At 42.5% G+C, this 144,179-nt stretch overlaps 4 protein-coding genes and 1 pseudogene across 7 annotated transcripts; 3 read left to right on the forward strand and 2 right to left on the reverse strand.

Annotated features, from left to right (window-relative positions):
- Positions 1-10,358: 10,358 nt before the first annotated feature.
- Positions 10,359-13,355, forward strand: LOC309415107 (immediate early response 3-interacting protein 1; the record flags this gene model as incomplete). Its single annotated transcript, XM_082012553.1, has 3 exons — positions 10,359-10,449; positions 12,393-12,494; positions 13,300-13,355. The coding sequence occupies 3 exons, from the start codon at positions 10,359-10,361 to the stop codon at positions 13,353-13,355; spliced, it is 249 nt and encodes an 82-aa protein (XP_081868679.1).
- Positions 13,356-19,652: 6,297 nt separating this feature from the next.
- LOC309415265 (haloacid dehalogenase-like hydrolase domain-containing protein 2) lies at positions 19,653-31,803 on the forward strand (the record flags this gene model as incomplete). Its single annotated transcript, XM_082012732.1, has 6 exons — positions 19,653-19,753; positions 22,346-22,554; positions 25,021-25,105; positions 29,895-30,111; positions 30,623-30,686; positions 31,700-31,803. 6 exons carry the CDS (start codon positions 19,653-19,655, stop codon positions 31,801-31,803), a joined length of 780 nt encoding a protein of 259 aa, XP_081868858.1.
- Positions 31,804-34,374: 2,571 nt separating this feature from the next.
- On the reverse strand, positions 34,375-66,114 carry LOC309415254 (katanin p60 ATPase-containing subunit A-like 2; the record flags this gene model as incomplete). Its single annotated transcript, XM_082012720.1, has 16 exons — positions 34,375-34,514; positions 34,834-34,936; positions 35,857-36,019; positions 43,186-43,296; positions 45,228-45,319; positions 47,650-47,768; positions 49,760-49,823; positions 50,782-50,880; positions 53,429-53,506; positions 54,326-54,424; positions 54,991-55,086; positions 56,111-56,234; positions 56,622-56,664; positions 58,991-59,157; positions 59,550-59,620; positions 66,064-66,114. The coding sequence occupies 16 exons, from the start codon at positions 66,112-66,114 to the stop codon at positions 34,375-34,377; spliced, it is 1,620 nt and encodes a 539-aa protein (XP_081868846.1).
- A 5,973-nt stretch (positions 66,115-72,087) lies between these two features.
- LOC309415166 (E3 SUMO-protein ligase PIAS2) lies at positions 72,088-102,545 on the forward strand (the record flags this gene model as incomplete). Of its 3 annotated transcripts, XM_082012602.1 has the most annotated exons (15): positions 72,088-72,111; positions 80,576-81,050; positions 84,553-84,637; positions 85,274-85,324; positions 85,451-85,541; positions 90,145-90,279; positions 93,274-93,379; positions 93,993-94,066; positions 94,953-95,113; positions 95,701-95,834; positions 96,280-96,451; positions 98,691-98,837; positions 99,878-99,909; positions 100,637-100,674; positions 102,360-102,545. In XM_082012602.1, 15 exons carry the CDS (start codon positions 72,088-72,090, stop codon positions 102,543-102,545), a joined length of 1,911 nt encoding a protein of 636 aa, XP_081868728.1. The 3 variants fall into 3 exon arrangements, with proteins under 3 accessions (XP_081868728.1, XP_081868729.1, XP_081868730.1); XM_082012603.1 differs by lacking the exon at positions 99,878-99,909 and having other exon boundaries at positions 98,691-98,830; positions 102,357-102,545; XM_082012604.1 differs by lacking the exon at positions 99,878-99,909 and having other exon boundaries at positions 98,691-98,830.
- Positions 102,546-105,411: 2,866 nt separating this feature from the next.
- On the reverse strand, positions 105,412-121,465 carry LOC309415118 (elongation factor 2-like; annotated as a pseudogene). The gene is made up of 12 exons: positions 121,301-121,465; positions 116,094-116,299; positions 115,239-115,415; positions 114,569-114,780; positions 113,113-113,287; positions 112,123-112,354; positions 111,619-111,869; positions 111,014-111,107; positions 110,215-110,569; positions 109,620-109,803; positions 108,161-108,312; positions 105,412-105,940 (listed from the first exon to the last, which is right to left on the reverse strand). The product of its transcript is annotated as an elongation factor 2-like (transcript).
- Positions 121,466-144,179: the final 22,714 nt, after the last annotated feature.

Raw genomic sequence — 144,179 nt, forward strand, 5'->3', positions numbered from 1 at the left:
CTTAGCAGCATGATGCTGATGGAAGGATCCCCAGCAGTCACAAGGTAACCCAGAAATTGGTAATCTTATTCTGCTCTAGATTTTAATTACCATGTCTTATTTTCTTTTTCAAGCAGAAGGGTAAGACTGAGGTGCTCCTTAGGACATCTTACTGATGTGAGAAAAAGAGATTGTATCATGGGGGTTGGAGGACTTTGTAGTAAGCTAGTGATCTCCCATTTTCAGAAACAGCCGAGCTCTCCTTGCACCAGAGGAAATTTCACGTGAAATCCTGAAACAGCTTCTGGGCCAATATTCCAGCTTATTCACAGACATGCACTAATGGATAAGAGGCGAAGCCTGGACAGACTGCTTAGCTACAAAATTATGCTGCCTGGTTTTGGTGTCCAAGCTTTATAAAAGTAGGAGTTGTTGCAGATCCCTCTGATTCATGTCGAGAGGAGGGGTAATGGTTGTAGCGATAGGACAAGGGGTGACGGTTTTAAACTAAAAGAGGGCAGATTCAGACTAGATCTAAGGAAGAAATTTTTCACAGTGAGGGTGGTGAACCCCTGGCCCAGGTTGCCGAGAGAGGTGGTCGATGCCCCATCCCTGGAAACATCCCAGGTCAGGCTGGACGGGGCTCTGAGCACCCTGCTCTGGTTGCAGATGTCCCTGCTCACTGCAGGGGGGCTGGACTAGATGGCCTTGAAAGGTCCCTTCCCACCCAAACCGTCCTGTGATTCTATGTCACAAACAGTATTTCAGTCTGAACAGTTTTTCAGAGCTGGTGTCATTCTTTGTATAAATGTGAGTATGGGTTTGGCTTGGCTTTTTTCCTATAGGGTTGTATTTTCTTCAGTCACTGTTTCCTTATGCAACTTACGGCTATACAATTTTTTCACAATAATTTCATTTTAAGTTACACTTATTGAAGCAAAGAGAGTAGAATTTAAAGTGCAACATCTAAGACTTTAGACACAAGCTCTTTTTATATGTGAGAACATACTGGCAGACAATTTATTCTTGTGTTTATTAACTGGATGTCATTGGGATACATACTGTGATTCCACATTTCATTTATATTCCAGAAAAGGAGCTAGAATAGAATGAAATAATGATCAGAAATCTGTGTATCACACATGCAAGGTGAAAATATGTTTGTGCATACGTGTCTGTGTGGCAGTATTAGTATGAGGCGACACCTGAATCTGACGAGCACTTGCTTTTTATCCATTATACTTTCCAGTAACAAGGTGTGTCATAGTTTTAAGCTTCTACAAGAGGAATATTATCATGATGAAGGCATAAAAACAAGAGGTATGACATCTGCTTGAAATTCCCAGCCATGCCCCAGGCTGTCTGACCAACGTAAGACAAATTGTCACCCTCAGTCTCCTTGCCTTGACAGTAGGTTAATGATCCATCCCTTGCCTCGTGTGCTCGCTGTGAAGAAAGCTTTGCCCACCATTTTGAGAAACTTGGATGAGGGTTTTGGTAACAGGCAATATTGCTGTGGTAAAGTAATATTGTTATTTGCCACAAAGCAAGAAATTGTATTTTGGGCTCCCATCATCTTTCCGTCTAGTTGTTGATCATTCCTAGTTACTTTCTAATGTCATGGCTGAGATTTTTTTACAGGAGTTAAGCACTCCACTTCTGGAGGTAGTGAAAAAAAAAGGTATAACCCGGGCTTGAGAAACTTGGGCTTAGTTACCTTTTCTGCTAAAGTCTCCCTCTGTGTCCTGGGGCGAATTGGCTGATAGATTTTAATAATTGCAAATTAGATAAAAGTATGTGCTAGATGTGCTAGAGTGTGATGCCAGCGTGCTTGTCCATGCCAAGATTAGATGCCGTAGACAAACATGAAGTCAAACTTAAGGCACCTCGGGAAGTGCATTGCCTTAAGAGAAACATTCAGGTTTTCAATGTCAGATTAAATTCTGCCTTTTGGATCTGTCCCTTAACCCATCTTGCTTTGATTCCCAGCCTGCCAAACGGCGATAGCAGAATCAATCTCACAAGGAATTTGTAAAGATAATTCACATTATTAGAGGTGGTGAAATACTCAGATGTCATAAATGGATCTAAAAAAAATATGCTGATTTTGATTCAACTGAGATCCGAATTGTCTGTTGGCTTTCTTTTTCAGGATGGTCCATGCTGGTGAAGAAGGTTTCCACAACACAGTGGTTTCCAAGGAAGAGGGTGCTTCACTTTCCTGTTTGTTAGCGTTTAAAATCTGTTTTGCAGTGTTTATTTGTGTGGCGACACTACTGAGAGGCGCCAGGCAATAGCAGTGTTATCAAGTATGTAAGATTAACAGATACGGAGTGCTGAATGGGCTCAAAAAATATAAATGAATTAGCCATGTTAGACCCATTTCTGTCAGAGTTTTAGAGAGGGAAGAATAGTGGAAATAAAAGGAGCTGTTGTAGCAGAAGAGTGGGAAACTTGGAGGCAAGGGTAGATAGGAGACGTAAACCAAATTTCACTGCTTTAAGTTTGGAATTAAACCCAAAAGGCCAAAAGGATTCAGGATCCTGCTATGGCTTTACTGTGAATAGGTGGATAATATGTGGAATAACTTTGTGGTCTAACAGTGCAGGGCACACTTTTCCACCCTGAGATCCATAGGGCTGGGTTTCAGCTAGGTTTTGCTTTGTACTTTGGTGGATAAAGACCCATGAGTTAATTAACTGAGGTGTGAGATTTTTGAAGAAAAAGTACTTTCCCAGGAACACCCTCCTAATGCAGAGCTGGTCAACCGCCTCCATCCATGGTTTGCAGCAGAAAGACAATCAGTATTTGCAGCCTGTTAACAACCTGAGGTCATTTCACAAAAAGTTGCATTTCTTAAAGATATTTGTTGACAAAACTCACTTGTGCTTTCCATATTCTCTTCAAGGTTCAGCACCGTCTACTTATGAGATTATCATGGTGTCTCTCAGTGGAAGCCTCTTACTGTTGGTTGCCATCAGCGTAGCAGTAAACTTTCTCCGACGGTGAGTGTTAGGGCAGTTGGAGAGGACCGAGGGCTGCCAAGGAAATGTGTGCAGCAATGAATTCCTGCGGGAGCTGTGTGTGATCAGGGAGCCCATGGGAAGAGCCTGCCAAACCCTCGTGCTTCTTTGGGGTCCTCCCAGGCTCTTTCTCCATCAGCCCACAGCAGGGTGCAATAACGGTGGCTGGAGAATTGCTAGGGTGATGCTTGGGTAATATCAATTTAGGGCAATGACATTTGGGTTTTGTTTATATCTGATCCAAATTCTTCTCCCTCTCCCCAGATTTTAAATATATATATGTATCGTAATTTTATTGAGGAAAATTAAGAAACCCAAGCCCCTAATTTCTCACTACTGCAAGCATTTTCATTTTTTTCAAGAACAACCTGAAGTCACAGGAAGAGGGACATCCCTTGAGATGTTTATTTCTACAACGAGAAAGTAAATTACATGTTTTGAGAAATCTCTTCAAACAAAAATTTTGTTCAACTTTAGTTTGAATGCATCTAGCCAAGTGGAGGAGGCTGATGGGATCGTAAGATGGGTTTTATGCTAAAGGGTAGAAAGATTTGTGGGAGAGGAAAAGGCCATCTGCTTAATTAATTAAACCAGCTCTATCCCAGATATCAGTTCTGTACTGCCATTCATTATATCCTGTTATTAATTGGATTAGGTTCAAAATACAAACAGCTCTTCGTGCTTACCTAACACCTAAAGATTTCTGTTGCTCCATTTCTGTTGTGCCAGGCACTGCACATCAAGTTATTCGTTGAAAGATCTCAGTACACCTGTGGTAGTGGAAAATACAACAGTGACGAACAATGATAAGATTTCAACGGTGGATTTGACTGGCCCAGTGTGTATAAGTTACATTTCTGACAAGCAAGCTGTATCCCCAGAGTTTGCCATCCCTGAAGAGACAATTTCCAGTTTGGAGTTACCGTTCTTCTCCTTTGCTGTCTCGGTAACACCCCCCGATTCAGTGCCAGAGCAGTGATGGCCCACAGCTTCTTTCACCAGCCGCTTTCTTCCAGAGCGAAAAGTGGGTGAAGGACGCGGGGTGCATGCTGGCGAGCTGATGGACTGACATGCCCCACTTCATTTCCTCCACGGTAGCTTTGCACTGTGAACTTGTACCAGACCAGTATTAGAAAATACAGGAAAGTGGAAATTTTCTGGAGGTGGAGAAGAAGCGTAGATACATGTACCTTATCTCTCTGATGGGTTGAGTTAAAAATTCACTGTAGAGACATGCATCTTTCCATATTAGCTCTTTCTGTGGGATGAGTCATGGGAGAAAAATGCAGGGGGAGATTTATGGTAATTTTTACAAAAAATTCCCAATCCCTCTGACTCATAGTGAATTCTACACGTTATGCTGAGATGTAACCTTTTGCATATAGTTTCCTACTAGCTGTAAGATTCTGTGGCTATGCTAACGTTATTTGACAGATTGCAATTTCTTAGCTCACAAGGTTTGTGATTTTTTTTTTTAATCTGCCCACTTTTACAGCCTGAAGGAAGATACCGTCTATTAATTTTTAAACTCAGTGCTGCAACTTTCCCAGCACCGATGACCTCTGCCTCTGGCATGACACCAGCTTGCTGAGGAACAAGCCTGGCTGTTCTCCCCGTTCAGGTGACAGTTACAGGGGACAGATTAGACTGAGATTTGGCACGGAGAGGGGTAGGGGTGCTCCCTGGATCTGGCCAGCCTAGTCCAATTTCATAGAATCATAGAATCACAGGATGGCTTGGCTTGAAAAGGACCCTTAAAGGCCATCTAGTCCAACCTCCCTGCAGTGAGCAGGGACATCTGCAACTAGAGCAGGTTCTCAGAGCCCCATCCAGCCTGACCTGGGATGGGGCATCGACCACCTCTCTGGGCAACTTGGGCCAGGGTTTCACCACCCTCCGCATGAAAAGTTTCTTCCTTCTATCTAGTCTAAATCTGCCCTCTTTTAGTTTAAAACCATTACTCCTTGTCCTGTCGCAACAGGCCCTGCTAAAAAGTCTGTCCCCATCTTTCTCCTCAGCCCCTCTCAGCCCTGGCAGCTGCAGTAAGGTCTCCCTGGAGCCTTCTCTGCTCCAGGCTGAACCCCCCCAGCTCTCTCAGCCTGTCTTCACAGGAGAGGGGTTCCAGCCCTGTTTCATGCCCTTCGCTAACTGCTGCTAGGAATGCTGCAAGAGCTGCAGTGTATGTAATTTCCCATTTTTCTTACCAACTTGCTTGGCTGACCTCCTGCATGTTTTCCATACAAGTAGATGGGAAGTCAAAGGAAGCAGGAGAAAAACCCTTGGACCAGTGGGTATTCCTCCAAAAAGGAGTCTGGCATGGTCTGTTCCTCCTTTGTGCTCACATGTTGCAGAGCACTGAAAGTATCTGCAGGATCATTATGGCACTTAACAGTCACCAACAGGTTGGAATGGTTGTTGGCATCAGTGACTTTGCCTAATGGCTTTAGCTAACATCAGTGGAAGTAATGCTCTCAGGACTCATGTTTTCAAAGGGGAGACCTAAGGTCCACCAAATGTATGAACGGGAAGGCTACAACCTATGAATTTCTTCCTCTTCCAGGCCTAGATGGGGCGAGCCATTCACTGGGGAAGCTGTTGATGGAGGGTCTGGCCCCAGCGAGGTGCATTGTGACACCCAACACACTCCTGTAAACTCCCATATGTTATGCTTATCAAAACAGAGACTTAGGGCAGGAGCAGAAAGATGAGGCTTTCCCAGACACATCCACGCAGGCGTTAGGCGTTTCAGAGACCTGAGTGAAAATCCGTGTGCTGTGCTGCGAAGGCAGTCGGATTTCAGTCACCCTTACAACACCTCTGTATTTATCCCAAAAGGGCGGTTTGAGTAACTTTTCTATTAGCAGAGATGGAAACCAGACCTGATCCTGAAGCTGAGGGCACATGTCGGCCATCCCTGGCGGGGGTTCAGCTGCAGCAGGGTCCTTTCTCCTCTGATACTGACCATATTCCCATTCAGAATATTGCTACTGACACCATTTTCCATGGTCCGATGGAAACACACGCTTGCATGTGCATGGTGACAAACATCAACCCCTTGCCTGTAAGTCTGTGCCACTTTGGTTTCCTTTCCGTACCTCTATTTAGCGAGCTGATCCTGCCTGCCCACCGCCCATAACAGCAGCCTCAGGCACCCCTTCCCTTTGCTCTCCTTAATACCCCTGCTCTTTCTTCATGCCGCTCACTGCACAGAGACAATATCCGCCCCCCTCATCAAAATTCATGGGGCCGTTTCCTCATCCTGCTGTAAATCCCTCCTTAAGACCAGCTGCTGCCTCAACGCCTGCAAATCCTGACCGTCCGTCAGTGGTAAGGCAGGGCGAAGCAGAGACTCCCAATTCTCTGATAAAGTCTATTTGTTTTCCTGCTGCCCCATTCCCTGTGTTGGCCTGCTTTTGATATCCACTGTTTTCCAGCTGAGACATAGACTGGAAAATCCCTACGCTTGTCATCTCTGAAAAATACCTATACGGTACCGAGCATAACGGACTCTGTTTCTGGACTGGTGTATTCCAGCACGAACACAACGCAAACGGTGACTGAGGTGAAGATGCCAATAATCACAATACAGTATAATGTCACGTAATGTAATACTGTACTATTGATAATAACAAGATGAAGAGCAGCGTGTGTGTGCATGCACTAGACAACAAATGACATTTAAAGGCTGTTACGGGTACAGAGCCAAGCACGATAAACTTTGGAAATGGCATCAATAAATTTAGGTGCAAATTCAGAACTTTGGATTTGTTTTTCCTTTCTTCTGCAACCTCCTTTTGCATATGAAGCCATATTCATGTCCTCTCAGGGTACAAATCTTAGGAAAATTGGCAGGCTGTGTTTTTGAAGGGGACAGCTATTTGCTTTCCAAATAAGCAAGGGCAGAGATGATACTGCGCAGCACGTTTAGAGTCACGGACAAGACAAAGATCTTTTCTGTATATAGCTACTGAAGGGTGAGAACTAGATACTAATTCTCTCAAATGTACAAAAGCTTGGTGGTTAAAACAAGCAGCTGGATATTAAATCACTTAAATATTCAGTTTGTGCTTACAAGAGATGTGTTATGTCCGTAGGATGCGTCGCTAACCTTTGCAGCAGTTCGGCAGTGCAATAGGTGTGATGAAGGAAGGATGACAAAGGCTTTAGTTTAGCTGCGAAATGTAGCTGTGGGGTTTATTTAGAGCTGCAGAACCTAATGTTTTCACATACACAGAATTTTTCAGGTAATGGAGTTACTCATTGTCGAGGTTGGTGCGTGGCAGGCAGGTGTAAGGACTCCTCCGTTTAATACCCCGTTCCACGTAGCGCGACGGTTTGTGTCCGTTCAGAGCCCCGTTAAGGTAAAACCAGGAGGTAGCAAGCTTTCCTCCGGACTCTGACAGGGAATATTTAAAGTTTGCTCATCTTCAGCTCCTAAGGTATTAGCAGGCCTGCTGGCAAATATCTAAAGGAGGAGATCGTCAAAGCTAGTTCGGAAAATAAACTCAGGAGATGGTGGGTGGCGAGTGAGGCGAAGGATGCCGGGATTGAGGGTGTGAGAAGACTTCCTTCAGCCTGGTATTTGCTCGCCAGGAATAAACTGACACAATCCTGAAAACTTGGATGCAACAAGCCCGAGTCTCGTTAACTCTAGAGGATAGTCAGTCAGAGCCAAGGAGCTGTGCTCTTGTCTGACGATATTGAGCAATGAACTGCGAATAAAAAATACCAAGGTCTTCACAATACTTCACCAGCCTGAAGTTTAATCCTTTGACATCTGTAAAGTGGTTTAAAACTCTCCCTTATGGTGATTGACTGCGCTCTGCAGATGACACCGCAGGAATTTACTGCACTGAAACAGAACACCTTAATGAAGAAAAAAACATGCTTTCCTTCCAATGCAAGCAACTTTGTCCGGTTTTCCCTTCAACCACGTAATACGATGATTCAGAGATAAGGTTCATGTGGTTGTTAAGTTGCTGTGATGGATTTTACAATGGGGAAAATCATGTCAAGTTTATGTAAGCTTGATAGCAGCTGCTCTTTGGAGATACATCTTAATTATGGGTAAAAACACTAAGCCATAACGTGTATACTTATTTTTAAAACCTCATTTTTTTTTTCAGTGCCATAATTCTAAACATTAGCTCTTTACTGAGGTTAGTATTTATTTATAGGTTGGATACCGTAAAGGAGGTAGCCCAGGAAATGCTACTTGATGATGGTGGTTATTAGACATGCCTGGTAGTGACCCCTCATATTTATCTGTATTTAATTATAGAATTACTGCCATAATGCCCTAAGTTATGTCTGAGAACAAAAGGCAGTTCCATTTGTGAGACCATTATATGCCAGCACTCACAACTTCTTAAAAAATAGTAATGACCTTTGGGATGAAGTCTTTTCAGCCCGATATTGACTTTCTCTGTGCGTGTGGAGTTTAGTAAAACTCAAGATCAGCCTTTTTTATTTATAGACACATGGAGAAAGGTGGATTGAATGATTAAAAAAAGCTTTCTGCAAACTTCGGGGGCCTCTTGGTAACTAGAAATGGCTCCATTTAAAAATGTTAAACTGGTAGTTTTTAGGAGGTTTGTAGTTATACCCAATTTAAAAATCTAGATGAGAAATAAGGAAGTTAATGTTGGAATTCCTGAGCTTGCAAGTGTGTGTTCACATGTGCCAGCTCACTCGAGTAGTGCCACTGACTGCTGACATCCATGAAGCCAAGCATACGCGCCGGAATCAGAGCCAACACCTGGAAATATTGAAATATTGTAAATTTTGAGCTTTCACATAACGAAACACTTCAGCATATGCTTAAATAATACTGATTTCACTGGAAGTGCAATAGATGTTTTACTCACTTCCCTGAATTGAGACTATACTCCTTTTCGAGACTTACATAGCAAGTACTTTTGACCAGCTTACAAAACTGGGATGAATATGTTTGACTTTTGTTCTCTACCTCCCTTATTTAATATTAGTAATTTTGGGGGTAAGTCAATAACAAAATATGCCATGGCTCTGATGATGGGGTGCTTTCTCTTGCTTCTAGCTCTTCATAAGGAATGTAATTTAATAGTAATGATGATTTAGATGCCTAATACTACGTCATCGACTATACTAAAGCAAGTGCTTGGGAAAGGAAAGGTGAAGACCAGAAGAAGCTGAGGCGTGGGTTGCTTCCTGGCCAGTTCTCACGGTGTCCGAGTGTCTATCGATGGTACGGTCCCGATGCTCGATTCACCGCTGAAGTATCGGATCGTCTCGCGCTTGCTGGTGAGCGGATCTTAACCCAGAGCTGAAGGATGGAGATGTAATACTGATAAACTGTGAACAATGTACCCAGATCGTGTCAGAAGTCTGTGACAGGGCAAAGAATCGGCGTGGGGTCTCTCCAGTCCACCAAAGTTAAGCGCAAAGTTATCATTGCTATCACGGTGAGTGAGTCTAATAACCATCAAAGCGCAGTGATGGTGCAAATCGTTGTACCCTGATTGAGTAATAAAAGCTATCAACCATCCGGAGTTAAGGGCTTTGCATATTGTATGATTGCTGAGAAATAAAATTGGAGCAATTATGCAAAATCGCCCCCTTCAGCCAATCGGACTGGAAGATGCAAGGGGAAAAAAATGTATATTTATGCATCAATAACTATGCAGTGTCCCTGAGCTCCAGTTATTTATTATTTTTGTTATTTGGCTGCAGAAGTACCCACAGGCCCGGATCAGTCTGATATAAAATATAATTGCTTTTTTTTGGGTTCTGCTAAGAATCCTGAATTCTGCAGTCAGTACGTTTTGGTGACACCACAGCTGGGGCCAGAGCTGATTTCCTGCTAGAACAAAAACGTAAGCCGGCACGTATTGAAGAAATACAGCAGAAACCCCCCAGACGTTGCCCACAAAATTAAATGCAGAAAAAGTATTTTTGCCCATAAGGTGGTTTATGTTTTGGACTAGTTCTGCTCGGGTGACCAACGGGTGATGTCCGCGCCGGGACGATGTTTCCCGGCCGGCTCCCCCCGTTTGGAAGAGGCACCGTTACGGCCACAGGCGCAGAGGCGAGGCGGCACGCCCCTCCCCCGCAGAACGCGGGCTGACGCCAAGGGCCACCGGCTCCGCGCGCCGCGGAGCTTCCCCACGGGCACGGCGCGCGAGCCCGCCGGGGCCCACCTCCGGGAAGCGGCAACCGTGGGGCGGGGGAAACCCAGAGCCGCCACGCCCCTTGCCGCAAGCCACGCCCTCCTTACGTCCGTCATCGACCCACGCCCTCCCTTTTCTCAAGCCACGCCCCCTCCCCGCCACGTCCCGCTCTGGCGCCGGGTCCCGCCCCGGCGGCGCGCGGCGGGCCATGGCGTTCACGCTGTACGCGCTGCTGCAGGCCGCCCTCCTCATCGTCAACGCCGTCGCCGTGCTGCACGAGGAGCGCTTCCTCCGGCACGGTGAGCCGCCACCGACCGACCGCGGGGGGCGGGGGAGTCCGGGCCGGGCCCGGCCACGGCGACGCGTCCCCGTCCGTTCCCCACACACACGCACGGCCCGGCCCGTGAAGGGAGGAGCCGCCCGGAGCCCGGCTGGCGGCACCCGGCCCTCGGCGAGCCCGAGGGTGCTCGTAGCGGGCCCCGCGGGCGCGGGGAGGCCGCCCGGTGTGGCGGAGACACGGCCCGGCCCGACGGGCTCCGTGGGACCCGGTGCGCTGCCGCCCCGCCTGCACCCCTCCCTTGCCGTGCGGAATGTCGGCGTGCAGAGGAGTTGCGCTGGGGCTTTGCGTCTTCTCGGCCGGCCTGGTTGTCGTCGCTCCTGTCATCGCGTTGTCTCTCTCTTTTCCCCTGTAATTTTCTTTTTTTCCCCACTGTAATTTTCTCCCCGCCCCTCCCTCCCCGTAATAATCTTCTTTTTTTCCCCTGTGCCTTTCTGCTATTTCGTCTCTGTTTGCACCGTGCGTCAGGATGTTGTGGTAGCGAGAGGCGATTTCTTTCATCTCGTCATGCCGTTTTTTTGATGAGATAGCGCATCTCAGTCTTTACACGTTGACACTCGAGTTTCTGCGGTACCAAAGAAAAATCCCCAAGGTTGGGCATCCTTGTGCTTTAAAAGATGACAAAACTCCATGAAACGCAGAAAAGCCACCCACGAAAAGTTCTTGTGTTGTTTTACCCCAGAAAAAATTACCAATGATGACCCGAGGTTTCCCTGTTTCCTGATCCGGAGAGCCCAGACTTCACTGAGTTAGGCTGAGCGTGGGTTTTTGGCAGGAGTGCAGATAGTTAATCCCTTTCTCCTGTTCCCCGGTAGGATTCACTGCGAGGGACCTGTTCAGTTTGGGTTTGGGTTTTTTTGGGGGGGACGTTTGCTTTCCTGATGAGCAGCAGCTAATGGAGAAGGGAGACGCAAGGATGAAGGATGGCTCCAGCGACCTGTCAGCCCCAGGTGACTGGGAGTAATGCCAAGCTCAGCCGGCTGATGAGGGAAAGAACTCGGTGCCAGAAGAGCGAGGGATACAAGGAAGTGAAAAAACCCCCAACCAAAATCACTCAAAAGTTGTCTCTGGACAAAAGAAAGTGGCGAGTTGCACAGTGCAGCTCTGAATACTGACAGCCGCTCCCTTCTGCGCTCGTCCCCAAATGGGTCAGGGCCATGACTGGTGGGACTCAAAATTCCCTGGTCCCATCCCTGGGACCACATGCTCTGCCCCTCCCCGCAGCAGGTGGGGAAGGGATTCTCCCTTCAAGTGAACCTTCAGTACTTTTGTCACCCGCTGAAAAGCTCCCAGGTCCCTTTTTTTTTTTTTTTTTTTTTTTTTTTTTTTTTTTAATAAGAGCAGTTACAAAAATCATCAGCCCGACCTGGAATCTGCGCCAACCATTTTATGTCATGCATATCATCTCTCAGTGCTGAAACATCACTTTGTACACAACAGTTATTTGCTGTTTTTCAAACTTTTTAGTTTAAAAACTAAAAGAGGGCAGACTCAGACTAGATCTGAGGAAGAAATCTTTCACGATGAGAGTGGTGAGACACTGGCACAGGTTGCCCAGAGAGGTGGTAGGTGCCCCATCCCTGGAAACATTTCTCTGGCATGCAGGGAATAGTAGTGCCTTAAAAAAAAAAAAAAAAAAGGGTAAGGGTTTCCTTCACAGAAACAGGGATCTGTCATTACTGTTGTGTTCATTAAAAGGTTTAACAGTTTTCAGTACATCGTTTTAAAGCCTGATCTTGAAATAAAGTGAATCGGTTTGTAGTTTGTTTTTCTAACGTTAGTGATAACCACATTCAAGACAGATCACTCATTAATATTACTGATAGCATTTGTTGCACAGTTTGGGTGTTGTTTTGATTATTTTTTTTTTTTTCTAACGTGTCTGGCTATTTTTCTGTGACACAGTTGGCTGGGGAAGCGATCAAGGAATTGGAGGATTTGGAGAGGAACCAGGAATTAAAGCACAGCTAACGAACCTTATTCGATCTGTACGAACAGTTATGAGAGGTAAGGTGACAATCTTTCGTTTAAACATTATTGTCTGTGGAGTTTTGTTTCTGTGCTTTAATGAAGTAACATTGGTATTTTGACTCTCTTCTTTTACCAAACAGCTACTATTTCCGCTTGTCATTTCAAATCTGCTCCTTCCCCAGCTCCCAACTCCCTCAGAGCTTGGGAGCTGGGGGGGAAGCTTGGTGATCAATCAGAGGGTGCAGTTAGCTTCACCTTGGCTAAATTCAATTTTGTGTAAAGCACCTGGTGAGGAAAATGTAATTCCTGCGATTCTTAACGGTAAGACAGGCTTACACGCCTCAAAGGCTGGGGAGAAAAAAAACCCAGGCTCTTAATTTGTAACCTACTGATAGTTTTCTTTGCTATAAAGCACACCAAAGATTCCTTTTACAGGTGATGATAAATAGGAATTAACAAATCTTGTCTGTCTTGCTCACCACAGAGTAAAAGCTGATACATTTTTCCTAAATGACAGTAAAGCCAAGGGTAGAAACTGACTTGGAGATGGTTTTGTTTCATTTGGAGAAAGGGTCATTTGGGCCAAAGTTAGAACATGATGGGCCATATAAAAATATTTATGCTGTTGCTTCCTAATTTTTAGTATTCTCGGCTTTGATCCTGCCTCCTTCCACTAATCCTGATTTTTGCATAAGAAAATTGAGTGTATTTTTAAAATTTTGATTGATTTTGCTCCTTAAAAGTTAGTCTCGCAAGATAACAAGAAGTTCTGTCTCTTTGCGATGTGCAGAAGAAAATTTTCACAATTGCTCTTCTTTTTTCCTTTTTTTTTCCCCTATAGTGCCGTTAATAGCAGTGAACTCCGTTACAATCGTTCTCCTCCTGTTGTTTGGTTGAAGGTACCTTGTTGCGAAATCTTTTGGACATCCAAAGAAGCAAGTTGCTCAACCATCACTGCTCTTGAGTTTTCGGGGATCCAGTTTAGCTGTCAATTTGACAAATTCAACTTAAAATAATAAAGACACTACTTCTATTTATCCTATTTCCTAATGTTCACTTGCAGTTGCATTAAACGAGATAATGGGATCAATACAACAACGCTGCAAATATATTGGACTGTGACAAGTTCTGTTGCTGCCTGTTAATAGCGTTGACTGTTTATGCGTCGTAATGTATTGCAATGATTGTCAATAGGATGCGGTTTTTAAACGTCTCGTTACTCAGGGATGAATTTCCTTCAGTACGCTTCCCAATTTAAAAATAAATTAAGAAAAACAACAGTGTTTTTTGTTTCAGTTACTACCACAGTACTATTTAAAAGAATACTAATTAGGCTCTACAAACATGTTACAAATTATTGAAGTACAGTTGTGATACTGAGGGAGGCAAAACTAACTGGGTAAAGTCCTGGTTCGGTTCACACTGGAAGTCGAATTTTCCTGGTTTGATTGAGAACAGGATTTTTCTCTTGGTGTTTTCATAAGGCTTTTCAAATCAAGAATGTTTTGTGCTGATGGTGAAGTAGGTTGAAAATAGGTGCACTTGCTATGCAAAATCTAAAAAAAATGTACCTAAAGCTGGGCAACTCTATGTTAATTTAGACTAGCAGGTGATATCAGTGATTAGCATTTGTTACTGTTCTGTCAAAGATTATTATACTTTTAAAAATGCGGGTTAAACTCCTGCATGGTGATTAATGTGCTGGAAGTGCACGTTTGTTTCTGAGCTTCTTGGGTAATGTGGGAGGGGAATACTGTGCCCTTTCCAAGGCAATTCTATGTTAAAAACCAGTGAATTTGCAGCCTCTTCTCTTCCTGCTGCTGCTTCCCCTTGCTCTCCATCTTCCTTTGTTGAATTAACAGCTCACTGAAATTGAAACTATGGGTATGATCTTGCAGTTCTGTCGCAGAGAATATTGCTAATTGCTTCCGTACAGTTCTTGTCTCAATTAAGGCTGCTGGGGTAGGTCCAATGTTATATCGCAAGCCTGAGTTGAAGAAGGATAATTCTCGCATACCTTTTTAGAAAAGTTAGAAGTCTTATGTCTGTTCCTCTGCTAAAGTGTTTTAGCTTATTTTTAAAGTGTGGAAGGCCAAAGGAAACCTGGCAGTTTCATTATTATAAAAGAGCTTTGTTTATTATCTCTTTTTCCAACGTCTTGACGACTAAAGCATACGCCGTTGTATACAAAGATAAATCTGTAAAATGTGTAAATGAATTTAATGATCTTCACTTGCGGTGTTTTGCAGAGCAGAGTGTATCCAGGAGGGAAGTTTTGTGTTGTTTCCTTTTTTTTAGTGACAACTTGTAAATAAATTTTGAATTTCTAAGTTAAGCACGCTCTTTCCTAACTTGCTATATGTTTGTGTGCAGTGGGAGTACCCCAGAACTCAGCTTCTCCTGTTCCAGATACCAGAGTTGTTCTTAGATGAAATACTTTCTTTTCTCATCCCCGTGGCACTTGTATTGTTTCTCTGCTATGAAGCTGTCTTTTGGTTTACATAGCGAACCTCATGAGCCATGGTAACACTGGCCAGAGGCAGGATAGGATCATGCTAGGCTTTAAATTCTAAAGTAGGTAGAACTATTATAAAGTATTTCTTTATAATAATCTTTGTGTAATTTGGAGGTGACGAGGGTACGGTCTGCATCAGTTATTTTCATATAGCTGTCTTTCATGAAAACCGGACAGTACGTATGTGGAACAGATCGCAGATAAAACATGGAACGTGTGCAGACCTGTATTTTTGTAAAATTTTTGTAAAAAAGCCATGGTAGATATTTCTGTTGCTAATGCATTGGAGTACTGAATGATTTGAAGCACAGCTTGTGTATCATCTCCTTTTCATATGTATTGACTGTTAAAACACTAGTTCTTACTAAAATAAAAGCCAGTACTAAAGATTCCAAGGAGCAGCTTTAAAAACAGGTGAAAAATGATTTCCCTGATCTTCCTGTCCTTTCGGAAAGGCTGAAGTTTCACTGTGTGGCTTACAGCACATGGGTGGATCATTTCAAAATGAACTGGGCACATGCAGTAAAAAAGGAACAGTGGGTCTGTGCAGCAGGAATTCTGCATTTGAGGCAAAACTGGGACGTGTCTACCTGGCAGCTGCAAAATAGGGATTTAAACTGGGGCAGCAGCTGAAGATGAGGTCTCCCAGGTAATGAGCAGGGATGAGGGCAAAAGGGTAGCCGGCAAACAGGCAGAGAAGAAAGGAATGTAGAGCGAAAACAGCAAGGGAGTAACTACGCTGCTGCTGCCACCGCCTTGGGTGGCTTTGAGCAGTTCTGATGTGACTAAATAAGGTGAAGTACGTCAAACCTGGCAGGGCCTCGGGTTCCTCAGCAACAGGGAACGTGTAAAAATGTTTCCAACCTGGCAACAGCGTGCAAAGCAGCCTGTGGATCCAGTTGTCACCTCAAACCGTGAGCATTGTCACTCATACCGGCCGCAGAAGTGATGATAACCAGAACATTTTACAGATCAGGATGAGGACTGAGACTATGCAGTGTAGAATAGGTTGCAGTGTGGTGGTGGTAGCAGTCGCAGCTGGCTGTGTGGTGAAAATGAAGCTCTTCACAGAGTTTTTAGTGCAAATAGACAGGAATCAGGGATCAATTCTGTATACCTGTACTGCTAAAGGTTTTGTTTTAAAGGGCATAAGAACAGGTGAAGGGAAAAGGTGGTAATCGGTTTGTATACGAGTAAAGGAATCTCAGACTCCTTGATATCTTACCTTAGGTTGCAATGTTGTGAATTCAGAATTGTACTATCTGATCTTTTATACCTTGGATTTTTTTAATGTACTATCACAATATAAATCAGTGAATGTATCTCATACTAATTTATTGATGTGAGCCCTCATTTCTTACAAAATCCTAACTGCAATAGCTTAAAATGCAATTGCATCTACCCATGTTTTCTACATGTTGCCTCCCCTGCAGATGACCATGACATGCTCCGCTGCCATCACAGCTAGAGAGTGGTCTGCACAGCCTCGGACTTGCTACTGTCCCAGGCGAAGCACAGTCCTTACAATGACACGTTTCCAACAGCGCAGCTGTAGGAAGCTGATCTTCAAAACGTCCACGAATACCTCGCTGGGCTGAAGCCGGGGACGCGCACAGCAGCCATACCCTCAGCACGCAGCGCAGGCCTGGCGGCGCTTCCCGCCCTCCCCGCTGAGGCGCCGCGCGCCCTCTGGCCCTCAACGCCGTCGTGGCCCCCGCGGGCTGCCCGCCGCGCTGCCTGTCGGCGACTGCCCGAGTCCAGCTGGGGACCAGCCGGGGACACCGGCCCTTGAGGGCTGAGCGCCGCCGCGGTTCCGCTTCTGGCCGAGGCTCTGGCTGCCGCACCGGCGGCAGGGCGGGCACCGGCGCTCGGCCGGGCAGCCCCGGCTCCTCCAGGGCCCCGCGGAGCGGCACGGCGAACAGTCTGCAGGGACGGCGGCGGGTCGGCTGGAGCCAGGTTAGTTTCGGGGAGGCGGCGCCATCGCCGCGCTGCTCTTCCCTCTCACCCGAGTTGACCTGCTCGCCTTCTTTGGGCGCGAACGGGCGGGCGGAACCATCCACTTTACAGGGAAGGGGAGTTCGCCGAGCTCGGAGACTCCCCCTCCAGAGAGTGGACTAGCCCACCTGCGCACAGTAAACTGGCGGGAAGAGACGGTACCATCTCCTTGGCTGGGGGTGGGGAGCGTAGCTGTATTCTCATGCCCTTTCCAGTACGGCGAGGGCGGGGGAAGGCATCCGTCTTCGAAGGCATTGTGGGGCAGGGGACCGACCCCGGGGCTCCCCAGCGAACACGGAGACGCTCGTTGCCCCTGGCTTCTCAGGGGGAATGGCAAGCCCACAGGGGAGGCCGTGTGGGGCTGAGTGGGTGGCCCTGGAGCTTGCAGCCCCACTCCTCTCAGCGCAGCCTGACCCAGGCCTTGGCTGCTCTGCTGCCTCGTCCTGGGGCTCGCCAGTGGCTTCAGCCGTTGTCCGTGGGAAAGGCCTGGCCTTCGCTGGTGGCATGGCACAGGCCCTGTGGGGTGGCCCCGTGGTGGTGGGGTCTGGGGGAGGAGGAAGAGGAGCCAGGGGAGACCAGTCCTGTGCAGAGCACATCTGAAATGGAGAGCAGCCCCTCCGTGACCCCAGCGGCATCTGTGCCATTGCAAGCCTTCTTCCTGCAAGGGGACGAGGCCTCTTCACGTAGGTTGTGAGCACCTTGCTGTGTCCTGTGTGGCATGTAGGCCCCGTAGACAGCCACAGACCTGCTGGGAGTTCAACTGGATGGTCCCTCGTGTCCTGACTAGCCTGAGTTATCATATGGCTTCGTCCTGTTGCTGTAGCTGTAATGCCAGCATGAAGGTGAGGTTCCTCTAATGTGTTGGGCTGCGATTATGAAAACTGAGGTACTGAAGTTTTTTAGGGCTTTCTTGCTAGGCCATGAGCTTTATACTTAAAATGAGCTGTGCTGAAAACTGGCTCTGCAAATACCTTCCATACCACCTGAATAAATACACTGTGAACAGAAGAACCAAGGGAGATCTAGAGTAAAAGATGAATTAAAAAAAATCCAATTTCTGATAACCTAGGATATTCTATCAGCGTCCTTAGCTGTGCTATCAATGCAGGAATGGCGCAGTTGCTCTGCAGTCAGGTGTCTTTGGCTAGAGAGCTTATATAATAGCACCTTTTTCAATCCTCTTTTTAATCTCTCCCAGCACTCAAAGTTCCCTGTGCCAGAGCTGAAGTGCCTGAAGGAAGAGAGGGGTTTTTTTTGTCATGGAGGTAATGTGGAGTCATGCAAATTCCATTCTGCTCAGGCACTTTGTCTGCATTAAGTATTTTACTCAGAGAAGATGTCTTAGAAACCTGGTGCCCTCTTTTCTTGCAACTGAGGAAGCTCCCTTAGGAGTTCTGTTATCAGCTCTTTATCATAGACTTTTTAACCTTGGCCTGTGTAGCCACAGACGTACTATAAAATATTTATTTTTTTTTTCTTGTTGGAGGGAACGAGCAGGAATAATGAGAGTGGAATCTCAAAGTTTTCTGCATGTGTGTCTTGTACCTGAGATGTCACGCTCACATGATCTTGATCATTGATAAAACTGTCTGCAAAGATTAAACTCTCCTGATAGAAAATTAAATTTATTAAGGCAGGTTCTAATCATGGTGTTGGCTACTCTGTGTTTTTGAAAAGTTACATGTTCTGTCTTTAACCAAAACATAAAATCGCAATGAGTTGCTAAGAATGACAGATCAGATAGTTGTTATTGTCTAACAAACAGAGGAAAGCTTTCATATTGGATGTTTGCAAAGAAATAGCTCAGCAAACTTGCTTGTGGAGCAAAATACAGCACTTGCAGCACACATAAGGAGGAGTACTGGTTTCTGAAAACAGCTTTTTAACCAGATGACTTGCACATGATCTCACTGTTTTCTTCCATGGTGCCTTTACCCTTTGAATGCTGTTTTCTGTTTTGGGCTGAGTCTCCTGTACCTATTTGTGTGGCACAGAAGCTTGCTGTCGAAAAACTGCTTGACTGTCCCCTTTGCAAGAGGAGGGAGTAATCCTTTGGGGTGCTGAATATCCTTGAGTCTTGAGAGCTTCCAGGCTAAATCCATGCTGGCGTGCAGGCAGTCAACGACTGAATAACCTAGGAGTTAGGGCACCTGAATTGTGGACTGGATCACTGTAGATCTTGCTTAAAAAAGTAAAATTAACAATATCCACTTTTGCAGAGCATTTTGAGCTTTATAGTCAGAGCGCTGTATCATCGCTTAGTAGTATTGTATTTATTTTCACTTGAACAGCGCCATTGGTGTCAATGGGACTTGCTGAAATGTGCTTGCTGAGGCCTTGAACCAGCAATACCAGAGCTAATGATCCTCTTCCCAACAGTTTTACTTGTTTAGAGAATTTTTTGACGTGCACAAATAAAGGCATTTAAAAAACAAATAGCACCTGATTTCCATATATAGAGTCTTTGGGAAAATACCACTCCATCAATTATGTATTTTTTTTAAACACTGCCTTTTATTTCTCTGTCTAAAGGGATCCATTTAATACTGCGAGTAATGTTCTGAGTAATACCGGGCTTGGCATAAATGAGGCGCTTAACTGAGTTCCTTATTTTTATTATCCATTGTCTGCTAACCAGTTTTTTTGTTGTTTCATTTATTTGCCTTTTCCCAGAGGAAGGAAGGATGGCAGCTCGGCGTGCGCTGAAAGCTGTCTTGGTGGATCTCAGCGGCACACTTCACGTTGAAGACTCGGCTGTGCCAGGCGCGCAGGAAGCTCTTAAAAGGCAAGCTACCTTTTTTGATTTCCTCTGATAGGTTTTGTCAGTGCTGTTTGCACAAAGATGCTGCTTTAAGTAAACGGGCCCAAAGCTTCTGCCTTTTTATGCTGTCGTGGATAAGCAAGTACGCAACCAAATTCTGCTTTTATTACACCTGTATTAATACCACGAGAAATCAGCAAAGGGCCTAGATATTGAAAAGTCACCTGCAGCTTTCCTGAGTTGCTCTCTAGGTCTTACCTAAGTCTTTTCTAGACAGAAAAACATTCACAATGTTTCAGCTAATTCATATGGGACTGCAGCCTTAACCAAAGTGGAAAGTAGTTAACTTAACCTGAACTACCCCATGCACACCAAAGTCACTTCAGCTCAGCTGTTCCTCGATGCTTTGTTTAACTACAGGAACGTGATTGCATGTCTGAGCCCTTAGGCCTGTGGTGAGCTAAAGTGGAATAAAAGAGGATAACTTGGCCTAGGGAGCAAGGCATCTTTTGCAGAGTTCTCATTTCATTTGACCTTTCAGACAAGGCTTTGCTTTATTATTTTTAAAGATTCTCTGCTAGGTAAACAACCTCAGGTTTTTTTTTTAGTTTGAGGAACATTTGATAATAGAGCCCATCTTTTGTAGTAATTTCAACACATTAATAAACAGGACAGTTAAGTTCCTCTTTCTCCTCTGATGAAGGGGTGCCTGAAGAAACTGAGGCATAGTAAAATGACTTAATCTGTCTGAGTCACTGGCAAAATAGGATATGCAATGCCAGGTATCTTTGTACTGTGTTATGATACTGTTTTCCTGGAGAAGTCACTTTGAAGAAAAACACAAAAGTGATGCGTACTATCATGGTGAGTGAGGGAGGACACCTTAAGATGCTGTGAGAGTAAGACTCAGGAGAGAGGAATAAGGGTTGAATTAAGGATGAGAAGTTTTTACTGGAGTGGTATTGGCTGCTTAGATTTTATAAAGCTAGACTGTTGCTCAGAGGGAAGGTTCACCGAAGGATTAGGAAACTCTGCATTTCTTTTGATAAATAATTCTGTGGAAATAATTGTCTCCTAAAGATGTAAAATTGCGAGGAAGTAAAAACTGCTAAAGTGTTTGGGTACAGAATAAGTACCCTTCATTCACTGGACTTTGCCTGCCTGGTGTTTCGTGCTGCAGGGGGAGCTTGTGCCAGGTGAGAGAGTCAGCATTCTCAAAAATCCATATATATATATATATATATATATATGTAGAAGTGGTGATACTGTCAAGAAGAGCTCAGTATCTGTCCTGTCTGCTGCTTACCTCCAGGCAGCAGACTGGACAGAAGAAGGCTCTGCAGAATCAGAAGACAAAGGGGTTTATAAAGCCACCGATTCTCCTTTGTCTTCTGCTTGATTCCTACTGAGCTGTGCTCATGCAGGCCCTGTACTGGCTTTGGCAAGGGAGAGGGTTAGAGAAGCAATAAGGTGCAGAGTCTGGTGCTCTTTGTCAGCTTCAAGCTGCTGTCACAGGTACAGAGAGCAGGTGTCATTTCATGTCTCTTTGCTTAGGTGTTTGAAAAAAACATTTTCTCATGCTCTTTTCTGCTAACCCGTGTCATTGTCCTTCCTAAAGAGAAGCTGAAATGATTGGCATGCAGCTTGCTTAGGGAATAAACGGATAGATTCCACTTTTAGGGTTACTTCTTAGTATTGAGGTCCATAGGAAAAAAAAAAAAAAATATTAGCAGCCAGGGGACTTTTTTACCAGTTCATTCCTGTGAAGGGTCAGCCTATCTTTCTGGGTGGCAGACCGGACAAGAGAAAGAAGTGGCAGGTGCAAGCAAGTCTCCAGCGTTGACCAACTTTATTCTGACGTTCTCCATGCAGTCGTGATGCCAGTGTTTGTTTCTATAGCAACAAACAGAGAAAGTGATGGTGGGGGAATAATTAAAGGGAACACCATTGAAATTGTCACTTAAAATTATTTGATTGTTTGGTAGCATGTACTGTCAGCGTAGGGCAATAATGCGGTTTTATGTGATACTGGTGTTCCTCAGTAAAGGGAGAAATGGCTGCAAAAGCTGACATAAAGTCGACACACAGGTAACGCAGGCTCCTAGAGCATCCTGCGTCTCTGAGCCACAGCAGCTGTCAAATCCACTCGGCCTGTGGAGTTCAATATATAATTTAGCAACAAGATTCTTTTGTTTGTTTATTTTGGTTCAGGGTGCTGTTGATCCAGAATACAGGGCTGGTTTATTTGTTTTCTAGTTTGAATTAAAAGGCTTTGCAAAGTAGTTTTTGTTGATCATAGATGGTTTTTGCCACTACTATGAAGATGGAGTTTGGAATCACCATTTTCCTCCAGGCTTTTCTTGGTAGAAGCAAAGCAGGGCGGGGACTCAGTCTTGTTCTGGCAGCTGTAATTCTTGCCATCTGTTTCTCATTGCCCTCCAGTCCACAGAAGTTAACAACCTCATGGTTCTTGTGTGGCACAAGTACTCTGGGATGTATGCGGTCTTTTCATCTGCAGCCTTGAGACAAACAGTCCTTTTTCAGTCCCAAAGAGACGTATGAGTGTGTAAATAGAAGAATGCTGTGACCAGCTTGCCTTTGTTCTTTATCCATCAGGCTGCGCAGCGCTCCAGTTACCATTCGATTTGTGACGAACACAACGAAGGAGTGCAAGAGAGACCTGCTGGAGAGGCTGATGAAACTGGGGTTTGACATTGCAGAAAATGAGATCTTCACGTCTCTGACTGCAGCCAGAAATCTTTTGGAGCAAAAGCAGGTGCGGCCTCTCCTCCTGGTGGACGATAAGGCCCTGCCTGATTTCACAGGTGAGGTGGTCAGACAACAGCATGAGGGAAGTTACTGAACAACTAAGGAAACATAGTGCTCTCCATTTTGTAGAATGATATATATACTACTAGCCATGATGAAGTGTGAGATATGGAACTCTCCAGAGTCATAAAGGTTCTTTCTTCCTTTTAAAGTAACATTAAACAATCTGAAGTCATAGCTTCTTGAGGAGTAGTGGAAATGGCAGCCAAAGCCTTCAGATAGTCAGGAATTAAGGTAAAACTTGATACTTTTTATTAATTTCCAGTGTAAAAAAAAAAAGTAGTACTTATCACTAGATCATTGGAGATTTGTTGCACCTACCAGTGCTGATTTGTTTGATAGCAAGGATGTGTCAATTTGTTGGAAATCAGGTTCCCTCAGCTATTGCACAGAGGTTTTGCTTGTGAAGAGCTGAAAAGCCAGTCTGTAGGCTCACGCAGGAGGCTATTTCTCTCTTAATAGATTATTATTAAATGTAAAATCTCCAGGTAGTTATTGTTACTTATCTTGTATTGAACATCTACGTCTCACTCCATATATTTTGACACCTTAACTGGTGACAGAAAGTTCATCGCCCTAACTTCTCTAGATTGTCATCTCTAAAGAACTGGTTAAAACTTGCTTTACTTTCAGATGTTCCCATTTCCCTCCCTCAACAATAAGGGGAGTAGAAGATGATATATTCTAACTTGGGCATGTCTGGCAGGTGCCTGAAGCTAGGACAGCTAGTCTTTGACTTAACCACATCATTGTTTCAAGAGTAGTGAAGATACCCACATTTTTAACATACTCAGAGTTGAAGAATGTGTATTGTATATTCAGGCTTTCATTTAAAGTCAAGGCAGCAAAAATGTGGATGGCTTACTACTGCTCCCTGCCCCTTGCCTTGTGAACTGAAATCCTTATGGCTGGGTAATTGAAGTAGGTTCTAATCTTGCTAGGAGTTAGACATCTTCTGTTAAATTTTAGTGCCATAGTCTAGTCAGTAATCTTGAGAAAGGTAGGTGTTCAGGAGAAAAGCCTCTGTGGGCTTTGAGAGCAATGAGACCTGATAATCTCTTTTATCTAACATCGTATCCAGAGAAATATGCCCCCCAGCAATATTCTCTATTTGTGTTCTCAGGAAGGCTTTCTTGGGTCAGAAACAGCAGATACAGCAGCTATTTCACTGAAGGTAGTTAAATCAGCTTAATCTCCATGTATTTGGGATCTTTCCATGAGTTTTACAGTAACTGATGTTAATTTTGTAAAAGATGGCAGAGATCAAAGTATCAGCAGAGTGCATTGGTGGCATTATCCGTGTTGCTTGGATCTGGGATGGATTGTTTTGTTTCTTTTTGCTGCAAGCAGTTTGGCTCACATTCTGTCAGTGCTGCTTTTGAAACATTTAAGTATGATGGACAATGCTTTACATTCATGTTAATGGCAGCAATTGGACTGTTCTTGGATAATCTCTCTCTAAAGTTGGTCACAGATAGATGAATGTAATCCATTCTTGGTTAAAGGACCCAGATGCTTTTGGGTGGTGTCACAAATCCACATGGCATCTCTCCACGTACATTTTGCTGTCTGAGCTAACTGAAGGACACGTGGCAGGAGACATCAGCCAGCGGGCTGCCATGACACTCTCAGGAGACCCAGAAGCTCTAGTTGTCCCAGTACAGGTGTAGAGGATGTGCTGTGTAAAGGTGGAACAAACCCCCCAGCAAGTGCAGGATGCAGCTGATACTTAACCTGCCCTAAATAAAACTCTGGTACTACTGTTTCTCCTGTAGGTGCTACTCTGCCTCCATTGTTGGTTCTGTGCAGAGGTGGCACTGCCATGTAAAAACAGTTGTGCTCCTCCGGAGCAGTGCGGGACAAAGAAGGTGCAAGCTGTTCTCAAGGGGACTAATCCATGTTAAAAAAAGACCTTCCAGAAGAGCCAAGACTAATCTAGTGTAATAACTTCTAGGTCATACTGCGATACTATCTTTGCCATCATAACCAAACTGATACGTAGAACAGCAGTCAGGCTTTATACCCTAAGTGGAGTTAGTTCTGTGACTAGGGGGAATAGAAAAAATGGATGGAATTCACTAGTCTTCTTGCTATACTGTCTTACAAAGCAGATAAGTGTATGTAGAAAGAGATTCTCAGGCAACAAAAAGTCATTCAGTTAATAAAGTGATTTGTGCGGTCTGCTGCATTTCAGTGGAGGCAGTGGGAGAATTGCTGTTCAACGGTTGTTAAAGACTATCCAGATGCAGAGTTGTGTTCATTGTGAAGGATGGCAGAGTCTGGATAGAGCAACACCTTTTCTACAGATGCTTTCCTCATTTCTAAAAGACATAAAACTAGTCAATGTGATGTGTCTGTGTCAGAAAATGCTCATTTTTGCTGTAAAGTGATTAACTGCAATTGTTGACTGTGTACTTAAGAATAAAATTTTGTTCGCTCAGAGGCATGTTTTGATTTTCTAGGGATAGCCACTGATGACCCCAATGCAGTGGTGGTAGGACTGGCTCCTGAGCACTTTCACTATGAGATGATGAACAGAGCGTTTCGGTAAGTCAGCACCTCCTCGTGGCTTTTGAAAGGTGGCTTTCTTGTGCTGGGCTCTGTACCTCTACATGCGTGAGGAAATCCTTCTTGTATGGGGAGAAGAGGGTGGTAGCAGTATCACCGTTACGGAGCATGGTTATGTCTGAGAGCCACTAACCTCAGTGGATCTGGGGCCTTAACCATGAACTTCAGGCAGCCCAGCCCTGGTTTTCGTAGCCTTCAGTCTGTAAATAAAACTACAGAAGTACAGTCACGGTTGTCATGGAGGTGAAAAAGTTAGCAGTGCTTCAAGCAGAAATACACAAAAACAAGGATGTTGGGAAATATTTGGGAGATGGCTTCTATGTTCAAACCTCAGCCTTTGGAGCCAAAATATTTTAGGGAAGTATATCCAGTGTTGAGGGCAGATTATTCCTTATCTACCTAATGCAGGATATCTAGCAATATCTTTGGAAGCCTCTTGTGTTCAGGAGTGACTAGCACAATATGCTGGGCTAGATGAACTATGGAGCAGATCTGGTCTGTCTTACATCTAAAGCTCTTTGTTTTGTCTCTAGATTAAGGGGTAAATCAGATAAAATTTATCTGTGCCTGTGCATGCGCCAGGCTGCAATAGTGCATGCGGAGGTGTCCAGCCATGCATCCTTCTCTCTAATTCTCGTATCTGCTCATCACAGCACTCTTGATTTTAACTCAAAAAAAACCCATTAGCTTGAAGAGACTTGAACGTGAGCCTGTTGCTGAGTTTAGCCCCAGTGATGTGCCTTTTGTGTGTTCTGAAATGCGCAGAGAAGGGTCTTCTGAGCGTGCCCCTTACCCTGCACCGCAGCAGAGCCTGCTGTGCCTCCATTTCCTTTCACTGGGAGCTCTCTGAGCCTGCTGTCCTTCAGCAGTGGTTTAGGCCAAGCTGATCAGCCTGGCTTTGTAACGGAGGAGGAGTACCCGTCTGCACAGCCCATCCCAGCTGTGGGAATGCTAATGCCTGCGAGCAGCTGGTAACCAACTTTCAGTGCTATCTCAGAACTAAAGAGGACATCTGGTAACACTGGTTGACTCTGTGCTGTGCTACGATACATGTGATGAGTCCTTTCCACTCTTTGCTCACAGGATGATGGCTACCACACAATTTTTCACCTGGAAATTTGTAAAAAACCCTGATCTTAAGCACCTTAATCTGTCTTTATAACCACTAAATCCAAAAAGGGAGCATCAATTACCGCTCACCAGTATCTCACAGAGGTTCCTTGTAGTAGGAAGCCAACACTGTCCTTATCTGCATGCCAGTTCTGTGTCATAAGAACACGTATTGACCCAAACTGACTCTCTGGCAGCCTCATTACTGCATGTTGCCCATGGCATTGATTTTAGAGTTTTACAGTGTGCTCATGAGTGGACTCTTAATTTCACAACTGCGTGAACAACCCATCTTGTGTTCCAGTGCTTACATCACTTTATTGATAGTTCTGTCATGAATATATTAAAAGTTGAATGACAGTCATTAGCTGCCTTGGGCTGGAGACCTGGACACTGAAAACAAGAAACCAGTCATCACATTCAGAGTCCCTGCGGGCCCCGGGCTTCCCCAGGCCAGCACACGCAGGAAAGCCTGCAGAACTGGAGGTGGGCAAGGTTGTGTCAGGCTGGATTTGGTCTTTTTTGCATTAAACACAGAATTGGACCCTTGCTCTAGTAATGGAAGGAAGGTGCTGAAGGCCAAATTTCGTCCCCTGCAGTGGGCACAGCATATCCTTGTTGCCAGAGACAGACATGTACTCAACGGGGTAGCATGGAGTCCATGCTGCCTGGGCATCCTATATCCAGGGCTGTCTGGGTGGTACAGCTGCGTATTGAGCAAGGCGGAGTCCTTCAGCTCACCTTGCCTTGTGACAGACGCATTCCCAGCCGCTCGTCTGCCTGGAGGAAGATTTCATCCTCTGTGAATCTCTCCTGGATTTGCCTGGTGTTTTCCTGGTGCTGTGTTTCAGGCTGGGCAGAGAGAGGCCCTAGGATGGGCTCTGTCTGAGCTTTTAACATCTCACTGACTTGTTCTGGGGTTTTCTCCCCTATTGAGGGTAAAGTGTTCTGCTGGTGTCAGTTTTGTTTGGTCTAATGAAAATACTAACTACTGGCCACATTCTTTTCTTCTCCAGCCTTATGCCATGATTGTATTCCTTGTTCTTTACTGCTCAGGTAGTTAAGTCACTTGGGATTTGTATTGCTCATAGCAAGACTTTAAGGTGAATCTGATTAAATGCAGGTATCCATCTACAGTGCCAATGCTTGTATCATCTGAGCTGGTGATCCTGGGCTCCTGAGGGAGAGAGGAGGCAATTGTAAGGCATCGTTCCTTTTTTCCCCTATAGTGCTTAAAATAGGACAGTTGAACTGTGCCCTAGAAGTGCTTTTTCCTCTCCACTGACTGTGAAGAGCCCAGGCTGACTAATTACCTGGTAGGCAGGTTGATATCCTGATAATCAACCAATTACTTGGTTGATATCCAACATTAGGTTAGGTAAATCTAACCTGATATGAGTCCCAAACCAAGATGCACAAAGTAAGGCCATTCTCTAGGCGCCATTTGAAATGACGGAGACTCAATTTTTCCTTTTGTATACATGGGATTTTGATGCCACATTTAAAAGAATTCTCTCAGGTGAGATCTTTCCTGCTGTGGTGCTGCTGTCAAATTACATTTTTCTGTGTCCTAGAGGCATCCTCCCATCGTGAACATACCTGGCTGCTCACAGACACACATGCCAGCTCTCTTCTTGTTGAGCTTGCCTTGGAATGCGTTGATTTGATAGAGGTGTTCTGTGATAATTAAGTGAAATGAAATATTATAATTTATGTACTGCTCAGAGTACCCAGGCTGCTCTGTAAGCACATGGGAAGGAGCAGATGTCCTCCAAGGAGCGTACAACTCCCCTAAGCCAGCCTCTGAGCAGAGCGACGGCTGAGCTCCAGAAGGGCAGTGAAGGGAAAAAAGCAGGATTTTGTTTGTTTTCTTAAAGGTGCTTTTTTTTTGGTAAATCAGGTGGGGTTAAGGGGAAAAGAAAGCCTTCTTTCTACCCTCAGGATGAATGGCCAATGTTTCCCCTCTATCCCCCAGCTTTGCTAGTTACATTCCTACCCACTGCGATAAAAACTGGAGTTGCTTCAGCACCCGAAGAAGTGCTGTAAGGTTGAACGGGAAGCGTTTGGCAGTTACCTCAGCTTTTATAGACACTGTCTGGAGCGCTGAAACTGATGCTGGGGAGGGCTGCAATAACGTTGCTGTGCTTGGTAGCACCTGGAGGATTCCCCTGGCACAGCAGCTATGCAGGCTTCCCTTTGCTGCAGGACAGGTAGCTGCTGTGTCTGCTGTGAGGAAAAACTACCAGGTAGGTAACGGAAATGGAAGAATCAAAGATTAGGTCCAGATTCTGTGAAAGCAAGTTCTCGCAAACTCCCGTTTATTAGTTTGCTGTCAGGGGTCCACTGTTGGGGCACTGTGTGTGCTGACGAGGCACACTCCCTGCCACGTGGGTTTTACAAGGCAAGCGTTAGGCAAGAGCCCTCAAGCAGACGTGAAGAAGTGAAGGGGGTGACAGGGTAGCGAGGCTGAGGCGCTGATTGAGATCAATACAGCAACAGCAGTTTCTTAATTAATTCTTCCCTTACATTTTTTCCCCCCACTCCAGACAGCGCCATGTTGTGTGCAGGTTTTTGTAGAGGTAGGTCAGCTGGCAGGCTGGCTGTGGAACGCCAAGGAGGGTGCACGCTGGTGTGTTGGGGCAGAAACAGGCCCGTGGAAGGCGAGAGGATCTCAGCTGTTGGTGGGGAGCAGTTCCCAGTCTCAGACTTGGTACTTTGGCTGTACTTGCTTCCTGAGGCTCCCGGCTGCTGTGCCCAGCCAAGACCATCCTGTAACACTGCTGAAGCGTGCGTTGTGACCCTTATTCTGTGATCCTTTGTACTCGGAAGTGTTAGGAAGCTGGTGACTTCTTGCTTTGAGCTATCTTCCACTTGGAATTTTTGGTTTGCGATACCAAGGAGCCCAAATCCAGCTTTGTTTCTAAAAGGCTCAGTAATAGCGCTGTTAGCTGAGGAATTTGATGGGACCTGAATGCGCCTTGTTTCTTTGTGCCTTTTCGTGTAACTTGTTATTGTAATTCCTCCAATGTCAAAATATAAAGTTAACAGTAAAATGATTTCTGCTGTACCTGAGACTCACCTGAACACGCATCTCTGCTGGGAACACATAGCTGTTTGGTTGTTACAGGTGATACCCGCAGACCCGAGAGCTGCTGGGCCGCCGATTTCCTGGCAGAGCAGCCTGAAAGCACGGCTGTGTTCTCAGTCCAGACAAGGAGATTAAGGCTGTGGCCATCGAACTGCTACCTACAGCCACTACCTGTGGTTAATGTATTTTAAAATATTTGCTTGGGGAAATCAGGGGGGTTTTAATGTTAGGATGTTTGCCTGAGTGAAAAGTGAGGCTGCTTAGAGTACTGGACCTAATTGCATGAGAGATCTAGACTGGATTTAAAAATAGCTGCCTGTTACAGTCCTCAGGATAATAAATTCTTTATTTGGGTGGTTTGTTTTATTAGCTGTTTCTGGGGAAAAGAAAGAAAGGAAGGAACTTTATTTAACTCTCCAAGTGAATGCTAGCTTGCATTATAATTTGGGGCTTCATGCAAGTCAGTGGGAGTTTTCTCATCAGCTTAAACGAAAGCCAGTTCAGGCCTTCAGCTGTAAATATCATTTCTTTAATCTAATTTTTGTACTTTCATCTTCATTCATTCTTTAGGTTGATTTTGGATGGTGCTTCTCTTATAGCTATACATAAAGCCAGATATTTCAAGAAAAAAGATGGCTTGGCTCTGGGACCTGGACCTTTTGTAGCTGGGCTGGAATATGCGACGGACACCAAAGCGATGGTGGTGGGGAAGCCAGAGAAGACCTTCTTCCTAGAAGCTCTGCGAGGGACTGACTGTGCCCCAGAGGAGGCAGTCATGATTGGTGATGTATGTAGGGACCAAATACCTTATCACCCGCTGGTTAATGTAGTGCTCATCTCCACTGTGTGTACGGCCTCCCAAATGCCACCAACTGATCTTTCTAAAAGTGCTGTGATTAAACCAGGGGTGAAAATCGAACCGTCAAAACTTGCAGGATTTAATGTGTGGTCTCTGGGGTTAGTTCTCTTACTTCAGAGGGCTCTAGAGAAGGCCTAACCGTCCTACCCCAGAGCACGGGCAAGAAATTGTTGATACGAAGCGCCTTGCTGTGTCTTTCATGTCCTTTCTAAAATCGCCTATTTCTGTGCGATTGGATTTCATGACTTGATCAGGCAAAAAGCACATAGTAGAAGTATTTCTGTTGACAGCTTTTCTGCTAGGTCACTATAGGATTTGACTTGGTATAGCTGCTTTTAAGTGGCTAGGTAGTGATGTGCAAAGCAGAAAATGTCATGAAAAACTTGTTCACAATTTGTGTCTGTGACCACTAACCAGCAGCTCTCCTGCTGTCTCCCAGGACTGCAGGGATGATGTTGGTGGCGCCCAGAATGCAGGCATGCGTGGGATTTTGGTGAAGACTGGTGAGTACTCGATAGAGACATTTCAGGAGTCAGTGGCACATTCAGTGTCCTTGCCCTGGATACTGGCAGCCCCTGTGCCCAAAGCGAAGGCGCGCCCTGGGTCTAGCCCTGGTGCTTTGTCGAGGCCTGCCATTCCTACCACGGGGCTGCTGGGAGTGCCTGTGTCCATCACCCCGTTCATTTTGGGGTGAATTCAGGAGATGCCTTTCCTCAGCTGCAGCGTGGCAGCCTGTCAGGCAATAGATTGCAATTAAGTCAGGAGAGGCCGTAGACTACGTTTAACGTTTCAACCGCAGGGCTAGAGCACAGACTCCGGACTGATATGAAGTAATAGATGGGGGCAGCTGATCTTGTAGGTGTGAATTTTTTGCTCTAATGACTCTAAAATCCTGAGCACTCATCAAAGAATAGAGAGAACTGTTAACTGTGACATCTTAGATTGCCAAAATCGGTCATACCAAAGTAACCTCTAATCATTTGGGAACTCTGATGGCATTCCCTAGTAGTTACAAAAGTAATTTTGCTTCAGACAAAACCTTAAGGGACTGACAAGTATTATCAATGTTATTGATGGTACCATGGACTGGGTAAGGTCTTTCTGAGGTGGCAGCTGCTCACGCCACACGGTTCATGATGTTGAAAATGAAAGCAAGTAATCCTACTCTTCCTCATAAAACCCAACAGAGAAGATGATAACATTATTATTTGAATAATATTTGTGTCTACCACACAAATATTGGAATAGTCAGTGAAAGAGTAGTGCCAGTACAGTAGCGTGAAACCAGTGAATAAGTAACACTACTTTTAAGCCAGAGCCACCCCGGAGGAATCTTCAGTAAAACTCAGTGCTTGTTTAGGGAAGGCTGGTGGGCTATTTGTTGCAAGAGAACCTCAGATGAACATTCCTCCTGCCATGTCTGGTTGTTAATGATCCAAGGAGGCTGTAACTTTCAGGGAAAAAAAGGACACCCAAAGGAGCTTGGTACATGTGTCTTTTTGGTACTCTGTTACAGGTAAATACCGACCGGCAGATGAAGACAAAATCAATCCAGCTCCTTACTTAACCTGTGAGAATTTCCCAGAGGCAGTGGAACATATCCTAGGGCGTCTGCTATGAGCAAGGGAACAGTTAGTTCGAAGAGACATCTGTTTCACATCACTTCCTTTTACTCTTGCTTCAAAAATTAAGGTCACAGGATCAATTGCATGCATTGCATCAGAAACCTAGCCATGAGGTCCTTCTGCTGGAGCTGTGAAAGGGCGAGGATGGGTGTGGGCCCCAGCGCGGTGATGGCGCAGCCCCTTTCCTGTAGTAGTTTCACAAGGATGTGGTGAGGGACCGCGAATGCTCAGCGGGTGAGACAGAATGGCTACAACCAGCACAGCTGCCTTCCTGAATGACATGGGGAACGTGGCAGAGAGGTCTGTTTTGTTTTCAGTTTTCAAGAAATAACTGATGAAAAGCCCTGTTGGAAACTCACGTTTTGCGGCTGAATAAGCTAAACCGAAAAACCCGCCAGAAGTACTCAAGCAGGTAAACCTCAAAGATGAACAGAGCCTTAGTCAGCCTGTAGCGATTTCACTGAGTACAGCTCTGCTCTAATTTAGAGATTATGTACATTTAGAAGCAACTTTTAAATTAAAATATCACCATTGTTTAATAAGAACTACTGTTGATATCTTTCCTCTCGTTTAGAACAGATCCTGGGTTTTGTTTTTCAAATTTTACATAAAATTAAAACTGTCAGCATTTTACAGATGTTTTAATTAGATGCTGTTATTAAAAAGAATGGTGCAGAAACAAAAACCTGGTATTAAATGCCTTAGAGATTGTGATTTTTTTGAAATTAAACTTCAGCAGGGTCCTATTAATGCTACAGTTGCAAAATTTCACTGTTGTTGGGGTTTTTTTTGTTTCTTTTTAATGTTACGGGAAAAATCCTACACGAGCCATGGGGACAGATTCCACTTTTTACGCAGTTGGTTAGTAGAGCTGGAAAACGAAATTTAATTCTGTAGAACGCAATGCTTTTCCTGTGCGCCAAATCCCCAATATGAACCAACTTTGTAATGATAGTAAATAGCTTTTCTGGTCCATTTGCAAACTGTAATAATCAAAGTCCTTTACAGTTGTTTTACAGTGCTCCTGAGCGTTAAATTATTAGGTTGTAATTATACATTACTGGAGGATTAATCTTATTGAAAATATAGTTATATAGGGTTAATGAGCCATGCTCGTTCATTGTTAAGAAAAATCACCACAATGTAAGGAGAGTTTCCCATTCGTTCGTGACCAGATTATCTGTCTGCAGTCTCACGTGGTGGGTGGTTACCTACCTTCAGCTTACATCTTTCTCCGAGACAGAATGCGTGGACAGAGATGACTTTGCAGTAGAAATACAAGAAACAATAACCCCCCCCAGGACCAAGAGCCATCTTTAGACACTGTTTGTGTACCCTCATAAATTGTAACCTACACTTTAGCTGAATTTATTCTATCTGGTGTTCACCCCAACAATTCTGAACCCAGGTTTGTTTCTGCTTGGAGTATGTCAGGGAGGTCTTTGGCCCTTAGAGTTGGGTTCAAGAGGCAAGAGATCTATAACCAAAATCCTGTGAAGACATTTCCCATAAAGACTTCTGGCAAGGTGACTGATGCTGGAACAAAAAGAGACTGTCAGTGCTTCAGAGGTCCTGGAAAGCATGCAAGACCGTCTAGAAAAGCAGCCGCACATGAGTCCATGCGAGGAAAACACTGGCAGAACTGCAGAGGGGCTCTCTTGCCAAGCAAGAGGGAGGGTAACTGTGAGACCTGAGAGCATGACTGATTAGAACTTCTAATTAAAAGATTAAAGCACATGTGACAGTCCTGACTGGTTACCTGGCCAGGTTTATAAGCAGAAAAGTCTCCAACTTGGCTAGTATTTTGGTCTGCAAAGACTTGCTATTTGCATTTTATGGCTGGCTGCGAACCAGTGGGTAACCACCAATCCACCTTCTCATTAGATTAGCTTAAATCTGCTGATTTTCTACAACATCTTCAAGTGCCTCTAATTCCTTGCCTTTTCCACCTTGGAAATACCCCAAACCAGCTGGAAAGAAATACATTTGGCACATCAAGTCTTTGATCTCAGCTGAAGATGATGACAAAGTAACCAAATTTACAAGGCACCACTAAGCTCCTGAATTTCATTAAAAGCAGTCACTTCTGTTTCATTAAGAAGGATGCAGGTCTCTGCTGGTAAGGCTATGCTGACTGGGGTGCTCTAGTGAGTCTCAGAAAGGGAGAATTGCACTTAATCATCTAACTCTTCTTAACAAGCTTTCTGACGCAGTTCTACCCCAAACTGGTAAACAACTGTCATGAAAAGAGACTGACAAGCAAGCAATCTTTTAAGTCTTTATACATAAAATTAAGGCTGGAGTTGTCAGTACGTAGCAACTGCTATTACATTCACTCCATGAAGAATGTTTTTGAATGGTCACTGAAAATGGCTAATAAAAACCAAACAACTCCCCCATTAAATCTGGAAAGTGAAGATTTCCCTCTGACATTTCTCACTGCATTCTCTTTCTGGAAACAAACAGCACTTCCTTCCCCATCGCCATTTGATCCTTTGGAGGCAAGGATATGCCATTTTGGCTAGAAAAAGTCTTTGAAGTTTTCCATCTTTTGGGTTTTTTCTTTTCAAACTGACTCAAATTCTCTCTGCCAAGCTGTGTACTTCTGGCTTAGATTCTTTGCTGATGGCTTGGTGTGGGCGATCACATCCAAGAACTCTGCTGTTGTGATCGTGTCCAATCGGATCACGGGTAAGTTACTGTTACCTACAGAGAATTGATTAAATACCGTTATTATTACCAAAATAGATTCTTTTTTGTCCCTGCCTAATGCACTTACTATACGAAACCAAAAAAATAAACCTAGTGAGATAAAGAAAAACTCATATTTGTGCACAGAGCACAGATACTGACAGCTTTAAAAAAAGGCCTCTTTTTCAGAAATGTTAGCTTAGGTAGACATTTTAGAAATAGCCAGTTTAAAACTTTTCTAAGCAGAGCTCCACCTGCTGGGGTTAACGTTATAATTTCTAGAGTTATAGATCAGCATTTCCCAGATGGGATTCCCTACTCAGAGCCCTGGTACCTGGCTGATGATTTTCAAGAGCATCAAAAATTTTCCTCACTGGTCTCATAGCTGCTTCCTTGCAGACGAGTTTAATGTCTGAGCCGGAGTACCCATCTGTTTCCTGTGACGGGATCAGAGCGAGACATCACAGTTTACAAGCTTACAAATCAGACAGGAATGGCATTTACAAGCATATATATTTATATAAAATATTTGAAAACTCTGTTCCTGTCTGAAATAGATTTATACGTGAATATACATCCACACACATATTTTTACGTTATGTTGCTTATTCTTATTTTGAATGGCCACAATACCTTGTAGAAGCAAGGAAAATACCAGGCAATTTTCTGTAGGTCAAATAAAACCCACCTTTCTGTGTCTGCTCCCAGTTTCCCTGTTGATAAAATTACTATATTTCTTAATTCACATTTATGAAATAAAAAAGGAGCAGTACTGTCTCTGTGAATAGACGTAAAAAGGGCCAGCTGGGTAAGCTGCAAGATGTTTTCAAAGAACTTAGGATGTGACAAAGGGCTACCTGAAGAAAGCCTGGGTATCTTGTGAATCTCTTCACTGTCTAAATGCTCTCTTCTCCTGCAGCTGTGAAGCTGTGACAAACCTTCCCTACACAATTAACTGTTCATTACCCTGATGAATTGGGAGTGCTCCCAGCCTGGTGAGAAGAGTCATAAAATATACTGTTGCTGGAAGACTGCCTATATTTAAGGCTGAAAAGTTGGCCCAACAGAGAGGAGCAGAATACACCATTTTGCAAGCAGAGCTGTGCTATTTCTGCGCCTGCGAAATGCTCAGCCCCGCAGCTCACTGGTTTCCCTTTGGCTGCAGCCTGGAACCGAGCCGAGGTCCTTCCCCCAGCTCTGCATGTCACGGTTGCTGTATACAGAGGTGCTGTCAAAACCCTCTGCGTCGGACCTGTTCAGCCACAACAGAATGCCCCTGCTGTCGGTGACGTATGTCACTCTTGCTTATGGTTCCCACCCTGGAAGACCTCAAGCTCCTGCTGCAGCATTGTCTCACCTGGCCCAGCAAGCCGTAGTCCAGATCCGTTCTCAGCTCCACTCCTCCGCTGTTGCTCAGAGGGGGCAGCCAGTGCTGGATCATCACCCGCCGTGCCTCTTTACTTGGGAGGTCGACCAAAATCCTCTTCTCCAACCGCCGCAGCATGGCAGAATCTAGCTCCCTGCAAGTAAAGGAGGAGAGCAGTCGTCTCGGCGCATCTCACTGGGGAGACATGACTTTGACAGCAAGCTCCTTGCTGCAAGGACTGACATTTGAACCCTGCCTGTAACTGTGTCAGCCTAGTTTTCGGGGAAAAAAAAAAAAAGATTAATTATCCAGTGTATTCCTGTTCAGTATGTTAGCAATACGCTGGCTTGTGCCAATGAGGTTTAACAATAACAATCAGAAGTTGTAGTTACCTTCCCTGGCTCTGGTGCTCATCTGCAGCATGTCTCATCACTAACCACCTCTCCCCTTCTTCCTTTGCTATTAAGACGACACAGCAAATTGTCAGTCTGGGGCACTGTCAAGACTAATTGCTACTTGGTAAGGGATGTTTAGTAGGTATAAAATACAGGTCTTGGATGCAAGGGCCATATTGATGGCAGAACAAGATGTCAGTCTAAGACTGCTCCTGCAATCCAAATGATAAATAATACAGCTACAAAGGAAAATACCCTTATAAAAAGGATCATGTGAAGGATCGACAGGCTGGATAAATGTGTCAGTGAGCCAAAAACCATGAGGCTGTCAACATAGTACTGATAAAGGTGTTTTACCTAAAAAAAAACAAACCCCAAAACCACAAGAAAAAGGTAAAACACAAAAGATGGGACTTCTCTTCATTTTTACTTGCTTGTGGTGCACAAAGCAAGTAAAAGAAAGTGAAATGTTTCTTGAAAGAAAGATGAATGTTTCTGTTCCTTTCTCAATGCACTTCACCACCATCTAGAAATAGTCCTTCTTACCAGTGCCACTGATTCTGTCAAGTGTCAGGAGTCCTGGTATGCCCGACACACCAGCTCTTCTCGGACACACATCCAAACAGTTCGTTTTAATCTAGTTTTTTCTCCCAAGTGCTTTTCAGTTGTTTGCATCCAACAGTAACGCAACCAAACAACTGAATACAAATTCCTACTCCAGTTCATCCCTTGTTACTTGTGTTACGGGAACAGTCTACAGGTACCCCAATCACCCATACAATTTTCAAGAAGAAAGAGCTGCTACAAAATATTTACTCATTCATAAGTCTCCAGTGTTTTCCAGGAGCTGCTCTGAACTATTATCCTTCCAAGTGCTGTACCAGTATTTCTCTGCTGACTCCATTCAGTCACAGACTTGTTATTTGAGTTTAAAATGTAATTCAGTCCTCGTACCTGCCAAGAAACTCTCATCAAGGGGAAACACACTTCAGCGTGTCTTGTGCAGACAGAAAAACAGGAGCCCTAAGCACCGCTCCACCCTTGTCGGCTGAGCAGGAGGAGCCAGCTGTTGGAGGAGTCTGCCTGCAATCTGGGACCATAGATAGACTTAAATAAACCTGCCTCTACCACTCCCGATGCCCTGAGTGAAATCCTTTTGCCAGCAAAGTCAACATTCAAGTAACGCTTCTTCTATGAAACCCCTCTTTAATTTACAGGGAACTCAAACCGCCAGCTCAGGATAGACCGGTAGCACACCAGCAGAGCTTATTTCTGTCACCTTTGGCAACTTGTCCTTTATTTTAATAGCAAACATTTCCTGCTGGCATAGCACAGGATGAAGAAAACAAAAAATGGGCTCCCAAATCCCCATAAAGGTACCTGTTGAGGTTTTTTCCACAGACCCAGCCATGCCTGGCTCAGTGGGAGCAGAAGCACCTCTCCCCCCAGAAAGGACCTCTTGGTTTGGGAGAGCTTGTCCCATGTGCGCCGAGCCAAGGGCAATGAAAGCAAAGATTAGAAAACCAGATCAATAGGAACTCTGAGGACAACAGGAATTCCCTCAGATCCATCCTGGTACTTCTAGTCAAGGCCTCCGAAGTAAATACCAGAGTTTGCTCATCAATTGCTGTTAGTATACTGGTATTATTATTGATATTTTTAGGCTCTTTAAGATGTTGTCCAACATTCAGTGCAATGCCTCTCTCACAGGATCTCACCCAGAACTTAAACCATTTTAGCCCCCACTCTCCTTCCAAATGTATTTTTCAGCTCAACTTCTCCTCAAAATTGTTTTGCTTGGCTGGAAGTAACTAATCTCTGGCTGACCAACCCCTTGGCTCTTATTTACCCATATTACCATCCTCCACATAAACAAGCCAAAAGTTCTCGGGGTTTTAGAGGTGCCCATGCAGGTACTCTAAACCACCCTTGCAGGCAAAGGACAATCACAGCCAGAGTCTCTGCAAATACCCTACAAATCCTCTAAATGATGACATTTTCCATCACTTCTCCTGCTTCAGAGCACTCCTGGGGTGTCCCCCAAGATCACAGTTTCAGCAGCTCCCTAAGCCATGTCCTGTAAATAAGTCCCTTCATACACAGAAATTGCTCTGTTTATCCAGAAAGGTTACAGTGACCCTGCTTGTTGGCTAAAGAGGAAAATAAAGACATAATATTTTTTGTTATCTTAAGCGTTTAGGTCATTTGCTAAATTGTTTTGTTAGTGATCAAATGCAAGGTTAAGTGACATTAACCAGAATAGAATAATAAGCACTGAGCCAACCAAAATATTCTCTGAAACAATAGCCAATAAAAGTATTAAGAAATGCTCATGAAAAGATACACAAAGCTGGACCTATGAAAGAGGGTGACTTTTTGTAGATCCTCCAGGTTGACATCACAAGGCATCATGCCATGTTATCACTCCCAAATTTCACAAAAATAAAACAAGACAAACACCTATTTTCATTTCCAGAAGGAAGAAGGGTAACAAATGCTTTTTAGAGAGAAATTAAAAGACCTCAACAACTCCAGAGGTGAACCCAGAAACAGCAACAAGGGCTGACTGGTCTGTAATTAATCCCTGCCTAGTGCCATCATCACTGTAGTGCTCTGGAGGAAAAGGCACCAAGAAAGAGTGAGCTTCTCATCCTCCCCACCTCCCATCCTTCTGTGCAGATGGCCTGGGCAGAGCCGCTGCAAGCTGAGGGCTTGTTCTCACTCCGTGTCTTCTCCTGCTCCTCTTAGGGCTTCCCCGCATCATCCTCCTCTGCTCTCCTTCCTCGCTCTCCTCCACCGTACACACCGTGCACTGCTGAGAGCGAAGGAAAGGCCTCACTACAACGTGATCCCAGATGTGATTTGGCTTTCACAACCCACCTCTCCTAGAGCTCATCTTGGCCATGTGCTCACAGCTCCAACAGAAGTGAACTTGGACAGAGGGAAGACTCTATCAGCCTGCACCAAACCTTCACCCACCGTGAGGCTGGGGAGGGAGAAGAAAGCAGCACTGCAATGGAAGTCGAATTAAATACACTAATACATTAGGAAACATTCACTACGTGGTTAAGGATCACTTTATTTCTTCACTAACGAGGCCTTTCTTTAATTATGTTGAATCATTTCAACAAGTAATTTGTCAATAGAAAGTGCCTTGCTGATGAGTCGCAGGAAGCAAGGCTGGGCAGCAAGCACTAGCTGAAGAGGAAGATCAATAGCTGCAATGCAGCTCAGGACAGCGCAAAGAGCTCAGTTTAGGCTTCTTTTCATTGATCTAAAAGCATCTTGGTACTAATTTTTTTTTGTGATCAATAAATATCCGAGTTAAACAAATCTCTTGAAATCCAGCTTAATACCAAACGTTTGCAAGAACAAAGGGCTGTGCTGTGAAGCCACAGCCTCGGACTGTAGTACTAGGTAATTTGAAATTTTGTTATGAAACATCCCTGTGCAGCTGCAGTCTGGGTCTTAAACTGAACGTTGCCTAATACACATAAAAATAAGTTGTAAACATATAGTTGAGATCTTAAAGGATGTTCAAAGCACACACTCCCAAATTCCTCGAGGCTGTGAGTCTCAATGACCATGTGAGATGCTCATGGCTTTCACGAGCTTTCCAACCCACTAAAACACCTTTCTAAGCATATCCTCAGCCACATCTTAAAGCACGTTCTCCACAGGAGGCACATTTCTGGCAGACAACCTAGTCATTACACTCATAGGCTGGACTTGCTTAAGAGAGGGCAAAATCTGACCTGCCCATGAGCAATGTTGAGAAAATCCAAAGGGAAATTCTAAGCCCTCAGGTACAAAACTTTCAAAAGTGAGAGCTGGCTTCTCACAATGTCTCAGCTGTCACCCTCGTACCAACACAGATTGTCAGCTTTCTGTGGGAGCAGTTCCCCCAAAACAGAAGTTTTGTCATTTTGGACCTACCTTAAAAAAAGCCATGTCATTTTTTTGATGTTTCACAGAAGCAATTTTGCAGAAATTAGCACATCAGCATTGCAAAATGGTCCAAAATCCAATGTGTAAAACACTCAAAACTCTATTCTGTAGTTTTTGCATGACTTTCCAGAAAAAGTTTATCGGTTGCATAAGGCAGACACATGTTAACGAGACACACGCAGGAATCTCTTTTCTGCAGAAGCATCCAGAGAAAGGCCGCCTCATGCATACATTAACACATCTCCAAGATCCCGAGACCCAGCACCAGCCAGTCGGCGACCTTCAGACCAGTTGCTATCTCTGAACTCTTCCTCAGTGGGTTTCAAGTACCCAATTTTCCGTTTCAAGCTGGTGTACAAGAGTAGAAAGACATGGATCCTCTAAAGACATCCGAACCCTTTTAATACTGCCATGCTGCAGCACTACATGTGAAGCTTAGCTACTCACAGGGTAATTTAAGAGACCACGGAAAGGTGCAATGCATTGCTCAGAGTTTCTCTTTCTAAAAGGGTAATGATGCTACAATAACATAAGCATTTATTGTATATTACTAATGAACTATAAGGAGATGAATGGGTTATTAAAGTATTAATTCTCTTTCAAATGTAACTGCTCACACACACAGTAGCTATTTATTTTTCAGCATTTTCTTACACAACTGGAACATAATTAAATTCTGTTCAGTTCCTTTCACGTAGATGCTGTAATACAAAATGGGGTGGATTTTGTACTGATTTAAATTTGTGAGTTTTTCCAAGGCATACATCCCCCAAACCAACACACAGACTCCACTATTATGGCTATAAAAGACAGTGATGGCTTTGTACTCACACTGTTGGGCCAGGATACAAACTAGTCTAACTCGTACATGTAATTTCTACGTAAATTTTAGGTGCCCACATAGCCATTCTCCTAGTTAAAGAGCCTGAAGCAGGCCATAGAGCGAGGCAGATGAAAGCTTCTTTGGCACTTGAATTTCAGCAGGCGAGATGTCTGCCTGGTGGCTCTCAGAACCATCCTTCCTTGACTGGATGAGAAACGTAAGGTTTTGCATTAGGAAATAAAATGTAGAGGGAAAGACAGGCTTGTAGAAGGAGGCAGACTGGATCTCTTCCTGTGGTGGACAGAAACTCCAGCCTTTACATCAGAGAACTGTGTAAGTCTCAAGTGACTTCTTAGGTATTTATTTTGATTTATCTGATTTTAATGAGGGATACTGAGGGGTAACACACTGCCTGTTTTTAAGCAGTAACTATGCCTAACTTAAAAGATGACTCCCCTTGGGCTTTTTTACATTCAGAAGAGATAAATACTTTGAATTACTCTCACAGTACCTAGATTAGGCCCCTGCTTTGATTTACAGCATCACAGAATGGCTGAGGTTGTAAGGCATCTCTTGGAGACCATTTAATCTAACCCCCTGTTCAAATCAAGGTCAGCCAGAGCAGGTTGCTCAGGGCCATATCCAGTCAGGTTTTGAGCATCTCCAAGGACAGAGACTCCACAATCTCCCTGAGCAACCTGTGCCAATGTTTGATCACCTGCACTTGGAGCTTTCCCGAGATTCCTGTGGGCTCATTCCTCCAGCTGGTAGAGGTTCCTTGGAATGGCAGCATGACCTTCTATCAACTGCTCCTCCCAGTTTTGTGTATCTGCAGACTTGCTGAGGGTGCACTCCGTCCCATCGTCCAAGTCATCGATGACGATGCTAAACAGCACCGACCCCTGTGTGGGTGTCTCAATTGCTCTGAGTTGCTGCATCTGTTGTTTTGCTGTTGACTGTCTCATAGCAAGGGAAACTTGCCTTCTACCTTAGGTGCCAAAATTATATGATGTGAACACTGCCCACAAAGTTCACAAAAGATGATGGACTGGGCTAAAACACCCTTTTGTTCATCATGCAGGAAACACTGTATGGCTCCAGATAATTTCCACAGTTTACTTTGCTGAGGTTCCCCTCTCTGCTTTCAGCACACGGATTTCTCAGCAGGAAAAGATGTTCTGCTGAAGACCTCATGGGTCGGTAGCCCAGGGACAGGGGGAATCTCAGGGCAGGCAGAAATCCAGAGACTAGTTCAAGACCTGTGAAAACTAACTTCAAAAACAAGCCCACCATCAGCATGCTTCAATTCCCTGTAGAGGTGTTTGGCTTCTACTCCGGGAAATGATCAGTGAGCTACAAATTGGACTGTTAAAAATAGCTGTGCTTAACCAAACCTGTTGTCTTCTCCATATACCATTTGCAACCATTTGATAATGTTTTATATTAAAGAAAAAGATATGCTACACTAGTTCAGATTAATGATCACGCTAGATCAACATGCTGGCTCTGACAGCGGTCATGGGAGATGGTATTCAAGGAACGCACGAGCTGGCCGTTTTCCAGTGCCCGTCAGACTCCCCCCAGCATCTGCGGTTGTCACACTAGAAACGTTACCTCCCTACCTCATCCTTTCCTGTCTGTCTTGTTCTCCGTACATGTCCCGTCCATTTTGAGAACCAAGATGATGAAGTGCCCTAGTTCCAGTCTTAAACTGTTTATTCTTCTATTGTAAATTACATTAAAGAAACTGCAGAATTTTGTCCCTCCACTTTTAAAAGTCACGTTTGATACCAATAAAATCCAGCATTCCTATTTATGGAGTATCCTTCTAAGCACTAGATGTTTTAAGCACCTTACAGTTCCAGGCCGAAACCCTTCTTAGCTTAAACATAGTAAATAACTTGCCTGTAAAGTCAAATACTCCATTTTAAATATTAGCAGCTGGTAGCACCAGCATATGTTGACTTTATTACGGATTATTCTCATGTGGCACAAATAGCAAGAATTGTAGACTTTAAAAGTAAAAGCTCCAAATTAATCTTTAAATGCTTTAACCAAATATCAAGGCTTTTCTGCAAAAGTCTAAATAAAATCTTTATCTGTGCTTAGAAGCTCATGCAAATGTATTCAAAATGTACTCTCTGGATCTCTTACCATGGCAGATTGGAAGCTGCTAAAACAAATACAAGATCATCAGATCGGGCCAAGCCATCCATCTGCACCAGTAATTCTGTTTTCATCCGCCGACTTCCTTCATGTTCACCACTACCAAGATTCAGAGAAATATTATTTGCTCAGTGCATTAAAGTAATCATCTTTATTTATACAGTGTCATTCACAGCAACTGAGCCCTTGTCACAGTTTTGCCCCAGTTCAAAGCATGATTAAGCTCCATTAGCTAACATCTAAGCATTAAAATCAAGCTTTCTAATGATTACTTAAATGGACTACTTTCAGTGCATTAAAGTGAGGAGAATTCACTATTACTGAATCCCAAGAAAATAATTGTTTTTATTTTTTTCCACATATTAATCTCCATGCAACATTGACGTTTACTGGAAAACAGCTAAGGCTTTGATTGATTGATCTATATAAGAGAATTTTTATTGCGATAGTTGCCATTAAATAACTAACACACCCACCTATTCTGGGCGACTGCTAGCATTTTTCTGTGAGTGAATGTTAAGTGGCCACAAGAAGATACACCTACTACTGAATTCGATATTTTGCAAAATGTTCTATCAAAAGCAAACACAAAAATATGCCATATTGAAATGAATTTAAAAATGGGACAGAGAAAGGATCCTTCCTCCAAAAGAGAAGAGGAACTTAAGCAAAGTGCTAACAATTCTGGCCCTGATCCAGGTAACCAATTTTGCAGGAAACCAATTTTGCAGGAAACCAATTTGAACTCTTGGTCCCAGATGTGGAGTTCTTGGAAACTCCTGGATCAAACCCAGAGAAAACATCAGGGCCTTAGATGGCAAGAGCTACAATTCAGGTTTAATGGCTTATTTCTGCAAAGGCATCCACACATCAGTGCTATGTCAATATTTAATAAGGCTATGTAAAAATAATGACATAATCTTAGATTAAAATCCTTATTAAAATATATAATCCAGTGATGCTAATGAGAGCTTTTAAAAATATATATTAAGGCAAGATTTGGCCCATAATTTATAGCTATTAACTGACAATTATTACAGGTTGTATCTTTACGATATGGCACATTCTATTTATGCACCTTTCTGAGCATATAATTTACAGTACATAAACCCCACTGTAATGGGCTCCTAATGGTTATAATTTTTATATATATTATATTTTATAATTTATATTTCTCCTGCGTCTGCCTCTTCCCTAACCTTTTCAATCGGTTTTTAACTATAAAATGTCTACACCATGGAATGACAATAATAACATCCTCCCACTCCTGCATCTGGAAGTCCTGACAATGGCACCAAAATCTCTCCCATTAATGAAAATGCCATTCCACCATGTACCTTTCCACACGTCCTTCTTACCCTGCTATGCCTAAGCCTGTCTAAAGTGCCACAAAATCAGCTGCTTCTTACTTGCCTCTAACAAGTCATCTGTTGTTTCCCCCCTCCACAGCCTTTATTTCCACTTCAAATCCCTCATTTTGAATACAGCACCATTGGTTGTACACTCTTGTACCTCCCTCCTTCTCAGTCTTGCTGGATCCATAGTCCCTTGCTAATCCTCACACAACCTGTCCTTCATGCTTGCTTCTCTACTGATCTCATCTACTGTGAATGAAACAACCGCTACGTCTTACTCTTTAAAGCCCTGCAGCGTATGCAAAGCTTGCGTGAAGCGATACTTTTGGAGCTGCTAGGCATTCTGCCAGGAACACACTGTGAAGCTCCTGAAGTGGACAACAGAATACACACCCCCCCGCCTTAATAAAAAAAGTCATGAAAATTACTGTTATCACTCAAAGTAATTATAATGTCAATAAAATCTATAAGACAAGTCTTTCAGGGGTCCAGTCATGCTGCTGTTGAAGTTTTATAGAGTAGCCTCAAGCTTTAGTTTAGCTAAGATTGGTTTCTAACAGGTAGACTGCATGATTAAAGATCAATCAGCACCTGAACACACACACTATTGAAAAGATGCAGTAAAAGGGGGACAAATATTCTCCTAAAGCCGCAGGAAGTGGTCTCATCAGTTACCCAGAAGCAGTGCCTCTCTGACTCATAACTGACTCCAGCTCATCCAAGAAAATTGTGGAAGGAGCATGGTACCGGGCAAGCTCAAATAACACCTGTTTAGAGAGAAGAGTAAAGGTGATAGAAGAGATTAACACGAAAACTAACACAAAAAAGCACTAAGGGCCACTGGCACAGAAGATAAATAACAGCACCCACATTCTAAAACTTCCAGGACAAAAAGGGCTATCTGCTGGGAGAAAGCTCTGGATAGGCTGAGGGTCCCTGAATCCTCTCAAATTCTGAAAGGTTTGTAAAAGAGATACAAAGAACACAGGCTTGTAATCCTGTCTTTATATGTAAATCTTTCTGGCTAAATCCTATCAGAGTACCCTGCGAATAATGGGATAGAAGAAAATGATCCATCAGAGGATTCTGGGAACTCTTAAATTGTTATCAGAGATTAAACATCGTCTTGTTGTTGCTCCATTTGCAGTTTTTTAAATAAGGATTTGAGGGGAAAAAAAATATTAAAAGTCAGCTGAACCATAATGAAAGAAAATGGACAGATTCTCTTGATAAGAATCAAGCAGTTATTTTCTTTTTCCTGGTGAAAACAAACATAAACTGCTTAAACAATCAAGATTAAAACATGGACTATTAAGCTGACATAAAATCTGGGTCTGTCCTTTTGAGAAAGAAGTTTCATCTATTTTTCTGTAAACATGGAGAGGCTTATATTAGCAGTAAGAACATGCTGTCGGTTCTTCCTCAGTGAAGTGTTCTTTGAGTTTTTAAATAAATATCACTAACAATACATATTAATCCAGCACTTTTTAATCTGAACACTTAAAATAAATTTTTAAAAAATAATATATTATTTTCTATACGTTGGGTATGAAACACAGGGTTCAAATTATTTGCCCAGAGTCACAAGTAGCCCATGACCAGCGTTGTAATTAGTACTGCTTAAGGAAGCAAAAGTTTGCAATTAAGTAGAACACTGGATTATATAATACTCTTGCCACAGGCGTGGCTTTTCCAAGATGGTTGAAACAAAAATTGAATGCTGTATCAGTTCTGCTCATACATCTGCTACCACTGGTCTCATGCATAAGGTGCTGACAGTTTGCAGTCTACAATTTTACTACAAATCAAAAATACAAAATGACACCAATAGAGCTGAGAACTGAGGAAAACAGGATGAGTGGACATTCCTCCAAATAAGCACAATACCCACATATATTTCACACAACTTCAGAAAAAAACTGCACCAGCCTCATGTCATTTTAGGATATAAATTCACACAATACTTATCTTAGAGTTGTCCCAATCTACATTCTTATTTCATTTCTGGGTTCTGCCAAAAACTCAACTAAGGGTGAAATGCCACAAATTCAGTATCATTGCAAATGCTGCAGCATGTTCACAAGAACTCTTTTGGATAGTGGTGTCAAAAACCAGACTGTCCTATCCCTTCTCCTGCCAGAAGGGAAACTCCTAGGAAGCTACAGAGACAGACGTCAAGAGGATCAGTAACATAGGAGGTGAATGTCAGAAGAAAAGTGTGCCATTTTAAAGGACAAAGAACACATGAAGAATAATTATGTTGTAGACATAGGCTAAATTTCAAGAGAGATTAACGATGCTTGTAATGCCATTTGCCAAGTGCAATCTGTTATGATTATTCATTTTCACGAGCTCTGTATCTATCTGAAGCGTAACCAAAGAGGTGAGCGTAAAGGAAAGCTAAGAGCTTGTGGATTTCTGACACTGAAATGGTGGACGTTATGGAGCGATTAGGATGGGCACCTTAGGGCAAGGACGCTACACCTGAATCCCTGAATTTTTTTGTACCACAGTTAAGCCATGCATGCTACTTGCTAGTCTATATGCAAAAATACATTTAGCCATTTACCATCAAACTACCTTCCTTAAAACAACATTACATCTGTGTTTGGCTGCAAGATCTTTGTGACAAGGGAATTCTTTGCCAATTCTGTGCCCTGAAGATTAAGAATAGTAGGGAAATTGGGAATCTAAGTAACATCTTGTAGGGAGCCTAAGAGCTGAGCCTTGCAGAAAGGATATGAAGCACTTTGAAGGCACCACTAAGCAAACAGCTTTTTTAGTTAGGAACGCTGCTTGCCTGTCTCTTATTCAGCGAGTTGAAAATCTTTGCTGCCTTCAGGACGTCTGCTTCATCTTACATTAGAGAACTAAAATTCCACAGCAAGAATCCATTGTGAGGCTTCTGCAGAACTGATATTATTCCTATTTTAAGAACTAGATACAGAGTTACATGTTTTGTCCAAGATGGGAAAGATTATGAGTATCAGAGGAATACTCACTTCCCACTTCTCTGTTTAACTCCAGTTAACTCCCACTTCTTTAAGTGGGAACCTGATGTTCCTTAAAGTATAACGAATAAGATAATAATTCTTACCCGGACAAGTTTTTCTGAATCACCCCTCCATTTGCTGACAATGGTGGATGCTGATATGTTGAAAAAGGTTGTATTGCATTCTGTGGCAACAGCCTTAGCAAGCAAAGTTTTTCCAGTACCTACAAACAACAGCGTTGAAGTAATTAACTCTCTAAAGAAATACAATGCAAATCACAGACTCTTAAAAACATTAATGTTGGAAAAGACCTCTAAGATCATCAAGTCTAACCATCAACCCAACGCCACCATGCCCACTAAACCACATCCCGAAGTGCCACGTCTACACATTTATTTGAACGCCTCCAGTGACGGAGATGACTCCACCATCTCCCTGGGCAGCCTGTTGCAGTACTTGACCACTCTCTCACTAAAGAAATTCTTCCTAATATCCAGTCTAAACCTCCCCTGGTGCAACTTGAGGCCATTTCCTCTTGTTCTATCACTTCCTACTTGGGAGAAGAGACCAACATCCATCTCACCACAACCTCTCACTACCTTTCAGGTAGTTGTAGGGAGCGATGAGGTCTCCCCTCAGCCTCCTCTTCTCCAGACTGAACAACCCCAGTTCCCTCAGCCGCTCCTCATCGGACTTGTGCTCCAGACCCCTCACCAGCTTCGTTGCCCTTCTCTGGACACACTCCAGCACCTCAACATCCTTCTTGTAGTGAGGAGCCCAAAACTGAACACAAGATTTGAGGTGCGGCCGCACCAGTGCAGAGTACAGGGGGACAATCACTCCCCTAGTCCTGCTGGCCACACTATTTCTGATACAGGCCAGGATGCCGTTGGCCTTCTTGGCCACCTGGGCACACTGCTGGCTCATGTTCAGCCAGCTGTCAACCAGCACCCCCAGGTCCTTTTCTACCAGACAGAATGTTTGAATAATTCCCCTCATCCTATTATCAGTCAGATAAAAAACACTAAAATAGAGAAAGTCATAGAATCATAGAATGGTTTGGGTGGGAAGGGACCTTTCAAGGCCATCTAGTCCAGCCCCCCTGCAGTGAGCAGGGACATCTGCAACCAGAGCAGGTTGCTCAGAGCCCCGTCCAGCCTGACCTGGGATGTTTCTAGGGATGGGGCATCTACCACCTCTCTGGGCAACCTGGGCCAGGGTTTCACCACCCTCAGTGTGAAAAATTTCTTCCTTATACCTAGTCTAAATCTGCCCTCTTTTAGTTTAAAGCCATCACCCCTTGTCCTACGGCAACAGGCCCTGCTAAAAAGTCTGTCCCCATCTTTCTCCTAAGCTCCCTTTAAGTCCTGGCAGGCTGCAAGAAGGTCTCACCGGAGCCTTCTCTGCTCCAGGCTGAACCCCGCCAGCTCTCCCAGCCTGTCCTCCCAGCAGAAGGGTTCCAGCCCTCTGAGTATTTTTTGGCCCCTCCAGGATCATATGGAGAAACTCAGGTAATACAGCACTGCAAAGGCATTCCCCAAATTCTAAAGTACTACATGCTGAAATGGTCAGATGCCTTCTGTTGCAAGTACATCTAAACATTCACAGGAACAAACTGACTTTACTGCAGCGACAGCCTTTGCGACCTGGCTCAGGCGGTATTTGTGCCCTCTGTCCCTGCCCAGCCACACTCATCGTGATAGTGTTTGTGTCAATGTGAAGCAGAAGAAGCAGCAAAGCTATGCTGACATGGAAGACATCCAGCTAGCACAGCAGAGGGCAAAGCTTCCACCCCATTACCAAAACAGCTCCCAAATGCAGAAGAAAGGAAGGACATTTTCCTTAAGAAGGTGAGTCCATGCCAGATTTATTCACATTTCATAAGATCAGGTCAAGCCAAACTTGATTAATATGTTCCAAGGTGAGTAAAAACAGTGATCTGAGTTCTCACTTCTCTGAATGGTTAGTATAAGTACTGTTTTTGGAAGATTCAGGTGTAGAAATAGTAAAAGATTGTGAGAAAGGCAAACAGAGGGGTTTGAGTGTCAGACGTAATCATCCAACATTGTCTCCTTTTATTTCACACTACAAAACATGTTTGTTCTTAACACATTTGATCTAATTAGCATCAATGACTTATCCATGGGACAAAGCCAGAAGCAGTGATAAAGAAACAGGCATGGTATACGGTTTATGGCATACAGCTTTCCATACCTGGTGGTCCATACAGCAATAATCCTTTCCAAGGAGACAGAATGCCAGTAAACAGCTGGGGGTACTGTGGAAACAGAAAAGTAATGGATTAAAAATGTATAATCTATAACAAAATGCAAGGGATTCTAAGTCCTACCTCCACTGCTCCCAACACATTTAGGAAACCTAAGAAATTTGCAGAGCGGGGGTAAAATCCCTCCGAAACAATGTAATATATGGGGGTACTACTTGATAGACAGCTGAACATGAGCCAGCAGTGTGCCCAGGTGGCCAAGAAGGCCAACAGCACCCTGGCCTGTATCGGCATTAGTGTGGCCAGCAGGAGCAGGGCAGTGATTGTGCCCCTGTACTCGGCACTGGTGAGGCCGCACCTCGAATCCTGCGTTCAGTGTTGGGCCCCTCACTACAAGAAGGACGTTGAGGTGCTGGAGCGTGTCCAGAAAAGGGTAACGAAGCTGGTGAGGGGTCTGGAGCACAAGTCTGATGAGGAGCGGCTGAGGGAACTGGGGGTGTTCAGTCTGGAGAAGAGGAAGCTGAGGTGAGTCCTCATCGCTCCCTACAACTACCTGAAAGGGGGTTGTGGTGAGGTGGGTGTTGGTCTCTTCTCCCAAGTAGGAAGTGATAGAACGAGAGGAAATGGCCTCAAGTTGCACCAGGGGAGGTTTAGACTGGATATTAGGAAGAATTTCTTTAGTGAGAGAGTGGTCAAGTACTGCAACAGGCTGCCCAGGGAGATGGTGGAGTCATCTCCATCACTGGAGGCGTTCTAACAAGAAGCTGGACTGTCCTTGACGGCTCAGCAACAACCCAAAACATCAGCACATTATCAACAGTTCCTCATCCCAAATCCAAAACACAGTCTCACACTAGCTTCTGTGAAGAAAACCAGCTCTATCCTGGCTGAAACCAGGACACATGAACAAAAGCATAGAAACAGTGAGAACTCTAAACCACCACCATAATTACAAAGAAAATGCTAACGAGCCCAACACTGGTTTTCTGAAAACTGTTTAGCGCCTTACCCTTATGGGATAAACAACTGCTTCCTTGACTAGCCTTTTAGCTGCATCCAGTCCAATAATATCATCCCACTTCACGTTTGGATTATGGAGATAAATGTCCTGCAACATACATCGCATCCTGTTAGTAAAAGTTCTTCTGCACTACAATAAAGACCTCTGGGAAAGTAAAAGGATCAACTCGGTTATAAAATAAGAGTGCTATTAAGTTATACAAACTGTATTATTTAACCTTACGTACTAGGGACCTCCCAAGAAGAAAGCATACACAGCAATTATTTCTATAGAGCTCCTAAAATGGGGCTTTTCTTCCTCTCAAGGTCCTAGTTTCCCTAAGAGCGTATACACTGCCAAATGTATATGCTGAGCAGATCTCTCTCTCAGATCTGTTTTCTGTTAGTTGGTTTTAGTAACCAACTAACATATGAAGAGCTATCATAACATGAAGGTTGACCAACCCTAATATGTTGTCTTCGATGTCAGCACGTATCGGATGTTGAAAAAAAAAAAAGTATAAGGATTAGGAGTGACACACTGGTTCATATTTACATCCACCAAAAGCTGCAACCAAAGGACTGCGATAATTAAAATTACATCTTAGTCTTTGAGTTCAAGCACTCTTTGACATCCTTTAGTGAATCTCTCACCTCTCTTTTTTGAACATGCTTATTCTGTAGTAATGAGTTCCACAGTTTAATCATGTGCAATGTGAAAATGCTTTTGTTTGTTTGAAATTTGATGCTCAGTAACTTTATGGCTGCACCTATTACGTATGTTATAAGTAACAGTGAAAAATTGCTATTTATTCCACACTATGCAAGATTTGATATGCTGCAAGAAAAGTTGTGAGAAACTCTCTAACAGGAGGAAAATTTTCCCCTAAGCATCTATCAAAAGATAGTCAGTAATTAGTCTATGCCCTGAAGCACTCAGTAGATTAATTTCATTTAATTCATCAAACTTTCCAAATCTTCTATGAATCTTTCCATTTGCCTTAGTAATATTTGGTGGCTTTGCATTCCAGAGATTAATTGTTCTGCAGGAAATATCATATCCTCAGTACAAATACTTGGTATAAATTCTGCTTTCCAATAAAAACAGGCAGTCCCCAGAGACTGAAGAAAAATTATGTGCTTATATCCAAGGGGAAAATTTGATTTGATACAATTAGAAAATTTTTTGATATAGAGTAGATTACACTTTCCCTTTCTATTAACAGCAAATTAAGATGAATCAGAGTTATGATACTAAGTAGAGACTTCTATAACTGTTTCCAAATTAAATTAGATTGTGTTGTGAAATAGATACACATGCTATTTATTTTTATTGATTTACACAGTGTTGATTACCATAGCAACTACGAACATACCAGCACAATTTAAAAAACATACCATAATGAAGGCTAAAGAAACCCTATTGCTTTTCGCTAAAGTAGTGGCAAGAACAACACTATTTTAAAGGTTAGCCATAAATTAAAAACCAGACTGGAATTGAAATTAATGAGAATTTTCTTACTTTAAGGCTGGAAATTTCTTAGGCTTCAGTTCCACTAAAGTGCAAATGCAAAACTTGCAGATCGAGAATTTGGGCCATACACGGCTACGAATATCAGTCAGCAAAAGCCTTCCAGGCTTTTTAAAACAGCTGATTTTACATATGTGAGAGCAACGGTTGATACCATTGCTGATGATTATAACCAGAAAGAGTCACACCACTATCAAATATTGTAATACTATGAAGCCTTGTGGAGAAGTGTCCAGCAGGGTTTGAGAGGTGATGCATGCAAAGCATTTACCCGCTTCGTAGCCACTGATCCCCAGTAGCTCAAGGGCCTGTTTACTAGACTGCATCTCAACCCACGAGGGAAATGAAAGGGTGCTGAGCATGTTGGGATTCCCTCCAGGTGTCAAACTGCCCATCCTGGAAGAATCCCCAGTCTGCCCTGGGATGCAGTGTATTAGTGATGCTGCCCACGCAGCTCCTGTGCTGGGATGAGGGAAGGGCACTGCTTCCAGGGCCTACAGTATGAGCATCTCTCAGCTGCGCCAAGCGAGAAAAGATGATGCAGGCAGCGCAATGCAATGCACGGGACTGGTATTAAAAAGAATGTGGGAATATCAGGGTTTAATAATTTTGGTACATGGTATCTAGTGGATGCACTCAGAATCAGGATATTGCTGCGATACTGGCACACCATCCACACGCAGTGCAGCCCAATGCCTTGGACGGAAACTGCACCCAGAGAGTTGAATCAAGATTTTTCCCACCATTTGATCAGTTAGATAATACGTTAGATAATAGTTGCTACTAGCTAATATATTTAAATCTCTCTTTTCAGTAAACTATTGTACGTTTTCTGTAGCAATAGGAGCAAAGGGAAAAGCTATGACAGTCTCATGAGTACAGCATGAGTAGATTAACATGTTCCCCATTAGAAAGGAACTGTCTTAATTACTTCCTCTCATTGTGTATCATAAAGAAACATCGTTACATATAAATAAATTAATTTTTGGGAGTTGCATGATAAGAAAAATGGCTTGCACATTCAAGAATAAGCACCATCAGTGAGAGTAAAAAGCAAGAGACAGCATTCTCAGATGACAAAGATAACCAAGATCTCTACACAACCAAAACGGAGATCTGATCTTACTTTGCTTACAACCGTTGCAAGTTCTCTCATCTCACCAGTCACGCCAATAAAAGCACTAAGGGGTTTCAATAATCGTTCCTAAAAAGACAAACATAAGTTCTTGTCAGACTTCAATTATTTTTAAACAGATGAACTATGAAATAGTTTCAAAAAACCTGATACACCATAATAATATCAATGTTTAAAGCTGTAAAAATATTTATAATACTAAAGATTTTGAAGGAAGCCATATTTGCAGTAACTCCTCTTTTCATCTGACAGAATCTAATCCTGAATTAACATTAAAATGAGCAGCTCTCTTACTGCACATGTAGTTCTAAACATGCCCTACATAAATTAAGAGTGGAAAATGTAACTATGGGTCTCTGCATTGTCACATTCTCTGTTTCGAAAGTCTCTTCAAGCGTAGCAGTTGCCAGGTACACTGGCACCAAGAAGTTGGATGCGCTATCTGAGAAGCTATGGTGTGTCAAGGAGTGATTACTGAAAATTTCTATCAACTATCTCAACTATTGAGTTTCTATCTCAACTATTTCAATCAACTCTGTTCTTGTCTCAGCTGAGGTGAACGCTAAATAACACACTGAATTCAAAGGAACCAGATTTCACTCTCAGAAGTTCTGTAGATTTCTGCAATTATTTTCTTTTTGTTAATCATGAGGTATCATTTGTATTTGTTGCCTACTTTCATGTTCAAAGAGTAAACAACTGTCAACAAATTAGACCAGTACCAAGTATGACTGTCCATTAAAGAAGGAAATACACCACTTGGAAATCTAAGCCCTTTTTTAGCACTTGGGAACAAAGACATCATCATTGTGGTATTTCATTTTGTTCCTGGTTATGTAAAACTGATATTCATATTAATTGGATAGAAATATGAACAGAAACACTTACTGATGGATCTGGATCACAATTAAGGCTATTCAAGGCTATTCCATTTGATGATACTTTGCCAGCATCCTGAATTGTCCCATGGAAGTCAATTACTTGTCCCTAAAGGAGAAAATAATGTTGTCATAGAGCTACCGTGACGGTAAAGCCTACTGTTAAAACTGCATTGGGCTAAATTTTGCTTGCCATTACAGCAATGGGTTCCCTTACTGCACATACAGTCCTAAATACAGCAAAAACTGACCACAGAATCTGCGGTAGCAATGGGAAAAGAACGCACAGCTCCTCAATCAGTGCAACAATTTAACTGCAGAGCCTTTTATCATCTCATTCAGGAATTTGAAATTTATCTTCAATTTTAGCTATTGCCACTGGGTTTTCAGGAATTTGAAATTTATCTTCAATTTTAGCTATTGCCACTGGGTTTTAAAAACAGAAATACTTTTCCTTCTTGATAATGTTTGAAATACTATTTAATGCAAGAAGAGCCTGTTATGCAAAGAATTACTGCCGAAATCATAAAATTGACCTCTCAGCTCATTATACAGGAACATTTTATATAAAAATAGACACAAAAAGCTCACATTCGATATTTGTGAAAAAAACCTTCATGTGTTTTTTCTACATAGAGATTTCTATCATAAATCACACACTAGGTTTCTACCAACCCTTCTTGGGTGAGTGCTGTCTCCTCCAGTTTTGTTGATTGCTGAGATGCTTAAGCCAAAGTCAGACTGCTCCAGAGTAACTGCACTGTCATTATTCTAAGGAAAAATCAGTTTTAAAACACGTGTTGCCAAGTAGGTGAGTTGCAAGTATCATCCCACCTCTTCATACATGCCCAGATGAACTGTATCATTACGTAGAAGTTGCAGCAGTAGACCCATATTTGTCAAACACCGGTGTACATATAGTTAGACTTAGTCTGACTGGTGACAGCAGTGGTGAAAGCTATGGCTCTAGAGCTCAGCATTCAAGTTATTTCATGCACAGCTTCCATTTTAAGTTGCAGAAATCTGCATTTTACACAGCTATGAGAATAAATACTTATGAATAGCAGAAACAACAGGCAAGTATGAGGCACAGCATGTCAACTCGGAAATGAGGAGCCATTTTAGGATTGTAAGTTACTTTGACATTCACTTCATAGCAATCATTAGTGTCCAAAAGCTAATTTTTTTAAAGGGTGAGAGAACTGGTCAGAGATGAGATCCAGCCTATGCAGGAATATGAACAAGGACTTAAAAATAAAGAGGCTCTCCTTCACACAGTTCCTCAAAAGCTGTAACAAACACAGTGCTTGCCCACCCACCTGCTGTTCCTGCTCCCTCCTCTGTAAGGGGTGGTAATAAAGTAGCTTTCACAGCAATCTTACCAAAATGAGACTCACAAAACTGAAAATTACAGCGCCAAATTACTCCCACAATCTCAAACACCTTATGTTCTGTGAAGATGCTTACAGCTGACACCAGACTTTCTACTTACTTTGTCTGGCTTCTGGCACTAAAGGATGAATCTGCTGGTGTTAATGGGAAAACTCTGGTTGCTTTCAGTATAGGCTGGATTCTATGACTCCTTTTCCTCTAATTTTTGCCTTTGACTTGCTCCCCAACTCACAGGCAGAAAGCATACACTCCTGAAGCCTTGCATCTATAATCCTTAAATTACATAATTAGTAAACCCCATTAGTTACAGTATTATTGTGTAACTTACATAGTCTTGCTGCCTCTCAAAATAAAGTCACATTAATTTCAATGGTAATGCTGCCAAGATAAAACATGTTTAAACCTGTTTGGGGCTGTCCTTGGTGGATGATTTAAATTCTGTTGTATTCCCAGGTGAAGTTTTTGACAATGGTCGTTGCACTGTCTGATGTTTGAGCCTTGGGAGATTCTGAGAAGAGCTTGCTGCCCTAGAATTAAAAAAAAAAAGTTATCTTGAAAGGCTTTCACAATTTATTTTTTCTTTCAAAATACCAAAAGATTAAAAGGCAGAGTCTTCAAAACTTTGCTCCCACTGAAGTTAAGGCATTAATTTCAATCACATCAAAGTTCAATGCTCACTGCTTTCAAACACACCACCCTACCTTATCCACACTGCAGAAACTTTGTAAACTGTCTGCATCTCCATTTGGGAAATAAGTCTCTATTTTCCTCTAAAAGATGCAGAAAAATGCACCACACAGCAGCATGACTCTAAGCTTTAGTATTCCTATGGTATCACAAGATTATCTTAACCACGCTGCATATTTTATAGGAAAATTTTCTGCCCAGAAAAAAACCCCACACATTTCTCTTACCTTCTTGGTCTTCCTCCAGTTCTTAGCTGTTGTTTATTTTCTGCTGTGGCAAAATTAATGTTAAAATGGAAAATAATTAAGTATATGAAAAAAGGCAACTTGGTTTTTTTTTCCTCCCCTGTCAAAAATATTTTTGACCACACATTAATGACCTTGGAAGTAACAATGCATAAACAGGAACAGCAGGAACATAAGCAAAGCAAGCTTGCAAAAATGTTTTGAAAACTAACTGATGCTCGAGAAAGCAGTTTGGCTTCAGGCTTGTTAAATTTTAGGCTCATTCAGTCTTTGGTGTCTTTGCTTACATTCTAAAATCAATTTAATTTTCACAGTAAAATGGACACTACCAGAAATCAGATTAAGTACAATAAACTAATGTAATGTATCACACAGAATGCTTATTTGATGCAGTTTTTTTTTCCACTGCTGAATTGGGAATTAAGAATTTGCTTTACTCCTCTTAATAGTAATTTTATCACATTCAACATACCAAGACAGCGTAAATGCCACATTGCAATGGTGGTTATCAAACTATGTTATTTTTTGCACTTACACCATTTGAAACATTTTCTGTCAAAGCAGAGTTTTTTTCACAAAATATCAAACTCACAAAGCCCAGATGTGAACTCATAAAACCAGGGGTGTGTATCATACTAGAATGCACCTAGTTGTTCCAAAATACATCTCCTACCAGTGTTCTCCGTACAATGCTCTCCCACTCAGATTCTCGTACATTTACATAAAATAATCCTTCCCAAACGGCTGTTTCACTGAAAAAGCTTGGGAACAACGGTGTCCTTAAAGGCAGCAGAGCCCTCAGGTGAAACTTGTAATCCTGTGGGGACATCTACAACACTGCAAACTGCAACTCAGCATGGAAACGAGTTGATTCTGTAGGACTTGCTGAGAGCATTACGAAGAATTTAGTGGGAAGCAGCACCACACTAATCATTTTGTTTGGCCTGCGCATACCACAATCTGACCATGGGCACAACTTAAGGCAGGTGACAAAGAACCAGGCAGCAGCTTCTCTAGAGACACACATGCAGGAGGGAGGATGCTTAGGCTTCAGGGAAAAAGGATCATACATCCCTGCCAGCATGGTTGCAATTCTGGGCTTGGGTAATGGCAGAGTGCCCCATGTCTGAGTAGCTTTACTGACCAAAAAAATGGGTACTGAAAGCTTGTGAGTGTCTAAGAGTGGCTTTTGGGGAATTGTTTTTTCACTTGGATCACGGAGCGAGCCTTGGCTAACCACTCAGTTTGACTAAGAATGATGTGACAAATGCTTTGTAATACATTTTCCCCTCTTGATTCATAACAAATCCCTCTGGTTTTGTCCGGCAAGGCTGTTCCTCTTAATATTAACACCAATCGGTAAGTTCTAGATGTAAATCTCTTTCATGCAGATAATGTTTGCTTCTAGCTAGTACTGATCTCCTACATGAGCACGCCATGAATATAACGATGACTAGTACCTTTACTGCCTTTCAAAATCATTTCACCTATACAGGTAATTTTGTTATATTTATATAATGTTTCATTTACCCGTGATTTCAAAGTTGCTGGCAGCCATATGAAACAATGACAACTGCTCAGAGATGTTCCTTGGCCAATCATCCCCTTCTCTGATGGTCATATTTTTCTTACAAGACAAATAGGTAGGTTGGTGTTTTCTGTACCCTTCAAGCTCTTCATAACTGATTATTATACAGTTGTTCTTATAGCTTCTGTGAGTCACATTTTGTGCTCAAGTACAAAACCATTCAGGCTCTCGGGGTCAGAACAGAATGCTCATATTCTGATTTGCCTTCTTCTATATCATTCATTTACACCTCAGACTTCAAGTCCTTTGGAGCAAATAAACCTATTACTTGTTTGGCACATTACCTTTAGTACATGAAAATGTGAAAAACATCGTTAATGAGACTAGTGGTGATAAACTTTTAAGCACTAGCTTGGATGAGATAAGTTATAATGTTTCATTTAAGTGGTTTATTTTAATTTAAAAATTAAATCCAAAATAGAAAAAAGACTTAATATTCTCTCCCCATGAGAAGAAAGTGAATATACCTATGCCATAATACTTTGCACTTACATAGCATTTTCCAATATCAAAGCAGTTTTTAAAAGACAGAAAAATATCACCTTCTTGTTCCTCTACATAAAGAGAGAAGGAAGAGTAGAAAGGCTGAAAGCCCCATCTCTCAGTTCTTGTGTCCTATGTGCTAGAACTATAGCTCTGTAACTATAAGAAAGTTCAAACATTAAACACGGACATACGCAAGAAGTGCGGTGAGTATATCAGGCTAACAAACATTTTAGGCTTTGAGAAACAAAAGCTTTCTTTTTAGAAAACAGCTACATACCAGTGTCCAGGACCTTTTTGGTAATTTTAGGATACTTTTGAAATTTTACAAAGTAATAGCTTTCATATTCCATCAAAATTGTCTCAAGATCAATGTTGTCACAAACTTCAAAGCCACGTAAACTTAATTTTGTCTCCTGTTCCAAAGCATCTGCAGCATCGACATACCTGGTAATTAAAAAAACAAAACAAAACAAAGAACTGACAGTCATTATCTTATTCTGATTTTTGAGAGAAAAAGCAAACAATAGCATTAGTAAGTACATGGTATTTTTAACTTGTCCACAACTCTATTTATTACAAAAGCATAAGCTCTAGCGAAAAAACCTTTGCTGATTGCTCTACAGTATTTTTAAATTATATAGGACATTTTTGTTCCAGAAAGTAAAACAATTTGCAATGTAAACTGCCAAGATATGTAATAGCAGTTTACCTCTTTCTTACATCAAGACAGAGGGCCACACTGTCCATCCACCCAACAGAGGACAGAAGGGCACATTATGGGAGGTCAGACACACACACAAACCCACAAACGTAGAACACTATTTAAAAAATCATACCCTTCCTCCATTAAATAATGCAAAATTAGAATGAGGAGATTTTTTCGACGAGCTTCTGTTCGCATCTCATCCTGTGAATCAAGACAGAACTCTAGATCAAATGTAATATTCTCTTTATTGCTGTAAACAGCATCTAAATGTAGCCTGTGGAAACAAACAAATTAAGACAACAGCATGTAAGAACTGTAAAACAACTCACTGTTAATAAACAGCAAGAAAGTAGTTTTCAAGGTAATTTTTCTTACACATTATCACGGCTACTTGGATGGGTAGAAACCTTTTCCTATAGAAGAGAAAATGACTGAGGTTGAAAAAAGTAACCTACTTCCCTTACTATGGTTATGGATCTCTAACATGCTCAGGCTGCTGCAAATTTCAGGGTAGGACTCTTGCAGACCTCATGCACAGTGTCTCCAAGGGCTGTGCAAGAAAACCTGATGCTCCAGCGTGGCTGTGTCCTTCCCTTGCAACTAGAAACCCATTTTCTGAGTGCTTGGAGAAGGGAGGGGACGGAGAAAAGGTCTGGGATCTGCACTACTACACTGCAAAGACCAGCTGTACACTGTTGGCACCTTCCATTTCATGGACCTTGATATATAAACACAAGTGAAATACAGAGCACTTGAAGAATTAGTCGTTTGGAATAACACCAAACTTGCCCAGTTTTAACACAGGAGTGACCAAAGTCAGGTCCCGACATGCAGAAATTTCAATATGGAGTCAGTCCCATAGATTTCTTCACACAGATTGGAGAGCTCAGAGGCGTTCACAAATGGTTCAGCGATAAAAACAAGGCAGTGTAAAACATCTCTGTAATCATTCAGTGAAGCTACATCTGAGGGAGCATAAAGTACAGTATGAAGAAGAAAAGGGGCAGTGGAAACAAGAATCTTGTAAGATACTGGAACAAAGCCTTACTCTGATGAAACATACCATATACGCTGAGTGTCTGCAGAGAAACCCTGAGATTTTAGGGTCATAACAGAAGTTGCTACAAGGAAAGCTCTAGAAATCAGCATATCGACTCTGGTCTGCCTCATTGGGATTTGAAGCTGGAACCACAGGAAAAACAGGTATGGCCAAACCCATGTTTAGGCAAATAATTTCCACTCTCTTTTAGAATGCTGGCATTCAGCATTGGGAGTCAGACCCGATGATCCTTATGGGTCCCTTCCAACTTGAGATATTCTATCATTCTATGTTTATAAGGACCCAGTGTGAGCATGAAAGAGTGGCACTTACTCAGTGGTTGGGGAAGGAGCAGTAGTTTCTGTTGCTTGCATGGCACATATATATTCCTGATCACGTTGCACAGTAATGCAAACACAGACTCACGCTTCCACTCCCAGCTTCCCTACCTTCTACCCCAACTGAACAGTGCCTGCATCCATCCCCAAGGAGAACCTTAGCCCAAATGTCAGGAACCTGCAGGTGACAAACAGACAAATCTTTGTCCTCTTCCTACTGGAAACAGAGCCCCGGGGTCTGTAGCAATGACTTCTACTGCTCTCTGCCAGTGCCTGGCACACAAACAAGGCAAAGAATTACTACTGACCAAGGTTTATGTTTCCAAATTCCACAAGGTGCATAAAAGAAATATCCACACGCAAAGACAATTACCTTATCCTTCCCAGTCTCTTGGAAGGAAGCATCATTATAGAAAACTGTGGATGCCGAAGAATCATTTATTCCTACAAGCCAAGGTGCTTTTGGGTGGTGCAATGTACTGCAAAACCAACTTACCTCTTCAGTGTGCCCTTCCTTTGTCAGATTAGACCTACCTGCTCTGTACTCAGCACTGGATACCACCTAGCATTCTGCTGATAATTTAAACACTTGAGGTAGTACAGTCATCTATTGTTGTTTTTTTTTTTTTTTTTTTTTAAACTACCTCTCCATGTGTTTGCCAACCTGTAAACAGTACTGGGTTGAGCAGGCAAAAGGTCTCCCAGTATAGTAGGTATTTTCTGGGATGTTTGCTTCAGAAGTGGGGCCATCTAGTGACACAACTAAGAAAGGGTTGGGGTTTGCTTTTAACAACACTTCCTGTGGGGTCAGAATGTATTTGTATTTCACATATTAATATAAAAGATTGCTAGAATCTTTATTTTGATTTTCTAGAAAGAAGACTCAAACTGGCTGGGGAAAAAGGAAGAAACCATACCCTATTTCTAGCCTTTACTACCTTTGATATCCTCTTGATAAACTTACACAGCCACTCTGTTTCTGAGTCCATAAGGAAGCTACAATACCATTTGCCTTTCAGTGGTGGTACAAAGATTATTTTTCTAAACCATTTTGGGGATGAAGAGTGCTGTGTAAGATCAGTAGTTGGTAGATCAGTAACTCTTGAATGAAGTAGATCAGTTCTTGAGAGGTGCTGCAACAAGAAATGAACCAATTCTCAGAACTGTCATGAGCAAAGAGAAAACACTGACACCCTGGGATGAAAGGATCTTTTCCTTCTTACTGTTTAGAAGTGCTGATGTTTGAAGAACAGATTTTGAATTGTGGACCTTTCACCATTTCTCCTGGGTGATCTCAATGGTCCAAAACAGGCTTGGAGGTGCAAAGGAGGAAGCTGGAGTCATCACTTGCTGAGAGTCCCACCTGTCCATTCTTCTAAATGCAACCGCTCGTGCTGCTTTATGCTGAGAAACATTAACTGTTGTGTTTGCCCACGTATCAAAAGGCAAGATCAAAGATACCTCTGAATATTTGAAAACAGTTGGAAACACAATGGTTGCCACAGAAGACAAACACATCATGTGTTTCATGTTTGAATATTTACAGTAATACTCTGATGAGAAAGGAATTGCATCTGCCTGGTGATCTGACAGGGCTCACAATCCATGCTTGGAACTCTTCTTGAAAAGAGTTTGTATCTGGTGTGTCTTCTGCTGCTGTTCATCCCACTAGGTTACTTCTGCTGTCCCTAAAGGCATTTTAAGTTCTAGTAAAATAGTGATACAGTGATGGGCAGCATCTCAAATAATCTAAGTAGAGACTTGCTTTGGGTATAGGATAACATTGTGTCTGTGTACGAGCAACCCACTTCAACCGTAAGATGGTAATGTTGTTCTTTCTGTGTTGACCAAGCAGAAGCAAAAGTGAACCTTTACATCAAAAAAAGCCCCATCTAAAAATCAGAAGGCCGTTTAGACTGAGAGGTTCATTGTGTCTTTATCTTGTGTTAATACAAATGCAAAAAGCAGGGGTTAATTTGAGACGTCAGACATCTGTCCAAAGAAAATTAACTAAGTTGTTAATCAGCTGATCAACTGACAAAGACTTGCATTAGATTGGACATGAAAAACAGATATCAAACACTCTGGTCCCAGTTCTGTGAAGTTCCTGTAAAACAACACTTCAACATATAAATGTTACCAAATCATAAATCTTGTGAGTCAATGGTGCATGGACCATTGCTTTTTTGACCATAACCCCATAGACCCACATCTCCCTGCCTTTCACCAGTCTTATGCTACCACGTACCCTTTCCAAGGGGTAGATGAACCTCTGCACATGTCAGTGCCACCAGCAGCTTCAGCTGTCCTCTTAAACAGCGCTCTGCCCATGCTGGTCTCCTTTCCTGAACTCCAGTTTATTCTCTAGGGTCTGACCTCCACTGCAAATACGTCCACAAAACAATCTGCCTGCTACAGTACAGACAGATGCTAACACTGCCCAGGACTTCTGCTGTGTTTAGAGAAGAAATGATAAATCTTACACAGCATGACAAAAATAGGAGTACTTAGGAGTGCAAAGTTACTTAGAATTCAGTTTAGCTTTATAGTGATTTAGTCTTCTTTGTTTAATTAGTATTTAGAATTGCACGTTGTTTATAGCCACTGGTATTTCAATAGATGTTTAAGTGTTTAAAGTTTAATAAGCTTCCACTCTTAAAAGAACAAAAAATGTATGTAATTAAATTTTCAATTACTATAGGGGATTTCGGGGTCCACGCAATTAATAAAAGCTTAAGGCACTTAGGCGTGATCTTGTTTTAAAAACTAAATAGTTGACCATGTAAATAATTAGCTCCAACACTTATAGTGTATTTTATTTATTTCTAACTTAACAGAAGAGTGGCATCTACTTTGCAGCCATTTACACTCTGTTAGAGACATACATCTTTAAATGCAATTGTTGGTTTAATCATTTCCATACCTTTTACTAAAATGCATTTACATTATAAATCAACCTAGTCTCTAACCCCATAATGTTTCATTATCATTTGACCCTATATTTCTGCATTAACATGTTTGATAGCATGGAGAAAAAAGTTACAGAGTAAGTCACTGTCTGAGAAGCTTGGAAATAATAACTATACTGCTGTAATGTATGCTTGTCCATTCAACTGAGGCAATCAGTAAGAAGAGTTCAGAGGGATCTGTGATCGGTAAGTCAGACAAGAGGCAAGCAGTTAGCTCCGTAATCACACAGGGAAAGATCTTATCATAATACACATGCAGAGCCCCTTCTCCCTTTTTCCTTTGGGATCCCAGGAGGGCTGCCAAGTATGGGGTTCCTCAAGACCAAGCTGGCATCGTATGCCAGGATAGAGAGAGTAGCTGTGGCACAATGGACTCGTCCAGTTTTCCTCCTTCCTCCACCACCCTGTATCGTCACAGCTTTCCCTCTCCCCTAGCCCATTGCATGTTATATCTGCAGCCTTGCCAGGCTTTTTAGAAGGCCGATGTTCAATTATTGTTTGGCTTGCTGACCATTGAGAAACACAAGCAGGGAAGGGAAATGGTGAGTTTTAAACAATACATAACTTGGCTGCCATTGAATAGCATTTCCCAGCACAAAGAAAAACTGCTTCTTTACTCTCTTCTCTCTTCCAAATTACACAAGTCTGCTGCAAACAATAGAGTTGGCAAAGTTTCTCAAGAAGGATTACAATAGCTTTCGTAATTAAAGACATACAGCAAGCTCACCGCCGAAGTTACGGCTGTCCTAGTAGTAACACTAGGATGCATCCGAGAGGTGTTATGTTTAAGTTCTAAAGACATTTTACAGTTTGAGTTTGGTGCACTGAAAATAGAAACCTTCTGATTTCTCCCACCATTGCAATAGTTACATGCCGTCTTTTATTAATTCTTGCTCTGATGCTGAGCCACTTACAGACCACTATTATCTCCCTCTTTTAACAGGAACACTGCTGAAGCCAGGTTTTACACTGCCAAGATGCCACTAATTTGAAGTGCTATATATTATGGATACATAAAAATGAATGGACACAAAGTATTATGAATTATTAAACAATACAAATTAAAGTTGATGAATTTACAAATTAATAAATAAGCATTAATTCTCTCACTCATTTGTATAAATTTGCAAAGTTCTACTGCAGATTACAAAAATACTGCTAGTCAAGAGTGATTTACAGAACAAACATAAAAAATATTTAACAATTAAAAACAGTGAACTACACTGTACCCAAAATATAAAATCTGGTCTTCACATCCATCCTGCCAAAAAAGATGTGGAGAATTCATCTCACAAAGCAAATCAACCCATACCCAGTGGTACAGCTCAGAGGGAAGAGTTCTTGAGCTCCGGGTCCTGTTCCCACAAATGTTTATGCATTTAGCAGTCAAAACCATCCTTGGGACCATGGCCACCCAAATCCCCATTGCTGAGGTTACAAATTAGACACCTTTTTCTCCAGTCTTCCTTCTACATATTAACACTGTTTCAATACCCCACCTTAGGGCACCATGCTCAGTATCTGGCATGTGAATCCACTTTAGGGTTCAGAAAAGGACTGACCTGCAGGGTCTCATTCCTAGGTAAATATATTAACTAATCTAAGATGTTGACATAACCTAAAACTCGGTCCAAGAACCCCTCCCAAAGCTACCTTTTTGCGAGCAATCCTATCCTATTTATGCACAGTGAGGATTTGTGTATGCGTACAGAGAACCTAACATCTTTCTGGGAAGGGTTTCTAGGAGTCCTACAGCCTATCTTACTCTAGTTGAATGTGACCAGCAGATGGAAGCAAAAGAACAGGTTAAGAAATTTAGCAAAATCCTGCTGATTCTGGGCTTCCTGGAGCTTGACCCATCCGTGGGATGGGGGCACGGTGAGACTTTACGTAAGCCATGACTTATGGAGAAGGGAGCTGAGGGAGGAAGGAATACGGACTTGTATACTTCCGCTGTATCTGCTCCTGTATGACCATGCAACGCACAGGGCTGTGGGGAGCAAGCGGACCTGCCCTACCCTGAGGAGCTGACAGGACAAGAAGCACTTGCCTTCTGCAAAGGAGACGAGAAGGGGGGGCCGTGGGAAGCCCACACCCTGAAGGACAGCCAAGACCCCGAAGACCTCCAGTCCCAGCCCTCCCCACACACTACCTGCCCACGCTCCGCCACCATTATGCCACCAATTCCCTCAGGCGTCTGTGCAACGCTTCCCCCGCGCCTGCGCATAAGTGCCCCCCCCCCGCGATTTCTATAGCAACGGGGACGCGCGGCCGCCTGGCCTGCCTGCCGGTTCTCACCGCCTCTCTCGCCTGGTAGGTGGTTCTCAGCGTTTGGCAGGAGAGCTCCATCGCGGCGGGCAGCCGGCCCGGCCACGGGCGGCTACAGACCGCGGGCAAAGTCACAGCGAACTCCCGACAACACCCTGCCCCGCACCTCACGGAGGCCCGCGGGCGCCGTGAGAGGGAGACCCGCCCTCTGTCGTCGAGCTCACGCAGCCGATCGAGATACCGGAGAGTGAAAGATTGCCCGAAGAACTGCCCAATCACGAGTAGAGCAGCGGGTGGTCGTTTAAACCATGGGCCAATCGTGGTGGGGAGGAGAGGCGGGGCTGACAGTAGTGCCGGCCAATCGCCTCTAGGCTCACCTGAGCAGGGAGGCAGAGTCGTTTGTCGGGTTGTGAGGGGAGTGACAGGGATGCTGAACTGAGAGGCCGGGGCGGTGCAGCCCGAACCAAACCAAACCAAACCAGCCCAGCATAACCCACTGTTAAACATGTCCAGCTTACCTAGACAGGTGAGGTGCGTCCGAGAAGAAGTAGAGTGCAGTCTGCCCTTCACATCAAGGATGGTGGTGGGCCTTAAAATGGAGGCTGATGGCATGCTGGTGCTGAGGGAATGCAGGGCTGTGAGGAGGGCCCTCTTCAGAGCACCTGAAGGCCGTTGTTAAACTTGACTGACTGATTGGTGCAGCCTCCTGGGCTCAGGATGTGAATTACTGTTGGGGTGATTTGTACCTTCTGGAAACTGTCCTCAGTCCAGCTGGAAGAGAACATTAAAATAAAATATCCCTGAAAATACATGGAAGGGAGGTTAGAGCATGCAAAAGGCTTGCTTGGTGACAGCCGCAACAGGGCACAAAGTGGAACAGCAATGGTCAAAATGAGGAAAAGTGATCTTCTGGAAACACCCTGTCCTCTGGTATGTGAGCGCTTCCCAGATGGGCAGCTGCAGGTGCAGGCCCTCCCCAGGTCCTGCCTGTTGGAGACCAACAGCTACTCAGTTCCATCAGCTGTTCCTGGAAAGGGTAACTACCAGATTGTTCACATCTGTGCCATGCTACGCTTGCTTAGCATCCTCAAGGATGTGTTGTCCAGACCTTCCTCCAAATGCTGTTTCCTCAGTATGACCATCAACACCCCAAAAGGCCTTATCCTTTTGGTGCAATGCTGTTCCTCCTCAGCAACGTTTCTCCAGCCCTTTTCTTAAACCTTTGCAATCCAGTATATGCCAACACAAGCTTTCTGTTCCCTCAAGTTCCCTTCGCTAAGTGTCTCCAACTGCACATACCTCTTACAAGCCTTCTCTCTCTCTTTTCAGTATGTCTTAATCTCAAGGATGTCCTAAGCAAAAACATGACCTCAGTGTAAGTTAACTGCTCAGTTAGCCATGCTGAAGATGTAATGTACTTTCACCCTATGAAGCATGTAATTTAATACCTATCTTTTTTATTAAATTTGTCCCATAAAACATGGAGTTTTCCAAGTGGATCAGATTAACGTTCCTGCATCTAACTTAGGTCCTCTCCTACTAGACTTTGTGTTTAATTTTGTGGTAGTAGAGTAGGTAATGTGCTCATTTTCCATTATTAAGTGCTGCTTTTTTATAGCGCTGAAAGAGAAGTTCCTGTAATTGAAGTTAGGATTCAAGCCATCCCAGTTAGGTTTCCAAGATTATATCATTACAGTTGAGAGAACAGCCTGGGTTCTTGGCTTTGCTTAACTGGAGAGAGTTTTCTACCGTGCCTCTTAAAGGGGTAGTGGTATCTTAATATGTGGTTTGCTACTGTTTTGATGGATAAAGAGAATTTTCAATCCTTAGAACAAAAACTTGAGGGTAATTGTCACCATATGTTTGTGAACAAATCTCTCAAACTGTCCTTGGAGACAAATGCACACCCACAGCCAGGGAAGGCTGTGTTCAAGATGGTGAAATACCCACAAAAGCTTAGGTGGTTAAATCTGCAAGGGCAGGCTTCTGCAGCTGAACAGTGCTGGTTGGCAGGATCAAGGTGTCCCCAGGCAATACAAGAACTTACAGAGAAACCTTGCTAGGGCACTCATTATCTAGGCACCTTATATTCAACAGACATCATTTAATAAAAATAATAATGGTCAGGTAAACAACTTTATAGCAAACATGTAAATATTTCCCAGCTACACTTATAACCAAAATATAGGTGTATCACCCTAGTATGTTAGGCTAGGCAAGCAAAACTAATTAACATGTATTTCATCATCAAAACTGATTAGACTGTAAAGAATAAATGAGGTTTCTAATTTGCATTTTTTCTGCTAAACATAATTTATCTATTGAGTCTGACATCACTGTAGTTATATACAACTATATATAACTTCATAGAATAGTAGAATAGTCTCGGTTGGAAGGGACCTTTAAAGTCCAACCCCCCTGCCCTGAGTAGGGACATCTGCAACCAGAGCAGGTTGCTCAGAGCCCCGTCCAGCCTGACCTGGGATGTTTCCAGGGATGGGGCATCTACCACCTCTCTGGGCAGCCTGTGCCAGGGTTTCACCACTCATACAACTTCACTGTATTTCTTGACATAGCAGATAGAAGATTATATCCTATCTAAGCTCAGTTTTGTCAATTAGCTGCCCAGAAAGCGCAGATACAAAGCACCTACATGAACAATTTCACTCCAATAAATAAAGTATCCTACACAGAATATCTTGTCTTGTAATCAGAGCCCATATTTCTGTCAGCAGCAGAGCAATTAAGGAGGGCTGTGACCTTCTGTGCTTTGACAGTTCTCTACCTAACACGAGAGGTGTGGGCACTGAGGACCACCCCATTACAATTTTGCCATTCATTTTCTCTAGTGTTACATTAAAAATTAAATGGCTATGGGATAGGAAGGATGATGCAAAAGCCTCAGGCTGTTTTATAAAGTTCTTTCCTTTAAACACAGTGCACACACACAAAAAATCTACCTTCAACCCAGTCATCCCAGACACCCCTAATCCTGTCACTGCTTGTAATTCATATTCAGTTGTCTGTTAGCAGCTGGTTAAGCATCACAGGAGGAGTTTGTTGAGGTGTAATGCTGATGAGTGTAATTACTGCAAAGCTGGAGCAGCTGTAGGGTGGGTTGTGGGTTTTTTTGTTGTTGTTGTTTTGTTGTAACTGTCTGCAGTGTGTTTGTGGGAAGCAGGGAGAGTTTATTTATGTGATCAGATGTCCCAATTTTAGTAGGTGACACAGCTGTGGGAAGAGTCAGGGCTTGTATGGATGTACTGTGCATAGTCCTAGAAAGATTACTAGAGAAGCACAGATAGACTTCTCCCCCCCCCAAAGCCTAACTCAATTTAGGGGCAGGATGCTTAGCACCTACAGGCTCCCCTCTTACCCTAAGTAGAGCCTATTGGGGAAGTCCTCCTGGCAACTGCTGTGGTGATATTCTGTCAGATAGAATTACAAGCTGCTTGCCTTGAAGAAGAGCAGGTTGCCTGTTCCTGTGATGGCTAGTGCTGGGCCTAGTTTGAAAGCTTGTACTGGAAAATCAGAAAGAACTCAAGGGGAGAGTGTAGAAAATGCTTTAGGAGCTGCAGCAGGGGATTGTGAGAACAGAAAGAGGTGGGGAAGGAAGAAGTATTGGAAATGGAGGTACAAGAAGAAGAAGCAGCGGCAGGAGTATCAGAAGCTGGAAGAGTGTCTGACCCTTGAGGTAAGCTTCTTAAAAGTTTGGTAGAAAGAGAAATATTGGAGAGGCTTAAACTTTTGGGAAACTTTTAAGATGGCCTGGTATCTGGGGAGTCTAAGTCTGCAGTTGATGTGTGTGCGAGGTATTTTGAAAAACTGGTGGGATTTTGATGAACTAGAGCAAAAGGGAAGGCTGATTCTGGTTACTGGAAAATCCAGAAGAGGGAGATTTGAGAGAAACCTTGGTGTGGAGATAATGGAATGGGAGAGGATAGGCCTGTGCCCTCCGCTTTTGCGGAGTAGGGATCTAGGAGAAAGCTTGAGGAGGACCAGAAGTACCGAGTACATGTTTCTTTTCAAGGGTATAGACCTGGTGATGAGCAGGAGAAAGGTTATGAGAGAAAGCTGGGGGAAAACAAAATATGAAGAGAAGAACTCTAAGGAACTATTCAAGCAAAAAAATTAGGATAAGCTAATATGAAAACTCTTATTATTTTAGGCATGTCAGGTGTTAAAACACAGACTATAATCTGTTCGCTCTTATTCTGGCAGATATTGGGGATGAGATGAATGGGAAGGCTGAAAGATGTGTTTATGAAGTGAGAGGTGAGTGTACATGAGAAAAGAAAAGCCCATCTCTGGTGTGAGTTTGGACATTGATGTGTTTCTTGGCGTATTTGAAGGAAGAAACATGTGAGAGTGTGCTTAAAGAAGAAGAGAGAAGGCTTTGGTCTGGCCTCTGCTGGTGTGTGCTTTGATGATCTAAGGAGACCCTAACCTGCAGGTTGCCCCTTTAGTCAGGTATTGAATTGCAGGGAAAAAGAAATATTTGATGGAATTAGGAGCTGAACTTGTGCAGTGGTGTGGCAGACAGCACGCATTATTCGGCTGCAAATTCCTGGTTTTGACTAACAAAAGAGGTTTAAAATTAATAAAGTCCTTATGTTTCAATCTTCAAAGAAATGACGATTATGAGACTAAGCACAGAACCAGTTTATGCAGAGAAGGACTATCTAGCTGTGGTTATGGTTAAAAACTTTAGCAGAACTAAGGGTTTATCTTGGATTAGCTGATCGTAAATGAAAAGGAAAGCCTGTCTCAAGGGGCTATTGTGAAATTACCACTAATAATGTTAATTATTGAGTTCCTGTGTGTCCAGAACTTCAGTGATCTTGAGTGACCGTAGCCAGTGTATATGGCGGGCATCAGTGCCCTCTGTAAAAGCTCAACTATTTGTTCCCAAAATCATCTGCCAGAATCCCTTCTAGCAGAGCTTGCTGCCGACATGTCTGTTAAGAAGCTCCTGGTTTTCTGTACTCGTATTTGCTCTGTGATACTTATGGTTGTAGTTAGTTAAACTCTGGATCCGTCAATCATGCCAAAACTGCTGCCTTTTGGTGAATGTGGGCAAATACATTTTGCGTTTCAGACTTTCTTTTCTTTCTTCCCAATGTCTCTCTTGAACTTCTTGTTCGAGTTGGTTTGGCTTCTGGCCTGTTTGTTGGCTCAGTCTTTGCCTTTTTTTATTGCAATAAATCAGTTGTTTGGTTTAATGACCCAGTTGCCAATGAAACTGAATATTGTGACTAGGTATTTATTGTGACTAGATAATGATCTCTGGCTGCTTTTGAAAATAATATTCTCAGCTGCACCTCGGTGTTTATTTTTCTGTAAATGTCTCAACGTTTCCCTTACAGCAGGAAACCCATTATCCCATTTTGCAGCTTACTGCCAGTGACATTTTTCGCTTCATTTTTTATTAATAAAACGTGCCACATCATAATTGTAACACAAATTATGAGGATGTTTTTGACGAGATGGAGAAAACTAAGCAAGCTAGACAATTACAGCGCAAGCCCAACCTTTTAGGTTTAACTTGCTTCAATTGCAAGACTGCGTTGTTTGCTCTTCTTCCTTTTTTGTGTGTGTGTGCATAGCAATTCTGTTTAACCGCTGAGCTAGAACGTCCTCTGCGGTGTTAATTCGGGAGAGAGAGTGCTCCCTTCTCACGTCGGTGCCCCCGGAGCCCGGCTGGGCCTGCGGAGCTGCCGCTTCCCCACCGGTTTGGGGACTCCGGGGCCGGCGGAGGGGGACTGCGGTCCTGTCGGCATCCCCGGACGGGGAGAGCGGCCCGGTACTGGCGGATCTGTGTGTGTGTACAAAAAAAGGCTGTTTTTCCCTCGCAATTGCCCTCGGGGCCGGCTCGCCGTAGGGGAGAGGCGGCCCGGTGGCGGGCAGGCAGGCGGCTCCGACGGGGGCTCCGCACCGCCTCCCGGAGCCGCCCTCCCTCGTCACGTGCCGGGGGCGCGCACAGGGTGCACGATGGTGGCGGCGGCGGCGGGGCCCGGTGACGGCGGCGGCGGCAGGAGCAGCAGCGGGTAGAAAATGGCGGATTTCGAGGAGCTGCGGGTGAGGAGGGAGAGAGGCGGCGGCGGGGGAAACGCGGGCCAAAATGTCGTCCGGCTGTTTCCCGTGGCGGGTGGGGGCCCTTGCCCCCCCGCCCCCGGCCTTTCCTCACGGGGAGCCCCCGTCGCAGCCCTCGGTGCTTGGGGGATATGGGAGGAGGTGGTGAGCCATCAGCCCGTAACGGCCGTCCAGAAACTACCGGGGCCCCCGCGGCCGCCTGCGCCTTCCCCGGGGAGGAAGCGGGGCCGCCCTGAAACGCGGTCGGGGGGCGGCGGGAGCCGGCGGCGTCCCCGGCAGCGCGGCTGTCTGTGCCTGAGGAAAACCCTCCCTGTCACTTCCCCGGGGCGGGGAGGGCTTGGGGCTCGGCGAGCCTGCTTTCTACCTCCGCCATGTGGGTTCTGATGTTGGTGGGGTTCTTCCCCCACCCCCCGACATTTTTAAAAAGCCGTTTCAGGTTGTTGCCTGTGGCCCGACCGGGCGAGAAGCCGGGCCCGGAGCCGGAGGCTCGCATGGCGCCTGGCGGGGCTCCGCACCCTCGGGAGGGCCCAGCGCCGCGGTGCCCTTACTGGAAACAGAAGGGAGAATGCTGAATAATTACTGAATCTTTGAAAATACTAATAGTTACGGAATTTTTGTAGAGTCATTAACCGCTTTCTAACCGGGAAAACTGTGCCTGTGAAGCATGAAATCCAGTATTTCTGTTCAGACCTGTTTTATCTTCAGTTGAATGCTTTTTATATTGCACTTGTGGACTTCCTGTAATAGATTTTTTTGGTGTGGGGGAGGCCTTTCATATTTTAAGGTGTGTACACAAAGAGCTGACTAAATCGTTTCCGTTTTTCCTTGCGTTTCTTGAACAATCTGTGAGTATCTTTGTTGGGAAGGAGAATATTATCCTTCTGCAGCATCCACACCTGCAGAAGTGCCGCCGAGGGAATGCTACATGCATACTGAACCACTCCCCCTGACCTAGACTTTCCTAAAGAAGGAATAAAAGTCAGTTAAATAGGAACTGCTGTGAGTTCGGCTTTAGTGTAGAGAAAGGTCTGATGGCTGAACTGACTGTAGTCTGACCAACAGTGGGAAAAATGCTGCAATCACCAGAGAATTTCCTACACTAAGGCTCCTTCCAGCACTAAGACCGCTTGGGTTGAAGTGGCTGTAGTGTAGCTGAGGAGCTTGGTTATAAAAATCTCATGGAAAGAAATGAGTTTCTGTAAGGACAATGGTGCTAGTGCCCTATCTCAGTCTTAGGTTTAAGAAAGGTTGGCTTATTTTTTCCTAAGTTAAATGTTGTGGGCTTTTTTTTTTTTAACTTGTTTGTGTTTACATGTGTTTTTGTTTAGTGTTTTCACTCCCTTTTAGCCTTCTTTCCAAGGTCTCTCAAAGGGTGTAGCTATGTAGGTGGCTCAACCACCAGTGTAAACTTTGTAGCAGAGAAAACTCTTCTTAGGGTAGCTCCTCTTTTCCAGGCTTGAGCCGGAGCTGTGATCCGCATTTTCCAAAGCGCTATAATCACTTACCACTATATGCATAGGTATTGGTAGGCTTTGTGTGGGAATTGGGTACCTAAATACCGTTTGAAACTATATATGCACCTGAGTTGCTTGCCAAAAGTAACATGGGAAGTGTGGAGGGAAAAGGGAACTGTGTTTCAGGCCAATCACAGGACTGCCCTTTTGTCACTCAAAAGAATAGGTATCAGTAGTTAAAAAAAAAAACAAAAACAACAAACTAGTCTGAAGAAATGTCTTTTGATGCTCCCATTCATCTTATTTGTAAACTGGATTTCCTGTGAAATGAATCTGTTAGCCTGGAGCTTCTCTAAATGTTCAACATCTGGCTGATAATAACTCATGGTCCATTTTGGGAAAGCTCTAGAAATTTTTTGGAAGAGACTCTAGTAGACTGCCTTATGTCTTCGAGGCCTTTTCTGCCATTTTATGTTTTTAAGAGAATACATTTGAATGTGTCTGCTTGAATACCAGGCAGTTGGTTTGCAGGTTTAAGTTCTTTTCAGACAACCGATTCTTCCTGCTTTTGGCCAAAGGCACCCACCCCCATCCCCCCAATAGATTTTGTGAATTGACCTTTAGGAGGGATCTGAAACTGCTGCTTTATAGATTAATGTGCGGGACGTTTTTATGGCAGTATTGTTTGCTGCTCTCTTGTTGATTGCAATTTCCTGTAGTATGAGATCTCTACCTGCCTTATGAAAGCCCACTAGGGCAATTTGAAGAGTTGAATTTACTTTAGTAAATCGTTAAGGACTGGCTAAAGGCAGGAGGTCAGAGTTCTCTCAAATCCTGGTTTTGCATGAAATATGTAGGGGCAGCATTTTTTCTATTCTCAGGGCAAAGGATCATTTTAATATTTGTTCGTACCATCCCTGCCATCCTCTGGATCTTCAGAGTGAAAGTTCTGGGGAGCTATGACCAAAGGGTTGTAACCAAGAGGCTGTAGTGAAAGAAAACGGAGAGACTCAAAGGAACCTGCTGTTACATCATGCCTTCTTCATGCTTCAAATCTTCAGCTTTGTTAAAGGATTCGGAAGTAGCTGTAACCACAGTCACTACTTTTCAAGATAGTGGTGAAAATGTCCAGGATAAGGCCTACCCTTCCAGACCCTCAGATTAACCCTTAATTAATAAGTAGTGTTTATTGAATCCTGTAGGTTACCAGTTTCTGGAATACTAGGGAGTTGGTGAGAAGATGTGGTGAGCACAACTGTATCTTTCCTGTATTTTGAGATAAGGTTTTCAGACCTGCTGTTCACAGGTGTGCTTTTAAACATGGCTTATACCTTTATCCATAATCCTCACTCACGAGCAGCCTGGTGAATGTCAAAGGGATTACACAGGCATAGACGGACGTGGAACAGAAGTCAGCAGTCTGGTGTGGAGGCCAGAGATGGCATGTGAACACATTTTTGAACAGAATTGGCCCAGGAGTGGGAAACTACAGCTCCTTCTGAGAGCCATCTGTGAGAAAACAATTCCAGCTACCAACAAATTCTGAACTCACCGAGATTTGGCTTGAAGCTTTGGTTTGCAGACCAGCAAAAATACAGCAGATAAGAGAATTGGTTATATATTATTACTTGGGTAACGAGAGGGAGAGTACATCTCTTGGGTTCCCTAAGTTTCTGCTGGCATCCTGACTTTAAATTGGAAACAAGATGGAGCATACGCTATCCTTAAAACATTGCAGATCCCTAGTTTAGAAGATAACAGCTTCAGTCTCAGTTTGTGTTTAATCGGGTATTGAAGTAATGTGTTAGTTTCATCTCTGGGGGGAGTTAAAAAAAAAAAGCACTTTATAGGCAAAGGAGTATGCCTAATTTGTGTGACACTAGTGATCAGTTTCATGGCCATTGTGGAAAAAACCCTCACTTTTAGTGAGAAGAGATGGAAGTCTGCTCATACATCCTACGTGGAAGGGGAGATCACACAAAATTTACTGGAAAATCAGGGTTTATAAATGCTGAAAGTAAGTCCCACTTTTAATTTTTGCTCTTGCATACCCAGTACTGAAGTCATGCAATTCAAATGTGAAGAGCAATTTGGTTTGGATACCATATTAAAAATGCAGAAATTTAAGTCTCATTCTTGTATGTATTGGATCTCTCGTTCATACCAGACTTGGTGTCTTTCCACTCTTCTTGCTTTATTTTTACAGTCTGAATGGACAGTGTTAGCCTGTTTACCAGGTGAAGCAGTGCTTAGTGCTAAATAGTTAGCCAAAAAGAAAACACCAAGAGCTGTTTTCATGTGTCCTCTTCAAGCACATTGCCAAACACTCTGTTGTACTCTGTTTTATTTTAGCTGTGTTAATAACATTGTATTGTTTATGCTGACCAGTTTGGGGGGTTGATGTAGAAGTCAAATTCTGCATGTTGATCTGGGGTAAGCTTAAAATGGTGGACAGAATAGATATTGAGAAGTTTCTGTTAGTGATGTAGTGATCTTTAGGTGGCAGTTAACCTTGAGTATATTAAATAAGATAAACTCTGGTAAAATACTCTCAATAACCTATGATAACATACTGTTATCTTGTATCTGTATGAAATTCCCCTGGTCCTCCTAGATGCATAGTCACTTTTTCAGACCACTGAAGCCTATTGTGGTACCTTTAAAAGTTTGTTGTATCTTGAATAATTAACAATTAATGATTGTGCTGAGATACAGCGATGGGGGAGAGGAAGGAGATAATGCAGTTTATGGTACTTAAAAAATGAGGCTGCAATGAAATAGGTCAGGCTTTGTTTTGAGCATCTTATGTGAAATGAATGCAAGTATCTGATGTAGGATTTTCACTGTCAAGACTAATTTAGGAGCCAGAGTTAGTCCAAAGAAAAATCCCCGTAATACTGCGGACCTGATAGACATGCTGTTTGCACCGACTGTTGTGTTCTTCAGAGCTGCTCTTACTGTGCTGTACTACTAGCACAGATTTAACTAGTGACATCTTCATTCTTTCCCAGGACTTGCAGTTTTTTATGTATAGTTACATCAGTTTCCAGAATACATTTGTATTTGTATTTAGGGTCAGCATAGAGGTCTTTAACCAGCCCAAGACACAAGTTGCTCTTTCTTAATCAGTGTTACACACTTCTTGCCCACTGCAAATCAGGAAGTATGCAAGTTTATTGCAAAAGATGTCACAAATGTGCTTCTCTGCTGTGAGTATCCAGCCAGTATCCTGGCTTAAAGCCAGGAGCGAGGATTTGTGGGGCTGATCCTGGGTGCCTCCCTTCCCTCTATAGCCTTCACACACTTCAGAAAATGTCTGGAAGCCAGTGGGGCTGAAGCAGAGGTCTTAGGCAGAGACTGACTAGAACTTTTGAGTTGACTTGGATTGCTGCTGTGGGTTCAAGTGTAGGGCTCACTACTTGAGCCATTGTGGTTGCCCTAGAAGCTACAGTTGCTGGTGCTTATTATAGGCCCATGTCAAGAGTTTAACAAGCGTTCTTGGTTACCTTTCATATATGTAAGTACAGTGACTGTTAAAATTGCAGGTAGCTTTGGCAGGGGAAATGTGGAGAATCATGTATCTCTTGTTTGAGAGAGATGTTTGATCCCTTACTTTGCTCTGAAACATGCCTGCCCTTAATTTCAGCAGCATGTCAGCATTTCCTGGACTCCTTAACATCATCATCCCTGTGAAATGAATGCCATTCCAGATACACCTACGGATTAATGCTTTAGAGCCATGTTTCTGCTTATGAATCATGGTTGCTGTAGTTTAACAATAAGCAACAAAAAACCCCTGTAAAACTTCTTATGATCTTCAAATTCAATATGAATTTCAGGGAAAATAATGTTTCTGGAATATAAAAGTACTTGAATTATCCAGTCTGATTTCCTTCCTTAAAGTTCTGTCAAACTACTCATTGTGTTCATGGAGAAATATTAAAAATAAAATGGCTTTCGTCTTCTGCATTAAAAAAGCTTTTTATTGGACTGTGCAGCTGTAAAGAACTTCTCTTAACAGAAAATTGATGTCATTTACATGACATAACTTGAATGTCTAATCTTAATTCAGTGATGTGAAAAGCATTTTAATAGCTAGGCTGCAGTCTTCTGCAATATTGCTGAAACACCAAAAGAAAATAAGTTGGTAGGGTTTCTTGGAAGTAATATGTCTTGCACCATAATTATAAATGCTACTAAGCATATGTTAAGCCTCCATAAACCCTTGTTGATTATAATGAGTGTCCACTTTGATATGTCTGTAAATGGAGTAATAAGCTAAAACGTGTAGATCAGACTAGCCATGTTTCCATGCAAATGGTGGTTGTTGCCTTAAAGGGAATGTAGATTCAGCTTTAGGGCAAAAATATTGCAAAAGCCATTGTTTAACTACTCCCAGTAAAACTCACTTTTGTGAGACTTCTTTCAAAAGCATATGTAAGATTTCTTCATTAACAGAAAAAACTACGTATTTTTCTTACACTCCCAAACATTTTTAGTGGAGGTGTCAATTTAAAATCTTGCTGACTATGATATTGAAGCCAGCCTGTGTCTTCTAATAAAATGAAATCCATCTTGTAACAAAATGCTAGTTTGTGGAATTTCTGTATAAAATGTTAGCTGTTTCAAGGTGTGATTGACTGCACATTTCACCTTGATTAACTTGCAGAAATGCACAGAAGGCAGCAGGCAGGGTAATAGTATTTTGCAATGCTGTTTCCTTAATCTTAATGTAAAGGATTATTTTATTCATTTGCATTCTGATTATGGCATCCAGAATCATGCTTACTACCTGCATCTGAAATAAAAGAGCTGACGTTGCTATCAAGCTTATGCAACCATCTATGGAAGCACGCAACATGAAGTTCTCAGTAAATTCTTGAATATCCTTATTATCTTTTAACACAAGTTCTCTTTTATGTGACATGACTATAAAGCTGCTATAGTACTTCAAGGTATTTTTTATGAATACTGAAACACTTTATTTTCTTTACCCTGTTTGACTGTGAGACTGAGGAAAAGTAGCAGGGGAATGCCAGGTGGAAACTAACCTTTCCCAGCAGCTTGCAAACTGGATGGAGTTCTGCCTCCATCTCCTCTCTCTTTGTATCATTTGGCTGTTGAGAGAAGTTGCTGGGATGAAATTAAGGTGATATCTGCTGTTGGTCTCTTCCTCAGAAGTTAGGGTGAGCCACTCAATGCCTCATGTGACACTGCTTTCACTGGCAGTTGCATCTGTGGCGCATTTATAGATGGGATGTTGGGGGAATACCAGTTTGAAGACTGCTGGGCTTGCTGGCTGATAGAAACATCACCGTACCCAAGCTGTCTGGAAATTTTGAAATTTGGTATCTGAAATCAGATAACCTTGTCCCCTTAGCAGTGAGGAAAGGCTGTGCTTGATGAGAGTGCTACTATAGTATTTTAGACGGTTGTCTTGATGTGCACGAATAATGTAGCCCTTGAAAAGGCAGGTCCTGGTTGCTTGCTCCGGCTGTCTTGTAATGGTGCAAGTTCAGTTTTTATCAGACTCAATTCCCTCATCTGTCTTACAGTAAAAACAAGTTTCTCAACATTGAGAGAATAGGAAACAAGCAGCTAGGGGCACAGCAGGAGTTCAGACTTTGGTGGCTGGCTGCATGGTTGTAGCATAGTTGTGTTAGACCTGATCTCAGCTGAAGTTTTATGTTGGAATACATGGGCGTAAACTCTTTTAATTGTACAGTAAGGATTAGGGAAGGTAAACTCAAAAACACTGCTTTTTGAGTTGTATCCCTTCTGAAATCAATGCCCAAAGCTTTAAGTGTTGTATATTGGACTACTATTTAAAAGTCAACAGTGCACTTTTGAACTGTTTTTAAAAAAAATCTTTTATGACCCCAGATGTCTACTACTTGATACCTTCTGTTAAGGCCTTCATCTGTCAGTCCTTGAGTCTGGAGTTCGGTACAGCAGTACAGATTAAAGTCAGATGTTCTTTCATCTTTAAAGCTTAACCTCTTTGTTATGATGGAAGAGTCCCCCAGAAATAGGAAGGAGGTTGCTTAGAAGAATTCTGGACAGTTTTATACCTCTGAAAAGAGAGCTTGCTCACAAAAATGTGAGTTGAGGTGCCTGTGCTAAGTTAGTTACTTGTAGTAATGGGAGGAGAAGACAACTTCCTCTTGCATAGTGGGCTTTTTTTATTTCTTTTTTTTTTTTAAATGAGAATCTTTCTGGTTATGAACTTCATAGTTCGGTCCTCAGAGTCTTCTCCAACGAACTCTGATATCAAAGTAAATACTATTATTTCCTTTGAAGACATCTTTGTGTCCCACGATACCAGAATGTGATACAAAAAGGACAGGACGTTTTCTGTGACAGCCTGGAAGAATCAATTATGTTGGTGAAATAGTCTGTTAGTATGATATAATATTGCTTTTTAAAAAGTGTCCGCCTTGCTGGGCCATCCTTCCAAGAGTGAAACCTGATGTGCCTGTCTCTGTTCATGCATGCATTTAACATGCTGCCCAAAATAAAGGACGTTTCAGGATAAACTATACAGAACTTAAGCACTTCCTTATTTTATTTCTTAAAATGTGTTGGGATACAAGTGATAATACGGATTCATCTGATTTTTTTTTTTTGGTTTTGTTTTGTTTGCTCGTTTCATGAAGTAAGACAGGTATTTTGTGTTAGAGCTTATGCTTCTGTCTGTGAATTTAAGATAGCACTGCATGGGTTGCATTAAGGTTTTGCTGTTGCTATTGGTTGAGTGTGGAAACAATTAGAAGTTTTTGAAATCATTAACACAGCCAAACTCAACCTTCATCCTGGACACTTTGTTTCTTTGTTTTAAACTAAGTATGCTCTTGTGTTGGGTAAGGGTATGGGTAGTACCTAAGATACCAAGTGTGAAACCAGAATGATTAATGGTCATGCTTCACCATGCTCCTCAAAAAGGTGTGCTTGGGGTGCTGTTGGTTCACCTGTGCTTATCTCTCTCTTCTTTCTAGAATATGGTATCAAGTTTTCGTGTTTCTGAACTACAAGTGTTGTTGGGGTTTGCTGGACGTAATAAAAGCGGGCGGAAACATGACCTCCTGATGAGGGCACTGCACTTACTGAAGAGTGGCTGCAGCCCAGCAGTTCAGATAAAAATCAGAGAACTCTATAGGCGTCGGTACCCAAGGACGATTGAAGGACTTTCGGACTTATCAGCTATAAAACCTGCAGTTTTCAATTTGGACAGTAGTTCCTCTCCTGTCGAGCCTGACCTGGCTGTTGCTGGCATTCACCCGCTCCCTTCTACTTCAGTCACGCCTCAGTCTCCTTCCTCGCCTGTCAGTTCTGTGCTCCTCCAAGACACTAAGCCCCACTTTGAGATGCAGCAGCCTTCCCCTCCAATTCCACCCGTTCATCCTGATGTTCAGCTAAAAAGCCTACCTTTTTATGATGTGCTTGATGTGCTCATAAAACCTACAAGCCTAGGTAAGTGTTTAATAGCTCTGCAGGTTGCTTAATTCATTAAATAGGTGGTGCTTATGACAGTACTAAGTCCGGACTTAAAGGGCTTTTTGCAGCTGGGGAAAAGTGGAAGCTCCCTTCCCTTCTCATCTTTACCTTTGTCCTCACTTCACCGCTTGTCTCCAAAATTGCCATGCCACACTTCAGGCAATAATGTTCTCTCTTGAAAATATTATATGATTAAAGATCTTCTGTCTTTTGAATATTAAATAATGGAGTAAAATAGTTCAGTTGAAGGTACCTGCAATGATCATCTAACTACCTGACCACTTCAGGGCTGACCAAAAGTTAAAGAATAATAGTTAAGGGCGTTGTCCAAATGCCTCTTAGACTGACAGTGTTTAAGAGGGGGCATTGACCACATCTGTTTGGTTCTGGTGTTTGACCACCCTCTCTGTAAGTAAATGCTTCTTAATATCTAGTCTGAACCTATACTTTTGGCTGAAAGATTTGGACCTGAAGTCTCTGCCTTGTCCAAGTGAGGAACACATCTGCCAGGGCTAACAGGAAAAGGATTTCAAGGGTCAGTAATTTATAAGTTGCAACAATGTAAAGAGAACAAGTTCCCTGTTAGTTTATGCTTATCTCACTGCAACAATTCTGCAGGTTCTGACATCCCTCACTGAAAGAGATACTTTGTGCAGCAAGGTTCAGTATTGTATGCAGATTAGTGAAGGTTTCTCAGCCTACAGGTTATTGCCATACTGTATGTTAAAGTGTAGAGTGGACCCTTGTCTTCCAAATAACCTGAAATCTCAGTTTAGCTTCCTTAAATGCCTCACTCTTAAACATATTTAATTATTTGGAAATATGTTGTTTTCTGTCTCGAAATTCAACCTGTCTTACCTTGCATGCTAGAAGAATGTTCCCTAATGATTTAGCAGTACTGTTTAGAAACACTTCAGCTGTTTGCATCCTCTTAAACATTTTAGTTTCTTAACTGATAATAGAGCCTTCTAGGCTGTGGCTTGTACCTCAGTGAGGCATATACTGATCGTTGGTCATCCTCCAGTACCTAAAGCAGCAAATGTTACTAACAAGTGTTATTTACAAAGCCTGTTGTCACTTCTGTTTGTGACACCCTGTTAAAGAGTTTCATACCGACCCTGTGTGTCAGTACAATAGCTGCTTTGGTGTTGGACATACGGCTTATGCTACCATTACTTTTAGAGAGCTAAATCTGTCAGTGCCACGATGTCCTGGCTAACTCCTTACGCTCGCTGTGCGCAGTAGCTGAGTACCTTAACTAGCTTCCTGAATTACACTGCGCTATGGAACAACTCTTGGCTTGCAGTTAACCAGACTGGTTCCCAGCCACACAGTCCCTCTGACCCATATAATGCAGCATGTGCTATGCATTATATTTCTGCTGTGCAGTTACCTTTTGTTTCCTGGTCAATCATATCTAGAGGTGGCGGTGATATGCTAGAAGTTTCCCTAACAGCTGTTTTCTTCAACTTAGGAAATGATCTTTTTTTTTTCTGAAAGGAGGATTCTTCCTTAGGGGTGTCACCATGTTCTAGTTAGAGCTGCATGTAAATTCCTCTTTCCCTTGAAGACTGTAGGCTCTTCGCATGTTGCTGAGTTTTTTCTCAGGAGTGAGGATTATCTAATTCTGTAACATTTGGGTCCTTTTAGGACATGGGTGAGGGGGACAAGATTAATTTAACTGAATACTCATAGAATCATTAAGGTTGCAAAAGACCTCTAAGATCATCAAGTCCAACTGTCAACCCAAGACCACCATGCCCACTAAACCATGTCCTGAAGTGCCACGTCTACATGTTTTTTGAACACCTCCAGAGATGGCGACTCCACCATTTCCCTAGGCAGCCTGTTCCAGTGCTTGACCATGCTCTCAGTAAAGAAAATTTTCCTAATATCCAGTCTAAATGTCCCCTGGCGCAGCTTGAGGCTGTTTCCTCTTGTCCTATCACTTCCTACTTGGGAGAAGAGACCAACACCCACTTCACTACAGCTTCCTTTCAGGTAGTTGTAGAGAGTTGTACTCACTTGCCTTCAAACTCTTTCCAGAGCACAGTACCTGAAGGTGTCAGCAGCCAGAGCTACAACTCAGATCTGTGTGAGGAGGAATGGAGAAATGAGGTGTGAGGAATGGCTTATATGCAAATAAAGGGCCCTTCTGATGTTAGAAGGATATGAACATTGGCTGAAAATTCCTCTCAGCACAGATTCATGAGCAAATTTGGAAATGAGTCTTCCTTCATTTAATATTTTTAGATTTATACGGATAGCTTATAGTCCCACTTAGTAGACCTCGGTGATTGGGACATGGAACAAGCAAGTTTTGTGTTTGAGAATTAAAAATTCAGAAACCAAATGGACACGTAAATCAGAGAACTAGGCGTATAGTCTGCTTCACTGCAACTCTGTAAAAGGGATGAGTGTAGGTATTCTTTTGCACTAAAATGAGAACACAAGAGCAGGTACAGGGTTTAGTTTTAACTCCTGCTCAATTCAATAACAGAGTATTTCCATGATCTTTTACATGAGTTCAAGTATTACTTCAAAATATAAAATGCTGTGGTGCATGCACGTGCATATACGTGCACAATGTAGCTGTTTTGAATTGTTTGAGGAACTTATGTGTGTGTGCTCCACCTGGGTTCTATTTTGTGCTTGTGTCCTTTTTCTGTGTGTTTTCTGGGCATAGGGGTTGTCTTTGCTGAATGTCACGGTGTACAAGACAGTCTAGCTCTTACAAATTTGCCTGGTTTAGTTGTGCTATTTTTGTATTTGTCCTCCTTGCTGATTACTTTAAACTGTTGGACAAGTCCAATCTACCTTTGTCAGGTCAAGATTTCTAGCTTCTATAAACCTTTAATACTCAAAAGTTACTGCTTCCCATCACTGGCAGACAAGTAGGATTCTAATACAAAAGTTGTATTTTCATTCCCCCCCCGCCTCGCCCCCCTGCAATGCTACTGAGGGGTAATTCCCAGACATGAAGTCTAGCTGGTTTCTCTGGCATGAGGGGTTGTGCTCCCTCCCTTCCTCCCCAAAGCCTTAGTTACCTTTAGCTGTTTCTGAATTGAGTAATTTTCCAGCTGTCCATCAATAACTTCTGGTACACATTCTCTTCTTTTAGTACACTAAAATAGTTGTAAACATCTTCTCTGGGGTATTCTTTTTGTCAGTTATCCAATGGTACATTTTGTTGTGTGTGTATTTGAACCTTTCTCCCTTGGGAGAAAGGATTATAACGTGGCTTGCTAAGCTTCTTTAGTACTGAAGTGTAATGTGATATTAAGCCATCTGAATATAGCTGAATGAATGATTTGTTCCATTGCTTTCCTGTTGACAGTTACGTGCAGTTCAGTCACAATTTGATTATATTAAGTGACTTATGCCTTGTTCCAGGAAAAACTCGATTGCAGATCCTGTTTTAATCAATTACTTTAATCATCACGGTTAAACCTCTTTTGTATCTTTTTTTTTTTTCTAGTACAGAGCAGTATTCAGAGGTTCCAAGAGAAGTTTTTTATCTTTGCTTTAACACCTCAGCAGGTCAGAGAAATCTGTATTTCCAGGTAAGAAGTAAGAGTGTGGCATACTGTAGGTAAACTTTTGCAAAATTTCAGGAGAAAGTGTGGATTTTTTGGTTCATTTTATGTATTGCATAAGCTTGCAGATGCAGAGTGATAATCCTCACCAAAGTTATGCTGAGTTTATCTGTTCTGTTTTTCTTCAGGAACTACTGTGTGCAGAATTTATGTGCAGGGTAAGACATATGCCACTAAAGAGTTAACAATTACCCTGTTACAAATAATTGTGACTGTTTAGGGAGGTGGTAAGCTTTTCTTCCCTGCATGTTTCCTGGCTGTAGGGATGGAAGACTGCTTTTATCTTTTTGTCCCAGGGTTCATGTTGTTGCAAGACCTATGGTGTAAGCCAAGAGAATTCATAGGGTTTTTTCCTCTCTGGCAAAATCATACTTTATTGTTACTATAAACTCTTGACACAGGATGCTGATTCTAAAGTCCTGCTTAACTTGCAGTAGCTAAACAGAGGTGCCGCTCGTAAGACTTGTTCATAGCTCCATAAAAGAAAAATAAAGACCAGAATTTAGTGATGTTGGGGCAGGCGTGCCAGTTCTTTCTGCATGACTGGAATATGAGGTCTGCTGGCTAAATGAGTACTTCTCTTTTTCTTTCTTTCTGTCACAGGGACTTCTTACCAGGGGGCAGGAGAGATTACACAGTCCAAGTTCAGCTAAGGTACTTTTCTCATAGTGTTCTCTTATAACTTCTTAATTGACTAACGTAACATAAGTCTAGAGGTTTGTGGGGACATGTGAATGTGATGACACTTGAAAATGATACTTTCTTTTTTTGGGGATATAGGTTATGCCTAGCAGAGACCAGCTGCCCTCAAGAAGATAATTACCCTAACAGTTTGTGTATTAAAGTAAATGGGAAGCTGTTTCCATTGCCGGTAAGCTTGTTTGTACGTATTTGTGGCTTCTCTGTGACTTGCAGTGTGTGTGGTGGCTTTTTTTATTGTTAGCTTGCTAAAATGGTCAAGCTGTTTATTGTTACCACTTAAACTTCTGTAGTTACTACTGTTAGGCATATGGTCTGTGTGAGATAACATGATGAACAGTAGTCATGGCTACAGCCACTGCATGGATTAATTGTGTTTTAGCCACCTATAGCAAACCTCATCAATTGCAGTTCACACAACAAAACATGTCAAAACCAAACTGATGTCTGCATGGGGAATCTTCCTCATAGGTATTTAAATTGAGGTTATTTGACTTGATCGGTAGCAGCCCTCGCTGTTTGGGCTATCTGTATTTGTGATTGCCTTGAGTTTCTTGTTATGAGGAAATGGTTTCACTTTCTCGTGTACAAGTTTGTATGCTGCTCTGCATCTGTCCGATTAGAGCAGAATTCATTGTGGGGATGAAGAACAAACACAGGGTTCCTAGCATTTGCTGATGCTGAAACAGAATCACAGAATCATTAAGGTTGGAAAAGACCTTCAAGATCATCAAGTCCAACCATCAGCCCAACACCACCATGCCCATTAAACCATGTCCCGAAGTGCCATGTCCACATGTTTTTTGAACATTTCTAGTGATGGTGATTCCACCACCTCCCTGGGCAGCCTGTTCCAATGCTTGACCACTCTCTCAGTAAAGAAATTCTTCCTCATATCCAATCTAAACCTCCTCTGGCGCAACTTGAGGCCATTTCCTCTCGTCCTATTGCCAGTTGCTTGGGAGAAGAGACCAACCTCCACCTCACCACAACCCCCTTTCAGGTACTTGTAGAGAGCGATAAGGTCTCCCCTCAGCCTCAGTAGTGTTGGCAGTCATACGCTTTATTGGTGTCTGATGTTGCAAAAGTTAGTATGTAGGCAGGGTCACCTCAAGGCTTGAATATATACCAAACGGGAAAAGCACACTCATTCTTGAAAAAACCTCTGTCATGGGTATCTCTGTGCAGTAGAACAGAGAGAAACTCTTATGCAACCCATTCTGAAATAGTTCTGGAAGCTATAGAAGGTGGAAAAAGTAGCAGTACAGATGTTTTCTTCAGCAGTGGGTTTGGAAAAACGCTGTGTGGAGAGAGGAGGTGTGAAGTCTCTTTTTCAGAATGTTTGTCACCTTCTTGGTGTGTCAGATGTGTGTCAGATGTGTTGTCCTGTACCCTCCCTCCTGCCATATGCAACCATGACTGATTTTCTTTTTTGCCTCTACTCAGCTTAGAAGCTACTTTCTAGCTTCTCTTTAACCCCCTACTTCTTTAACCATCACTGTTCTTCTATCTGTCTCCAGTACGTGAGAAGACTTCTTTCATATGTTTTCTGGTTGCTATTTTCTGCAAATGCCAGTTATGTTCTCTGTGACAAACTTGATGATTTTCTCCCTTTTTCTGCAGATTGTCTTCCTTTCTTTAAGCAACCCACCAAAAAGAATTGAGTCTGTTCTCTTGTGGACATCAGTATCTGCTGACTCTCAGTCTTGCTAATACTGTTTATGTCCTACTATGTTGTGTTATGCTATACATTTTGTGTGTAACATGTCACAGTTGTAGCAAAAATTGTTTGTAATCTGGGATTATTGCATTGCTTTAACTCTTAAATCCTGTACATTCTTTTTGCACGTTGTAAGACGATTCTTTAATCTGTTCAGCAGAAACTTGAGGTGAGGAAGTGAATAAATGACTAGTGTCTTGGCAAATTCCTTTCTTTTCCTTCAGTATGAGCTGAATGACAAATGTCATCTCAGTCTGAATGTTCCTGCAAACATTTTTGTTGATTTGGTCACTGTCTGTATCCCTCTGGTGGTTCCTTTCTGTTGTAGGAGATAACTTCTTTGCCTCAAAGACCACTATTGTCCAACTCAGTAGTGTTGGTATTTAGGTAATTAATCAGTGATGTCAGCCTCTATTGCCAACTTGTACAATTTTTAAGTGAGTACTGTTCAGTCTTTTCCTGGTACTAGCCGTTGATGCCTCTGCAGATGTTCTGTAAATTATTCTTGGTTTTATATCTCTTTGGCTGCAGTCCTTACCAGAGAAATGCCACCAGTGTGCCAGTACTGCTTCAGGTTGTGCTAACTCGTGTTAACGCGGTGTTTTCGTATAATCCTACAAGTATCTGTCTCCCCCTCGTATAGGGTTGGTTCTGACTTAAAAGGAGTAAATGTAGAGCCTTGCATGCTGGGCTGGTATCTTGGCAAGTAGCAAGGATTTTATACGTAATGCACTGCAGCAGGTGGCTCTCCTCTTGACTTCTCTTGTAGGCAAGACAAAATGCAGAAGTCCAAAAGGTAATTTGCTTTTCTCAGGGGATCTCCATAGACCACTGCAGGCCTCTTTCAAAGGACAAAATCAAATGTCAGGGCAGGTTGGAAATAGCCAGATAGAAGAGCAATCCCGCTTTCTGTTGACAGATTTCCTGGCTATAGCAGATTCCACCTGCTTTGACTATTATGGTTCTCGCAAGAAGCGTGGAAGACTTAAAGACCCAAATAATCTTGGCAGTTGCTAGCCACTAGAATTGGCAGCCTGCCTAAACAGTGCTAGACCATGCTGGTTGTGATAGGCAAGCAGTGCTCTTTACCTAAGTCCTGGAAGGGTAGGAAGGGAAGGTTTTAGTGTTCTAAGGAGTACAAGGTTGAATCTGATCACAAGGTCATTCCTCTGTGGAAGGAAACATCAAAAGCGTGATTGAAATGAAGCATGTGTGCTGCAGAGTTTGTCTCTAAAAAAGAAAGAAAAGTTGTGAAATAGAAAAGAACTTGCATCTTTGCTCTCTTTAAAGCAAGGCAGCTTCATTTTAGGTTGGATGCCAGCAGGATTATTGTGGCTGGTACAGTACGTGTGGAAATACTCTCTGAAATATTGCAGGGGTAGTGTGTTTGTCCACATAAGCTCATCATAAAGTCACCATAGTAAAGAAAGGCCTAATAAGGTAAAGCAATTAGGATATATACTCTATAAATGACTGCAGCTGTTATGTCTGATTAAAGAAATGGCAAATAATTCATTCTTTTAAATGTGAAGTTGTCAGCAGTCCCCATCCATCTGCTGCCTCTCTGTTCTGTGATAAAGCACACATGGTAAGGTTCCTGGTAGTGAGTGGGTCACTCATCTATGGCGAGAACCATTTTAGAGAGAGCTCTTCAGCTCTGGCCTGGCAGATCTGCCTGTAGAAGCTCTGAGTCTCTCTTCTGTCAGTGCAAGCAAGAGTCCTGTGTGCAATTAAGGGCAGTGGTGAGGCAGAGCCAGGGCTTGGTAGTCTGGTGAAACATACGGACTAGTAGTAGAGCTGCTTTACAAACCTAGGAAATGATGTGACAACTATCGAGTCCTCCCTGGATTAGAGGCAGTGATTATCCTATGGTATACTTGGCTAGAGAGTGGAAGAGGCTGTTTACTTCTGTTTTTTATTTTCAGACTTGACGTCTTTCAAAGTAGCTCTTTTCCCAAGCACTAGGCTGTGAATGTGTGTATTTCTCTGGGTTTAAAAAAAAAAAAGTGTGTTTTTTCGAGCATATCCTTTCTGGGAGAGTTTCTTGTATAGAAAAACACTGTCTTGAACTAAATGAAATCTGGCAGACAGTTCTGTGCAAAACAGAGGGCTGCAATCTCTTACTGGCATCCTTTGGTGCAGGATGAGTTTGAGATGAGTGGACTGCAGGCTGTCTGCATGAGCTCAAAACAGATTTTCAGAGTTCCTATTACGGACTGGCTTCGTAGTGACAGACGCAGGGTGAGATGAATAAGCTGCAGTTAGGCCGTGTGCTCCTTCATCTAGCACAAGTACTTTCTGCTCATGATATGCCGGAGAGTGTGTGCTTGCCTAGAAGCAAAAGGGAACCTGATGGCTCCTGATTCAATTCACAAATATCAGCAATAAAACTACAGAGAAAAGCTGTCCAGGTTATGAAATTCTTCCTCAATGCTGAGCAAACAATCTAGTTTATTTTGTTTCTGGAGACAGCTGTGAAGCCGATTAGCTCTTAAATTCAGATGATATTCCATGTACAGCCCTTCTTCAGGGGCCTTGGCAGAGTACAGATGACAACCTGTCGCTAACGGGGCTAGGTGTAGTTGATGCGAGGCAAAGCAGACGCTAAGGAGATACGGAGCTCTTGGAACAAGACTTTATTGTTTCTTAAATAGAATCAGTGAAGTGTTTTCTGGGTGTGAAACACTGAATTAACTCTTCATGACTTGCTGTGTTTGTCACTAAGGCTGTGTCCTTGCGATGTTCCACTTTCTTTCAGTGCGGTGGGGGAAAAAAAGGACAAAGCATCAACATTACTTTTTGCTCTTCCAGTGAACTTACTCACACCAAAACCGTGCTCTCCCACCTTTTCAGCACTTCTGTAAAACCACTTTAAAACAAAAAATGCTTTAAAATTGTGGTAAACTTATGGTATTAGACTGTCAAAGACTGATATTTCTCAGAGTACGTGTTGAATTTAGTCTCCAGCAGGTTTACCTGCTTCCCATAGATCTGTTTAACAAGTCTGTTTCAGCAGGTTTCAGAGTAACACTTTCCTTGTCTTTTCTTCCCATAGGGATATGCTCCGCCACCGAAAAATGGAATTGAACAGAAGCGACCTGGGCGCCCTTTGAATATAACATCTCTAGTTAGGTTGTCATCAGCAGTGCCAAATCAGATTTCCATTTCCTGGGCTTCTGAAATTGGAAAGGTAAACTGTATGTTCTGTAGGGTGTGGAAAGTTTGTCTAAATAACCTCATCGAACATTCCTTTTCCCCTGCTGCCTGGTGTTGCTGGCAAGGCATACACCAGCAAGTGTTTAATATTACGTGGCTGAACTTATTATCAGTGCCAGGAAACAAAGCTTGCTGTAGAAGTATGGTAGTTTACAGTAACATATGTAAGATTTGCATACAGATGGCAAAGACTTCCTTATAGAATTCACATTATTTCACATTAGAAAGCCTGCTGTTAGGGGTTATGCCTGAAATAACCTTTTATGCCTGAAATGTGTGTCAAAAAGAACAAAATCTTTTTGTGGTGTAAATAGTACAGAACGGGTCAGGCATGACAAAATAATAGAAGGGAAACCTACTTTCTTCCTTGTAGCCTGATGGTGTGAAAAAGGAAATTATGTAGCCATCTATTAGGTCCTTTCCAACCCAAACTGTTCTATGATTCTATATTCTAAGGCATGTTTCTCAGTGTCTGTTGGAGCTGTCCATTGGAGAAGGCTTTTTAAACTGACCAGATGTGCCAAGGCCGTGGGAGTGGAAACATGCACTTGTGTTTGATGTTTTTGTGTTTTCTAACCAAATAATACTAAGTAGTTTTACAAAAGCAATTTTTACTTCATAGGAAGAACTGGTTAATGGATATTTCTGTGTCTACTCTTTTGAGATTTCTTTTTTTTTAACATGAAAATGGCCTCTCTATGACTTGATTTAAAATCGTACTTCCAAATAAACCAAAACGGGTGGAATTTCCAGCTCGGAAAGCTCTCAGATGGCACGTTGCTGGGAAGAGTTTGCTGGGGAGGTGTCAAGCTGCTGGAGTCAGCTGTTTCTGGGCTTGATGGATCTCAGATATGCTTGGTTGGACCATACTGGTGTGGTGTGTGTTGGTAATGCAGGATATCTAAGTGTTTTCTTACAAATGAAGAGTATTCTGGAAATTGAGGTGACCTGGGGGAGCAGAGACTCAATGTGGGGAATGGTGGAGAACTTGGGGGGGGGGGGCGGCGGGGCACGGAAGGAAAATTGAAGCCTCTTTGTAATGTAATTCTCAACTTCATGGGAAGCTGCAGTGGGGGAAAAGCATCCTGGACTTCAGGTGGCAGGAGATAAAGGGGGTGGTGACTGAAATGTGATATCTCTTGCTTTCTAGTGCCTGCAGTCATTAATGGTAGTTGAAAAGGAATTAGCTTTTAAAATGGCCATGCGGCTGTTTAGAAATTCCCCTACAGATTTACTAAGGAAAGAAGGGGAGAGTGTGAGGAATTTTTGAATTCTTCCCAGGTTTAAATAGCTGTTGCAGCAGCCCTTTCGGTTGTTGGTAAGTGAAGAACTACTTATTCCTCTATCCATGACTAGTTGTGCAAATCCTTCTGGATTTGATTATCAAAGTAGCTCACCTGTTACTTTTTTCTTCAAAATCAAAATCTGTGGACCAGAGACACCACGTGTTTCAGAGGGGGACTCCAGTATAAGCTTTTGTACACTAATTAAAAGTTAAACACATTGGAGAGAAAGCTAATGTTTAGAAGATAAATGAAGGGCAGTGCTGACAGCAAAGTTTGGTTTTTGTTTCTTCTTTTCTAAAACAGAAGTGGGAGGGAAGATCTAAGCTGTTGCTTCCCAATCATAAAGCACAAGAATCTTGAAATGACTGCAGTGTTGTGTGGTCTTGGCCTCTCCTGCTGACCCCTGCTTTCCTCCTCCCCGGTATCTGCCAAAACATACTCTCCTGGAAGCAGATGAATTGGAGGTTGTGCCAGCATTTCCCCCTTGCCCTGAAAGGCATAGTGGGTGGTTTGGTTTAAGGTTGGTGCTCAGAACTCACAGGGCAGCCGTTGCTGTTCATTCTCTAAATAAGACCCTTGGGGATGGTGTGGAGTGTCAGCGGGCCGACATGGTAAGGGCTTAGTGGCATCTACTTGACTGATAGTGGAGGGCTTCTGAGCAAGGGAGGCATTAATCCCACAGGGGTGGTCAGACCTGAGCCTATAGAATTCTTTGTGTAGGCAATAAACAGTGCAATGTATCATCATTCTTTAAGGAAAAAAAAATACTCCATTTTTCTTAGTGGTTTCTCATGCATTTAGATAACTTTATCTGCTCATCTAGGTAAGAGCTGGCTTTCCTATAGGTAGTAAGGGAGGAGCAGGGCAGTAGGTGTTCTTGTTTAAAATTCTTGTGTAGTACCCAGACAGTATAGGAGCTATAAGAAGGTGGCTGGCAGGGAATGGAAATAAGAGATGGCAGGCTGTGTGTGTTATACAGATGAACCCATTATTATTCTGCAGTAGTGGGACTTGCAGAATTTTCTCTTCATTAGTGACCTTGAAGAGAGAGTGAACACTGGACAAAAGCTGGCAAGTGGTGTGAGTTAGGGAAGAGTAGTAAATGCTAGGGGAATGTGGCCAGCCTCAAAGGAGTGGATGTGGTGTAATGAGGCTTTGCGTAAAAGTGCAGAGCAAGCGAAAGAAAAGGTACAGAGAAACTGGTGCAGCTCTGTGCTATCTGAAGGTGTAGTGTTTGCACCTGAGGCCATTCATCTTTTCTTTTGTCATGTGATTGTCTTTGAACTCCCTGCTACCAGATTGACACTGGGGAAAAAAGGGAAGGATTTAGGAGACAAATGTGAGATGTTCTTAAAGACTGCATATATGAGAAGGTGTGTCACCAGTGTGTCATCTTTCCAAGAAAAGAGCCCAGACTGTCTCTTGGTTGTGGAGTTAGTCTTCTTAGTTAAGTCCCAACTGGAGTAGAACAGTGGGACTTGATTGGCAGGAGAATTCTGGCAGAGTATCAGACTCTTTCACAGTAATGAAGTCGTCCATCAATGCTTCCCATCACTATTAAGCAAAAAATCGGCATGTTTTTGTTTTTACTGTATGCTACAACTACTGTAAATAGTAATCTGTTGTCACTGTGGAAGTGCTGTATGAAATCAATATGTAATCTTTAATGTCTCTTTTTGCAGAATTACTCCATGTCTGTGTATCTCGTTCGTCAGCTCACTTCAGCTATGCTTTTGCAGAGGTTAAAAATGAAAGGTATCAGAAACCCTGATCATTCCAGAGCACTAAGTAAGTCAAATTAATTTGCCTGTCTGAACTTTTTGAGGGTGGTTGGTGGCTCTTTAAAATTAGAATAGGTAATACTTAGGGGATTTGCACCATTTTGAAAGGAAAGTCCATGCCCAGAGTATTAGAAGTTCCCTTTGCTGTTGCTGAGGCATTGTGTACTTTTTGAGCGAGCATCCTTGCACGCTGGTAGGGAGCACACCTAGAGATCCCATCTGAAATGTTCTGATGGGAATGCCATGAGCACCACTTACTGTGGTGGGCTGTGAGGTGCAGGTAGATGTCCTAAATCTCTTCACTTGCATGTGATGTTGATTGTCTTTGTACCTCACTCACGATTATTTTTATTTCTCTCTTCGCATGTTAGGTTGAGTTTGCTCCACTAAACCATTGTGATTGTTAGTGCACCTGCTGCACATCAAACAATCTTGTGATGCATAGTGTTTGCCAGTTGCTTGTAAATAGTGAAACTATTGTTGTTTGATACTGCTATGAACTAGTTTCCTAGATACTTAATTTTTTTAGGCAGCTGGCAATAAAGTACATGTACTGAAGAATCAAGATTAGCATTTTAAATAATGGTGTCTGTGTATAACATCTTGATTTATTTTAATAGTTAAAGAAAAACTAACCGCAGATCCTGACAGTGAGATCGCCACCACCAGTCTGCGGGTATCTCTGATGTGTCCTGTAAGTATGGCTGGAAATGACCATATACAGATTTGTATTTTTCATCCTTAGTGCAGAGTTGGCTGCTTTTAAAAGGCCCCGCTTTAGAAACTTCACTGGCTTTTGTTACATACTGATTCATTAATAGAAAGTAGTGGGGAGAAGGGTGCATCTATGAGTACCTGATTGTAGCAGCATTCAACCAACTTAGAATTGTGACTGCCTCGGTTGTAACGCTGTCAGAATAAGTTGCTGCTCCTGTGTGTACCTTTAGAAGGAGTAATGGCATATATTGAGGTGTTGAGACTAATTGGGCAGGGTGACAGAATAATTAAGGGATACAGTGATAAATAAAACCTCATATCTCCTCATCTTGATGGTACTGCTTGTACTGACAGCTATGATAACAAACAAAAAAATATGAATGCTCTGTAACAAGGTAACGCTGCCTTGGAGTTTCTCTTCCTAGGTAGAAACTGGCCTGGTGTTTTGAGACTGGTCTGTTAAGCTAAATGTTAAAATGAGTATTACGCCATTCGAGTCAACATAACTGGAGCTCACAAAAAACCCTTGAAATATTTGGCTAAAAGAAAATGATAAAAGCAGGTATTTCAGTAGGTCTTCTAACAAAAATAAAATCCTAGAAATAACATAGCTGCAGGTCCATGAGAAATGTTTCTGACTGTTTTTTCAACTCAGTGAAGACTTTGAGGATGGCTTTATTGTTCCTTCAGGTGCCCTGTAGGTGCTTTGATAGGGTGGATTTGCCTGCAGTGACCTCAGGGCAGGGCACCTCTGTAGTGAGAGGAGACAGTTACTTCACCGACTGCCTCCAATTTCATTGTTAGCCATCCAGGCCTGCTTCACTGTCTTCTGTTCTGACACTCTTTAAATGCATCTCCTGCAGCTGGGAAAAATGAGACTGACAATCCCATGCCGGGCTGTTACTTGCACACACTTGCAATGTTTTGATGCTGCTCTTTATCTTCAAATGAATGAAAAGAAGCCGACCTGGATCTGCCCTGTCTGTGACAAAAAGGCAGCTTATGAGAGCCTAATATTAGATGGGTAAGAGACTGGGTTTGGGATTACACAATTACTTAAAATTTTTCATGATGTACTTGATAGCTACTTTTGTGACTTGACGTTTAGCCATTTCATACTGCTTTCTTTGTCAAAATACTTTAGACTGGGAGGAACCATTAGACTCTTAGTTTCTATTCCCATGTAATGAGCTACGTAAGTTTATCTCCTTACCACATCATCAAACTCTTGAGCCTCAGTATATTTCCTCTGGAGAAATCCAAATGTGACATCTAAGGATAGGTCTCCCTTTTACATGACCCTGTCTCTGAAGCTTTTAACTTAAAATTTAAACTCTAACTCATGAATGAGTGTCAAACTTCATTCAAAGGATGACGATTTCTGCTTCCGTATGGAAATCTGAGTTGCAGTAATGTTGGAGTGGAATATGGGTAGGTTGGGATACTCCTTTTAGGTTTCAATGTCTGCAAAGGCTGTAGTTACAGGCTTTCAGGTAGGATGAACTAGGGAGAGAGCACATGCAATGGGTCCAAGGTGATTATATTAGCTTTTTAACTGTGTCTCCTTTTCACTTGTAATCAAAAATGAAACCACTCAACTTTATTTTGCAGGCTCTTCATGGAAATCCTTAATGAATGTTCAGATGTGGATGAGATCAAATTCCAAGAAGATGGCTCCTGGTGCCCCATGAGGCCAAAGAAAGAAGCTGTGAAAGTCTCAAGTCCCCAGTGCACCAAAATAGAAAGTACGCACATCTGGGTACTAGTTGCAAACCAACAAAGTCTTGGAGATGTAGCCGTAGCTTGGATAATGTGTATGGATGTTGATGTTTGGTCTGTGGAGAGCTTAATACTTATAACCTTCTTGCCATTTAAACTAAAAAGAAAGGGTTGTATCTCGAGAAGTGTGCATTTTGGGGCTTTGTCTTTGCTCTCTGTAATAGCAGTTAAGAAAACGAAAGGTTGCTCTTGTTTTAGGTCCTTAAACTGATAAGTGAAGATTAAAGCTTGTGCTTTAATAGTCTCAACATGATACAGAATACTAATAAAATAGTTCCTGGGCCATAACATCCTCTGTAGTGGCCTGGAAGATGAGCTAAACCAGGATTTGAGTTCCTGGTTCTGTTGCAAATAGAAACTGCTGATGTCAACAGCCTTTAAAAACCAGCAATATCTTATTTTCTTGCCTAGGTTCCACTGTTGTTAGCAAACCGTGTTCTGTGACGGTGGCCAATGAGGTAAACAAGAAGAAAGTTGACGTTATTGACCTGACAATAGAAAGTTCCTCTGATGAAGAGGAAGATCCTCCTGCCAAAAGGAAGTGCATATTTATGTCTGAAACACAAGGAAGCCCAACCAAAGGGTTTGTCAATTTTAAAGTTAGTTGTTATTCTGTAATGTCTCAGATAAACTGATGTGTAGACAAATGGACTTGTAATCTCTCTTCAGGATCCAGCTCCACACTTCCAGAGGAGAATTTCTAGGCCTCTCCTTGCAGAAGGTTGTATTGATACAGTACCTTTGTACAGGCAAAACACTATTAAATAGTTTTACATCTCTCAAAAGACTTGCGCTGACTGTTGCTGTGTTTGCAGGGATATTTCTCCATAGAAAAGGAAGCTGATTAAGCTAATGGACAGGATTCTCCTGAAGAAGCAGATTATGCCAAGTGGAGAAGCTTTATGCATTCTTGCTAAGTTAGTGTCACCTCAAAGGCTTTTCTCTCACTGTCTGTTACACTCTATCTGACCTGCTCTGGTGCCCAGGAAAAGCTAGGCTGCGTTGCGTGTTTCATCCGTCCTGTCAGTCTTGGAAGGGAGCTGCTTTGCTGTTTTGAATCAAGACAAGCTCTTCCTCTGTGTCTCTGTTAAATTCTGGAATGTCTTGGACACTATCGTTGGCCATGGTTATGGGTCAGTCCTGCACCTTGGTTAGCACAACCGACGACTTCCCAAGTTCTCTGTCAACTGCTCCATCTTTGTAGTCATGCCTGACTTCAGCGGCAGGCTTAACCAGCTTTACTGTTGTGCCACCTTCTGTCTGTCCCACCGTGTGCAACTCTGCTGCTGTTACTGTTTGTGGCTTCCATAAAGTTCTTGCTCTCAGCCTGTAGGGCACAGGAGACCTGCAGTGAGAGAGGGGCACTGGTTAGGCTCACCAGCAGTCACTGCTCCACGAGGCAATTCCAAGCATCAGCTTTTAGCAATGGCTTATTAGTTAATGTTGCCATGTGTGAGTAGTGTTGTCTGTGTCAGCGTAGTGGCTTGTCTTACACTAAAATAACGGTAATAAAAACAAACACTCTCTGTTTTGCCCACTCTTGAAGTAATGAGGTGGTGTACAGTGTCTCTAGTTCACAGGGATGTGTGGTCTTTGAGCAAATAGTTGTTCATCTCAAAGAACTCTCAGCAGTGATACTGAAATGCTGTTGCTTCTTGTGAGGATCATGGAGGAGTCCTTCTGCAAGAGACTCTGTTTCTTATTATTTTATAAGAGATGTATTTGTAGCTATTTTTTCTTAGTGAAGTTTCAGAAGACTTCCTTCCATGCTCCTGTGTTTTGTCTGATACGGCTTTCTGCAACTCTAATTGCAGAAGGACCGAGTTTTCTTGTCTATCTGTGACCAATGTATTTTCCCTACTGTTTGGGTATGGAAATAGCATGTTTGCATTCTTCAAATCCAGCCAGGCACTTGCAGAACAGCTTATTTCCCATGAACAATGTTGCCTGAATGCAAACTGTGGGGTGTCTTCCTATAGGCAGAAGCAACATAGGCTGAAGTGTAAGAGGTGGTTAGAGACAGGAGGGTCTGAAATCCAAGCTTCTGAAATCAGAAGTAGCATAAATGCACCAATGCAGCAGTCTGGGGAGGAGGATGTGAGTGGATAATGCTCATGGCTGGCAGGCTGAAGGGAGCTATGCAGAGCAGCTGGGAGCGGGAATCTGGGTGTTTCCAGCTGACATGGAGTTTGTGAAATAATTTATGCATGTGGCTGGTGCCTGAAGGCCACTTTAACAGTGCCGTGAAGTAATCGGGCGGAAGGTGGGGATGCAGGAGGGTTTTAACTGGTTATATGCTCCTGGAGAGCTGAACTTAGCTTGGGCTCACGCTGTGAGTAAAGATGGGCTTGATGTTTAACTTCCACGTGTGTAATCTGTGCTCCAGGGGCTGGATAATGGTCAGCCGTGCCCTCAGCGTGGCAGGTTAGCACCAAGGAACAGTTATGTGGAGAAATTGAAACGAGCGCTCTCCTCCTGGCTCTGGCTACCTGCACGTCCCTCCCAGGGTTGCTCCACAGATACAGATTTCCACTTCTGTCTCTGAATGGTAGACTGTTATAAATGACTCCAGCACTGTACTTTGTTTTAATGCCAACTTGCTCTTATGTCACAGCTGCTGTTGAGAGCCAAGATACGGTCATGTTATTATGAAGACTGTTATGAAAGAGGAAATTAGAGTGGAATACTGTGTAGTGAGTAGCCACGCTATAGTTGTGTTGTAACATAAGTGACCTTGTGAATGAGAGTGCACAGTGGTGCATAACTTCTCTTCTGTAACTAACGGCCAGGTTGTTTGTAATTTCCCATGCTGTTTAAAACAGGGTTCTCATGTATCAGCCATCTACTGTCAGAGTGCCGAGCGTGACAACCGTTGATGCTGCTGCTATTCCTCCTTCATTAACAGACTACCCAGTACCATTCCATCACCCACCAATATCCAGTATTTCATCAGACTTGCCAGGTAGGTGGTGGCTGTTTTTTAATGCGTATTCTGACAGCCTTGTTAATTTGCGGGGTGGGTAAAAATTGGAGAATTGATTTTTTTTTTTTTTTTTTTAAATGGAGTAAGACTTATATGCAGTATTGCACAGATGTGATGGCTAGACAAATCCAGTGCAGGCCGTCTTTCCCGTTTCAGATTGCACTTTGCAACAGTGATGTGAAAAGCACTGCTTCTGGGGTACAGATTGGCGCTTTGGAACGGCAGCCAGAAATGCTTCTTGCTGTATTCAGTTAGACTTCGTGTAAACATCCAGTTGTTACGTGTTTGTAGATAGGAGGGAGAGTAGCTGCTTATTTAAGTTACAGACGAGTGATGCCACTGACTCACCCCAGCCCTAGACATAGAGATACTCTGCTAGCTGATTCTAGTGGTGCTCTGTCTAGACTGTATGAAAAAAGGTTAAGGTGAGCTACAATATGTAAGCTGACCTCTATTGACTTTCTTTACCTAGACATACCCTAAATGCCTATGATGTATTCTTCAACACTGCTGCTAAATATCAGACAAAAGGTGGGGATACTGATTGTTTTCTATCCTGGCTCCTTGAACAGAACACTGTGTGTAGGGACTCTGGGGGTTCTCTTTGCCAGCTGTAACGAACCCAGAGCCCAGGAAATGGTGACTTGCGGTGAAAGGTGTCACACTGGCCTCCTATACTTCCCTCTCTCCCTTCCATTGCCTGTCTCCATTTCTCCCCTGCAACATCTCTGGGTTTTTTCCTCTTCTTTCAGCACCAGTTTGGCAATGGGATGGATATCATTCCCCTTGTTTCTCTGTCCATTTTGGTTCCCTTACTGCTCCCTCCCTCCACTTCTCCCTTGTTAAGAAATCAGTTTGTCTTCCCAAATTGGATAGGAGAGTAAGCTGAGAGAATGGAAGCCTAGAACTGTTGTCCATCTCTATCCACTGAAGTTCTAGACTGTGCAAGAACAAAATAAGCTGTCAATTCTGGAAAAGCAGCTTGAGTTTAAATCTCCTTCAAACTTTTTCTCTAATGGAGAAGAGGAGAGATGCTGCTGGCCAGAACAGATTTGGAGGTGAGGGAGGGAGTAAGTTTACCATTTCTTTCTGTTGACATAGCAGACACAAGGCCAATATTTAGAAGCAAAACAAAAAAGGCTGTAATTTCTCATTGGTTTCATAATTTTAAACATCTTGCCCCTAAATGCTTACACGCTAACAGTGTATAAGATGGACGCTAGTTGTCACTGCTCTTAGAGGATATACGTTGAACTACTTGTAGTTTCCTCTTCTTCATTCCTTTTATCTGTCTAGACACAAAACGGGGATGATATTAAAAATGTTTCCTTATTGGCTGCCCGTGGGTGGAGGAAGAGACCTGCTGCTTGTTTTTGGACTTGTGCATGTTGTGACTTTACTTCATTCCAGCATCTTTAATGTGATGACACTCTTCATGTCCCAGTTTGGCCAAGTCAGGTACAATATGCAGTGAAACTTGCATTATGAACCAACAGCTCCAAATGGCAACCTCCATCTAAGCAACCACATTGAACCACCCTGCAATATCCTGTGAATAATACATCATTATGTCATTCTCATTCTTAAAAAGAGCCACATGTACTTGATAACTCGTTTTGCTGCTGCCTGAAGTAGTCATTGAGAGTGGTGTCACAGTGGTATATTCCATTTAGAAACTGTAACAATTACAAAATCTGTTCTATGACCACAAAAAAAGTTCCTTAAATTTGTTGTGTATGAATAAGAGAGACACTCATCAATTTATTATCCTTCTCTTCTTCCTAGGTCTGGATTTTCTTTCACTAATCCCAGTTGATTCACAGGTATGTTTCTGAACTGCTATGGGGATAATTTCCAAGTCTGTTTTTTGTGACATACTGCTCGAGTAACTATCGGGGCGCTCTCATCATTCATACCATGTTTGCAGTCCACTTAGACCTAACCACAGACCGGGTAAAACCCATTTTCCCAACAAGAGGCGGTAACAAAGATGCATTAAGGGAGGATTCAGTTTAGCCTTACTATGATAAATCCAGGCCTGGAAACTCACTCTTAATGATAGTTTACCTTTCTAAAGTGAGTACTTGCACAGCACTAAGTTGAATATTCATGTACTTCATGCTCTTAGTTCCTACTGTGTATCCACAGGCCAGATTAAGCTCTGTAAATATACTTCGCTGATTGCCGTTGCTGTTGGTTTTGATATTAGGAGATTAAGTTTTAAAGAAAATATCTTCATGAATTTGATGGGCACATGACTGGACACTTAAATAATAAATCCTTCCATGTAACACCTAAACCCCATTGGTTTTGGATTATATGGAAATTTTGTAGGTCAGAAGTAACTAGGTGGTGCTTTTCTTTCCCTGGAAACTTAACTTTACATAGTCAGGGAGAATTACTCTTACTGTACCTAGATTCTTACACGGACAGGCTACAGCCTTGACCTGTGGGGGAATATCTGCTCCCTAACGAAGACAAGAGGATCTGAAGCAGACCCTCTGTTTCATCTCTCTGTCACTAGAAAACAACAGTAATAGGACTCTACTGCAGAGTTGACTTTCTGGTGTCATAAAAACAAAGGATGAACTTCCTCCTTTTCTTTCCACTTACCGCATCTTGCAATATTCTGTGCCTGACCTTGAGATCTGAATTGCCAAAAGTGGGAATAACAGAAGTTTGTTCATGTGGGAGACTGGAAGCAGGTGTGCTGCTATGAAGTGTCCACTTTGGACAGTTCAAACAGTTCAGGCTCAGTTCCAAACATATGCCTGAGATTGGAATCCACAGGGTAAGAGACAGTAAGATGTGTTGAACAACGTGTGTGTGTGTATAGGGCTGTCTTACATTATCTTCCTCTCTGACATCTGGTGACCTTGTTCTGTTTCTAAACGCTTAAAATGTTTAGCTCTGCTTTGAGAAGGCTTGTCTTCCACTTCAGAAAATTTAAATCAACTCAGTAATTTTTCTTAATCAGACTTGATCAGGGCTCATTTATCACTGCTAAAATGTTTAGAGACCTGCATGTATTGTTGCAGGTATGTAAATGTTGATTAGTACAGCTGCTGCCACTTGAGGGCATGAAATTATTCTAATCTCCATCAAAGTAGCAAAAAGCATTCTGCTACCTTTCGTGCTGAAAGGAGCCTGAAATACACGGTTATGCCCAGCAGCTACAGGCAGTGAATGCTCTCCAAATGCTAAGGGTTTGGTTTTTGTGATCATCATGTGGCTATGACTGTTTCTTAATGTGCTAGTAAATGCTCAAGCTAACCAGTTAGTAAGAAAAAATCCACCACCAAAAATGGGGAGGATGAGGGAGAAGGGCTTGTGGCTACCATCTCTGCTTGCTTCCTTGCCGTTTTGCAGAACTCTGGTTCCTGCTTTGCATGTGTTGAGGTTCTGCTAGTAATGTGTTGTGTGCTTGTTGTAGGGAAGATGTATCTTCAGAGCATACATTTCCCTTGTGCAGTTAGTCTCTTCATTCTTCGTTGTTTGTTTCAAGCAGTACTGTCCTCCTATGTTTTTGGATAGTCTCACCTCAACCTTAACAAGCAGCACGCCTGGCAGCATCATCACATCAACCAGTCACCACGAGAGCAGCACGCACGTTAGCTCCTCTGGCAGGAGCAGCGAGACAGGAGTGATAACCAGCAGCGGAGGCAGCGCTCCTGACATCATCTCACTGGACTGAAACAAGGGGCAGCACGGGACTCCAGGAGAAATTGCACAGAGCTGCTGCTTGTATCTCTGGAACTTCAGCATCTCAGAAGTTATTCTGATATTTATTGAAAGGATTTGCCGTCTGGAAAATGGAGTAAATTCATCTATGCTAGGAACAGAAGTGATAGATTTTTTTTTTTCCTTGCTCATTAAATAGCTGGTATAGAAAAGGCCCCTTCGGAACATGTGTTTATACTTTTGGCTTGTTCTGGGGAAACTGAATTTTTGTTGCTGGGTGGATTCCACAAATGGTTTTTAATTTTGTTGTAAAACACAGCAATAATGTAAAAATGTTTTTTTAATAAAAAAAGGCACTTAACCACTCTAGAACAACAGCAATGACCTGGGCAAAGGTGCAGAAGTGTATGCATTGGTGAATTTTTAATATTTTCACTGGGGCCTGTAATAAACTTCATTTAAGACAATGAAGCCTTGTGAAACAGCCATGACTTGTGTTCCATGTCTCCTATTCCCCACTTCCCCCCTTACCTAGGGGATGTAGGGGAAGCCTCTGTAAATGGGATTGGTTTGGGCTTCCCCCCTTCATGTTTTTCATGAATGCAACACAATCCTAAGCTGTGACTTCTTCCTCTTAATGTTCTTTGGGCTGGGGAGGGGAGAAACTATCTGCAAACCCTGCATTACAGAATCTGTGCTGTCAGGTTGGAATTGGGACCAGAAACTATGCCCAGTTGAGCTATAGTTGAATTTCTGGTTTAACTTAAGAGGTGATAGGAAAAAAGCCTTTAAACTCAAATTTAGATTATAAAGACCTTATTTGAAACTGCCAGCTCTCACCAGATGACCAAGTGAAGCACATGGTTTTATGGCAGCTGTAAGGAGATAAAATAGGAATGCCTTTCTCCAGTGCAGGATTATTTTCTAGGACTTCTTGCCTCTGGCTTCTGTCCTTTCTGCTGTGCTCTGCTTGGGAATACTGCACTCTGACTTATCACAGGGGAGGCCTAGCGGAAGATAAAAGCTGTACCTGCATCATGTTTCCACCCAACTGGAATTATGGATTTAGGGCTTAATGATGCTTTGTCCCCAGTTACATGGCCTCCTAATCATGGCTTTTTTAACTTGATGGGAATGACTTTTACCCCTCTGATGAATCTGCTGCTTTGTTGTATGTATGCAGTGTCTCCCACACACCTCTAAGGATAACTGTGGCAGTACTGCATGCGGAAGAGGTTACAGACCAGGAAAACCCAGTCACTTCCCTAGAGGTGGAATTGTCTATAGCTGCTGACAGAGCAGCTTTTCCAAGTGTTGTGTTTCTGTTGAGTAACTGTATTTGAGATTATTCCTTCCCTAAGTAGCAGCTCTTGTGTTCCTTTTTTCTTACTACTTCAGTCAGAGGTTCAGTGCTTTCTGCCTTCCATTACTATTGCAGTATTTGAACAAAGTACATGAATAAGAAACATTGAAGCAGGATGTATTGTAACTCCCACCTTTAACACTGCATTACTATTCCTCATCACCTTTTTTGTATGATCTTTCACAGCACTCTTCAGTTCACATGGTGGTCTTAATATTGCATCCAGTCTTTCTCTTCCTTTCCTTATCTGTTGAAATTTTTTTGTACCTGTTAAGGATCAGGTTTTAAGCATGATTTATTTCCAATAAAGCCACATTACTCATCAAGTTTTTTCCTAATGGCCTGCAGCAGATCAGTGCTTTCTGCATCACAATTGCACAGTGAACGGGAACTACAGAGTGTGGAGAGAGGGGCCAGAGTAATTTTCAATAAAGTGTTTAAAACAAGCGTGGTTGAAGATGCTGTTTCTACTCTTGATGCCAAGCTAAAGCGTGACTCTGGCAATTACTGAACTGGCCAAAGGGATGGAAACATCTCAGCTGTAAGAGAAGTTAACAGTGACTGCCCTAAACTAGTAACATGGTATTAAAAAAATACAGCTTTTTTAATTATTGTGCCCTGTGAGTAGTTCATGTGAGTTTGTGGATGATGTGTATCAAGGGGTTGGAATAGTGCAGTCATGTCACCCTTCTGATATACCTTTTCCCACAAGATGAAAAAGAATTTACTTAAGCTGTGGTGGGTGGAGAAAAGGGATGGGGGCCTGTACCCCTGCTCTAAGCAAACCTGTGGGTTGCAGCTAGGTGAGTTCTTGGTTTATTTTTCTGTCAACAAGTTCTAAAATGCATCAGAACATCTATCCAAGAACTTCTAACAAGAAAAAGCTTGAAGAAAAGGTTAGATGACTTCTTACCTCTTTTTTCCCCTGCTATGGAAGTATCTGGTTACTGCTTTGAGTGGACTATATCAAAGCTACCTTCCAACCAACTGCAGAAGGAAAGTAAAGCTTATGAGACTAATACAAAGCAGGTAACCAGCATGCAATGAAAATCACACTGCAAGAGCCGGCGCCCTTTTTTTCCCCCCACCCATCCAATTGCTACATCTTTTTCTGCCATTTCTAGCTATCTACTAAAAATACTAGTTACAGAAAGGCTGTACCTATATGCCTGCAGACTATTAACCCAAGCTGGCTTTTCATCTTCATATATCCAGGTCAGATGAGGCTGTGAAACAATTGTGAGCTGTGTAGGCAGGATGTTGCTGCCTGAGGATACAGTTCCAGGCAGTTCTGCGCCTGTCCAGCAGCAAGAATTCAGGCATTTCTGACATTAGTAGGTACTTTTTGTATCTGCTTTTAAATCTAGGTGCTGGATGCCAAAAAGCTTACCTGTAATTGGAAGCCTTTCACTATCAGTCTTCAAGAGTACAGAGGATTCAAGTTTGGAAGTGAAAGAATGCATCTTCTGGCTGAGAGGACAAAACCTGACCGTTCAACAAGAATTTCTGCAAGAGCAACAATGTAGGGAGCTGCTTCCTAGGTTAAAAGACAGCTGTGGATTAGGCAAACTGCAAAGAACACCATTAGTCCTAGGAAACTAATTTTTTTGGTTTGTTTGTTTTTTTAATGTGTATTTTTGACACAGGCATCAGTGACAACAGGCAACAACACTCCCATCAGTCAAATCAGCACATCCATTTTTATTTGTGTGTGTTTAAGTAGGTGATCATGCCATCATCACAGCACATTAACACTCTGTGTATATTCAATGTAACAGTCTAAAAATTTTGCATTTCCTTCCTGGTTTTATGAGGAAATGGTATCAGGACAAAACTAGGGAGTGCATCACACAACATGAAATGGAAGTGCTTATAACTTATCTAGGAAGTTATCCAGAGGTGGAATACCCTCCTTCAAGCCTTTGCCTTTACATGTTTCAGCCACAACTTGCCAAGGATGAGAATTTGCATCATAAGGATCTCCAGGCAAGATCTGCCAGTGGTCAAAGACAGACTGTGGAAAAGCCCAGTGCTGGATGTGGAACCTAGTGGGAAAGAAAAAAAAAAAATAAAAAGGGAAAAAGAAAAAAAAGAATAAAACTGGTTTATTTGTGAATTTCTGCATAAACAAAACCCTAAAAACACTCTTCCAGAACCTGGGTACGGTACAGTTAGGAAGCTGCTACTTTGCAGGTAATTCTTTCAAGCAGGTAAAAATGAGGCCAACTCCAAAGACCTGCAGAAAGATCTTGTGTGACCAAGTAAATTGGCGATAAAAAGGCAAACAAAATTCAATTTAGATAGATAGAAAAGCACATAGGTCTCAGGACCTGAACCGATCACTACCACTCAGTTTGAGATCTTAGGGTTATGGTAAGTAGTACAGACGTGTTCAGCGTTCAGAAGCAATCAAAATGAGAAACCCAGTGCTAGTACCTGTTAGGAAGGGAACAGAGACCAAAACATTACACCCAGTGAAAGCCTGCACCTTTATTATAAAAGCAGTTACTGCAGAAAAGGGTCAGAGAAGGGGAATGCAGATGAGCAAAGCCCTGAACTGGCTTCCACGCCAAGAAACACACAAGCTAGAGCCTCTCCAGCATGGAAAGAGCAGCAGTGCAGCAGGAAGGAGAGAGAGGGCTAGAAATTAAGCAACATGGCCGCAGCCGATACAAAGGGAGCACCAGTTGAAGCTAGCAGGAGCCAGGCCAAAGAGACACAAAAGGAGGTGGTTCTTCACACATCCAGATGGGTGGAAGCCCTTGCCCGTGCTATGGGTGCTGACGGTTTACACTGAGGGAGAGACAGAGCATCTTCATAAAGAAATCCATTGAGAGTTACTAAATTGATCTAGAAACTTCTGCTCCAGAAAGCCTCTGAAAGTTGTTATAAAAGAGAAACTGGGAAAGTTTTACACCAGCTTACCTTGTTCTTTCTCTTCCCCAAGCGCTCACTTTCTTTCAGGCACTGTTGTGAACAAGATGCTGGGCTAACACGACATTTAGTTTGACAGTACAGGAACTTTAAGTTTAACCAAAGATATATAGGTGTTTCCTTTGCCATGTCCTCATCTCCATAGCAGTGTCATCCCCTTCTCCCAAGTACTCACTCCTGTGAAGAGCTGCTGCCTGTGAACTGAGACTTTGCTACTCTAGAACTGCTTCTACCCACTAGTTTATAGGAATACCGGTATTTCCCCAGATCTTTCGATCGCTGTTTTAGCAAGATTCAACAGCAGCTTTGGCAAGGAACTAGAAAGGCAGTTTTGCAGAATGTGGATGTTAACGTGCTATGTAAGTTGAGACTGGGAGCCCAGAGTAATACACATCCTACCAAGTCTAAGCTTACACTTCTTTTTATTTTTCCATGTTTGGAAACTGTGTCTCTATGAAATTGTTTTAAGCTCTATGGAAACTTGGAGAAGGGAAAAAAAACCCCCAAATACTCAAAATCCAGACACACAAACACATGTGTAAATTGTTCTTTCAAGAAGTTAAATTGCCAGTTTAGACTTCAAAAGTTAAGCATCTCTATTTCATCAGTGATTATTTTAGCACACTTACCACACCAATTTACTTTGGCAACGCAGCCTCCTCCAAAATAAAACATGACATCTTTTACATTTACAAATGTGCCCCACAGAACTCGTAAACTTTCTGTCACGATGTCACAGGATACTCTTGAAGTGCATTTTTAAATGGGGAAGAGGGAAATGGGACACAGAAACAAACCACAAAAAAAGAAGCTGAGGAAGGACACCACAAACAAACCTTCCAGAGGAGGGGTGCTGTACCACACTGAAAAATTGAAGTTTCAGGGGCAGCATAAGAAGGATCAGATTATTATTTTAAAGGCAGTCTTAAGATTGGCAACAGGGTGTAATGCCATTTAAGCTACTCAGGCTGACACTCTCTCCTTCTTTTAGGGATTCAAATCAGTACCAAATTTTGTAGCCTGCCGCTGCTGAAGACCCGTTCTTTCTTCCAGTCTTTCTTCAAAGACAGACTTTGATTTAAAATGATGGAAACTGAATCTGCTGTACACTGAAAAGCCCTAACGTGCAGAAGCTGCCACATCTTTTTGGCACCCTCTGCTGGCACGAAAGCCCAATGGAGCAGGCCGCCAGGAAAAAAAAGGAGTAAACCATTTGTTCTGAACTGAAGATGCAAAGGGACAACAGCAAGGAGCTTGGAGCTAATAAAACTAAAAAATTCTGAAGGCTCTTTGATGCTGCAGAGGTATGTCTTTAACTGCATGTCAGTAACAAAAGAAGCATCATCTTACCAAATGACTCATTTACAGGTAGATACGCCTTGACCACAAACATTGGTATTCCTGCCGCTTGGGTTTCTTCAGAAACGTGTCCCCTTTTCCGGTTCAGCACACCATAGATCCCACCAACCACTTGTTCTGGGCACTACAAAAAAAAAAAAAAAAAAAAAAAAAATTCTATCAAGTTACATAAAAGAAGGAGATCACCAGTTATTAAAACACAGACAGGCAGCATTAGATAATCCCTCCAGACAGCTCTCTCGATGTTCTTCTCATGATGGCTCCTCACTCAGAGAAATTTCTCTCCTGTGTAACAATTCTCACTTCCAAGACAACTTTCAGAAGCTCTGCCTCACCTGACTGTGAAGTTTCCAACTACCGTACATACTGACTGTACCGGATTGTAGTTTACGTACACAAAGTGAGGCAAAAGTGCAAATGCTCAGGGAATTACTTTCATCGGTCTTTGGGCACAAGAAAGCAGAGTCCTCTAGTGCTTTGTAATAAATGCATTTACTATAGCATGCAAATTTTATACAAACAGGATCTCACTGTACCTTATCTTAGAACATGGCTGACAACCACTGTGATAAAAACTGTACTTAAAAAAACCTCACATTTGTGCAGAAACGTACCACTAAGGCTGTGAAACTCCCCTGCTATGTCAAGATAGGTCTCAAGTCATCAAGGTGAAAAAATTCTCCATTTTGCTGTTTTGTTCTTACTTGCACTCATCTTCAGCCCTCATGGCTAAGACGTTTTTAAGTAACTGAGCTGGCAGATTTCCTGCCTACCACTCAGCACCATAGTTTTAAAGCAGGTTTTAAATCTTCCAACTGCTTTTAAGACAGTTAAAACAAACTGGTATGTGAATAGCTGTATTTGGTGATAAAGAAATAATTTTAACATGGAGTATATTTTCCAGGCTCTTTCATGGAAGAAGGATTTACCATGGAAATCCAGTTATTCAAAGGACAGAAGTTAATGTTTGAACAGCTCAAAAAAGCTTATTAAAGAAAAAAATTTGAAAAGGTCTTTCCGCTCCTTCTGGTTGTTTTAGGATACCCATTGTTTGTTCTCCTGAATGTTTACAGTGACAGAAAGAAAGGAGGGCAGAAAAAACCCCCAAATGATAACTTTCCCAAAGGTACTGGCAGTTCATAAAGAACAGCATAATTCACCTCCCCACCTACACTTTGCTGTTTCCATTTAACCTTTTCCTAACTTTGGAACGAAAAACCTCTTCTCAAACAAAGTCTTTGCATCACTGATCTAAAGGACACAGGACAGAGCTATCATGGTTTCCTGGAGGAGAACGTGGAAACACAATTATATAACTATCTGTTGCATCTCTGTTCTTGGCAGTGTTGCGTTAATGGTTGGACTCGATGTTAAGGGTCTTTTCCAACCTAAATGATTCTACGATCTCATATATAATACCCTGTTGCATACCTGTATTTCTACCAGGTAGATGGGCTCCACAAGCCTGGGTTGTGCCAGGGTTGTTGTAAAGGCATACAGAACCCTCCTGGCAGTAGGAATGAATTGCTCACCACCACAGTGAACAGCATCAGTGTGCAGACTGACATCATGGATACCAAAACGAACATCTTCCGTTCTCCTCACACAAGACACCCTGGAATATTAAAAGGGGAAAAACAAAGGTGTGATACTACTCAGGAGTTTCTAAGATATGAAGCTTCACTTAGCAGGATTTTGGCCTGATTTAAGTCACTCATGGCTGATGCTGAACAGTTATATTTAGACCAAGGCAGCGTACACCATACACACAGCAAAATCCTTCTAGGAAGGACTCAAATGCTCCTCTACCATTTGAGAACTCACACTGGGAACAAGCATGAAAACACCCACAGACAACAATGTGTTCATTACATCAGTTGAATGACATACGTTCTTCAGTGGGGAAATATTCCAACCCACCCAGTTCTTATCAGTTACCAACAGTTCCTAAAGATTTCACACGAACAGAGCTCAGATATATTTCAGTAACACAAAATACAAGCACAACATACAGAACTACTCTTACCTCTTTTGTAGTCCCACTGGAAACCAGCAACAACACTGTCTTTGGTTTCCTTTAGATACTGGACACCTTTTGTGATGTCAACTAAGATATCTGGACCAGTACCATCAGGTTCAAAGCACCAAATCTTACGAGCCTCAGACACATCCCACTCGTATTTCTCTGCCAGGCAACGTGCACACTGTTTCAGTTCTTGATGGGAACTGACTTCCCCTTTGTCTACGTCCTCTGCCAGGCCATCAGGAGAGGGTTGAGCCTTCACATACAGCCTGCTGTGTTTGTTGGGAGATTTGGATAAGCACATCTGGCTTGACTCTTCACCAACTGTCTCGTGGTAAGATACAATTGGGTCTGATTTCTGTCAAGTAGATCAAGGACAAAAAACTCCCAAGTACAAAGCTGATCATTTCCACATACCAATCAAATGCTGTTCAGTAAACTGCGGCTTCTGCTCCTAAGGCAGTGTGTTAATACCAGGCTCACTCAGTCATCCAGGCATGCTCTGCTAAGTTCATCAAGAGAAACAACAACATTTTCAGAGCACATCTATGGTTACCATCACTGTTCAAGTTAGTTTTCCTGTTCCCTGGATTTTCTTCACATCTCTCTCAATTCTAAGCTCTTTTAATGACCTAATGAAGAATTCCTTTTATTACTTAATCAATTGGTCTCCTAAAAAGTTTCAAATTGCTTTAAGGAAGTTGCTCTAAGGAAACCAACAACAGCAGATTAAGATGATATTTTCAAAGGTTAATATTTAGTCATATTCCATACATCGCAGTCCACAAAAATTCTTGAATACCTTAATTGGAATACAAGCATGATCTTCCAGATCTTTAAGGCATCTAGATCCCTGCTCCAGCAATGATGTGTTCACCAGACTCTTCAATAATACACTAGAAGAAGAAATAGGAGGGAGTAAACATTTTAAGAATTTATTAGTATTAACAGAAACAAAGAGAGACTAAATCACAGAAGTGTCAGATCCCAAAACTACTCAACCCCAAGTATTCAAAAAAGTACCAAATAACCATCAGTATTATTGTTTCCAGGAGTGCTCCAGAATGAATCTCCTCACCAGCAAAACTGGGTACTCTCACATTAAACATAGTTCCTGTCCTGCTGAGGTATTTGAGCATTAAAAAAAAGGGTAAGGAGCAGTCCTGCTCAAAAACCCAACACTAACTGCTGCAGAGTTTGTGTTTTTCCTCAGGATCTTCCTATTCAAATGCTGACATCCCTGTCTACCTTGTGTTAGCTCATATAATCACAACTGAAAACTGTTTTGAGCCTGCAGACATGCCATTAGATCATATAAAGAGCTCTCTGTGAATAAAAAGTTGAATGCTTTGGTTATTGCACTGCAAACCAGTAGCTCTAAAGCTAAAACTTACAGCCAACGCTCACCTGAACCATAGGATCAGACTTGGCCAGATGCTTTAGACCTTCAACTAGTTTTGGTAGATCAGCAGGGGTTTTTTGCTTCAACAGCAACACGTGCAACTGGACAAACAGTAAATTTCATCACTCTCATGCTGTGTGCATGTTCAAAGGTACCCACCTTCACCAAAAACTGGTCAAGACCAAGTAGACCAACGATGTTGCCACAACGTATATCCTCAATGGGCTCAACATAACGACCCATCATCAAAATGGTTCTACAAAGACAGAAGATGAGCAACAATCCTTGAGTACTTGTTTCATCCCCAGTATTTCTAAAAAGCTAAGCCTTTTCACACAAATGAAAACTGCCTATTATTTGCCTATAGTCCCTCTGGATTACTGGTTTTATTAAACAGGAAGACTTATAAAGAAATTTAATCTTCATTTCATTAGGATTCCAAAACCTAAAAGCAAGCATTTGTTTTTGCATGCATTGCTAGTCAAAAGAAATATACTATTTCCATCTACCTTTGAATGGGTTTTAGGTAAAGATCTTCCTTCTTGCCAGGTGTGCAGTTTGGTCCCATGATTTGAATTTTCTGTCCAGTAGAAACAATACCAGAGAACATTCACCCAAAGGCACAGAAATGCCCCTTATCAGATGTGGGGACCATTTTGGAAACATAAATCATCAGAGGGCCTTTGGGATCACAGTTTTTGACACCTCCAGTAAAATGTGTATCTGCATCAGACACACTTTCTGTGAGAGTTAGAACTGTACACATATGATTCCCAAAAGTCAGTGAACCTTATCAACAGTTCCTCTCTCTTTCAGTTAGTAAAGGACAAATGTGTGTGGACAGATGAATTACAGCTATGGTAGCTACTAAAGATTCTTTGTTAATGTAATGAATCATTACCACTGTTTGGTAATCATTACCAATTACCATTGTTTCTTTCAATACTGAGACCTCTGTTAGTACTTATTTACTGCTTGCCCAAGCTTCCCTCTTATAGTAGCAGGTTCCAAGATATCACTAAATCTCTACTCATATGACCTAGTTTTGAATAGGGGGATTTAAAGAACCCCTGTAATCCATTAGAATCCAGAAGACAAAATGCAGCACTGGAAGTTTGCATCCTCAGTGATCACAGTTGCCCAGAGAGGTGGTCGATGCCCCATCCCTGGAAACGTTCCAGGTCAGGTTGGACTGGGCTCTGAGCAACCTGATCTACTTGAAGATGCTCATTGCAGAGGGGCTGTACTAGATGACCTTCAAAGGTCCCTTTCAACCCAAACTATTCTATGAGTCTTTGATCATATGGATGATAAGATCAGAAATATTTTTGTTATAAGAGTTACAAACTCCTGTCTCTAACTAGCTTTCTAAACTGCCTGTGAAAGCTTAGTTTTACAGAAGCACAAACTCAACATGCACAGGTCTGCGGCATCCTTAGAGTGTCACTGTGGCATCTAAGCATGTATCTACATTCCATGCATACTTACTTATCTATCACCCCAGAGTTTTTTCCATCATATCTTCCACTTTCTTTGAACGCCCAAGTGGAGGGAGTCGTCCTTTTCACCTTTGGCAGCAAATTTTGTTACATATATCTCAGCAAACTGCTTCAGAGCGAAGGACCAGCTATGCAGACCAGAGCCAAACCCAACAGTATCGATAACTGGATCAATCTTTAAAAGTGGAAAAAGAAGTGAATGCATTTCACAAAACACTGATTTGAAATGTATGAATTGCTTTCAATGACAGGTAGGAGCAGTAAAGATGCCAAATATTTTCCTCAAACATAGAACAAGGAAGTATTTCCCCTAGAATCGGTCTATTGAATATTACTTTGAAGCAAGAACTTTACTTTGTCCCACACAGTGGAAATATTTATTACAAAGGCTAAAAAAAACCTTCAGAAATATATTTGTAGAGTGCTAAGTAGGATTTGGAGGATTATGAGTTTGTAAAGAATATTAACTGTTAGTGAACTTTCTCTGGAAATTAAAATATAGGTGGCTCATTCCTGCCACACAGATAAAACTGGTCTGACTTAAGAATGGCTGAGATTCATGGAATATAAGGATCAGAATACAATCCTAGCTAGGAGTCCTTTGTTCCAGTAACTGGATTAACCTGCAGTCAATTTTAGCCATAAAACAAGCTAGTACAGGATGACCACATTTAAACAAAGGGGACCAGGTCTGAAAACTCTGGTGAGAAAGCCTGTCTTGTAGCTATTTGGTGAAAAAATAATATCTGAAGCATCCTGATTCTGACAATTCCTTACTCGAACAGCTGGACCACTATAAAAGACTTGCAGTGGACACTGATTTTTTTATTTTACAATTCTCAGCTGCAATATAGGAAATACTATTTGTCTTTCTAGTTTCAAACCATCCTTCTAGAGATATCCAGCGTATTATGATAAAATTACTGGTAGAATAACAGAGACCTACATCTTCATATGAGAAAAGAACAAATTAAATGTCCTCTCAGTCAGGAATAGCAGAAAGACCATGTTTCTTGTCGTGTAAGTGACATGAGCAGCAAAGTCAGGCACAGAGAGCTAATCTTCCGGCTTTGGGTCCTTTGCCTTGCTTTCAAACCATAGCTTCCCTTCAGCAATTTGCCCCTGGCAAATGTCTGACGTTTGATGTTTGAATGACACTGAGCAACTGGCTTGAGGTTACACATTTTGTTAGTGAGAAAGTATCTCTAGAGGATGATCTGCTTTGTGAATTCTCTCCTCTCTCCTAGTTGCTTTCGCTCCCCAGTTGGTTGGTCTGAAATAATACCTCCAAAAGAAAAAAGTATGAAACAGTGGGGCTGGAAGGGGACTGAAGAACAGCTCCTTCAGGTTGGCCAGAGATCTGGACTGCCATAAATGTATGCAATTGTTTCATACCGAGGCTGGTATTCTCCAAAATAGGATTTCAACCACAGCACAGTTTTTAAGTTTTCTTTACCATAATATTACCCGTTGGTCCAGTTTCATCTTCTCCATAGGCAGAAATGATGGCATTGACATTTTCCACAATACGCTGAAATGTCTGGTAAAGTTCCTCAGGCTCCAGCTGCAACTCCAGCAAACCATGATCCATTTTGTTCATCATCAGTACTGGTTTGATACATTCTGCAATAGCGTGTCACAGAATAGTCTCTGTCTGTACACAAAGCCCTTAAAAAAATATAAGCACAATTAAAACATGCATTACATATATATATATGGGCAAGATCTCTAATCTACTTTCTACAGTGGTGACTGGGAAATTCAAACTGGGAATTTGGTGGTAGTCTCGGTGCTCCCTGAAACTGTCATTACTCCATTGCATGTATCTCTATTTTCTAACTGAAGGAGGAGAAGAATGGCAGGCAGCTCCACTCCCTAGGATTTTACTGAAAATTTGACTTTATTTCCTCAGTTACTCTACATTCAGTCCACAACCTGGATACAAAGTGGATATAATCCTCTAAGATACAGGAAAGGCCGTGGGCTAAGATTGCAAATCAGAATTTGTACCATTAGAAGTTAAACTTTCAGAGGAAGAAGCTTCTTCCATCATTCATGATTTTTTTTTTTTAAGAGGAAGAAAATAAAATACACTGAGGTATTTCTAATTAGAAGAGCATGCTTACCTGAAACACAGTCAACCACAAGAAGGGCACCATCGGTGACACGGAGAGCTGCTGTAACTTCAGAGGAGAGATCAACATGTCCAGGCGAGTCAATTAAGTTAATAAGAAAACCTGAACTATCCCTACAACTGATGAAGGTCAAGTCATTGTCTGAGTTCATAACACATAGAAGTTGCCCTGGAAGAGAAGACAATTCATGAAATATTAAATAATTCGCTGATTTTAAAATTTGCATTGGTCAGGCAACTATACCCGCTCCAGTACAGTGCCAATATTTCTTAATGTACTTAAAGGAAAACCCACAAGAAGACTTCAGTATTTCAATCTCTAAAGTTCTCAGGATCTAAAATTCTGCTTTGGGTGTAATTAATTTTTATTCTTATTGAAAATCAACACCTCAAGATAGTAGTCACAGCATAATATCACAGTCAGGCACTTGAAGAGTCATGCTCTAAATCACTTTACAGCTTGCAAATTTGCAGTTGCAGACATCAAAGATAGAGGTAATAAGAAGACACAGCCCACCACAGTGGCTTAGAGGAACAGGGTATTAGTCTATAAGCCATCCAATGAAAACAAAGGTTACTACTAAGAATGTTCTGGAATCACCTTTCTCCATAGTGAGAAGCAGGTAACAATGGTCACTAGATGTCACATAAAAGCTCTACTCCAGTATTGCCCAGATTGCACCCTGAAGACTGTGAACTTCTGTTCTGTAATGCACAGCTTGATTCACATGTCAACTTAAATAAGATCTGACAAGGTGCAAGGCTTTGAGCAAACCATTTTTCTGCCTTCAGATTAAAAAGAAAAAGAAAGAAAGAAAAAAAAAGAAAGATACAAACAAGTTCTTATGTAGACGTGATTGCGATACATCTTTCTTGCTCATCTTTCTGCGTGTCTGTGAATCGCGTTTCTCCGGCTCTGGCTGAAGCAATGCTGCCCGCTTTACACACCAAGGAGTCTGTCAAGGTTGATTTGCCATGAGCAATCACAGACATATTCCTAATATTGGACTTCTTGTCCATGGTTGCTCAGATCTGGTCTACTGTGAAATTCATCTGGATGTGGGAAAAAAAGAAAGAAAAGAAAAACAATTATTGCTTCCTTTTAAAGTATAAAAATGTCTATGTGAAATTTTAAACTTTTAATATTTGTTATTAAATTCACAATCTGAAGAAGAAATGAAGTTGTTCATACTTTTAAGCTTAGTACTACAAATAGTTTTTCACATTTTTTGTATGGTTTTGTAAGTACAAAGAGTGGAGGCATAACTTAAAATACAGCTCAGATTCCATATCACAAAAATGAAGAATCCACCTGTGGAGACAGAAAAGCTCATCCCTGCCACAAGAGGGTTAGGGCACACAGCTGCAAGCTGCAGCTCTCATCAGAGCTTCTGTACACATTCTCATTCTCCTTCTCCTCCCACCACTGCCAAATCTTCCTCCCACACCTGCTCTCCATCTCCCAGGGCTTTTCAGGTGAGCCACTCCTCCTGGTTTCAAGAAGTTGGGTCCTCTCATTTTGTAGCCAATATACCAGCTCTAGAAACTGGTGGTCCAGCTCAGTCAAAAACCTCTTTAAAGATTTTAATAAGTCAAATGCAAAATTTTTACACCCCTTCTCACAAGTGATATCCCAGAAAGAAATCTTTCTTATTTCCATAATTCTTCTATCTCTTGCTAAGGACAACTCCCCTCCTTCAATTTGCAGAAAAAAAATTCCTGACCATCAGAAGCCCTGGTAATTATCTATTAAACACCTGAGAACTCCGCAAAGGAAGATGAGGTCTTAGTTACTCAGCCTGTCTCATTCTGTAATGAGAGTCACCTGTAAGTCACAGGAGTGCAGTTAATGTGATTATCCTTGCAGATCCCTTTAATGCATGAAGTACTTCATAGGGTCACGGAGAAAGACTGAATTGGGAGGAAAAAAGGATGGGGAATATTAAACAAGCAAACCCAAAAATCACATACCACATCAGTAGTTTATACTGGTTGCTCAAGTGAAGAAAAATATGCCATAAGAAACACTTAAATAGGCTTTTCATCTGTGTTTCAGTTGCAAATGACACAGAAATAATGAAATGTGCATTTCTATTGCTATACCAAAGGTTTCTAACACAGTCTGGGTCTTAATGAGGGCAGCAGAACACAGGGAACCTGTCTTCTTGCAAGGATATTAATTAAAAAAAAACCCAACCCAGCCCAGCTCAAAATATATGTAGGAAACAAAACATGTTTCTTTTACATGAACAGATACACTTCTGCTATGTATCTCACCACTGCATATTTTCATACTAACTTTGGATCTTCAGGTCAACTTTAATTTCATTACTATTTTCCTCAAGAAAATGGCTCCTATTAAAAAAAAAGGAATGCTTCTAATTAAAATAGCCAAGTCCTTTTTAGAGATTAGAAATATTCACACTAAGCAGCAGGCTGGCCTCTTTTCCCCAAAATGTATTATTTCCCCACTCTCTCGCTATAGTTTCTTTCCTACCTCAAAGTCTGCAATGGGGAAAACAACCAACCCACCCCCTTTATTTTTCCTGCTAAAGAAAATCTAGTACAAAAGAGAAAATTTTCAGAGTATGCTTACGGTTTTGTCAGTGATCCACCTCAAATGAAGGTACTTCATTTCTGAATGTGTTCTGTTACATTATTCTTCAGTTTAAAAAAAAAAACCCAACAGTGATATTTCTTTGCTAGAATGTTCTAGGGTGTCCTGGCAGCCAAAGTCTCACTCACAGCAAAATTTACATACTTCTTCTGAGACCTTGAAACATTTCTTTCTTCGCCGTTTAGAGAAAACAGCGCCACTACTTTTCTACTTTTATCATTTTCCCTGTTTTTAAATTGTGCTGTGCTAAAAAACCCCACTGTAGTCTTAGTGAGAGTTAAGCATAGTGCTAGAGCTGTGCTATATATATTTATTTCATAACGTAAATAAATACTAAGTGTTGAGAAGTATACATATGTGCCCTTTGTATTTGCTAATCATACATTCTTAATGGAACAAGTGAAGTTTACTTCTGATAAATATTTAACTAGCACAGATATCACATTTTGAACTGAAACCTGTATTTTTTCCATTGTCTCCAATTTTCCAACACATTTATATACAGGTTACATTGTAGTTGTCTTTTGGAGCAAGGCGCAGAGATGACCATAACCATTTAATTCTTTCTCGTATTTTAAGCATACAGGCCTCCTACACATGTCCATTTACATTCATTCTAAATGTAAACTTCATGCACACATCCCTCTGACAGGACTGGATGTTCTCCTACGGACTGTTGAAGCTATTCATATAGATGGTATCAGAGCTGTAAAAACCTTGATCTGTACCTAAAAACAATGGAGCCTTACTCTCCAGCTGGGATAATTATGTCCCACTGTTAGAAAAGTAGAATGAAAACAGATACATGGAGTGACAGTTTTACAAGATGTGGATGTAAAATGTTAGTTTTATGGGTTTAGTTGCTTAGTGTTTCAAGAAGTCATTAATATGTTACTATTACATTGTGGCAGGGCTGCAGAAACTTGGGTTTGAGATAGAAAAGAATCACTAAATCATGGTGAAGGAAAGGAGAGCCGAGAAGCACAATGAGAGAGGAGCAGGGTGGGTGAGGCAGACAAGGACAAGGAAAATCTACAACCAAGTTTAAGGGATTACATGGACTGTGGGACCCAAAGCTCTACAATATTATACCTCCAAAGAAGAAAAGAGGCATTCCATAAGTGACCTCAAAGCTTCTGCTGCTGAGGCTCGTGGCAAGCCAATGCCAACAATATGAACATATTTTTATTTCAAATTTTCCATCCTTTTGCTCAACCACAAGACTGCATCCCGTCCCAGAAACTGAAGATCTGGTGTCTTAGATAGTACTGCATTAGTACTTTTTTCCAGGCCTACAACAATATAATACACCCAGGCACAAAACTTTCAGCCTGTAGAAAGTTAATACTGAGAGCCAAGTTTAGGTAAGTGGCACTCCTTTATTATTGTTTTGTTCATCCCTTGGCCTAAATGAGCATTCTTAAGAGCTTAACATTGCTAGCTCACTTTTAATTCGCTTTGTTATATCATAGTAGCTGTTCTGGTTAATATAACTGGGTAAACCATTCTTAAGTTCCTGCTAATTAGCTTGTTAATAAAGTATAGTATATTAGAAGGGACAAAGAGCTCAATTCAAGCATTAATATTAATGTCTTACCAGGCCTTCTGGCAGGAACTTCACGATTATCTATTAATAAATGCTATTCACTTCCAAACATTTTATTTACCACTTCATTTACACAAATGCCAAAACAGAGTTTACCATATGTGCTGTTCTATGAGAGAGAGAGAGAGAGAGAGAGGCGCGCACTGGTATCACAATTTTTGCGGGTCATAAATAGAACTGAAAACACAAAGCCAGATTAAAATTTAATAGCAATTTTAATTTTAAATGTTTTTCATTAGAGAGCTGTTGCAGAGTTTCTCTTTTGCTGTGACAGACAGCAACCAGATGAAAGTTATCTTCCTGTGAAATGTTCGCTGCAGAGAGGCTGTTTTCTGCGTGCAACAGCAAACAAAAAATGAAGGAGATAAAAAGCAGTATTTGTAGAAGGGAGAAACATCACCACTTTATTACAAGCAGAGCATCACTCTTGCCAAAACTCTCAAGTTTCACGGCCACGACAGCCAGACAATGACCTTGCTTCTCTCAGCTACTGCATTACATCATTTGGGTAGCCCATACTGCAGTGTTGCTTATCCTTGGCTATCAGTAATGCCTCCAGCACAGACTGCCTTCCTTTTCTGCAGGGCATCTCTTTCTCTGAAAGGTGTTCAAATTCCTACCGTAACGAACCGTGACATAGCCTCAATTCAGAAATATGTAGTGTAAAAAGAAAGAAAAATGACAACACTTTATTGAAGCTGACATAGGTAACTAGAATGTCCATTTCAGTAAACAATAATATGTACGTAATGAAAGATTATAAGAACAAACAAACGGGTTCCAATAACATTAATCATCAAGAAATGCAAAGATAATACAAGTGCCTGTTTATCACTGAAACAGGCTGGTAAATTCTGATTCACCAGAAGAAAAAGAGACTCAAAACACGTGAAACACATTACCAGAATTGCAGTGATTTAAAATAACGGGGCAGGCTTGCTAAGGGAAAAAGTAAGTTAAAAACAAAACAACACAATCCACCCTGCAGTGTTTCCAAAACTGATTTTCCTAAGAAAATGCTGCTGACCTGATTCGGGTCAGACCATCCTTCAAGATTAGCGCAGTGCAGCACTGTATATTACTTATATTCACACATATGCACAGCCTTTTCCAAGCCTCACTAGAAGCAATGCTTTTATCTCCTACCCTTATAAACACCCCAGGGCTTACACCTGAATTCACTACCATGTTGGTGGGCAGAACGTACAGAAACGCTCAAATCCGTGACCTACGCTGACAAGGTGCACTCCCCATACCTGCCCTCCCGACCCGGGCACCTGACACTCTTCTAATAAAAGAGCATGGAGGAAGATTAAAAAAAATAAATAAAATAAACTCAGCGGTGCCCGAGTCCCACAGCCGGGCAGAGGGACGCGGCCACGACCGCCTCAGCGCTACCCGGCGCCACTGCCTCCCCGGACTCCTGTCAGCACCGGGAGAGCAGGAACCGCCTCCTCGGCCAGCTCCCAGGGCTGAGGGAATAAGGAAAAACTCCTGAAAAGTGTCATGCTCCGGGCGAGGGCCAGCTGGGCTGCTCCGACCCGCCACCCCCTTCCCGGCCCGCTGCGCCGCTAACAGGCACGACGAGAAAGATGGCCGCCGCGCCCCCCGCCCCGCTTAGCTGCCCTCTGCTCCCTCAGAGCCCCGCCGTGGGCCGGTGACTTGGCCTCCCCCCCGCGGCAGCACTCACCATCGCGGCGGACGGCCGCGGATCCCACCTGCCGCCTCAGCCGGGAGGCGGGAACGAGTCGAGACCAGCTGTTCCCCGCCCGCTCCCGCCGCCGATCGCTCCGCAGCTCGGCCGACGCCCGTGGCGCGCTGAGGGGCGGACCTCCGGGCGGGTCCCTGCCTCGCTTTTGGCCGCCGCCTGCTTCCGCTGCGACCCTTCCCCGCAGGTGAGCTGCCCGCTCCCGAGCCGAGCCGCCCGGCCGCTTCTCCCCAGGGCTCTTTCCCAGCGGTGGCCCTGGCCCCTAACGCCGCCGTGACCCCCAGCCATCGCCCGGCCCCTGCGGGTCTCCCGCGTCTCTCAGAGGGGCGGCGACGGCTCCCGGGGTACCGGGAGGGGACGGGAGCCGCGGGAGGGCGCGGAGAGGCGGTGGCGAGCTGGGCGCGGGTACCTCCCCCCCAGGGGCTCATGGTGCCCTAGGTTCGTTAATTCTCCCGTCACAGCTCCGTGGCTGTGAGCTCCACGTTATCCGCGTGCTGCGTGGAGAGTCCCGACTCTGGCCGTCACGCTGATTCTCCGTCACTCGTTCGGGGGAACGTTAGGTGGAGCCCCGAGCCTTCCCTCGGAGACCTGCGGCGGGGCACGCCGAGGCGGCCGTGGTGTTGGAGTCGTGCGATGGTTTGGGTTGGAAGGGACCTTTCAAGGCCGTCCAGTCCAGCCCCCCTGCAGTGAGCAGGGACATCTGCAACCAGAGCAGGGTGCTCAGAGCCCCGTCCAGCCTGACCTGGGATGTTCCCAGGGATGGGGCATCGACCACCTCTCTGGGCAACCTGGGACAGGGGTTCGCCACCTCCATCATGAAAAATTTCTTCCTTCTATCTAGTCTGAATCTGCCCTCTTTTAGTTTAAAGCTGTTACCCCTTGTCCTGTCGCTACAGGCCCTGCTAAAAAGTCTGTCCCCATCTCTCTCCTCAGCCCCTCTCAGCCCTGGCAGCTGCAGGAAGGTCTCCCCGGAGCCTTCTCTGCTCCAGGCTGAACCCCCCAGCTCTCCCAGCCTGTCCTCCCAGCAGAGGGGTTCCAGCCCTCGGAGCGTTGCTGGGGCCTCCTCTGGCCCCGCTCCAGCAGGTCCGTGTCTCTCCTGTGCCGAGGGCTCCAGAGCTGGACGCAGCCCTGCAGGGGGGTCTCCCCAGAGCGGGGCAGAGGGGCAGAATCCCCCCCCTCGCCCTGCTGGCCACGCGGCTTTGGGGGCAGCCCAGGACACGGTTGGCTTCTGGGCTGGGAGCGCACATTGCTGGCTCGTGTTCAGCTTTTCATCCCCCAAGTCCCTCTCGGCAGGGCTGCTCTCCATTCAAGTGCAAACTTGCTGAGGATGCACTCGGTCCCACTGTCAATGTCATGGATGAAGATATTAAAGAGTGCTGGTCCCGGTACAGACCTCTGAGGGTGAGGGACACCAGTCGTCACTGCTTGTTCTACTGCTCTGCTGCTGCAAGGTCCTCCCTGGTGTGTTTTCCGTCTTAGGATGTTTCATGGCAGGTTTGATTGCTTGCTTTGAACAGGTAGTCAGGCTCAGTGCCATAACCTCTTATTAGTTACTTTTAAAAATGGGTTAAATGACTGATCGGTTCCCTGTTGAAACGTGAAGATGGCATCGCGTCCCTTTAAAAATATCTTGCTGTCATGAAAGACACTAAAGGAATAATAGCGCTTCACATTTTTAATACAGACTTTCACCTGAAAATGTCTTTTAGAAATATTATGTAATTAAATTGTCAAGCACAGGGTGAGTGCATGAATGTCTTCACTGAAAGCACCAACTTCTGGGATCAAACTAAGGGAAAATCTATGCAGTAGTACTTCCTAAGAATTGAAGATCAGAAAAGAAAAATATTAAATCAACCTCTTATGCAAGCATATTATTTTATGTAAAGCACTATGGATGGAATAAATGGCCGTATCAGCCATACAGAATGAACGGTCCTTGTTAGAAACTGCTTCCTGCCTCAAGTGTGGAAAAATACTGTCCTGTTACTTTCAAAAGAGCTTCTGCCCAAGGAGAACTTGCAGGATTTTACTCAATTAGAAAAAGTGTAATACAATCAAATACATTTAAGATATCAAAATAGCAACAGCAAGCACTCAGGCAGGAGCAGAAAGTGGGAATGTGATTAGGAAATTCTGACCTAGACTTTTTTTTAATTAAACAGCAATTTCAGTCATCGTAAATGGCCAGCAGGAGTTCAGAATTACACGTTGCCTCAAAGGCATTACTCACTTTATCAAAGAGCAGGTATTAGTTGCATCATACTCCTCAAAGCAATACTATAATGGAGGAAAAGCTAGACCTGAGAGCTCCAGACCTCCTTCAGCCACGTGCTTAACAACCTCACACTGAATAGGCTGTAAGCCCAGTGCTTTTGCTGCCTTGTAAGTACCTGTCTTTGAACCAAAATAATCTATTTGACCAAAGTCCTTTACTTGGCCAAGAAAGAAAAAGGCTGAGAGCTTCTTGCCACGCAGTCCTTCTGACTTTACGTGTGCTGTCTTACTCATCTGTTTTCCCTGAACATGAGTTCACCAGAAACTTCGCTGGGAAGCTTTTTCTAGCCAAAGGCTCATTTTTCTTTTAGCATAGCTTCAGGGGTTGTGAAGCAAACATCAAACAGCTTCCTTTAATCAACCTGCTTGTGTCACAACAGAGGAAAAACACTGTCATTTTGTTCTGAAGAGCTGGGCAGCGCTCCTACGGGCTTCCATGCACTGAACTTCAGCTCTGTGCACAGTTCTCTCTCTTCCGAAGACCTGATGGCTAATTTCAAAACCTTTTCCTTGTGCCTGCGTACATGCACGCGGACAATTTTAGGACTATTTTGCACAGCTGGTGCTCAGCCACGATCCTATAAATATGGAAATTAACTTTATTTTCCTGTGTCTTTATTTGCATTCCAGTTTATGCCAATCTGGTGCAGAAAAACAAGCCTTATGGAACTGTTGAGTTGTTCCCAAGTTAACAGGCTTCCGGGAAAATACCCTTGGTGTTTACTGTCTTGCCATCTTTATGAGCATTTTAGTCTTTACACAATCTCCTTTCCATTTAAAAATGACAGCTCTTACACAAGTATCTTTCAGCCTGTACACTATTATTACAGATGTTAACCATTCCTCTTCCCACTTTTTTTTTTTTTACTAAGAGCACAGCCTTCTTTTGTATTTCTGGAGCAATTACTGCTCTCATTCTCTCCTCCACAGCATCAGCTGAAACCAGGACAGAAGTGATATATTATTTTTGTACCTGCCTTCTGCACTGACTTGAATTGTTTTTCATAAGCTGTGATATGGCCTAGGAGAATCTAAAATGATTTCAGGTAAGTGATTAACTGTTCTGTGTTTAGAGCAATGTAAGTAAGAATAGACTAGCAAATTTCAGAGGTTTGGAAAACTTTGAAAAAAGGGGTTTGTAAAAGTGTAGCTGAGGCTTCATGAAAAGAAGTTTGTCCAAACTGTACCCAGTATTGCTTCACCGTTGTATTGAGAGTACAAAAAACCAGAGTCCTTCTTCAGTAAGCCTCACCAGAACAGGAAAAATACTGCTTTGCTATTTAAAACCTGTGCGGCAGGAGAAGCTGTGATGGAACAGGAGGGACCATTTCCTGCTTGCAGTGCTTGTCAGAGTTTTAAATCCATTTTCACTTGCCCAGTTTTGCCCTGTATCCACTCCTTTTCATACACATGCATAGGTTTTTCCTAAGTAGTGCCTGGCGCGCTTTGGTCTAGATTCCGTTTTCCATTCAATTCGGACAGATTTGGCTCGCTCTGTAGTGCATGGAACATTTGTTTTTCCATGGCTGTAACTGAGCTGAATGGTCCCATTGTCTATACAAGTTAATTTTGATAACATTCAGGGGTTTGGAGGATGGGTGTTATCAAAGGCTATTTGTACATGGACTTGTGTAGGCAGGCAGGACCTTCTCTGGCTATCATCCAGGTTAGCCAAGCAGAAGGCAGCTCTGACCTGAAAGACAGATAGCCCATTTGGTCTGGTTTTGAGTTAATAATGTTTGTCTTTTCTCAAAGAGTGTGTTAATTCAGGGATGGCACTCCATTACTATTACTGTGTAGCTTCCACGCTGGTCTTGCCTCAGATCTTGGGAGTTTCGAGTGCATGTGAAGAGCTCACGCCTGCCTTCCCCTGCTTGTATATAGGATTTTCCCCAGAACAGCTCAAATTTGAACGCTGCCTGGATAAGAATGGCACCACCTTAGCCAACAACGTAGCTAGTTCTGTAAATCCACGGTCTTATTTGTGTGTTTTTCAAGTGTATTGACTAAAATATTTTCTCACTTGCAGTATTAGTACCATTAAGACACCGCAGTTAAGTGAGATCGATCTGTAGCCTATTTGTTTTATTTACCAATCGCACTTCTCTAAACCTACTATTAACACCTCTGAGGGGATCCTTTGAAGACAGTAGGTTTATCCATGTTTCAGTAAATTAACTATTTGGATCTGATTTCTCATAATGAGGCATGAGAAGAAAAAAAATGCAACTTTATTACTAAGCCACTGTACAACAAAAGCTTTCGCTGTTGTAAAATGCCTGATGGGGCAACTGTTTCTTTAAAACTGATGATTCACATACTTTTTGGACCACTAACAAATTTAGAGTCCTGCAAATTTTTCATCAAGGAAGCAGTGGACCATTTACCTCAAAATGCTACTGTGAATCTTCACCCCTAATGGATGTGCTTATGGTAGCAAAAAGATATCTGACCAATACAGTGTTAGAAAATCTGTGAAACAGATGCCAGTAAACCTTGTAAAGAGCAGCAAAAGTCTAAAAGTTGATTTTCAGGACTGTGAAAAGAAAATCCTATGAGCTGTAAGTTGAAGCTGTATGGTGTAATAACCTTTGAAAGGCAGTGAATAATTTCACTACCAGCTTTTGGGATTATCCAGGGTAGCACTGCTTCTAAAGCAGAAAGTTTCCTTAATCTGTTGCCGTAGGTTTTTTTTTTTTTAACTGTGTAACCTCTCATCTCAATCAGCCTGTGGTTTTGAAATGGTTTTTGATTGTCCCACTAAATTTCGTTTTGAAATTCACATAATCAGGGGTATACAGTTATATATTAAGTGTGACTTTAACTTTTCCTCCTGGGCTTTTTCCTAACAGCATGCAGTTCCTTTAAAACTATTAATCAGAAAGCTGATGAGTCCTTTTCCTTTTTTTTTTTTTTTTAATTATGCATTCCTATAGTCAAGCAATCTCTTCAGATTTTGCCTGCACTTCAGAAATGCCTGGGACCATCTTAAAAAATATTAGGCATTTAACAGAGGTATCTACATTGGAGGCCTTACTTAGCAATGAAGAAAGACAGGCACTTCAGGAAGGCATTTCAGCTTTTTGTTCACCTGGGATTTGTTGTGACTGAATAACTAGTAGAATATGCCACATCCTTCACTGGATGGTTTGCAAGAATATCCGGTGTTGATACTAGCACATAATTCTTTTCTCCTTAAATCAGTGAGATTGCTGTTGTCATTGGTTTGATATAGATTGACCCAAAATGACTGTTTTTGAAAACCCAAGCTGTAAAAATGAGCGTTTTGCAAAGACCAGTATGTGGAAATTTGGAATTGATGATGTGATCATTTGCACTAGTGAGACACACTTGCTTGTCTACATATACCAAATGAACAAGAACATAACTGAACCAAGTTCGTTTAGAGTTGACGGTTGGACTCATAAATAAGGCACCTGACTTTGGGAAATGAATGAAAGACATCACTGGAAAATTGCACGACCTCTTTGCCACAAGGTCCATGCTTATGAATGAAATTAATAATGTTTCCTTACCTTATCCTAATTTATTATTACAATACTTCTTATAATCAAGTATGAATATTTTAAATTCTATTATAATATTAAATACAGTGATACGGATGTAGAAGTAGTTATGTTTTGTCAAAGATTCGAGAAAGTTTAGTCGTAATGTTCATTCAATTCTGGCTGTAAAACAGAATGAAAAGGAAGGGAAAGTACAAGGAATGAAGTGTTTTTCTGCTTCGGGAAGAATGCAGGCAGATTTTCTCCACTGAATCAAATAAGGGCTACCTCTCAGCTTTCTGGTAACTGGGCTACATTGAGAACATCTGGCAAATTGCACTGAAAAGGCCACATCTGTTTATCTGGGAGCAGGATGTGTTTTGTAATTGATTGAAGAGAATGGCATAGGCCAAGTGGCGATGCAGTAAGGCTGCCCTGAGCAAAGCCAGTGCAGAAGTAAACACAATTTCAAGAAGCGCTGTCAGGAACGAGCAGTCTTGGTGAACCCACGTGTGCGGGGTCTGAAGTCTCTAAGGAATCTCTGGATCTTTATTACCGAGGAAACGAACAGATGAAGACTGAAAGCTCCCAGCTTGAGCCAGACCTGGCAGCCAGGTTCCTTCATCGGTAAAACCACTGTGAGCACTTTCAAGGCTGGGATGGAGGAGCTGACACTTCAAAGCCCACTTGGATCAGTTGCCTGGGGCATTCAAACTTTACCTCTGGCTACAGCCTGCCAAGGCAGATGTGCTCCTTTGAGGCAATGGGTGTCACGGGGAAAGGCGCAGCGTGAGATGATGGGAGGAAGGACACCCTCACTAAAGGGGGGTGGCTGTGGAACAACCCTCCACAATGATCGTGTTAATCCCGGCTGATGAAGCTGATGAAGCAAACCTAGAGTTTCACCATCTTCCTCTCATACCACAACTATGGTGAGGCTTGTCATATCATTTTTTTTTTGGAAAAGGTGATTCAATATAACCGTCTTCAAGCAGAAGTGATCCAAGATAACTCTCCTAGAGCTACTGTGGGGAGGTGAAAAGCATTACTGCTACAATAACATCACTGTTAAATATTTCTTCTTATCTGAGTGATGATAGGGTACTTATAAAAGCTTTTTGTGTACTCTCTCATTCTTCTAGGGACTCCTATCTTCTAACATAACTTCCCTGATCTAGCAGCAGTTGTGAACAGTTTACTGTAATGACGACTCTGTTCACAGTGAAAAATGGTATTATAAAACCTGATTGTAATCAGAGGTAAAAGTGTCTGTTGTGGTGCTGAACATTTGTTCATGGTCAGCTCTTTACAAAGCAGTATTTTTCATTTTACAAGCAGAAGGATGATTTTTATAATGCTTCTCTCCCCCAGTGCTCCCTGAGAGCCGAAAAATAAAATTTGTACTCTTTAGTGTCCCTAACATAACTGTGAGGCATCAGGTTTCTGCAGAGCAGACAATTTTGTCAGTAATGTGTGAGACAAAGTAGCATCCAAGCCATTCTTTCAAGTTTTTATTTGGTCATAATGCCAACAATGCCAGGTCAATGGACCTGATTTTGTCATTGTTAGGAACAGATAGGGACTTTTTTACCCTTGGCCTTAGCGTGTTTCATAATCAAATGTTCCTTTAAAGCTGGGAAATTACATTAACATCAGAAAAAAGAAAAAGGAAGAATTTCTCTCTAAGGCACTGCCATATGTCTTTCCAGTTGGAAATACAACAGGATGCAGTGAGGCATGGATTGTGGAGGGACCCTGTTGTGCTTGGCTGTTGGAAAGTATATGGCGCAATAATATTCCAGCTCTGACTGAATTTTCCTTCTCTTGTCTTCTCTGGCAAATATGATTGTTCTAATATATATTTAACTATTCTGTTTGTGCCTAGGAATAGAGTGCTTCTCCATCTTCAAAACTACCTATTAGATCAGGTCCCACTTCAGAGAGAACCCCAGAAGAAACAGAGAGGAGGTATGAAAAATTTCCTCATTAATTGTCTGAACCACTTTTCTAATATAGAAGAGGTTATGGAGGCTTGTATTTCAGTCGCCTTAATGGAGATTTTAGGATGCTGGAATTCCAGGAGAAGGAAACTCTCCCCATCTTGAAGTGGTAGCTGATCCAAAAAAAACCAGTGCTGGTCCTCAGCCAATTTTTGTGCCCCTGCAGTAATGCTGAGCTGCAGTTGGCTTGGTCTCAGGACTTCTTTCCTAGCCTTGGAGGTAACTGTATGGAAAGATTGCATTTCAGAATTTATTATTTATTGTTTAAGTTTCTCAGTGCACTCTTCAGGGCATGATGCTGCAGAAGTGTTAGCAAAACCTGAGTTCCTATCATCCTGCTCTCCTGTGCTTGGCAGGCATGTCTAGGACTACACGGAGAGCTTCACATCTCCAGGGCCTTCATTTGTGTGGAATCCAGTGAAATGCTTCAGCCACATGTGCACTCAGAGATTATAGCAAAAAGTAGAAGTAGTTATAGTTGTTTCAGTATCATCTTTCAGTACCAGGTCAGCATACAATACAGTTTCTGAGTGAGGCTGTTGCTTGCAGCTTCTGAGGAAAAAGGCGTAAATCTTTGGCAGTTTTGAGCACTTGGCAGTTTTGAAGTAAGAAGCCCATGCAGGGACGTGTGTCTGTCATCATAAGCAGTTTAATGGCTGGCTTCTATTCGGAAGCTGGAGGGGTTTTTATGTCTCCTAAAACGTATCATTATTATCTTTAGAGCTATTATCTCTAATATAACTGTCCAGTCCTTTTTAAAAATTCTATTAGGCTTTTGATCTCTATGATTTCTGTCTGCCCAAAATCCCTTAGAGCAAAATTAACCCCTTACAAAGTTCCCTGCGTGTATACAACGGGATATTTCTACACTCCAGGCTTTCTGCATTGTGGGGTCCAAACGGTTAGTAACCTGAGGCTGTGTTTGCTGGGGCGGCTGAAAGGAAGTTGTGGACACATATTTGGGCAGGTCTGTAATCTGCCAGCTTTGCAGTGTGGTTGTAGTACAGCTGTAAGTAACAGGGCTGAAATACTGAGTTGTTTACTATGTTCCTAAAACTAGCTGTGCCTCTCTCTCTCTTTTTCCTTTCCTTTTCTTGCGTTGACTTGCCTTATCTCCTTCTTACCTGTTGTCCCCAGAAGCTGAAAATGCAAAGTAATGCAAACTAACTCAAACTCATGCACAGTAGATGCAAAACAAATATTGCAGTTTGTGTTATAAAGTGGAATCTGAGTTGTGCTTCCAGGCAGCGACTTGTGAGCATCACCCGACGTGACTTGGCAGCAGCACGCAGAGCATTCATTCGGTTGTTTATCTGCCCTGCTGCACTGCCGTTGTTGAATGAACTGGGCATCATCATCATCATTGCTGCGTTCTAGACAAAATACTTTCTCTTACTTCACAAATGTTGAGCAGAGCAGAGTTGGCAACATTTATGGGACTGTAATTTGTGACATTAATAGCAAAATGTCAGCAACATCTTGCTTTCCCAGCAAGTGCATGCTCCATTAGCACTTGCCATCTGCCGAGTTTTTAATTCTATGGTGTTATATATTTTAATGTTTTTCTTCGTGGTCAGGATACTGCTCCACAACCAGAGCAAAAGAAGTTAGCAAGGTTTTCTGATGGTGACAATGGATACTGCTATGTTGATGATAATATCCCTTGGAAGCAGTGGGATCTTATTTTGTTCCAGCTCATAAGCACCAGATCTCTTCAGTAGCCTGTGCATGCACCTTTACAGCATTTTCAACATTGGCGTCTTTTGATCTGCTTCGCTGCTTTGAGGGATATCTCTCGGTGAATAATCACTCTTGAGATAGTTTGTCCGAACTTGCCATTTATCCTTGACCCTTGGGATCTGATGAAAATGTTCTTCTCCCTTTCCTTTTTACTGATTTTTCTGTGGGAGGAAACAAAATTCTGAAAAATTCAGAAATGTCAGTTTAAGGAGTTTGTATTCTCTTCTGTTCTTCTCCTGCTGGCCCACTGTTATCCGGTGGTGGTAGTTGCAGTAATTAAAGAATGAAGTCCATAGTAAGGAGTAAAAGCACAGGGAGAAACATGTGTAGCAAGCTTCACAAGTCTGATAAAAACCAACTCTTTCATGAGAAATTTTGAGAATGTTTCCCATAAACTGTAGAGCTCTGAGGTGAGTTTATTGTGGGGCCTAGGGTACTGGGAGCTCTTTATGACCACCAGCTCTTCTCCATCAAGGGCTCACTTGGGTGGCAGAGAAACATTTTATTCCTCCTATTCCCTTTTCTCCCAGGGAATCCTGCAAATATCTGGCTTGGGAATTCTAGGCTACCAGTGGGAATGTTGGAGTATGGCGGGATCATTGAGTTCACTGTGTTAGAGTCCAGTTTTAGTGGTGGTGTGATTTAAACAGAATGAGTTGCCCAGAGCTTGGGGAAAAGAGTTTCTCGATGGGAATGTCAAGTAAACTGATACGTTATGACAACATTACAGAGATCATAAATTGTACCAGGAATGGAGAAGTCCTGCAAAGTAACTTCTTGCCCATGATCTTACCTGTATGAGTGTATCTAACCAAGCTCGCACATTTATCTAGCTTTAAAACTTCAAATCTGATTTGAGGTGTAAAATGTGATGGAGAGTTGATAAGGCAGGGACGTTGCTCCAGATGTCATCAGCAATCTGTTGTTACTCTTCAGTCTTACTGGAGATCTACCTGGAGGCTTTTAGCAGGAGCAGAAATCTGCTTTGTGCTGTGTGTTAAAGAAACAGTAGCAGGCAATCCTGGCCTCAATTAGCTATTAATCTAATAGCCCAGATTCGGCAATTTTTAACCTATTTTGTGTTACCGCAATACTCATGTGAGTGGCCCCAAACAGGTCAGTGTTTGAGTCAAGTTACTCATGAAACAGTTCGCAGGATTAACTGTATTAACTGTAGATTCAACGTTTAACTCGAAATTACACAGGAAAGAAGTCCTCTGCCCCCTTTTTGCTTTTCAGGATTCATACCTATAAAACGTTGCATTGATTTAGAATTTTAGATTTAGAATCTTGTTCACAAATAAACCTCTTCAAAGACAGTCTAAATGCTTCTTTTAGATACAAAAATAAAGCTTGATAGTAGAGATGCTCCTTACAGAAGTTTTATTGACTCCAGGGGATTTCAATGCCACTGGAGCAACTGAAAGAGCTGTTGCCAGCAAAGGCAAAGATTTAGCTCAAGAAAGAGGCTTTTCTCAACACAAACAGCTGTTTTTTGTCACGTAAAAGAGAAAAGCTGCAAAAGAAATACAACGTAAAGTACGGAGTGAAAAAAACTGCTGCTTCCCTGCAAACATCCCTAACCAAGTCTTGAGCATAGGAGGGCTTTCCAGCTCACGATGCAAGAGCCAAGGCAGGGGATGGGTTTTGTGGGCTGGGCTGAAATTTGACATCAGGAGGAAATTGAAACCCAGCATTGGTGGAAGCTCTCTGTGATGCAGAGGTGAAGGCTGGATCTGGCTTGACGCGAAGGGGAGGTGAAAGAGGGGGACAGCCCGCAATGCAAAGGGCGAAAGAAGCAGGAGTCCATGGGTGGCAGTGAAGGAGAAACAGAGAAGGGGCAATCTGGCACCATAGGAGGGCAGCCACAGCTCGTGTAGAAGGTAAATAAGTAATCATGGTAAAATAAGGGGCAATTTGACTGGAAAACGTCTGGTTGCTGCTGCTCTTCTGGTCTGGCTGGTTTTCCTGCAGATCGTATGTGCTGTTTTCTCTACAGCACATTTCTGCTACATTTGTGCAAAACTTTACAGGAAATCTAGATCCCTAGTGATCTGCATTAATCTAAAAGCTTTGTTAAAAATTGTGAATCAACTCCATACACAAAATAATTAGTTTTTAAATGGCATTTTTTTCTTGAAAAAGTAAAATACGTTTGTATGGAAGAAAACAAGAGTTCAGGGACAGGCAGGGCGTGTTACGGGAGGCAGGGATTGCAACCAAAAGATCACTTGCAATTAGCTGCTGAACTTCATCTGTGCGTTAGGTTGTTTCCCTTAGATGTGTTTGCAAGCTGTTAACACCTGTGCTGAACATACTTGCACAAAAATCTTGGGAGTATTTAACTAGCTCTAATAATAGTTTCCTATGTTAAGAGAATGGTGTGGAATTATAGAATTAGGACATAAAAAGGGATCATAATGGAAACTGACTCTGTGATGAAGTGTAAACAAATCAGAAGTCAAATTAAGTCCTTTTAAATCTGACTCAGATACTATTTGCCTCAACTTGACTTCTTTGGGGTTGCAGGGTGTGTTTTCCAGTGCTACCTAACTAGTATTTGAGCATTGTGCAGATGCCGCCAAGTTAATAAAAAGAATAGTAATTTGAGCACAAGAACGTGTTTTAGGGGTGAGTGATCAGGGCATTTGCTGAGGCTGCAGGTTATACAGGACCCCATTAAACTAAATAGCAGAGCAAATCACCCAGGGTGTGCGTGGGAATGGAAGAAGAAAGGAACCTGTATCTTAGTGTTTGACCCTACAAATGCGACGTTGCCTCCACCCTTGAAGAAAGAGATTTAAGGTCTTATTTCCTGTTTCCAAATAATCTCTTATCTAGGATCTAGCGTCCACTGTCCACCAGTGTGTTGAGAGATTGCAATAATGAACCTGCCTGTTGTGTCCAGGGGAGGCTGCTAGCAGCACTGCACCTCTCTGACATTACACGCTCTAATTACGTGCAAGGTTTTTAAGAGTGCTGAAACATCACAGAATAGAGAAAAAGATAAAAGCCAAGATTTCAAAAAAATGGCTGACCAGGACTTCCAAGATAAACTCCAATAGAGAAAATGCAGCTTGTTTCATGGGCAAAAAAAGCGTACTTAGCTATTCCTGCAGGAATGCAGAAACCACAACCACAGGCTGCACTAGTTGCAATTAATTGCTCTGCAGAGGGATGGTGCATCACCCATGTCCTACTACAGCTTTGCTTTGAAGAAGTACGTGACTCTCCAGTCACCCATTCAGCCCTGTGCTCAGCACTGTTTTGCACCCTGTCTCTGGGCAGAAGGCCAGGATGCTTATGTGCATAACTACCTTCTCATAGACTTTTTCACAGATCTATCAGAATGAGGTATTTCATGGAGTAATTAGGTGCAGTATTTTAAATGAACAGTAACCAAACAACTTGATTTTCTCTCAGAAATGATCCAAATTTTGTAATGGACAGGGCCAAAATAAGCTTGGTTTAGGATCAATATACAGAAGCACCTAAACCTGTTTCTAGAATAATTCAAGGATTTCTCAAGCACGTGAATATGTGAATGCATCATGATTTTGAAAGACTTGCAGCTATTTTTGGCTAAGGTATTTAAAGACTACAGGTATTGTTGACCACTAGTGTTGGTTTCCTCCAGATGTAAATACTTATGTTGTGCAAAGAAAATACTTGCTTTTGCAGAGTGATTTTGTTCTTGGCTGTTATTGTATTTACTGTAATATTAACTTATTTTTAGAAGTTCATTTCATATTTCAAGCACCAGTGTGTATTTCTAAAGTATTGCAAAACAGCAGTGTTTTCCTGTCAGGGAAAGTGAGAAAATGGGAGTAGTCAGTATCTGCATTTATATAGCATCTTCTCTCAAAGGATATAGAAGCACTTTGAAAATACTAAGTTAGCTAAGATCCAGGGAATTTTCAGCAAAAGGTTGTGTGATACTTGCAGATCACCGACTACACTGAATGTGATGAAGGAGATGCAGCCAGGAAGCTCTGACCTCCAGGGTTTACGTGGGAAATAAAACTTGGAAAAATGGAGAACAGTCTATCTCATTAAATAGGTCAACGGACTGATAGACATGATATACTCTGCATGATACCTGGGGACCCGTGCATGAAGGGAGGGACCAATCTTAAGTTGTTGCAAAGTTGCCAGATAGCTTTTAGAGCTCAACTCTCACTGTCTAGAGCTTTGACAATTGGATCAGTATGGCTTTGGTGCTATAGACAGTATTGGTATAGGATTTAATTAGAATAACCTCTTTTTATTGAATTCTCAGAACGTCAGTTTGCTAATTTTACCTCTAGCTCCTTTTCAGGTCACCTTTTCCTTATTAGGCTTATTAGGTCACTGAAAGTGATAAAATATAGATGCAATCAATAGTTCACTGCTGGGAGAGAGGGTGCCAGAGGGGGTGTTGCAGGTCAGGTGAGTTGATCTAGCGGGACTCAGAGTCACAGACCAAGAAGATGACTTTTCACTGCATTTACTCATCATCATCAGATTTATCCCTTAGTGTTCATTTATCAACTTTCCAACGATTCCCCAAAGAATTAAGATGCATTTGCCTTACAAAACTTTCAAGAGTGTGATTCTTACTATTTGGGTATTAAGATGTGGAAAGGATTGCTGTAAAAGATTTAGATTTATTGCTTGTAACTGTCATTACAGTCTCTGTTAGGAAAATTAGCTTTAAATAGTATAAGGAAAATAGCTTGCCAGAAATCTCACCGGGTCTCTCTGGGTCTTACCAGCGAGGATGTAGACCCACCAAGGAGCTTTTAGTTCTCTTTTTCAAGAACAGAAAGAGAAGTACAACCTTTGAAGTGAAATCTCACCCTACTGTCTTTGCCCTTTAATACTAAGTCTAGAAGAGCATCGTTCCTGTGTGACAAGTTTAAATGCTGACAGTATTTCTGCATTCTTAGCTACTTGTGGGGTTTTAGCAAAATGCCTCTTTTTGGACCTGTAACACTGGGCAACTCAGCAGTCCCAATTTGTGAACTAAGTCACATATATCCTGACTCAAAATCTGAGAAAGAAGTATCTGTTGGCCTGTTTTTACTGTCAACGTGAGATGTGCTCGGTTATTAGTTCTGTTTGCTGCTGCCTTTGTCAATATCCCATAAGTGATTTGACGTGTAAAAATTGTGCGTTATCATCTTTGTCGGACGGACTGTATGTTCCATGTGATCCTGGCAAGCATTCAGTGTTTTGTAGTTCCTGAACTATTAACAGTTATCTCCTCTTTTAAAGCAATTTCTTATTTTTCAATCCTATTTATTTTAGAGTTAATTTAAAAATTCTATTACTTTTAATGTTTAAATTCTGATCTATTTTTCAGTATTCCTAGTAGGGGCTTTTATCTATCAATATTCTTTCCTTGCTTGAGTCATGAAGTTTATGACATTTCTGGAGTGCAACATTCTGTTCTGAAAAGAAAAGCAAATATCATTCAGTTTTAGTAGAGGTTAATGTTTGTACTTATTGATGTAAAGATACCCATATATACATTAAGAACGTCCAGTTCAATGGATATCTGATTTTTTGAAATAAGGCTACATCCAGTGGAATTTTCTTAGCATGGGCAGCTTCTGAGACCTGCAGCTGAAATTGATATATTTTCCAGTATATAAACATACCAGTTTCAAAGAGCAGATTCAAAGTATTGTAGAGATCCATCCCCTTCACATCTTAATAGATCTATTTTGCAAGGAGTTTGTATTCTTTATGATGAAACACAAAAATATTGCGATGTTATATGTTGGAGTAATCCACAGCTTTAAGTGTTCCATGCTCTGGAATTAAAATCACATGAAAATGAGGAATATTGTTTCTTGCAAAATATTTTGAGCTCAGCAAAGGTGGCATAGCTCATACTGCTTTTCATCTAAGCTTTTGACACCTCTTAAGGCTTAGAACAGGATGAGGGGTATTATTAGTTGGGTAAATGAATCCCGCTTGCAGTGCTTTGCATTATCTGACAACAAAAATGGTTTCAGTTAGGATTGAAAGCAAATTGCTTGTGGTTCTAGACCTCAAAACTGGTTAGATTTTCTGGTCCATGTAGCAAATAATTTCATACATGATTTTTTGATATTTTGATTATTTTTGGCAGCACTACATAGATAGATAGAGAGGAAAGAAAATCTGTCCTGAGACAAATTACCAAAGTTTTGTGGATTTTCAAAGCAAGTTTATTAAGTGGCCTCTTGGAAGCATTCATTCAAACATTACAGGAGGCTGCTAGGCAAGACTGTGGAATCTCTATCCTTGGAGATATTCAAAACTTCACTGGAGAAGGCCCTGAGCAAGCTGTTACATTTTCAGAGTAGGCCTTGCCCTGAGTGGTGGGTTGGACTACAGGACCTCCAGAAATTCCTTCCATTGTAAATTAATCTGTGATTGTATGAGTTTTGGGCTCTATGAATGAGAGTTTAAATCCCAGTTTAGCCAAGGTATCTCATAGTTTGAGCTGAGTAGATGTGTCACCCTGATCTTAGTTCCCATTACATATTCAGAGAATATTTGGCCAGGATTGATGCTCCCAATCTGTCCTTCTGTGTTCACCATTCATTCCATAAAGCTTCTCCAACTTGATACCCTCTCCTTTCTTCCAGGAGTTTTTAAGTGATGATGAAATTTTAAATGATGACATTTAAATTAAATGATGACCTTTAGATGAAAGCATCCTGTTTTCTTGGTTTCTTTCCCTACCAGTAACAACTAGAATGCTTTTTGAAGAGTAAAGAAATTAAAACAGAGATGTAAGGAAGTTGATTTGGATGGGTGAAAAGGTCATCTGTGCATTGGGTTTAGTCCATGTTAGGTGTTGTAGTCTTGGCTCTGCCACTTCCACCTTATAGGTGGCACCTTATAGAGCAAGTCACGCTATCTCTGGATGCCTTAACCTGCCCGTGGCTTGGGGATGAAGCTTTCTACAGATAAATCTGTGCTGTGTGCATCAAGCCACCTCACAAGTCACAGAATCATAGAATCTTCGGGTTGGAAGGGACCTTCAAAGGTCATCTAGTCCAAGATGTCCAAGACCTCTAGTCTAGGTCAGGGGCACGGGAGTTCACTTACCAGAGGACTGAGCACGGGCCACCAGGCTACAAAGGCAGAGGAAGGCTGAGGTGAAGCCTGGCACATAGCAATGTGGGAGGCTGCAATGTATTTCCTATGGCCATATATATATGGATGAGGAACTGGCTGGATGGCCGAGCCCAGAGAGTTGTGGTGAACGGCGTTAAATCTGGCTGGTGGCTGGTCACAAGCAGTGTTCCCCAGGGCTCGGTTCTGGGGCCGATCTTGTTCAATATCTTTATAGATGATCTAGATGAGGGAATCGAGTGCTCCCTCAGTAAGTTTGCAGATGACACCAAGTTGGGTGGGAGTGTTGATCTGCTGGAGGGTAGGAGGGCTCTGCAGAGGGATCTGGACAGGCTGGACTGATGGGCAGAGGTCAAGTGTATGAGGTTTAATAAGGCCAAGTGCAGGGTCCTGCACTTTGGCCACAACAACCCCCTGCAACGCTACAGGCTTGGGGAGGAGTGGCTGGAGAGCTGCCCGGCGGAAAGGGACCTGGGGGTGCTGGTTGACAGCCGGCTGAACATGAGCCGGCAGTGTGCCCAGGTGGCCAAGAAGGCCAACAGCGTCCTGGCCTGTATCAGGAATAGTGTGGCCAGCAGGAGCAGGGCAGGGATCGTGCCCCTGTACTTGGCACTGGTGAGGCCGCAGCTTGAATCCTGTGTTCAGTTTTGGGCCCCTCACACCAAGAAGGACGTTGAGGTGCTGGAGCGTGTCCAGAGAAGGGCAACGAAGCTGGTGAGGGGTCTGGAGCACAAGTCTTACGAGGAGCGGCTGCGGGGACTGGGGGTGTCCAGTCTGGAGAAGAGGAGGCTGAGGGGAGACCTTATCGCTCTCTACAACTACCTGAAAGGGGGTTGTGGTGACAAGGGTGTTGGCCTCTTCTCCCAAGTAACTAGTGATAGGACAAGAGGAAATGGCCTCAAGTTGTGCCGGGGAGGTTTAGATTGGATATTAGGAAAAATTTCTTCACTGAGAGGGTGGTCAGGCATTGGAACAGGCTGCCCAGGGAGGTGGTGGAGTCACCATCTCTGGAAGTGTTCAAAAAACATGTGGATGTGGCACTTCAGGACATGGTTTAGGGGACATGGTGGCGCTGGATTAATGGTTGGACTTGATGATCTTGAAGGTCCTTTCCAACCTAGTGATTCTGTGATTCTGTGATATATGTGTGTGTGTGTGTGCGCGCGCTCTTTTGCATCAATGTGTAAAGTCATGGTGCCTCATTTTGATATTGAGCAGGAGCCAAAGTTGCTACAGAGGTGTCAAAAAGAACTGATTGAGGCCTTATTCACCTCTCAGTAATGTCAAGAACTGGAGCTCAAAAATGTTAATAGTAGTTTCTGCTTCATTTTTGGTGAGCTTTGAATCAAGCTGGGATTAATCTTATTTAGTTTTAGTTGTAAAGAAGCTAGGTTTCCAGTCTAAGCTAGTCATTTAAACACTTTCCGTAGTCAGTGGGGAGAGAGAAGCACATCCAATGGCTGATTTGCCTGTCTGTCTACCTTAAAAAACAATGAAACGTTTCTGGAGATGCCAGTTTTCATCTGCTGGCTATAGCGGGACTCTGCTGAACAGCTCTTCTAGAGGTCTGTCACTGAGAGCGCTAACACTCATTCAAATGAATCTGCATTTTACGCACCACACACAGGTTCTGAGCAGGCCCATAGCAAGAGCCAGCGCACGTTTCCTCCAGAAGGGAAGCTGGATTTAATTTTTTAAAAAATTTAAATACAGAAAAAGCACAATATATATCCTTAATCAGATGTAGATGTAATTAATGCTATCAAGATTGAGCATTTATCAGACTTTTTATTTGCCATTTTTGGTAAATATGCTTTTTTTTTCTCTCTCTGTATAATGTGACTCCCAGAAAATTTAGTTTCTGTTATTTGTATTAAACAGAGTGAAGTCCCACACATAAAGCAGTCTAGTGCCTGAAGTCTGGAAGTTGGACATGTGAAAAGAGAACATTTGGACCATAAACTTCAGGGGCTGGATACATTTTTATGCTTTTTTTTTTGGTCAGAAGATAGTCTGATAGTCTGGCATGTTATTTACAGTTAAGATATCTGAGTGAATGGACATTGCATTGCTATTTTGTGTTAAGAATTATCTATGTAAAGAAAAACTAGGGCTTGTAGTTCTCCTTAATCCACATGTGGGACATTCATTGGTTCCCAGGGAAACCATTATGGTAGGATTTGAAGAGTATAATTGAGCAAATATCATAAAGCAGAGTTGGAGGCAGAATCTCCTATAAAAGCCTCTGGGAGTGAGTGAGTAACCCTAAACATTAACTGGCTTTGAGGTGGAGATTCCCATTAGAGAATAAGGACCTGGGAATTGATCCTAAGAGTATGCAGAGCATTAAATGATACAAAGCGGAGTAATTTTAGAGATGTGACGTGGTGTTTTCAGCCTATGCAATACTTTAGCCCTCAGACCTACTATTCTAAAACCATCAGCTGTGGTTAGTCAGGAATGCTTACAGCAAGGATTGAAATGGCCAGTTCACTCCTTTTTTCCAGGCAAATTTTGTTCTCATCTACACTGCTGTCCTATGTACTTGTGAAAGTAGGACTCAGTATGTCATTTGGATCTTCTTTTGACTGCAAGCCAAATGAAAAATTGTGTTAGATTCGCTATACAAGGTGGTTAGTTTTCCCTCTGGACATTCACTAGTCTGTAACAAAATCCTCCAATTTTAAGTGTTTTAGAATGTGTTTTAAGATATGTTTTCAATACGTTTTTAAGAGATCTGGGCAAAGCTGAGTCATCGTTTCTAACCTAGTCCTATACTGGAGCCGTTCCATAGGCTCAGGGATTTTTCGGTCTGGCTGGTTCATGCCATTTAGCTGGTGTCTCTGAATTCCAGGTACCCTCATAGCTTCTTACACCTACTTGCACCTCAGAGTTTTCCTTACGCAGGACAGGAGGGATCATACCGGGCTTCTAGCTTAACCCCTCCGACAGGAGGGCAGGCAGTGGTACGCGTGCTGAGTGACACAGTTTCATTAATCACTGGTTTTAGCTACAAGGAAGCTACATCTTTTTGCCAACTAACCCATGTGTTGATGCTCACCATCCATTCTGAGTCAGATGAACTCCTTCCTTGAGGCTGAAGGAACTGAAGAAGTGTCAAGATATGCAGGATCCTGCCTCTCTTTTCTCCCTTTAGCTTGGCTCTATTTTTGTTCTTTTTGCATGTGATCTTTGACTCTCCTGACTGAGAAGGAGCTTTTACCCCCTGATGTTAGGGCAACACTTGAGGAATAGTTGAAATCAGTGGCTGTAGGTTGCTGTGAGGTCTCTTCAAATCAGTCAATGAATCTTTTGTCTTTTAACTTTGCTGGGAATGAACAAATCATAATAACCTGCCATGGCCAGCATTGACCATTGCATAACCACACTGACTAGAAGTCATCACCCAAAGGCTGGACTGAAAGACTTCTAAGCTTGATACCAACTCCTGCTGTTGAAAGTTTGCCCTGCTGGAGCTGGCACATCTGGTCCTCTCTGTGTATGGATGGTGTGAAGCACACTGCTAGCTGCTCTTTCTCCTGTGCTGGTACATCCCTCTCTTACCCATATTGAAGATCTCTGCTGTACACTGGCATGTTGTGAACTCCCTGGTGGATGGTGTGCGCTTCTCCATGTGCAGTGATGCCAGGTGGACACGCGAGAGCTGAACGTTGCGGTTGGTGGGATTCATAATCACAGGGTTGTTCTGAAGGTTTTTAGTCATGGAGGTGCCATGGATGAATTCTTCATCAGCTCTCACTAGGTGATATTTAATTTCTCATCAGAGATCCTCGCTTTTCAAGAGTTTATTCCTTTTCAGTTCATGGCTGTAGACTTAAAAAAAAATATTTCACATCTCGTTAGTTTATTGTCATTTTGAGAACTCATTCTCTGAAAACATATGGTTATTATTTTGCCTGAATCTCATACTGTAAAGTATAGAAGAGTTTGTGTCCTTCAGAGTGACCTTAAATGGCAGTAGCACAAAGCAAGCGATCAGATGCCATTAGCAGCCTTCTGCTCGATTAATGGCCAGCAAAATCTGGTGAAGATGCCTGGAGCTTTCTAGCATCACTGTTGTAATTTTGTACATAATTGCCCACGAGCAGCTACACAACATCCAGCAAAGCCTAGCTCAGCCACAGCATCACGCTGTCAGGCTTGTCCAGCTGCACGTCCCTCCCCACCGGCCTTCCAGCTAAGGCAAACTGAGGCCAAGTGCCTCTCCCAAGGTTACAGAGTGAAGCAATAGCTCTCCTGCGGTCTAAATCCCCCAGTCCGTCCTTCTCACCCCTTCATCTCCAGCTTCCCTACTCATCCCTCCTCTGTATCATCCCCTCTCCTACTTTCTGGGAGTGTCTGTGTGCTTGTGCAGTGAATCTGGGCTGGGAGGCTGATCCATGTGAAAACTAACCTATTCAGTTCTTTTTCTGCTGGGTTTATTCTAACCTGGATTAACTCTCTGACAGTCACGACCCATCCATGCAAACACTAATGCTATCCAAGCGAAGGAGCTGTGCAAGAGCAAAGGCAGGTAGCTCAGAGCAGGACAGCTTTACTTTTTCTGTTGGTAAGACCAGCTTAGAGCAGATTGTACTACTTGTAATACTGCAGCTACATGTTATCTTCAGCCATTAAAAAATCATTCTGTCTTGGCACACCATGAACATTTCCATAAAATAGTGTAGTCTGGAATAGTTAGTTGGAAATGTTTGAGAAAGTGGTATTTTATTTTTTTTTAATTAGGGCCTGTTAGACCAGATGCTGCGCTTTCATTAAGCAACTGCGCAGATGTAGGAGAGTCAAAGAAAACCCTTTCTGTACCCAAAATGATATCATTTAGTCTCTTCCAGAGTCAGGAGATGCTGTGTCGCCCGAGGATAGCGTGCTGTGGACACAGAAAACGTGACGGGAGGAGAAGAGGCCTTTGACAGCCTCCCCAAGCTGGGAGGCAGAGGTCAGAGAGGGGAAGGGAGCTGTTGTACTTTGGATGTTCGACTTGTCAGAATTTGTTTAGTGAAAAAACAGAAATATTTCCCAAAGCTCCTTTTCTGGGCTCTGGGCACATCTGTAATATGTTTAGAAAAGGAACTAAAATAACACAGAGGGGGGAAAAGTTAACTCCCTAAAATCAGACATGGAGAAGGAGTGATATCCACTTCTGGCTATCAAATTCTAACCGTGAGGGGGGAAACTTCACCCTCTAGCCCACCTGAAATGAGCTGGGCACAAAGAGGTTCCCAGTAGCATGTTCAGGAAGTTACATTATCCTGGATCCTCTGGAGAACAGGGTCTGACCGGCTCCTGGGAATGCCTTACACCCAGCTCAGTGCCCATCGTGGTGATGTAGCTCATCTTTAACATGAGCAGGATTTTCAAGGGGAAATGCAGATTTTTATCAGCAATAGCCTGGTTGGGACCAATGAAGATCCCAATTACCTTCCCTCTTACTTGTCACCAAGCGTCTGTGAAAGACTGGAGCCCAAGAAAAATGAGTCAGGACATGGGGTTTGAGGTACTGACAGAGCCTTTGACAAGGACTGAAACAGGAATGGGAATAGGGAAAACATGACAACATCACTTGGAGCCAAGCAAAAACTCATCTATACTAAGAAATGTCTCCTAAAGAACACATTTTCTCTTTTATGCTTGCTGCCAATTGTAGTTGATTAATCAGGTTTGTGTGTGGGTGTTTTCCTTCATTCCTAACAGCATATTTTTCCATAATTGATCTTAATCTTGTTTGCAGATAATTCATTGCCTGCAAGATCATGACTGCTCCAAAAAGTTGCAATATTTTGTCTTCGGAAACTAATAGAATTCTGGTTGGAAATCCATAAAGACCTTTTTAAGACATCAGCCCCACAAAGGTATTTGTTCTTTTAAAAGTAATCATTGTGTGTTTCCCCCTCAGCCCCACAAAAAAGGGAGGTAAGAATTAGGCTGGTTTTGATCCTGTGGAGTTGATTGAAGTTTTCCTGCTGGAGTTTATTAGATAGTTTCAATCCAGGGAGCATTTATGTACAATACACCTGTTTCCAATAGCTTCCCCACCTCTGTAAAGACAGTTGCAGCAGAAAGTCCTATTCATTCTGGGGAAAACACATTTTATAATAGCTTTCCATCCCCCAGCCAGATGGGGTCAAGCTGAGGCAGCTGCAGTCCAGGTCCCATGAGAAATACTACAAAAAGTGCAATTAAAATAATTAGTTAATGCCTTTTTTATCCGGCATGGTAACAAATGGGGAAAAAAGCTTGAAATAGCTATTCTACATATCAGTCCAATATGATATTGGATGCTTCCCAGGATTGCTCTAAGCTTTCCCCAGGGCTTTAAAAGATCTTGTGGGTGCTCGGCCAGTTGCT

Source organism: Phaethon aethereus, assembly GCF_964289735.1.
Source record: "Phaethon aethereus genome assembly, chromosome: W".
Lineage (NCBI taxonomy): Eukaryota > Metazoa > Chordata > Aves > Phaethontiformes > Phaethontidae > Phaethon > Phaethon aethereus.